We start from the raw sequence: 143,268 nt of genomic DNA, 5'->3' as shown, positions 1-143,268 counted from the left end.
CCTGATTTCAAGTGTTAATACAAAGCTGTGATCACCAATACAGCATGGGACTCGCATAAAAACAGAAACATAGACCAGTGGAACAGAGTAGAGAGCTCAGATATGGGCAATTAACTCTATGGTCAAATAATCTGACAAAGCAGAAAAAAGTATACAGTGGAAAAAAGGCAGTCTCTTCAATAAATGGTGCTGGGAAAATTGGGACAGCTATGTGTAGATGAATGAAACGCAACCATTCTCTTACACCAAACAAAAAGAGAACTCAAAATGGATAAAGCACCTAAACTTGAGGTAGGAATACATGAGAATCATAGAGCGGAACACAGGCAGTAACCTCTTCAACACTGGCCACAGCATCTTCTTTCAAGATATGTCTCCAAAGACAAAGCAAACAAAAGCAAAGTTGAACTTTTGGGACATCATCAATTCAAAAGCTTCTGCACAGTGAAGGAAACAGTCAACAAAACACAGAGGCAAACCACAGAATGGGAGAAGATATTTGCAAATGACAGTACAGACAAAATGTTGATATCCATGATCTATAAAGAACTCCTCAAACTCAACACACATAAAACAGACAATCATATAAAAAATGGGCAGAATATAGGAACAGACATTTCTCCTATGAAGATTACAAATGGCTATCAGACACATGAAAAAATATTCGTCATCACTATTTATCAGGGAGATGCCAATTAAAGCCACCTTGAGATAGCACCTGACACCAGTTAGAACGGCCCAAATCAGCAAGATAGAAATCAGCATGTGTTGGAGAGGATGTGGAGAAAGGGGAACCTATCTCTCTATTCTGCTCCAGGAACGCTCCTCTGCACTGGTGCCCCCAGGTGTGTCGCATCATCTCTCACATTTTCCGGGTGCCCACGACATGCCGCAAGCAAGAAATGGCCCATGGCCATGGGGAGCAGGGCGTTCCGCAGGGCTGCCCAACGCTGGCTAATTCTCAGGAGCATTCTGCCCAAACCGATCCCAGTTTGGGAAGAACGCTCCTGAGAATCAGCCGGACAATGCTCAGCAAACTCGCTTTTGGTGCCGCACGTCTGCATGACCGTCTCCTGGGCATGGCCTGGCATCTTGAGCAATCATGTCCGAACCCCACCAGAATGCACTCTGGGAGTCAGGCCCTGGCGATTCCAAGGCCTCCTGCTCCTCAGCCTCTGGTGGTCCCTTCCCTGGTGCTGTCCCATGGAGCCGGGCTTGCCCTGAGGCCCGGGCATGAACCCTCACCTTCTTCCTCAACTCAGGACCTGGTAATGGGTCCTCAATTCTTTTTCCCCAACTTCCTCCCTCAAGGGTCCTGTCCCTCAGGGCCTCCAACTGGGGAACCCTGAGTCCCACACCACGCCTCCCACCCCGGAGCACACGGTGCCTTTCGGTGCTTCGGACAAGCCTCCGGGCGACAGAAACCTTTGTGCCCCCACCGAAGTCAGCCCCACACTTGGGCGCCCAACACCCGAAAAGTCGGAAGCAGACACACGGCTGCAACCCATCCCTCAACTCTGCTCCGGGAATGCTCCCCTGCGCCGGTGCCCCAGGCTGGGTCGCATCCTCTCTCGCATTTTCTGGGTGGCCACGACATGCCCCGGGTGAGAAAGGGCCCTGGGCCATGGGGAGCAGGGCAGTCCGCAGGGCTGCCCAATGCTGGCCAATTCTCACGAGCGTTCTGCCCAAACTGGTGGGCAGAACGCTCGTGAGAATTGGCTGGAAAACGCCTGGCACAGCAACGCAAGCAGTTTCCTCCGAACCCCACCAGAAAGCCCTCTGGGAGGCAGACTCCAGCGAGGCCTATGCCTCCTGCTTCTTAGCCTCCAAGGGTCCCCTCCCTGGCGCTGTCCGATGGAGCCGGGTCAGCCCCAAGGCCCGGGCATGAACCCTTGCCTGCTTCCCCAGCCTTCCATTTCCAGGGTACTGTCCCACGGGGCCACCAACTGGGGAACATTGAGTGCATGGCACGCCTCCCCGTCCGCCCACCCCCACCCGCCACAAATGGTGCCTTTCAGTACTTTGGCCAATTTCAGAGGGAGAGAAACCTCCTGCCCACACTGAGGTCAGCACCATCCTTGGGCGCCCCTTTCCTGGAGGAAAAATCGGAGGCGGACGCCCTGCCACGATCCGTCCCTCAGCTTTGCTCCTGGAACCCTCCATTGCACAGGGGCTCAGGGTGGGCTGTGTCGTATCGGCGTGTTTCAGGCTGGCCGCGACCTAAAGTAGCCGCCGGAAAAGTAGGAGGCGGACGCTGGGCTGCCACCCATTCCTCAACTCTGCTCCGGGAACACTACCCTGTGCCGGGGCCACTGGGTGGGCCGCGTCATCTAGGCACGTTTTCCGGGTGGCCCCAACCTGCCCCAGGCAAGAAAGGGCCCTGGTGCCACAAGGAGCAGGGTGGTCCGCAGGGCTGCCCAATGCCAGCCAATTCTCACGAGCATTCTGCCCAAATCTATCTGGATTTGGGAAGAACGCTCGCTTCCGGTGATGCATGCTGCAGGGCCGCCCGCTGGGCCTGGCCCAAAATCCCATGTTGTCATGACTCGGACACTGTCAAAAAGCCCTCCGTGGATCAGCTGGAGATGAGGCCAATGCCTCCTGCTCCTTGGCCTCCGTGGGTCCCCTCCCTGGAGCTGGGAGATGGGGTCTGCCTTGCCCGTATTGCTAGGTCCTAACCCTCACCTAGTTTTCAGTGTTCCCTTCACAGGGTCCTGTCTCTCGAACTCTCCACTGTGGGAAATGTGAAACCCAGCCAATTAGTCCTCTTGCCACCTACTTGCAAACCATGGCTTTTGGAGCCTGAGTCAACTCTCGTATGTGAAGACCCCTGCCTGCCCGCCCACAACAAGGCCTTCCCACACCATCAGCAGCATAGTCTCAGCATGTTTTCCTGATGGCTACGCCATGCACTGTGCAAGAAATCGCTCTAGTCCACGGGAGACAGGTGGTCCAAATCGCCCCTTAATGCCAGACTATTCTCATGATATGGATTTGGGCAGAATGCTCATGAGAATTGGCGGGAAATTCCCTGATGACCTCACTTCGTGCAGCTCATGTCTGCCTGAACATGGCCTTATCTAGAGTCCTGTCCTCAGTGGGCTTGGCAAGAACTCAGGGAAAGCCCTCCACAAGCCAGGTGATGCAAGTCCAATGATTCTCCCTACTGAGCCCTGGGTGACTGCATCTGTCGCAGAAGATCTGACATACCATGCCCCTAGGCTCTAAATAAATGTAGCTTCATTTTTCATGCTTCCATTCTAAGGCTCCTGGCCCCAAAGCCCCTTATATAAAGGAGGTCTGAGTGACACCACACGACTCCACCTGCCACGTGGTAGGAATTCATGCTGATTGGAGTTGTGTCAAGCCCTCAAAGGGGGTGAAACTTGCTTGCACCCATGAAATTATCCTGGCCATCACGCCCCCCAGCCCTAAAGCCATATACTTGTGATGCAAGAGGTGTGTCCCTAATTCATCCCTGAGGGTCGGCTCCCTCAGATCCAGCAGATATAGCCTGCAATGTTCCAAAGCCCTAACTCTAACCTTACTTTGCATTTTCAGGCTTCCATTCCAAGGGGTCTGGCCCCCAGGCCCCCTGGATTAAGGACCCCTGAGCAACACCCCAGGAATCCAACCTCCACACGGATGGAACCCATGCCACTTGAAGCTGCACTGAACCTTCAGAGGGGGAGAAAACTGAAGTCCCCCTAAAGCCACCCCTACCATCGGCGGTCCCCCAGGGACAAACCCTGATTCTTCAGGGTGGCCAAACGAATGTCCTTAACGCTGTCCTGATGGGAGCCAATTTCAGCATTGCCAAATCGGGCCAGTCATGTCCCTCTAACCCTAACAATAGAAGGGGTATATAGGCTTCAATACCCGGAGGCCTGGCCCCCACACCCACCAGACTGGGGATGCCTGAGACTCACCCTGGCACGACCCTGGCTCCTAGGGTGCAGTGGTACCATTGGGAGGTGCACAGATTCCTCAGAGCTGTGAAACCTGCATGCCCCCCAAGGCACCACCCAGCACCTTTCACCCCATGGACTCAAACCCGGAATCCAACCCCCCCCCCCGCCTGATGCCCGTTCTCAACTCAGCACACCAGGGACCCCAACTCAGCACCAGCAGATCAAGCCTGACATGCCCCTAGGCCCTTACCATAACCCTAATTTGGGTTTTTAGGCTTCCATCCAAAGAGATCTGGCCCCCCAAATCCCCAAGATTTAGGACTGCAGAGTGACACCATAGGACTCCACTGACCACGTGGGTGGACATATTGAGGTTTGGGCTGCGCCGAACACTCAGACAGGGAGAAACCTGCAAGCCCCCCTAAAGCCACCCCCACCATGAGAGACCTTATGGCCATAAAACCAGATTCTGCTGTGCCTCCGGATGCATGGCCTGGACTCAGCCCTGTGGGGAGCCTGCATCAGTACCAGTACATTGGGCCTGCCATGCCCGTGGGCCCTAACACTAACCCTATGTGTTGGTGTACAGGCTTCCATGTCCAGAGGCCTGTTCCCCAAGCATGATGATGGGCACCTCTGAGACTCACGCTGGCATAAAGAGCGCCTCAGTGACACCCCAGGTCTGCGCCCCACACACATGAGGAAACTGTGCCCTTTGGAGCTCAGCAGAAACCTCAGACTGCGAGAAACCTGCATGCCACTCTGAGGATGCTCCCGGCTTCTATAGCCTCCCTGGACACAAACTCGGAGTCTGACATGCCGCCTGACGCCTAGCCTGACATCAGCCCACTGGGGAGCCTGCCTCAGCACCAGCAGATCAAGACTTCCTTGCCCTGAGTCCCTTATCATAACTCTAGTTTCTGTTTTCAGGCTTCCAACCCAAGAGGCTTGAAAATCAAACTCCCCAGATTAAGGACCCCTCTGTGAAAACCCAAGAATCCGACTGCCATGCAGGGGGAGACTGTGCCATTTAGAGCTCTGCAGTGTCCTCAGAGAGGAAGAAACACGCACACCCTTCTAAAACACTCCCACCATCAGCAGTTATCCTGCCCAGAAACCCCGATTCTGCCACACTGCAGGATGCTCTCCCTCAACGCAATCCTGAGGGGAGTCTGCATCAGCGCCGGCGGATCGGAGCTGCCATTCCCCAAGGCCATTACCCTAACCCTAAGTTGCCTTTTCAGGCTTCCTTCTACAGGGGTCTGTCCAGCAAGCCCTCTGGGTTGGGAACCCTAGTGTCACACCGTAGGAGTCCACCTGCCACCTAGCAGGAAACCAGTCTGTTTGGACCTGCAAGGAACTGTCAGAGCCAGAGAAACCTGCGTGTCCCCATGAGTACTCTCCGACGTTCTTCAGCCCTCCTTAGCCTGATGCGCCACCTGACCCCCTTCCTCAACACAGATCCTCAGAGCTCCCACCTCTGGACCAGCAGTTCGGACCTGTCACGCCCCTAGCTCAGCTCTCCTCAGTGAACCCTGTCAGCTCTAGGCAGACCTGGAACTACCCTGCCTGCTGCAAAGCTGGGCTCCCCTCTCCTTCTTAACTTAAACTGGCCCAAGGCTTTCCTGAGAAAGCGGGAAGGATGGGGATCAGGGGTGGCTCAGTGGGTTAAAGCCTCTGCCTTTAGCTCAGGTCATGATGCCAGGATCCCGGGATCAGCCCCGCATCGGGTTCTCTGCTCAGCGGGGAGCCTGCTTCCCTTCCCCCGCCCCCGCCTATTTGTGGTGTTTGTCAAATAAATAAAAATAAAATCTTAAAAAAAAAAGAAAAAAAAGGGGGGGGGAGGCTATATCCTGAATGTTTAACACCTCCGTTCCTCTTCTGCCCTATTTCTCTCCACTTACCATTGTACCTGCAAACTGGAAGGAACATATCAACGGAACACGGACATGCTCTGAGATCTAAATTTTTCCTGGCAGCTTTCTGAGGGCTCCTTATGCAATCAGAAACTAGTGTGTCCCACCACAGTGTGTTTGAAAGTGATCACTGACAGAACAGGAGAGCGAAAATCACTCCATTTTTACCTCACTCTTCATGAAGCAGAACATGGTCTTCTTCTTTCCTTCCTTGATTTCAGTTCCAACATGTTTCCATGCAGTGTTCGTTCCTTTGCTTCAGGAGTAGGATTTTGTGATTCCTCGCCTGCACAGGACACCCAGAGCTCATGGCAGTGATTACCCTCCCTTATAGCCGTCACCCATTGGACCCTTCCTACCCACACCCCTGCTCTCTAGCCACCCTTGGTTGGTGCTCTAAGATTGAGTCCCTTTCCTCATTGACCCAGTTTTCTCCCCTCACTTTGTTCATGTTTTCTTTCCAAAATTCCACAGAAGTCAAATGATAGGCTGTTGGTAATTCCTTACAGATTTTGCTCAGCTAAACCCACTCTAGACCCATCCACATCCTTGAAAATGGTAAGATTTCCTTCTTTCTGAACCAGGCTCCTATTACTTTAAGAAGATATGGGAGATTATACACACACACACACACACACACACACATCACTCATCATTGAATGGACACTGAGACTCCCTCCATCATTTCGCTGTGGTTGATGATGCTGGTGTCCATATCACCTTGCTTGTACCCCATTGAATGTGCATTTTTGTGCCCTTTAGGGAAATACTAGGAGGGCAACTGCTGGATTCTAGGGTTGTTCAGTTCTTCGCTTTTGGAGGAACCACCAAGCTCTTTTCCAGTGTGGCTGCAACAACCCGCATGCCCACCGACAGTGCAGGGGGGTTCCGCTGGAAGCAGAGAACTCCACACCTTGAGGAACAGCAATTTCCTAAGGAAGAAACAGAAAACCTGGGGGATAACATGACTCAGCCAGCATCCGGCAAGCAGCCCAAGAAATTCACCCCAGGGTTCCTGACGCCATGCCCTGGGACGCATCAGAATGCCTCTATCCAGGGGAATTCCCAAAGACTCCCCTTCTGACTTCACCACCCATGAAACTGCAGAGAAAGGATGCCATGGCCAACTCTCTAGAGGGTCCACTGAGTGAAAGTAGAAAGTCAAGCTTCCCTTTTCAATCGTCCAAGTCTCCTTGGAATCCTTTGGAATGTTCCCTCTGCCCTTATCGGAACTCTTTGGATAAAAAAGACAGATCCATTCGGATCCATCCCCTTGGACAAAGGAGAAGCCATCCTCCAAGCCTCTATCTGACCACAAACAGCCACCTCCCTCTAGATGCCGGCCATTCCACCACAGCCGAGGCCCCACGGAATCAACAGTCTTCGAGGAAGGAACGCATTCTAGGTCCCAAACACACACTGAGTCCATCTCATCTTCTCTTTCGAATCCAAGGGATTGCCTAGGAAAGAGATGTTCCAAACACTTCTGTGAGCCAGAAATAGGCAGAGAAAAGGAGATCCCTGCCAAGTGCTCCCTGCAAGGAAACTCAGGAAGCCTAGGACCCACGCTCCATGGCTGACAGCTGTGTTCGTGCGACTTTTTGGCTCCACTGGAGATGAGAGAAAACCCAGGATGTCTGGGGTGAAAGAGAAGTTTTACCTCCCATGCCGACATGGATGTGCCACTGTGCCCCCACGGGCCTGCTGTTTTCTCTGAACACTGACGTCCTGGGACAAGCTGCAGGACGGACTCAGACGCTGATTTCCAAACTTCAGGTCTCGTGGAGCCAGAGCAAAGAAGGGTTGTCAGGTGGGCATAAGCAGGCGCCTCCCGCCTGAAGCCTCCACACCTGCTCCAATTCCTGGGAGAAGGAGACACATGCTTGTTTCTTAAGTCGTAATTATCTTCATAATTACTAATATTTAATAATTACATAGACCAATGCCATTATCCTTTTAAGAAAAGTGAAATTAGGGACGCCTGAGTGGCTCAGTTGGTTGAGCAGCTGCCTTCGGCTCAGGTCATGATTCCAGCGTCCTGGGATCAAGTCCCACATCGGGCTCCTTGCTTGGCAGGGAGCCTGCTTCTCCCTCTGTCTCTGCCTGCCATTCTGTCTACCTGTGCTCGCTCTCTCTCCCTCTCTCTCTCTGACAAATAAATAAAATCTTAAAAAAAAAAGAAAAAAGAAAAGTGAAATTACTCTCCCAAAAAATGCTCAATTCTTTGGTTACAAATGCAACATGAGTGGTGTCTGGTTTACTCCACCCTCCAGGCACCCACCTGTAGGACCCTCCTGCGCAATCCTGAGAGCCCATTACCACCATCCCCTGGAGACATGGGGCACAATGCTGAAGCTGGGGAACTACTCTGTGGCTTATTAGCGCCACACCTGGGGGAACGGGGACACCCTGCGAAACTCAGGGTGCAGCTCAAGGTCCATTACCTGCATTGTCTGTGCTGGGGAACAAGAGGGCAGCCTACTGAAGTTTGGGGACTGTGTGTGGATGTTAGATGTGCTCTTCCCAGGGAACACCGGAAACCCTGAACCGTCCTCAACCCATCCCACAAAACCTCATGTGAGTGGGTGCCCTGGAGTTCAGGAGTCTGGGGGAGAGGGCCAGTTGATGGACATTGGGCAGAAAAGACTTTCGAGGGAAAAAGAAAACTCATCTGAGTTCCCGGGATTAGATCGTTCCAGGACCCCACATCCCACCTGGCCGGCACCCTATCTCCATGGGACCCCCACCCTGGCCCACAGCGTGTCCTAACTGACCAGGGACCTGTCAAGATCACCTTCGCCTGCCCCACCTGGGCATCCCAGACAGCTCCGGGTCCGCCCACAGAGAGGTAGCTCCACACCTACATGGTGATTGGTCGGGGAGGGTGGTGCCCCCGCCCACTGGATGCTGTGCCTGTACCAGGCAACCCTCCCTCGCACCCTCCCCTCCCCGTGAATGCAGGTGGTCCCGCAGCCTCCGCGCCCCAATGCCTGGCTCAGCTGGGCAGGCATGGGCGGTGGTGGGCAGGGCCCCCCCAGACATCCGGCCCCTTCTGCAGACCCATGTAGCTGCAGACCACGCTCGGAGCCCTGCACCAGCCCCGCCTGCCGAGCTCTTCCTAACTCCTGGCAAGTTCAGCTGCTCTCAGACCTTCCCAGGCTTGGGCTTTAGGAAATGCAGTGGTTTCCCACATTTCCAAGGCAATTTTAAGACCCCACAAGTAATGCTCTAAGTGGGAGAAGCTTCACCTTCTGGTCTCACCTGTGGAGTGGACAGTGCTTCTCCGACCTTCCGAGCATCCTTCTAGGATGAGCCCATTTATGCTGGAAAATATACTTATATGCTTGGTTCTGCAGGGAAGCTCCAGGATGAAGAAGAACCACCCCCTTCTGTGCTGATGGGGGCGTGAGCCAGGAACATTGGTTTCCCACTTAAAATGAAAACATACTATTATTGTCGACACTAAAGGAGCAACCCCTTTTAAACACTTGAGAGAGAAAGGAAGACAGTTTATTCAGACCCAAGTCAGGCCAGCTGCCTGGGAGACACAATCTTCACAAGGAAGGGAGTGCTCCGGGGGAGGAACATCTGGGGCAGGTTTCTATATTCACTCTGTTTCGTTTTACATACAGAGTTACAGATCATCATGAGGAAGAACATTCCAGAAAGTTACAGACTTTTTCTTATGTGTTCATTATGTGCAAGTCAGTGTGATTTTAATCTTACGGGAGCAGGAAAGGTTCGTTTGTTTTTCTTACCTTCATGTCTGCAATGGCATTTTTTGGTTATCTTTTTCTTCTCCAAGCAGAGGTATAACATGTACTTGGGGAAGAAATAGGGCCCACAATCTGAGGTTTTGCCCAGTCATTTTGAGCTCGGTAAAATGTTAAAGGATGGCTTCCCTGGGAGCCCAGGATCCGGCCCATGGATGGTAAAAGACAAAAATTTCCATTACCATTCTAATTACCACTAAAGAGAGAAACTTGAGACAAAAGCTCCTTTAACAATCCTACCAAGAAATCAAAATAATGCCTACAGAAGGTTACCTGTTCCATGGTCAACACAGGTAACAGAGGTGTTCACAGACGCTGGGCTCCTCCCTTTCTTCTGCCCAAATCTCTGAAGCACACAAATAATTTAAAGTCAGAATTTTAGAACCACCCAACATCTTAGTGATGTCTGGCACCATTTTCTCAGACTACAGAATAAAACAGAGTAGCTCATTGTCACAACACTAATTTATTTTTTTTAAGATTTTATTTATTTATTTGACAGAGAGAGATCACAAGTAGGCAGAGAGGCAGGCAGAGAGAGAGGAGGAAGCAGGCTCCCTGCCGAGCAGAGAGCCCGATGCGGGGCTCGATCCCAGGACCCTAGGATCATGACCTGAGCTGAAGGCAGAGGCTTTAACCCACTGAGCCACCCAGGTGCCCCCACAACACTAATTTAAACATGAAGTGCCCCCTTAGACTCACTGTATAAATTCCCTGGAGATTCTGACTAATGTAAGTCATAGTCATGCCACATTAAACATTACGATGGTTGAAAAGTAAGTAGTCGTGGATAAGGGAATAGTTTAGCAGTGTTTATGAGCATTGTCTCACTTTGTAGAAGAGGCTGAGCTGAGGGTTTTTAAATGCTATTTCAGATCTGTCTTACAGCACACTCTGAAAATACCAGAGCCTGAATCAATTTTAAAAAGATAGAGTAGGGGACGCCTGGGTGGCTCAGTTGGTTAAGCAGCTGCCTTCAGCTCAGGTCATCATCCCAGCGTCATGGGATCGAGTCCCACATCGGGCTCCTTGCTCCGCAGGGAGCCTGCTTCTCCCTCTGACTCTGCCTGTGCTCGCTCTCGCTCGCTCTCTCTCTGATAGATTAATAAATAAAATCTTTAAAAAAAAAAAAAGATAGAGTAAAATAAGTCAAGCAGAGAGAGTCAATTATCATATGGTTTCACTCACTTGTGGAGCATAACAAATAGCATGGAGGACATGGGGAGTTAGAGAGGAGAAGGGAGTTGGGGGAAGTTGGAAGGGGAGGTTGCAGGAGGCTGGCTGAGGACAAAGCAAAGGCTGGCGCCTTGCACCCCCCCTTCACCCGCTCCCCTCCATATGTGTGGCGTTCCTCAGGCACCCCTGACTGCCATAAAATGATAAATGGTTAACTAGCTGAGATCACAATCCTGCAAGACAGGAGTCTCCCTTGGTTTGCAAATGTCCTTGAGATTTACAAACAAAGAAGTTACCTTATCAATAGCCCAATTTCCAGGGACACAGAACTCAGTTCCTCAAGCCCTAATGTCACCCTCCCCTCCATAAAAAACCAAAGGAGGCGGAGGTAGAAGGAAAAGTAAATGAAGTTAAATTTCTTCTAAACCTAAATCTCATTAACAAGGATGCTTGATAGCAGGAATGTAACATTCCACCAGGAGACTCCCAATTGTCTTTACTTGATAGTAACCAGGCCTTCAATATCCTGATAGTGCTTTTTTCGAATGCGTGGGCTAACCGGCCAGTTCTGCTTCTGTAAGATTGCTTTGTCTGCTTTTGCGCGGGGTCCCCTGACCCAATTCACTGACGCCAAGTATGCCTGTTCAAACTGTCAATCAATCAGCTCAGCCCCACCCGAAACTTGTTTGTACCTGTCTATAAAAACCCTGCACCAACCCACCTCTGGACCTCTCGGCGTTATCGGCAATGAGCGGCGCAGAGGTCCAGGTTCGAACCTGTAATAAACGACCCTTGCTGCTTGGCTTTGATTCACGTCTCTGGTGGTCTTTTAAGGTGGGGGTAATATTCAGTTGGCATTTCAAGGTGAACCATGAGAGACTATGGACTCTGAAAAACAATCTGAGGGGTTTGAAGGGGCGGGGGGTGGGAGGTTGGGGGAACCAGGTGGTGGGTATTAGAGAGGGCACGGATTGCATGGAGCACTGGGTGTGGTTAAAAAATAATGAATACCGTTTTTCTGAAAATAAATAAATAAATTTAATAAAAAAAATAATAATACTGTTATGCCGAAAATAAATAAAAAATAAATTAAAAAAAAAAGATAGTACTTTCAGTAACTTTAATATCAGAAAAATACTATAGTGTCTCTAAGGGATTTTTGAGTATCTTACTCAGAGGTAAGGTCCTCCACCGACCATGATGGGCAGAGGTAAACAGGCTGGCTGAATTCATTCCAGTTGACCACACAAGAAAATCCTGAGACTTGATATGTTTCCAGATCGAGAAGACCAGAGATAAGAGAGAAATAGCACCATGTAAGAAATACCAAGGGACTTGGAGTCAGTTTGGGGATCCCACTTATGTTTCTGACATTAAAATCTTCTCTGACTCGGATCGTCTCTGATCCCCTGTCTAACCATCTAGAAAATGCGACTGATAATATCTACATCACAGTGTGGACATTTAAGAGGGAGAATCCCACAAAGAGCCAGCGTGATGACTCTCCAGACAGGTGCTCAGGAAGCCATGGTGACTAGGTGGGTCCACTTTTTTTTCCAGAAGAAAGAACACATACTGAATCTATTATTTCTTTTTTTTTTTTAAGATTTTATCATATGATTTCAATTACTTGTGGAGCATAAGGAATAACATGGGAGGACATTAGGAGAAGGAAAGGAAAAGTGAAATGGGGGAAATCAGAGGGGGAGACGAACCATGGGAGACTGTGGACTCTGAGCAACAAACTGAGCATTTTGGAAGGGAAGGGGTGGGGATGGGTGGGCCTGGTGGTGAATATTAAGGAGGGCACGTACTGCATGAAGAACTGGCTGTTATACATAAACAGTGGAACCTGACACGGGGCCTATCCCAAGATGCTTAACCAACTGAGCCACCCAGGCTCCCCACCCATAGATTTTCCTTAAGCGAAAGGATACATTTTCATGATGACTTCACATGATACCAGAGATCCCCACTTTGCCTCTAGGAGTTGGGAGATGAAGGCAATTGCAAACTCTCATGGTGGTTTCCCCAAATACAATGACCTGCCTGGCGACTGTGAGACCGTTACGAGCCTGCAAGAGGGTGCTGTGACAGTCAGCTGTGGCTGGCTGGCAAGAGAACCAAATCCATTTCCCTGGATGATGTCTCTGGGGAACAGAAACCCTACACTGTTAATAAGCCCCTGTCACTAAGCTGTCCAGAGATGGCCATCCTCAGGGAGAATGACAATCAAGGACAATGCCAAAGGAGACCTCGTATGTCTCTTGTCACTTCATATTTTTGACAGAAGACAAGTAATTGCCTAGGACTCCCCAGGTACCTTAGTCTCATCTGTGAATGACCTGGAGGTTTTACAAAACACTTAGGATTTTGTATTCACAATTGCCCAAAGATTCACATATAAAGAGATAAGTAAGAGTGCAATCAGTTCCTTAATGTTAAAAGTAAATATGTGAATAAATTCTTATTTTTAAAAAATATTTATTTCTTTATGTTAGAGAGGAAAGAGAGCACAAGTGGGAAGGGCAGGAAGAGGGAGAGAGAATCTCAAGCCGACTGCACTGGGCTCGATCTCCTGACCCTGAGATCATGGCCTCAGGTGAAACCAGGAGTGGGATGCTTAACGGACTACACCACCCAGCCAACGCAATAAATTCTTAATTTAATTTCATTCAAAACCAACTTCTATGGGATCTCAGAGCTATAAATTAGGCACATTCTAATACTCAGCGTGAATACAAAGGAAGGCAACCAAATTCTACCAAACTTCTAAAGTCGTGAAAGGTAACAAAAATCTCAAATTCCCTAAAAACACTCTTCTGGTTATATCCATAGGTTTTTATGATATACTCAAACAAGTTTAAGAAGTTATCTCTTTTTGGTAAAACATAGATGGCTTACTTAAAGTCAACTAGTTCCAAATGGTTTAAATCATCACTACAGAAAAACCGAAAGAGGCCAGTAATTTCTGGCTTCAGTTCCCATACTTAGCCTACAGAGATTAAGAACTTCCTGCTACAAAACTTCCTACATCTGCATTCTTCTTTTTTTTTTAAGATTTTATTTATTTATTTGACAGAGAGAGATCACAAGCAGGCAGAGAGGCAGGCAGAGAGAGAGAGGAGGAAGCAGGCTCCCCACTGAGCAGAGAGTCTAATGCGGGGCTCGATCCCAGGACCCTGAGATCATGACCTGAGCCGAAGTCAGCGGCTCAACCCACTGAGCCACCCAGGCGCCCCCTACATCTGCATTCTGCCAGTTATTCCCATACCAGTTCAATTCCACCCTGAGAATTAGAGGGAGAACTGGCAGACACTGGACTCTGGGTGTCTTGAAGTGGGAAGGAATGACAGACCTGCTATCGACGCTTTGCACCCCAGGCCACGCACCCTGCTGCCGCCTTCCACGCTCCAATCGCTTTCATAATAGTGTGGCACTACCTAGTGACGCTGACCCATGCTCACAGTCCTAGAAGCGATGTTATCTAGGGAAACGCTCAGTCACCCAGCAAGACATGTGCATACCAGCGCTCCACAGCAGTGTTGTTGGTATTAGCCAAAACCTAGAAAAATCCAAATGCCCATCAACAGTAAAATGAGTAAAGCGTGGCCTACTCTAGAAAAGAGCACTCTACAACAATATGAATAAAACTACAGCTAAACAAATTGAAACAATGTTTCTTACACAAAAGGGCTGAGGACATGACACAAGTTACAAAGGACCAGATCCTTCTACAGGAGTTCAAACGCAGGTCAAACAAATGGCTATTTAGGAACTCACATATGGGTGGTGAGGCTAGAGTTACAGTCACAAATCACAGTCACAGCTAAAAATGATATCAAAACGCTGATTTTAACAAAGCCATCATCAAAGGGAAGAGAAATGTATGGATCTGGATAGAGGCCCTCTGAGGTTCTTTCTGTTGGGCTGGCAGGAAGGGCTACTTAAGATGGCGGAAGTTCGGAGTCAAGATGGCGGAGAAGCAGCAGCTGAGACTACTTCAGCTGGCCGGAGATCAGCTAGATAGCTTATCTAAAGATTGCAAACACCTGAAAATCCATCGGCAGATCGAAGAGAAGAAGAACAGCAATTCTGGAAACAGAAAAACAACCACTTTCTGAAAGGTAGGACCGGCGGAGAAGTGAATCCAAAGCGACGGGAAGATAGACCCCGGGGGGAGGGGCCGGCTCCCGGCAAGCGGCGGAGCAACCGCGCACAAAATCAGGACTTTTAAAAGTCTGTTCCGCTGAGGGACATCGCTCCAGAGGCCAAACCGGGACGAAGCCCACGCGGGGTCAGCGTGGCCTCAGGTCCTGCAGGGTCACAGAAGGATCAGGGGTGTCTGAGTGTCACAGAGCTTGCGCGTGTTGGAACGGGAAAACCGGCTACAGAGACGGAACCGACAGTGAGCTTGCAGCTCGGGGTTACCTTGAACCGGTCGCAGGCTCAGTGAGCTCGGAGCGCGGCCGGAGGTCAGGCAGACGGGAGTAACTGGGCGCTGTTCTCTGAGGGCGCACTGAGGAGTGGGGCCCTGGGCTCTCGGCTCCTCCGGACCAGAGACCAGGAGGCCGCCATTTGTATTCCCGTCCTCCGGAACTCTACGGAAAGCGCTCAGGGAACAAAAGCTCCTGAAAGCAAACCCGAGCGGATTACTCACCCCGGCCCCTGATAAGGGCGGTGCAATTCCGCCTGGGGCAAAGACACTTGAGAATCACTACACCAGGCCCCTCCCCCAGAAGATCAACAAGAAATCCCGCTCGAGACCAAGTTCACCTACCAAGGAGTGCGGTTTCAATACCAAGGAGAGCAGCAGAATTCCAGAGGAGGAGAAAGCAAAGCACGGAACTCATGGCTTTTTCCCTGTGATTTTTTTTAGTCTTGCAGTTAATTTAATTTTTTTCTTTTTCATTTTTTTGTTTTTTTTTTTTTCTCGCCTTCTGGTTAAATTTTTTTTTTAACTTTTACCTTTTTCTTTTTTAATGTTTTTTAACTAGCTTATCTAATATATATATTTTTTCTTTTTTATATTTTTCTTATTTGTTTTCTTTTTTGTAATTCTTTTCTCTTTTTTTCTTTATTCTTTTTTTTTTTCTTTCTTCCTTTTTGAACCTCTTTTTATCCCCTTTCTCCCCCCTCACGATTTGGGATCTCTTCTAATTTGGTTAAAGCATATTTTCCTGGGGTTGTTGCCACCCTTTTAGTATTTTACTTGCTCCTTCATATACTCTTATCTGGACAAAATGACAAGATGGAAAAATTCAACACAAAAAAAAGAACAAGAGGCAGTACCGAAGGCTAGGGACCTAATCAATACAGACATTGGTAATATGGCAGATCTAGAGTTCAGAATGACAATTCTCAAGGTTCTAGCCGGGCTCGAAAAAGGCATGGAAGATATTAGAGAAACCCTCTCGAGAGATATAAAAGCCCTTTCTGGAGAAATAAAAGAACTAAAATCTAACCAAGTTGAAATAAAAAAAGCTACTAATTAGGTGCAATCAAAAATGGAGGCTCTCACTGCTAGGATAAATGAGGCAGAAAAAAGAATTAGTGATATAGAAGACCAAATGACAGAGAATAAAGAAGCTGAGCAAAAGAGGGAAAAACAGCCACTGGACCACGAGGGGAGAATTCGAGAGATAAGTGACACCATAAGACGAAACAACATTAGAATAATTGGGATTCCAGAAGAAGAAGAAAGAGAGAGGGGAGCAGAAGGTATACTGGAGAGAATTATTGGGGAGAATTTCCCCAATATGGCAAAGGGAACGAGCATCAAAATTCAGGAGGTTCAGAGAACGCCCCTCAAAATCAATAAGAATAGGCCCACACCCCGTCACCTAATAGTAAAATCTACAAGTCTCAGTGACAAAGAGAAAATCCTGAAAGCAGCCCGGGAAAAGAAGTCTGTAACATACAATGGTAAAAATATTAGATTGGCAGCTGACTTATCCACAGAGACCTGGCAGGCCAGAAAGAGCTGGCATGATATTTTCAGAGCAAACGAGAAAAACATGCAGCCAAGAATACTATATCCAGCTAGGCTATCATTGAAAATAGAAGGAGAGATTAAAAGCTTCCAGGACAAACAAAAACTGAAAGAATTTGCAAACACCAAACCAGCTCTATAGGAAATATTGAAAGGGGTCCTCTAAGCAAAGAGAGAGCCTACAAGTGGTAGATCAGAAAGGAACAGAGACCATATACAGTAACAGTCACCTTACAGGCAATACAATGGCACTAAATTCATATCTCTCAATAGTTACCCTGAATGTTAATGGGCTAAATGCCCCTGTCAAAAGACACAGGGTATCAGAATGGATAAAAAAACAAAACCCATCTATATGTTGCCTCCAAGAAACTCATTTTAAGCCCGAAGACACCTCCAGATTTAAAGTGAGGGGGTGGAAAAGAATTTACCATGCTAATGGACATCAGAAGAAAGCAGGAGTGGCAATCCTTATATCAGATCAATTAGATTTTAAGCCAAAGACTATAATAAGAGATGAGGAAGGACACTATATCATACTCAAAGGGTCTGTCCAACAAGAAGATCTAACAATTTTAAATATCTATGCCCCCAACGTGGGAGCAGCCAACTATATAAACCAATTAATAACAAAATCAAAGAAACACATAAACAATAATACAATAATAGTAGGGGACTTTAACACTCCCCTCACTGAAATGGACAGATCATCCAAGCAAAAGATAAGCAAGGAAATAAAGGCCTTAAATGACACACTGGACCAGATGGACATCACAGATATATTCAGAACATTTCATCCCAAAGCAACAGAATACACATTGTTCTCTAGTGCACATGGAACATTCTCCAGAAGAGATCACATCCTCGGTCCTAAATCAGGACTCAACCGGTATCAAAAGATTGGCATCATTCCCTGCATATTTTCAGACCACAATGCTCTAAAGCTAGAACTCAACCACAAAAGGAAATTTGGAAAGAGCCCAAATACATGGAGACTAAACAGCATCCTTCTAAAGAATGAATGGGTCAACCGGGAAATTAAAGAAGAATTGAAAAAAATCATGGAAACAAATGATAATGAAAATACAACGGTTCAAAATCTGTGGGACACAACAAAGGCAGTCCTGAGAGGAAAATATATAGCGATACAAGCCTTTCTCAAGAAACAAGAAAGGTCTCAGGTACACAACCTAACCCTACACCTAAAGGAGCTGGAGAAAGAACAAGAAAGAAACCCTAAGCCCAGCAGGAGAAGAGAAATCATAAAGATCAGAGCAGAAATCAATGAAATAGAAACCAAAAAATCAATAGAACAAATCAACGAAACTAGGAGCTGGTTCTTTGAAAGAATTAATAAAATTGATAAACCCCTGGCCCGACTTATCAAAAAGAAAAGAGAAAGGACCCAAATAAATAAAATCATGAATGAAAGAGGAGAGATCACAACTAACACCAAAGAAATACAAACTATTATAAGAACATACTATGAGCAACTCTACGCCAATAAATTTGACAATCTGGAAGAAATGGATGCATTCCTAGAAACATATAAACTACCACAACTGAACCAGGAAGAAATAGAAAGCCTGAACAGACCCATAACCAGTAAGGAGATTGAAACAGTCATTAAAAATCTCCAAACAAACAAAAGCCCAGGGCCAGACGGCTTCCCGGGGGAATTCTACCAAACATTTAAAGAAGAACTAATTCCTATTCTCCTGAAACTGTTCCAAAAAATAGAAATGGAAGGAAAACTTCCAAACTCATTTTATGAGGCCAGCATCACCTTGATCCCAAAACCAGACAAGGATCCCATCAAAAAAGAGAGCTATAGACCAAAATCCTTGATGAACACAGATGCGAAAATACTCAACAAAATACTAGCCAATAGGATTCAACAGTACATTAAAAGGATTATTCACCACGACCAAGTGGGATTTATTCCAGGGCTGCAAGGTTGGTTCAACATCCACAAATCAGTCAATGTGATACAACACATCAATAAAAGAAAGAACAAGAACCATATGATACTCTCAATAGATGCTGAAAAAGCATTTGACAAAGTACAGCATCCCTTCCTATCAAAACTCTTCAAAGTGTAGGGATAGAGGGCACATACCTCAATATCATCAAAGCCATCTATGAAAAACCCACCGCAAATATCATTCTCAATGGAGAAAAACAGAAAGCTTTTCCGCTAAGGTCAGGAACACGGCAGGGATGTCCATTATCACCACTGCTATTCAACATAGTACTAGAGGTCCTAGCCTCAGCAATCAGACAACAAAAGGAAATTAAAGGCATCCAAATCGGCAAAGAAGAAGTCAAATTATCACTCTTCGCACATGATATGATACTATATGTGGAAAACCCAAAAGACTCCACTCCAAAACTGCCAGAACTTATAAAGGAATTCAGTAAAGTGTCAGGATATAAAATCAATGCACAGAAATCAGTTGCATTTCTCTACACCAACAGCAAGACAGAAGAAATAGAAATTAAGGAGTCAATCCCATTTGCAATTGCACCCAAAACCATAAGATACCTAGGAATAAACCTAACTAAAGAGGCACAGAATCTATACTCAGAAAACTATAAAGTACTCATGAAAGAAATTGAGGAAGACACAAAGAAATGAAAAAATGTTCCATGCTCCTGGATTGGAAGAATAAATATTGTGAAAATGTCTATGCTACCTAAAGCAATCTACACATTTAATGCAATTCCTATCAAAGTACCATCCATCTTTTTCAAAGAAATGGAACAAATAATTCTAAAATTTATATGGAACCAGAAAAGACCTCGAATAGCCAAAGGGATATTGAAAAAGAAAGCCAAAGTTGGTGGCATCACAATTCCGGACTTCAAGCTCTATTACAAAGCTGTCATCATCAAGACAGCATGGTACTGGCACAAAAACAGACACATAGATCAATGGAACAGAATAGAGAGCCCAGAAATAGACCCTCAACTCTACAGTCAACTAATCTTCGACAAAGCAGGAAAGAATGTCCAATGGAAAAAAGACAGCCTCTTCAATAAATGGTGCTGGGAAAATTGGACAGCCACATGCAGAAAAATGAAATTGGACCATTTCCTTACACCACACACAAAAATAGACTCAAAATGGATGAAGGACCTCAATGTGCGAAAGGAATCCATCAAAATCCTTGAGGAGAACACAGGCAGCAACCTCTTCGACCTCAGCCGCAGCAACATCTTCCTAGGAACAACGCCAAAGGCAAGGGAAGCAAGGGCAAAAATGAACTATTGGGATTTCATCAAGATCAAAAGCTTTAGCACAGCAAAGGAAACAGTTAACAAAATCAAAAGACAGCTGACAGAATGGGAGAAGATATTTGCAAACGACATATCAGATAAAGGACTAGTGTCCAGAATCTATAAAGAACTTAGCAAACTCAACACCCAAAGAACAAATAATCCAATCAAGAAATGGGCAGAGGACATGAACAGACATTTCTGCAAAGAAGACATCCAGATGGCCAACAGACACATGAAAAAGTGCTCCATATCACTCGGCATCAGGGAAATACAAATCAAAACCACAATGAGATATCACCTCACACCAGTCAGAATGGCTAAAATTAACAAGTCAGGAAATGACAGATGCTGGCGAGGATGCAGAGAAAGGGAAACCCTCCTACACTGTTGATGGGAATGCAAGCTGGTGCAGCCACTCTGGAAAACAGCATGGAGGTTCCTCAAAATGTTGAAAATAGAACTGCCCTACGACCCAGCAATTGCACTACTGGGTATTTACCCTAAAGATACAAACGTAGTGATCCAAAGGGGCACGTGCACCCGAATGTTTATAGCAGCAATGTCCACAATAGCCAAACTATGGAAAGAACCTAGATGTCCATCAACAGATGAATGGATCAAGAAGATGTGGCATATATACACAATGGAATACTATGCAGCCATCAAAAGAAATGAAATCTTGCCATTTGCGATGATGTGGATGGAACTAGAGTGTATCATGCTTAGCGAAATAAGTCAAGCAGAGAAAGACAACTATCATATGATCTCCCTGATATGAGGAAGTGGTGATGCAACATGGGGGCTTAAGTGGGTAGGAGAAGAATAAATGAAACAAGATGGGATTGGGAGGGAGACAAACCATAAGTGACTCTTAATCTCACAAAACAAACTGAGGGTTGCTGGGGGAGGGGGGTTGAGAGAAGGGGGTGGGATTATGGACATTGGGGAGGGTATGTGCTTTGGTGAGTGCTGTGAAGTGTGTAAACCCGGTGATTCACAGACCTGTACCCCGGGGATAAAAATATATGTTTATAGGGACGCCTGGGTGGCTCAGTTGGTTAAGCAGCTGCCTTCGGCTCAGGTCATGATCCCAGTGTCCTGGGATCGAGTCCCACATCGGGCTCCTTGCTCCGCAGGGAGCCTGCTTCTCCCTCTGCCTCTGCCTTCCACTCTGTCTGCCTGTGCGTGCTTGCTCTCTCTCTCTCTCTCTCTCTCTCTGACAAATAAATAAATAAAATCTTAAAAAATATATATATATATGTTTATAAAAAATAAAAAAAATTAAAAAATAAAAAGATGGCGGAAGTTCCCGCCACAAGACCTGAACTCGGACAGGAGAACAAAGGCCCAAGCAGGAATCTGAGACCCCCGCCCCGGGCTCCTGTGGACCAATGGGACCCCAACGAGCAGGCGAAATATCCAAATGAGGGAAACTTGCCAAAAGACCCCTAAGCTCACCTTGAGACCCCTTAAAAGCCCCCTCCTCCCTGCCCCGGGCGCGACTTCCCCCACTCTGCTTTCCAGAGTCTGGGAACCTCGCCCGAGGGTGCCCACCTCCTCCCGGCGCAACTTTCCCGGCTCCCCTTCTCCTGAGCCCTGAAACTTCGCCGGAGAGTGTTTTTAATAAATCTTGCCTTGCACCCACTTTGCCTGGTGTTCTGTTTATTCACTGGAAAAACTTTACACTTTCCACGTTCCCTAACAAAGGTTTCAATATATTGACCCTTCACTTTTTCATTATTTTTTTTCAAGGAAATATATTTATTTAGATTTTCTAATATGAATATTTCTATATATCTAATGAACATTGTATGATACATCATACCACTACCATTGTGTGTCTATGGCTGGGAAAAAAACCAGCACATTGGTTTTACATAGTCTTAGAAGCTAGTCCAGGGACGCCTGGATGGCTCAGCTGGTTGGGCGGCTGCCTTCAGCTCAGGTCGTGATGCCGGAGTCCTGGGATCGATCCCACACTGGGCTCCTTGCTTGGCAGGGAGCCTGCTTCTCCCTCTGCCTCAGCCCGCCACTCTGTCTGCCTGTGCTAGCTCTTGCTCTCTCTCTCTGACAAATAAATAAAATAAAAATAAGAAGAAGCTAGTCCAGCTTCAGTCCTCAGTGAACGCTTGTTGAGTGAAGTAACGGCACTGCTAAAAGACTGTCTAGTCCATGTTGAAGCCTACAACCTCCAATAGATCTACAGATTCCTTCATGGTCTTGAATGTTTACCATCACGGTGTTACAGGACTTGTGTGCCCTCAGTGCCCGGGTTCTGGGTCATGCTGCTTCAAAGAATGAAGAGGTAGACCAACGGAGAGTGGTAGGTGGCAAAGCACAGTTGACAGAGTCAAGAGTACCAAGAAAGCCCAAGAGTACAAAGCTCCAGGGGAGGGAGGGGGACCTGAGCAGGTTGCTGCCTGAGTTTCTAAGTTTAGGGGTTTTTAGGAGCTATTTTGAAGAACTTTCTAAAGCAAGCAGGGTGTGCTGAGTCGTGCCTGTCATGGGTGTGGTCACGTGTCTGTCTACCTATTAGGTTCATGTCCACAAACTAATGGGTTTTTTTTTGTTTTTGTTTTTGTTTTTTAACATCTGGGGGCTTAGGTCTTAACTGCCCCTTCCCATGACATTGACAAATGTTTTTGTGGTTAATTGTCTTCTTTTAGGAGAATTTACAGAAGTCAGATCTCCAAAGGCTGCAAGGCAGAATATCAGTGTGGTCCTGCTTACGCTGAGAAACAGGACGTCAGTGCTACTTTATGTTAGCTCTCCTGACTCCGCATCTTCTTGCTGGAGACTCTGGCCCTGAGTACCTAATTGTCCAACTAACTCCTACTGATGAGGGAGCAGGAGGCTGGCTGAAGACAAAGCAAAATCTGGCACCTTGCAGCCCCTCTCCACCCACTCCCCTCAGTAATGTGTCTGACATTCCTCAGGCACCCCTGACAGCCATAAGCAAGAAACAAATAGTTAACTTGCAGAGATCACAGTCCTACAAGACAGGAGTCTCCCTCGGTTGGTTTAGAGATTACAAAGAAAGAAGTTACCTTATCAATAGCATAACTTGCAGAGGCAAATAACTCAGTTCCTCAAGCCCTAATGTCTCCCTCCCACCATAAACAAAACTGAAGGAGGCTGAGGCAGAACGGAATGTAAATAGTTGAATCTCTTCTGAACCTAAATCTCACTAACAAAGACAATTGATTACGACATCCCACCAAGAACCTCCCAACTATCTTGATGTTAATGGCTTGCCAAAAGACAACATTGATCAAGCCGCAAGGCCTGGGTATCCCAGGCCCTCTTTAGCATATGAAAGTTCCCTTGAAACCTTCCTTCCCCTCACCTTCCCCCAACCGCAAGGTACATAACCTGCCATCTCTCTCAACCCGCGGCAGCAGCTCTTCCTGCCCATGGGTCCTGTCCCCGTGCTTTAATAAACCACCATTTTGCACCAAAGACCTAGGTTCTAGAACTTCATCACTACCAGTGGTTACATTTTAGTTTGTTAAGGGCCCTCTTGAAATGGACTGGATACTGAACTGAATACAGTTAATAATAGTAAGTCCCACCATAGTCTACCCAAAAGTAAAAGGAGATTAAATCCTTCATATTTTCAACTCTCCATTTTGACAGCACCCTAAGGAGCCATTGGATATATTAGCTCTGACATTTCACTGCTAATCCAATTCAGCTTAATCTCAACAATAACTATTTACTATACAATTTATTACACAATTTTGGCTTCCAGAGAAACACTCATAATTGAAAATTTTGTTTCTTTAATTTTTTCCTGGATTTTATTTAAATTCAATTAGCATATTGTGCATTAGTAGTTTCAGAGGTAGACATCAGTGACTGGTCAGCAACACCAAGTGCTCACTGCATCACGTGCCTGCCTTAACGTCCCACACCCCCACACCCGGTTACTCCAGCCCCACCTTCCCCTCCAGCAACACTCAGACTGTTTCCTATGATTAAGACCCTCTTGTGGTTTGTCTCCCTCTGATTTCATCTTGATTTATTTTTCCCTCCCTTCCTCTATGCTCCTCTGTTTTGTTTCTTAAATTATTTTGCTTAGCATAATCCCTTCCAGGAAATCTTTCAAGAGATGAATCCATGGGCACATGGGGACGCCTCCACATGAAGAAAGCCCACACGTCTCTCCGGCCCCTGAACGGACTTAGACTGATTAAGTTTTGGAACTAGCAGGGGCGCCTGGCTGGGGGGGGGGGGGTGTGCACAGCTGGTTAAGCCTCTGACTCTTGGTTTCAGCTCAGGTCATGATCTCAGCTCACCATCTCAGTTCACTGTATCAGGTTGTGGGATCAAGCCCCGCACCAGGCTCTGCACTTAGTGCAGGCTGTTTGAGATTCTCTCTCCCTCTGCTCCTGCCCCCCACCTCTACAATAAATAAATCAATCTTTCTTAAAAATTTTAAGAGGGGAGCCTGGGTGGCTCAGTGGATTAAGCCTCTGCCTTTGGCTCAGGTCATGATCTCAGTGTCCTGGAATCGAGCCCCGCCATCAGGCTCTCTGCTCAGTGGGGGACCTGCTTCCCACTCTCTCTGCCTGCCTACATGTGATCTCTCTCTCTCTCTCTTTGTGTCAAATAAATTTTTTTTAAATCTAAAAAAAAATGTTTTTTAAAGATTCATTTATTTATTTATTTGACAGAGAGATCACAAGTAGGCAGAGAGGCAGACAGAGAGAGAGAGGAAGGGAAGCAGGCTCCCTACTGAGCAGAGAGCCCGACGTGGGGCTCGATCCCAGGACACGGAGATCATGACCTGAGCCGAAGGCAGAGGCTTAACCCATTGAGCCATCCAGGTGCCCCTAAAAAAAAAGTTTTTTTTTTTTTAAAGACACTTAAGAGATTTATTGGAACTCTGTATTTTTTTTTATAACTGGTTTATTGTAGTATCTAAAACCTGGAATATATATATATATGTTTTTTTTTTAAAGAAAGAGCAGACACGGGAAAATCTCCGAAAACCTAGTAGAAGTTGCTGTTTGGTGAGCAAAGTTTACATTTATAAAGAAAAGCTCCACGGGCGCCTGGGTGGCTCAGTGGGTTAAGCCGCTGCCTTCGGCTCAGGTCATGATCTCAGGGTCCTGGGATCGAGTCCCGCATCGGGTTCTCTGCTCCGCGGGGAGCCTGCTTCCTCCTCTCTCTCTCTCTCTGCCTGCCTCTCTGCCTACTTGTGATCTCTCTGTGTCAAATGAATAAATAAAATCTTTAAAAAAAAAAAAAGAAAAGCTCCATTTATAATGACACCCTCTGTGTACTTGGAACAGAGCAGGACTAAAGAGCTCAAGACACTTCAATGGAAGAAGGAGCAGACGAATCTGCATAACAACTACACCCACATACCCTGTGCCTGGCCTGATAAACCCCTATACCTGGCCTCCCCGCCACCCAAAATCTTTCTTTTGCCTTTAGCTGAAGATGGCATTTAGGGGGATGGCTTCGGCCATTTGGGGAGTTATTTCATTTTCCTGAGCATCTCCCATGTATGTAAGATGTATATATGCTACTAAAACTGTTTTTCGGGGGGAGCCTGAGTGGCTCAGTCGGTTAAGCATCTGACTGATCATGACCTTCTGCTCAGGTCATGATCCCAAGGTCCTGGGATGGAGCCCCGCATCAGGCTTCCAGCTCAGTAGGGAGTCTGCTTCTCCCTCTGTCCCTCACTCCTCTCTCACTCTCTCAAATAAATAAAAATCTTTTTAAAATAAAATAAAATAGTTTTTCTCTGTTAATTTTTTATTACAGGAAGGGATCTCAGCCAGGAACCTAGGAGGGTTGAAAAAACACTGTTTTTCCTCCCTTATACATTCTGTATGATACCATTCAGCAATAAAAGGAATGAACCATCACCCTATACAAACATGGATGAATCTTTCATGTATTTTACTAAGTGAAAAAAAATCCAGTCTGAACAGGCTACACACTGTATGCCCCATTTATAAGACATTCTTTTTTTTTTAAATTAATTAATTTATTTATTTGACAGACAGAGATCACAAGTAGGCAGAGAGGCAGGCAGAGAGAGAGGAGGAAGCAGGCCCCCCACAGAGCAGAGAGCCCGATGTGGGGCTCGATCCCAGGACCCTGGGACCATGACCTGAGCTGAAGGCAGAGGCTTAACCCACTGAGCCACCCAGGCGCCCCAAGACATTCTTGAAAAGGCAAAAACTAGAAAGATTGTTAACAGGTCACAGAGTGATGGGTTGGAAATGTTTCATAGGATATTTAATGATGAATATCTGTCATTATGCATTTTTCCAAACCCATGGATTTTTTACAACACATGAGTAAGTCATAATCTATTCAAATTCAATTATTTATTGTGTGGGAGTGTCACGGGATAGAATACAGAAGGGAGCAAACAATCCTTCCACTGGTTATGCAGGCTGCAATGGGTGCCACGTGCATGTCAGCTCCCCCCTTCAGGGCAGCCCAACTACCTGTCAGTGGAGATCAATGGAGCAGAACCAGAAACCACAAATGGACCCACAACGATATCATCAACTAATCTTCCACAAAGGAGGAAAGAATATCCAATGGAAAAATGTCTCTTCAACAAACGGTGCTGGGAAAATTTGGACAGCAACATGCAGAAGAATGAAACTTGACCACTTTCTTACACGACGTGCAAAAATAAATTCAAAAGGCATGAAAAACCTAAATGTGAGACAGGAAACCATCAAAATCCTAGAGAACACAGGCAGTGACCTCTTTGACATTGGCTACAGCAACTTCCTTCTAGACACTTCCCTTCCCTCTGAGGCAAGGGAAACAAAAGCAAAAATAAGCTATTGGGACTTTATCAGAACAAAAAGCTTCTGCACAGCAAAGTGAACAATCATCAAAACTAAAAGGCAACTTAGAGAATGGGAGAAGATATTTGCAAATGACCTATTTGGTAAAGGCTTAGTATCCAAAATATATAAAGAATTTATAAAACTCAACACCCAAAAAACAAATAATCCAATTTAAAAATGGGCAGAAGGTATGCCTGGGTGGCTCAGCCGGTTAAGCATCTGATTCTTTTTTAAATTAATTATTTATTTATTTGACAGAGAAAGATAGAGAGCACAAGTAGGCAGAGTAGCAGCCACCCAGGCGCCCCAAGCATCTGATTCTTGATCGCAGCTCAGGTCTTGATCTCGGGTCATGAGTTCAAGCCTTGCATGGATCCTACTTTAAAAAGGTGTCGGGGGAGGGGAGAGAAGACATGAACAGACATTTCTCCAAAGGAGACATGTGGATGGCCAATGGACACATGAAAAGATGATCAACATTTCTCATCATCAGGAAAATGCAAATCAAAGCTACAATAAGATTATCACCTCACACTTGTCAGAATGGCTAAAATCAACAAGAAAAGAAACAGGGGTTGGCAAGGATGTGGAGAAAGGGGAATCCTCTTGCACTGTTGGGGGGAAGGCAAACGAATGCAGTCACTGTGGAAAACAGTATGGACATTCCCCAAAAAGTATAAATACAACTACCTCATGTTGGGTCCATGGTCAAAGGAGTGAAACTGATACAAAGCGAAGGTCAAGCAAAGCTTTATTTCATGCCAAGCTTCGAGAATCAAACTGACCAGCCAGGGCCAACTCTTGCAAAGAGGCGACCCCTCCCAGCCTCACAGACTAACTTTTATAGAGTAAAGGCCCTGTGGTTGAGCCTGGCCACACACAGGTGGCCAATCGAATTACAATTCACCCTATAGTAGTTATTTGAACTTGCCCATCACTCTGGTCAGAATTGGTGCCCAAAAGGCAGGGCCCCCATTCTTGGGTGGTCAGGGAGGTGCTTTCCTGATTGGCTGTCTCCAGCTGGCTTGGCTCAGCCTTGTATTCTGGGCTCTGTTACCTCCCCCTGACCTGACACGTCCTGGTATATGGGCTCTGTTATCAGGGGCTGCTGGTCAGTCATATTTTTCTGGTTTCCCAGACTTGTTTCTAAGTAAGTTCCTCTGGGCAGGCAGGGTCAATCTAAGTTTACTGCATAAACAACAAAATGGCTTGCTCTGGCTAAGTAGGCCCTTACACCTCACAATCCAGCAACTGCACTACTGGGTATTTACCAAAGAATACAAAAATACTAATTCAGAGGATACATGCACCCCAACGTTTATAGCAGGAGTATCTACAACAGCCAAAGTATGGAAACAGCCCGTGGCCATCGACTGACCAAGGATAAAGATGATGTGATATATATATATATATATATATATATATATATATATATATATATATATATATTTCTCAGCCACAAAAAAGAATGAAATCTTGCCATTTGCAATGACATGGATGGAGCTAGAGAGTACTACGCTAAGTGAAATAAGGCAGAGAAAGACAAATACTGTATGATTTCACTTCTATGTGGAATTTAAGAAACAAAACAAATAAGCAAAGGGAAAAAAGAGAGGCAAACCAGGAAACAGCCTCAACTGTAGAGAACTGATGGTTGCTGGAGGGGAAGTTGGGAGGGGTTGACTGGATGGGAGATAGGAATTGGGAAGTACACGTGAGATGGTCACTGGGTATTGTAGGCAAGTGCTGAACCACGGGATCATACACCTGAAACTAATATTACACTGTACGTTGAGTAGCCGGAACTTAAATAAAAACTTTTAAAAAAACAAATGAGGCTTATTTTCACAAATCTTTATAGTTCTGTATATGCTGGAACACATGCGTGTGTTTCCTTGCATTGTGAGCTGAGCACTTTTAGCTCCCACACTGAAGTTTTGAATACCATTCCCTAATAAAGGGGCCAGGGCTCTCTAAAGAAATAGTCGTTACTACTGGTGAAAATTTGAAGTTTTGGGTTCATGAGTAAACTGCTAAGAAAGAATTCTTGAGACTTTTTTGTGAAAAAAGGTGTTTTTTACTATAGCACAGGAACAGGGCCTGTGGGCCGAAAGACCTGTGCCTGCAAGACCGAGGGACACTGATCACCTATTTTAAGTTTTGTGGAGGGAGGAGAGGTGGAGATAACATAGGTTTCTAAGGAACTTTTGCATTCTGAAAGGAGGATTTTACGGGGCCTTGAAGATTTAGCTATTGTCAAGATAAACTTCCTTTTAGTCTTTAATGAAATATAAACATGAAGGCAGTAAGGCAGCCCGGAACTCCTTGAGGAATGTCACCCTCTGCACATCTCAGGCATGTCAGTGGGTTGCAAGCTCTAAGGAGATTTAATTCAAACTACATTTTTTCTTGCCTGTGCTCGCATCACTATGACTGTAACAGTAAATATAGCAGCCAGGATAATCCTGAAGTATCAGAAGGTAACAAAGTACCAATAAGAAAAAATCTACAAAAATGGAATTATGTCACAGGCAAACAGGCCAATGGAAACAACTCTCAATAATCACAACAGAAATCAGCTGCCCAACCAAAACTTGTAATTCTGAAGTATAGCCAAGAGCCTAAGATAACCAGCCACTTGTCCCTACTGGTAAAAATAAATGATTACATAGAATTTTTAAAAATTTTTTTTAATATTTTATTTATTTATTTGATAGATCACAAGCAAGCAGAGAGGCAGGCGGGGTGGGGGGAAGCAGGATCCCTGCTGAGCAGAGAGCCCAACTCGGGGCTCAATCCCAGGACCCTGGGATCATGACCTGAGCCAAAGGCAGAGGTTTTAACCCACAGAACCATCCAGGTGTCCCTACAAAGAATTTTTTTTAATGACTACAAATCTCTGCTGAAGATTTCCAAATAATTCAGGTAAACTACTCAGTCATCTAGAACAGAGGTGAAACTAGCTCCCCTCTCCTCAACTGTGGGCTCTACAGAGTGACTTCCTCCTGTATTGGACACACAGCAAGGCTGTGGGACAAGAGGAACTTCAGGGAAAACCTAACCAGCCCTTCCTCAGCCAGTGACCGGAGTTAACATTAACTGAGTAAGCTGCCTTGAGAGCATGCTCCAAACTGGTAACCCAGAGGAAATGTGTGATTTCCTAGTAAAAGTACTCATTTAAAAAATAGACCTGAAAATAAAGAAAATGGAAACTGAACAATTATCATAGAAAAGCTTGCAGTGCTGCTTAAACTCCCTTTGGAAAATACCCCAGGGCCATATGGGCATACAGTTCACAGTGGACAGTTAGTTACCTGACCTTTAACAAATTTTGATTTTAATATCAAAGTTTGGTATATGTCTACGTATCTCATCTAATGCAGGATGTCAATATTTACAAAACAAACACGTTATGTACCACTATAAATATACTGCCACATAAACTGAATTTCTCAACGGGAGAAAACCATGACAGATTAGCTTAGTTCCCTTAAAGCCAGAAAACTAAATTTTTAATAAATTTTGGTTTATAAATTTAAACTTATTTAAACTTTGATGTTTTCGTACATGTTTTCCAGTTGTCAATATATTTTTTCAACTGAAAAAAAAAACACTGAAACAACAAAAGGACATGCACAATTCTCATGAGGGCAAGAACATATGGACAACTGGTCTTGGGGTGCCCAAGGAACTGGCCCATTCCTCCAAGCACTGGCAGCCAAGATGGTCTTGGTGTTTCTCCTTTCTCTGCTGGAGCCGTTTCCCAGAAACAATGCTAATCTGTGAGAAGTACTATGGTGTGCCATGACAGTGAGCTGCCAAAGCTCTGATGAAAAGAACTAGTTTGTATGATACATTGTGTTGAACTACTACATGACAAAATACAGATAAACCACTGAGAAAGTCAGAAGCATATTATGTTCACTATGGAAGACAAAATGTCTCAGGGAAGCCATAGAAAATCTCCCTCCTGTGCACTGTTGTTGTTGAGTTTTAAGAGTTCCTTATTCTGCATACTGAACCCATATCACGTGTATGATTTGTGAATATTTTCTCCCATTTCATAGGTCATCTTTTTAGTTTCTTGATAGTGTCCTTTGATACCCATAAGTTTATAATTTTGATCAAGTCCATTTATTTTTTTGTTATTACCTGTGCTTTTGATAATCATATCCAAGAAATGATTGCCAAATCCAATGCTAATAGACATATGGAAATTTGTTAAAAAAAAAAAAAAAAGACATTGACATGAGTTGATGAAGATATGGAGAAATTAGAACTCTAGTACATGTGGGTGGGGTAGAGAGAGGTTTTCTTCTTGTTCTTTGAGTTTTTATTTAATAAAATCCAATCCCGGGGCGCCTGGGTGGCTCAGTGGGTTAAAACCTCTACCTTCGGCTCAGGTCATGATCCCAGGGTCCTGGGATCGAGCCCCGCATGGGGCTCTCTGCTCAGCAGGGAGCCTGCTTCCTCCTCTCTGCCGGCCTCTCTGCCTCCTTGTGATCTCTGCCTGTCAAATAAATAAATAAATAAAGTCTTTTAAAAAAATAAAAATAAAATCCAATCCCAAACCAGAAAACAAAGAACCCTGGTACACTAATGATGATAACATAAAACATTGCAGTCAATGTGGAAAATAGTTTAGCAACATCTCAAAAAGCTAAACACATAATTAGCATATGATTTAGCAATACCACTCCTAGGAATATACACACACACAAACGAACACAGGTATTCAAACCAAAACTTGCACATGGATGTTCATAGAAGCAGTATTCACAATGGTGAAAAAGTAAAAACAAATGTCCAACAGCTAATGGAAAAATCCACATAGCAGAATAAGAGTCAGCCATAGGAATGAGTGAGGTACAATGTGTATGAATCCTAAACATATCTCACTAAAAGAAAAAAGTTGAACAAAAAAGTCACAGATTATGTGATTTCATTTATATAAAATATCCAGAATAGGTAAAGGCACAGACACAGAAACTACTGGTTGCCAGAGGTCAAAGGGAAGAGGGAAGCCAGTGATTTGTGGGTCATGGGATTTCCTTTTGGAGTGATGAACAGGCTTTGGAAAAAAGATGATGGTTGCACAGTATTATGCATGTGCTAACTGTCAAGGAACTGTATGCTTTTAAAAGGCTCAGTTTAGGGCGCCTGGGTGGCTCAGTTGGTTGAGCAACTGCCTTCCGCTTGGGTCACGGTCCTGGAGTCCCGGGATCAAGTCCCGCATCGGGCTCCCAGCTCCATGGGGAGTCTGCTTCTCCCTCTGACCTTCTCACCTCTCATGTTCTCTCTCACTGTCTCTCTCTCAAATAAATAAATAAAATCTTAAAAAAAAAAAGGCTCAGTTTACGTGAATTTCACCTCATTGAAAAACAAAGAAGCATGTGCTGTTACACACAGAGGCTGCTCCACACCACCTGGGGCTCCCCGTGGTGGGACACTCACATGGGGTACTGAGACTTCTCTTTTTTCAGACTTGGTTGCAGCAGGGGGCGCCTCCATCTCACTTCTGTCCACATCGCTCCTGCTCTCGATTCTAAAGATAGCTTCTGGGTTCTGCCTCATCTTGCTGACCAGCATCTGGCTCCCCACAAAACCCTGAGGCTCCACAAGCATGTGGAAGGGAGGAGGATGTCTGAGCCAAAGAGGCTTTTGTATCTGGAAACTTGGAGCTATGAGTGTTTTTGTCTGCCCAGGTCAGAGTGGGCACTATAACCACCCCCCAAGAGGTGTCCCCTCTGGTTTAGCACCCAGAGAGAGGCCTCCATTTCATCCTACCTTCAAAACTTCAGCACCTCCAAGTCAGAACAATTTCATTCCAGCCCTCACTGGGTGGGCGATCCCAGTACCACCCCAGCCCCAGCAGCCAGCAGCTAGGCAGGATGTAGTCTTCTGCCCAAGGCATGCACCGGGGGGTACACTGGGGACACCACAGTGCCTTGGGCTCCTTGAGAGGTGATCACTGGCAAGAGGCATGGAAACCGTTACAGGTTGAACTGTGTTCTACAAAATTTTGTATGTCGAAGTCCTTTTTTTTTTTTAACAGTTGTATGTTAGGTGTTTTTGTTTTTGTTTTATGTTATGTTGGTCGCCATAGAGTACATCTCTAGTTTTTGATGTAGTGTTCCATGATTCACTGTTTGTAACACCCAGTGCTCCATGCAATACATGCCTTCCTTAATATCCATCACCCAGCTACCCCATCCCCCTAACCCTCTCCCCTCTGAAAACCTCAGATGGTTTCCCGTAGTCCATAGTCTCCCATGGTTTGTCTCCCCCTCTGGTTTCCCCCTTTCATCTTTCCATTCCTTCTCCTAATGTCCTCCATGCTATTCCTTATGTTCCATATATAAGTGAAACCATATAACTGTCTTTCTCTGACACCTTCACTCAGCATTCACTCATCCCCTCCAGTTCCATCCGTGCTGATGCAAATGGAGGGTATTCACACCTTATGATGGCTGAGTAATATTCCACTGTATATATGGACCACATCCTTTTAATCCATTCATCTGTTGAAGGTAATCTCAGGTCCTTCCACAGTTTGGATATTGTGGACATTGCAATATTGGGGTGCATGTACCCCTTCTTTTCACTACATCTGTATCTTTGGGGTAAATTTCGAGTAGTGCAATTGCTGGGTCATAGGGTAGCTCTATTTTTAACCTTTTGAGGAACTTCCATGCTGTTTTCCAAAGTGGTAGTACAAACTTGCATCCCTGTCAACAGTATAAGAGGGTTCCCCTTTCTCCACATCCTCATTAACATTTGTTGTTTCCTGCCTTGTCAATTTTTGCCATTCTAACTGGTGTAAGATGGTATCTTAATATGGTTTTTTGGGGCGCCTGGGTGGCTCAGTGGGTTAAGCCACTGCCTTCAGCTCAGGTCATGATCCCGGGGTCCTGGGATCAAGTCCCGCATCGGGCTCTCTGCTCAGCAGGGAGCCTGCTTCCCTCTCTCTCTCTCTCTCTCTGCCTGCCTCTCCATCTACTTGTGATCTCTCTGTCAAATAAATAAATAAAATCTTAAAAAAATAAAAAATAAAAAATAATATGGTTTTTTTTCTTAAGATTTTTTTTATTTATTTATCAGAGGGAGAGAGGGGGAGAGAGCGAGCACAGGCAGACAGAATGGCAGGCAGAGGCAGAAGCAGGCTCCCTGCTGAGCAAGGAGCCCGATGCGGGACTCGATCCCAGGATGCTGGGATCATGACCTGAGCCGAAGGCAGCTGCTCAACCAACTGAGCCACCCAGGCGTCCCTCTTAATATGGTTTTGATTTTCATTTCCCTGATGGCTAATGATGTTGAACATTTTTTCATGTGTCTGTTAGCCATTCATATGTCTTCTTTGGAGAAGTGTCTGTTCATGTCTTCTTCCCATTTTTTGACTTACTGAGGTTTTTTTTTTGGGGGGGGGTGAGTTTGAGAAGTTCTTTATAGATCTTGGATACCAGCCCTGTATCTTTAACATCATTTGCAAGTATCTTCTCCCTTTCTGTGGGTTGCCTCTGTTTTGTTGATGGTTTCCTTTGCTATCCAGAAGCTTTTTATCCTGATGAAGTCCCAAAAGTTCATTTCCACTTTTGTTACCCTTGCCTTTGGAGACAAGTCTTGAAAGAATTGCTGTAGTCAATGTTGAAGAGGTTACTGCCTATGTTCTCCTCTCCTCTAGGATTTTGATAGATTCCTGTCTCACATGGAGGTCTTTCATCCATTTAGAGTTTATCTTTGTGTGTGGTGTAAGAGAATGGTCGAGTTTCATTCTTTTGTGTGACGCTGCCCAATTTTCCTAGCAACACTTATTGAAGAGACTGTCTTTTTTCCATTGGGCATTCTTTCCTGCTTTGTCAAAGATTGACCACAGAGTTGAGGGTCCATATCTGAGCTCTCTATTATGATCCATTGATCTATGTGTCTGTTTTTGTGCCAGTACCATGCTGTCTTGGTGATCACAGCTTTGTACTACAACTTGAAATCAGGCAATGTGATGTCCCTAGTTTTTCATCAATTCCCTGGTGATCTGGGGTCTTTTTTGGTTCCATACAAATTTTAGGATTGTTTTGTTCCAGTGCTTTGAAAAATGCCATTGGTACTTTGATCAAGATGGTGTTGACAATATAGATTAATCTGAACAGCATAGACATTTTAAACAATGTTTACATTTCCAATCCATGAGCATGGAATTGTTTTCCATCTTTTTGTGTCTTCTTCAATTTCTTTCATAAGTGTTCTGCAGTATCTAGAGTATAGATTCTTTACCTCTTTGGTTAGATTTATTCCAAGGTAGCTTGTGGTTTTTGGTGCTATTGTAAATGGAATCAATTCCTTAATTTCTCTTTCTACAGTTACATTGTTAGTGTATAAAAAAGCAAATGATTTCTGTACGTTGATTTTTTTTATCCTGCCACATTACTGAATTGCTGTATGAGTTCTAGTAATTTGTGGGTGGAGTCTTTTAGGTTTTCCACATAAAGTATGTCATCTGTGAAGTGTTTGACTTTTTGCCAATTTGAATCTTTTTTTTTTTTTGGTCTGATTGCTGATGTTAGGACTTCTAGTATTATGTTGAACAACAGTGATGAGAGTAGACATCCTTGTCTTACTCCTGATAAGGAAAAAGCCCTCAGCTTTTTCCCATTGAAAATGATTCTCTGTGGGTTTTTCATAGATGGTTTTTATGAAATTGAGGAATGTTCCCTCTATCCCTACACTCTGAGGAGTTTTAATCCAGAAAGGCTGTATTTTGTCAAATGCTTTTTCTGCATTGAGAGGATCATATGGTTCTTGTCTCTTCTCTTATTAATGTGTTCTATCACATTGATTTATGAATGTTGAACCACCCTGTATCCCAGGAATAAACTCCACCTGGTTGTGATGGGTAATCTTTTTTTTTTAAAGGTTTATTTTATTTGAGAGAGAGAGAGAACACAAGCAGCAGGAGAGACAGAAGGAGAAGCAGACTCCCTGCGGAGAAGGGAGCCTGATATGGTGCTCAATCCCAGGAATCTGAGATCACAACCTGAGCCAAAGGCAGACCCTTAATTACTGAGCCACCCAGGTGCCCAGATAATCCTTCTAATGTACTGTTGGATCCTATTAGCTAGGATCTTGTTGAGAATTTTGGCATCTGTATTCATTCATCAGGGATATTGTACTTCTCCTTTTCGATGGGGTCTTTACCTGGTTTTGAGATCAAGGTAATGCTGGCCTCATAGAATGAGTTTAGAAGTTTTCCTTCTATCTTTTTCTTCAAACAGCTTCAGGAGAATTGGTGTTATTTTTTAAATGTTTGGCAGAATTCCTCTAGGAATCCATTAGGCTCTAGACTCTTGTTTTCTGGGAGGTTTTTTTTTTTTTTTTAATTTTTATTTATTTATTTATTAGAGGCAAAGAGAGCATGAGAGGAGAGAGGTCAGCGGGAGAAGCAGACTCCCTGCCGGGCAGGGAGCCCAATGTGGGATTTAATCTAGGGACTCCAGGACTATGACCTGAGCTGAAGGCAGTCGCCTAACCAACTGAGCCACCCAAGTGCCCCTCTGGGAGGTTTTTGATCACTGCTTCAATTTCATAACTGATTATTGGTCTCTTAAGATTGTCTGTTTCTTCCTGTTTCAGTCTTAGTAGTTTATAGGTTTCTAGAAAGGCATCAAATTCTTCCAGGTTGCTTAATTTATTGGCATATAGTTGTTGATAGTAATTTCTATTCTCTTGGTGTTAGTTGTGATCTTTCCCCTTCCATTTATAATTTTATTAATTTGGGCCCTTGTTTTTTTTCTTTTGGGTAAGTCTGGCTAATGGCTTATCAATCTTATTAATTCTTTCAAAGAACCAGCTTCTAGTTTCCTTGAGCTGCTCTACCATATTTTTTTTAAGATTTTATTATTTGACACAAAGAGAGATCACAAATACACAGACTGGCAGGCAGAGAGACAGGAGGAAGTAGGCTCCCTGCTGAGCAGGGAGCCTAATGCAAGGTTCGATCCCAGCACCCTGGGATCATGACCCAAGCCGAAGGCAGAGGCTCAACTCACTGAGCCACCCAGGTGCCCCATATTTCTAGTTTCTAATTCATTGATCTCTGCTCTAATTATTTCTCTTCCCCTGGTTGCATTAGGCTTTATTTGTTGTTCTTTCTCCATTTCTTTTAGATGTAAAGTTAGTTTATGTTTTTGGGATTTTTCTATTGAGGGGGATAAATTTTGGATGGCTGTATGCCTCCCCACTTAGACCCACCTTTGCAGTATCTCATAGATTTTTTTTTAATTTTACTTGACAGAAAGAGATTACAAGTAGACAGAGAAGCAGGCAGAGAGAGAGGAGAAAGCAGGCTCCCCGCTGAGCAGAAAGCCCAATGCGGGGCTCCATCCCAGGACCCTGGAATCACAACCCAAGCCGAAGGCAGAGGTTTTAACCCACTGAGCCACCCAGGTGCCCCTCTCACAGGTTTTGACTGATGTGTTTTCGTTCTCATTGGTTTCTATGAATTGTTTCAGTTCTTTGATTTCCTGGTTGACCCATTCTTTTTTTTTTTTTTTAGATTTATTTATTTATTTGATAGGCAGAGACCACAAGTAGGCGGAGAGGCAGGCAGAGTGGGGGTGGGGGAAAGCAGGCTCCCCGCTTAGCAGAGAGCCTGATGTGGGGCTTGATCCCAGGACCCTGAGGTCATGACCTGTGCTGAAGGCAGAGGCTTAATCTACTGAGCCACCCAGGTACCCCTGACCCAAACATTCTTAAGCAGGATGGTCTTTAGCTTCCAAGTGTTTGAATGTCTTCCAAAATTTTTGTGATTGAGTTCATTTCAAAGCATTGTGGTCTGAGAATATGCAGGGAATAATCTCAGTCTTTTGGTATCAATTGAGACCTGATTTGTGATCCAGTGTGTAGTCTATTCTGGAGAAAGCTCAATGTGAGTTTGAGAAGAATGAGTAGTCTGCTGTTTTAGGGTGCAATGTTCTGGTCCAGTGTGTCAAAGCTCTTGTTTCTTTGTTGACTTTCTGCTTAGATGACCAACCTATGGCAGAGAGTGGAGTTTGGGGGTCTCCTGCTATTAACATATTATTAGCAATATTTACTTTGGTTAACTGTTGGCTTATGTAGTTGGCTGCTCCCACTTGGGGGGCATAGATATATACAACTGTTAGATGTTCTTGTTGGAAAGGCCTTTTAAGAATGATACAGTGTCCTTCTGTATCTCTTACTACAGTCTTTAGCTTAAAATCTAACTTGTCTGATATGAGAATTGCTACCTCAGCTTTCTTTTAAGGTTCATTGACATTAAAAATGGTTTTCTATCCCCTCACTTTCAGTCTGGATGTATCTTTGGTTCAAAATGAGTCTCTTATAGACAGCATAGGGAAGGGTCATGTCTTTTTAACCAATCTGCAACTCTGTGCCATTTCATAGGAGCATTTAGGCCATTCACATTAAGAGTAACTATTGAAAGATACAATTTTGTCATGTTGCCTGTGAAGTCCTTATTTCTATAGACTGTCCTTGTAAATTCCTATTATCATCTTGGGGTCTTTTTCCCTTTATAGAACCCCTCTTAATATTTCTTGCAGGGTTGGCTTGGTTGTCACATATTGTTTCCCCCATCTTTTTTTTTTTAAGATTTTATTTATTTATTTGACAGAGAGATCACAAGTAGGCAGAGAGGCAGGCAGAGAGAGAGGAGGAAGCAGGCTCCCTGCTGAGCAGAGAGCCCGATGCGGGACTTGATCCCAGGACCCTGAGATCATGACCCTAGCCAAAGGCAGCGGCCCAACCCACTGAGCCACCCAGGCGCCCTGTTTCCCCATCTTGTAAGAGCCTTCTCTCTCCATCCATTCTGAATGACAACCTTGCTGGATAAAGTATCCTTGGCTGCACGTTCTTTATCCTGCATATGTCTCACCAGCCCTTTCTGGCCTGCCAGGTCTCTGTAGACAGGTCTGACCTTAATCTGATGTTTCTCCCTCTTAACATAACAAATATCTTCCCCCTCACCACTTTTAAGATCATTTCCTTGATTCTAAGATTTGCCAATTGTACTATTATATATCATGGCATCAGTCTGTTCTCATTGATCTTGGGAAGGGTCATCTTTACCTCTTGGACATGAATACTTGTTTCCTTCCCCAAATTAGGGAAGTCCTCAGATATGATTTGCTCAAATATATATATCTCCACCCCAAAGATCCCAATAATTCTGATATTGGAATGTTTCATTGAGTCATTAATCTATTTGATCCACTGGACTTTAATCTTTTTCCCATGTCCTCAGTTTCCTTCTTTTCTATCATCTTCTCTTCTAGCTCACCAATTCATTCTTCTGCCTCATTTTCCCCGGCAGTCAGAGTATCCAGTTTAGACTGCATTTCATTCATACCATTTTTAAGTTTGGCCCAATTACACCTCATTTCTGTCCTTAAAGATTCTACACTGTCAATATTTTTCTCAAGCCTAGATATTACCTTCATAATTGTTACTCTGAAGTAAATTTCTGACATCCTGGTTATATCCATATCCATTAGTTCTGTGACAGAGGCCCCAGTCTCTGATTCTTTTCTTTGTTGGGGGCTCCTCCTTTTAGTCATTCTGTTGAGGGGTGGCTGAGGGAATGTACGGAGTCCTAAGTATTGACCACAACCCAAGGAAGATGCACCTGTTTTCTAGGCACCTTGGCATTGTCAGCCTCTTGTTCTTCCAGCCTGTCTTCTGGGGGAGGGGCCTGCCATGCTGTTAGTCCACTGTTAACTCCGGTTTAGGAAGAGTTGCCCTACCCCCCGGGGGGGGTGCTCAGTGAACATCTATTTTCTGGGGCTTTTGTTCTCTGGCGGCTTTCCCTAGAAGCTTTCCACATCTCTGAGAGTCAGACAAGTGACCACATACAAACCTCTGTCTCAAAGCAGAGAGATTGCAGTCTGCTCTTCACTGAGCTCTCCAGGCCACACTCTCTTCGCTTCCGTGCTAAAAACCGCAGCATTCTGGGTTGTGCACCCCACAACAGCTCCCCCAGCTGTCACTCCCAGGGCTGGGCATGTCTCTGTCCTTTGTGCTTCTAAAGCTGCAAACCGCCCCCAGTTCATAAGTGCGCACCCATAGCTCCTGGTTTCTGTTTGGGGGCTGCCCTGAAGTTTTTTCCCTGCCGCTACTGGTCTGCAAGTCTGTGCCCAGTTCCCAGGCAGGAGGCTTTTGTTACCTCAGCTTCCTGGCACAAGTTCACAGAGGATCCCTTCCCCTTCTGTTTATCTTCCATTATTTGCCTGCAGAATCACAGCTCCCCGCTTCATACCTCAGGACCAACTGCCAGAGATATTCTGTTTGTAGAGCTCCAGACATATTTTCTTACATCTCGGGTTGATTTCGTGGGTTCAGAATGGTCTGGCAGATCCAGCTCAATTCAGGGGACCAGTTGAAATAGGGTCCCCTACTCCTCCACCATCTTTTTTCCCCTCCCATATGTAGAAATCCTAATCATATCCCCAACATCCCTGAATGAGACCTGATATGAAAATACAGTCTTCAGAGATGATCAAGTCAAGATGTGGCTCAGTTGATTAGCAACTGCCTTGGACTTGGGTCATAATCTTGGAGTCCTGGGATCAAGTCCCACATTGGGCTCCACGCTCAGCAGGGAATCTGCTTCTCCCTCTTACTTCTCCTCTCTCTCTCTCTCTTTCAAATGAATACATAAAATCTTTTTTTTTAATAAAATCTTTAAAAAAAAAAGAAAGAAAGAGAAAGAATTAGAAGAAGAAGAAGACTGGTGCTCTGCAGTCCCAAATCAAGGAAGTACTGGAACCTGGAGAAAGCTCCCCTTGAGCCTTCACGACAATGACATTGCCCACATCGCACCTCCAAATCTGTTATTCTGAGCCACATAGCTTGGCCTGAGAGATCAATACAGGCACCCTCTGCCCTCTCCATCAGTCTCCACACCATGGACAGTGGAGGTGAAGGCAGGACCCTTCATACACTGGGGCCATAGCTGGGTGATCATTTCTGGGCCTGATTGTGCAGGAGATCTGGCCACAGCTCTCAACCTCCTGGGACCCACACAACTATGTAGACAAGGAGAGGCGGAGAAGTCGGTCTGCCTGGAGCTGGTCACTGGACGTCCCCCTATTACTGGAGCCCGGAAAGCCTCTCTGACTTCTCCTCTGGGCCCCTCTGAGAACTATCAGCCATTTGAAATGGCCACCATACCCTTTTTCATCTCAGGAGGGCAAGTGCCTCAGCAAGACACAAAAGGAGGACCCTCGACCTGGGCACAGCACCTCACCTATATCCACTGGACCCAGGCTAGTCCCTTAAGGGGGTGAGGGCAGAATAGTCTTTAGAGCCAACATTCTTCTTCTCAAAGGAGCCTGGGATCAAGACAGCAGAAAGGGAAGTGGTGGACCTCAGAGTGGCAGTTGGGTGGCAGGACACTGAGAGGAGTGGCCACTCCCACAGGTGCTGGGCATGCGGGAAGGGGCGAGGCCTCCAGCCTCACAGGACATCTGACCTCTGCATAGGAGGCCCTCCAAAGGCGCTCGGGTCTCAGTTAACAGCGAGCTCCAGAGACTTCAGTCCATTTGCCACAAAATGGAGACAATCCAGCTGGCTGAGTCTGTGCTCTGGAACTTTCAGGATCAAGTCAGGTGTCTGTAAAAGGTAGGGGGAGGAAGCTACCCAGGAGGTGCTCGCACAGCCTGTTCAGGAGGCTCTTGCCTCACACATAGGTACCTCCCTGTGGCTCCAGAAAGGCTAAGACTGGGATGGGTCCAGAGCTCTGCACATTCCCATGGAAGGCCAAAGGGCCTTCACAATCCAGGGTTAATCCCTAACCCTCTCTAAAGTTAATCCCTAGAGAGGGTTCATCTCTAACCCCTCTAACTCTGCAGATATTTGATGCAGACTGCGAATGACTGAGGGTAGGATGAATTTGGGCTGTGCTTCCCATGGTGACAGGTAACGTATAATGAGTTAAATACCCCAATGATTAAAACAAATCACCACTTGGCTGACGGGCCCATAAGGCTGAAGAGTGAATCTTCACAGGCATTGACTTTGTGACAGTACATGAGGGAAGCTGGTGCCATTCTGATGCCAGAACTAGCTTAGTAATGTGCTCAAGGATTATGAAAATGGAAGCACACCAGAGAAATCCATAAGTCAATGGAAAGCTTGATAAGAAGAGCATGTTTGCACAGCTGCAAAGCACGACCTCCCAAAATATACAAGCAGAGTAACTACAGTGGAGAGGGTTGGAAGGAAACACCCTAATGAAGGGATCAAATGAGCACCAACAACAATGGGACAACCAAAATCATGTGCCATCTGTAGGACACGGTAAGTGCCTCGTGTCACTTCTGCGACAGTCCATCCAAAAAGGAATTTTCCAAATTACGTGAAAATGCCCGACATGGCCATTCTGGGGGACATTCTACAGAGTAACTGGCTTAAACTCTTCCAAAGTGTCAGGGTCATTCAAGTCCACTGCTGTGGCCTGAATGGCAGTGAAACAGTCAAGGGCACTCAGCATGGGCTACGTGATGTGATTGGTTTGTCACTTAGGGTGTTGCTGGGACAACTGACTTCCATGGGGTCTGGACGAAGGCAGTGGAGGACCAGCACGGACTTCCCGACCGATGACCGCACTAGAGGAATGCAGAATTCCTTATCGAAAGGAAACACACAAACGGAGTACAGGCATCAGCTCAGTAATTTGTGCTCTATTTGAAACTTTTTGTAAGTTTGTGACTATTTCAGAATAAAGAACTATTTGACAACTAAAAGATTCCTGATTCTACGGAACAGGATGAGAGTGAGTGTCCCTGAAAGGAAGTACGTGTTACTGCTGGTGCCTGGGCAGCACCAATGTGGCGATGAGGGAGGATGTGGAGGGTCCGGGGTCTGCAGAGTAAAGGTGAGGGGAGACAAGTAGAGCTGAGAGCCGGGGGCTGTGGCTGGGGGGCACAGGCCTCTCGACTCAGCTGCACCCCCTTCAGGAAGCTCTCAGTCTCTCGTCATCCAGGCCCCACACGTCCTGGGCTCTCAGCCAGCCCTCGCTTCACACCACCCTCTCAGCAACCACCCATGACTGCCGGCTTATTCCTGTCCGTGCTGGGAGCCACCTGTGAGCACAAAATGGCCTTTGCTCCCTGATGTATCAGAGGAACTGCTCAGCACACAACTTCCAACTGATACAATGGGTGAGGCAAGGACAAGGGCTTATTCCTGCCAGTGACAGTCCTGAGTGTCAAAGTCACCCCTGTACAAAGTCATCTGCATCAGGAGTCACATCACACTCGGCCCCTGGGGCCCTGCGTGCTTGGACATGGTGGCATCTAGCACCAGGGCAATTCCTTTTCCCACAACAAAACAGTCAGGTGAAGGCCAGAGGGCAGAGATGCCCACTGTGGTGTTGCTTATAAACCAGACATATTAGAAACAATCAAATCGGGACTCCTGGGTGGCTCAGCTGGTTAAGCAGCTGCCTTCAGCTCAGGTCATCATCCCAGCGTCATGGGATCGAGTCCCACATCGGGCTCCTTGCTCCGCAGAGCCTGCTTCTCCCTCTGACTCTGCCTGCCACTCTGTCTGCCTGTGCTCGCTCTCGCTCGCTCTCTGACAAATAAATAAAATCTTTAAATAAAAAAAAAAAGAAAAACAAATCAATAGGGTACTGGTCCATCACTCAATGCACACGCAGGCCACAGAATGCCAGCCAGGGACAAAAAGGCAAAGGACTGACAGGGACAAGTGTCCAAGATGTAGTCAGGTCAGTAAAAGGGGAGAGCTCAGAACATTGAACTGCAATTTAATTGAATAGAACATCTGTTTTACAAACACAGTGAACTCCAACTTGCAGGGAAAAGGCACCCTGGCCCACCCTGCCTGTGCCGTCCCAACCACATCACCCCCAAGACACAGAAGTGTCACAGCACTGCCCACGCCCCACTCACCAACCTAACTGGGTGAAGCTCGGCCTTGTCATAGGGCAGGGAGGGCAGACAGCAGTGCAACATTTTCCTTTGTCTCCAGAAAGGCCTTCCCTGCCCGTAACCTACAAGCCCAGGAGCTCGAATCCACAATCGCCCACTGCCTGAGTGAAACAGACCCCTTGGACTTCTGGGCTCAAGAGCGTTTCTCAAATGCCTCCTCTGATACAGCAAGCAGCCAACCAAACTATGCAAACACGGCAGGGGGCTACGCAGCCTCAGTGCTTCTCACTGGAACCCCCCAAAGGAACCCTGGGGCCTCTCTTCAGTCGGAATAAAGCTCTATGTAACATGTGTTGAAAGGCTCGATGTCCACGCCTGCTCCCCTGGGGGCACTGGCTGGATACCCCAAAGGGACATCTCAACCCAGGCTGCCCCCTGAAAGCTCAAGAAGCATTCTGGCTCCCCAGAAGGCATCACTGGAGGCCTGGCCATCGGGCCACTGCACCTGGAAAGCCAACACAGCATTACACACGGAAGCACCTTCTGCCTGGCTCCACATTCCCACCTGCCACCCCTTACTCCGGGACACCCCATCTCTGGACTCAGTAAGAAACACGAGCCCGCAGCACCCACCTCCCGGGCCCCATTCAACTGTCGTCCAGCCTTGAAGAACCCCTTCCCTTGTGACATGTGCCTGGTTTACTCACTCCAAAGGTATGACCTGAGGATCCAAAAGTTAAGAGGGACACGCAGAGTCCCTGGTGGTAGGGTCTCACCTGGCTAGAGGGCACGGGCTGGCTCAGGTCCACAGCAGAAACAGGGCTGGAGAAGGAAGGGCCCGGTGCCAACTCCAGCGGACTGGAAAAGAGACATCAGGATAAGCTCCATATGGAGGCGCACCAGGTCATGGTCCACCCTGCGAGCAACATGACCTGACAGCGCTCTGCATATAAGCAGCCCTTCCGGGGGTAAGACACACTTTAAGAAGTGTCCTCCCACAGGGCCCTCAGGTGCTAGAGGGACCTGTGTGACACCCCAGGCAGGTGGCTTGGGTGAGGCAGAGAGCACTTGAGGAGGCTCACAGAGATGGACCAACAAACAGAAACCTGAAGGAAGAGGTCAAGGGGCAGCCCTGAGGAGCCATCAGAATCCAATCGGGGGAGCAGCAGGGACAGCAGGGGAGCTAACAGGTGTAGCCACTCAGGACAACAGCAGCCTGGCAGTTCCCTAAAAAGACAAACACGCACCGACAGCCATTCCACTCCTAGGCGTGTACACAACCCAGAGACCTGAAGGCACACAGGCAGACCCACGCGCATCCAGGAGTGCTCACAGCAACCCCAAACTGGGAACCCAGAGATGGCTACCAAGAGGCGATGGATCCAAACACCACGGTCCATCCGCATCAAGGGACAGAGCTCACAAAGATGAATGGACCAATACACAGAGCCACAGGGTAAAATCCCCAAACACTCAAGCAGAGTCAGAGAAGCTAGACCCTCTCTCCCCTCCTCAAAGTTTAACGCTCCTGCATTCCATTCACATGGGACTTTTAAAAATGCAGCTAGAGAAAGCAGATCCATGGTCCTGCAGGCGGCAGCAGGAGGGGCTGATCCTCACGGCTCAGCACGCGGTCGATACAGAAGTCACACTCAGAAAACCAGCATCTGTATCGCCTAACGCGGTGCTTTACTGGAGGCTAACAACACCCAACGAATCTACTGTTAAAGAATGACTCAAGGTCATCACATTGGAGCAAGGATGGGCTGGGCCATCAGAGGGCAAGGGTGAGCGGCCGTGAGGGGACCGGACAGTGGTTTTCTCCATCCAGGTGCCTGGACATGAACAGAAAAGTGAGTCCATCTGCAAAGTCTGTACTGTCTCACGCTCTGGCTGCTTCAGCAAGCAGAACCTGTGACCTGACCGACCACTCTCTTCTCTCTCACACGCTGCCCTGTGGTTCTGCTCGTGCTGGGCACCTGGCCTTCAGCTCCCAGACTGGGGAGCCTAGTCCTGGCAACCCCTACTGCAGCTTCCCGTCCGACAGACGACCCTGACTTCTCACGCTCCTCTAATCCCTCTCCTCCGCCCCCCGATTCTCCCGGCCTGTCGCCCCGGCCCCCGCAGCCAGCGCCTGAAGCACCGAGGCTACTCCCAACTCGCGCACACCTTTCACACTACAGTTTGGAATATAAAATCAGGATCTTGATGCTGCTTAAAAACTCAACCTCCACCTGGTGAAAACAAAATGCCAAAAAGCAGCTTCTGGGATCCAGGGTGATCTTGGGGAAGAGGTAAAGTGGAAGCATGGACCCCAACACCAACACCTGTGTCTGTTCTGCAATTTCTGGGTGTTCTCCTGTCTCAGGGAAAAGCCACCCTCTTCAGGTAGACGCAGGGTGGGGATGATGTTGTATTTTCCAGAAACCCGTAAGGAAAGGACTCAATCTGCACATCTGCCAAGTCTATAAACCTGGAACACCCCACCCGTGGCTCTGTGTGGCTCACCTCTGGGCTAGGAGGAATTCAGGAGGCTGTGTCACCAGGAAGCCACCCGCCTGCTGTTCTGCCTGGCCGCCGCTGGTGCCTGCACCTTCCTCCAGGTACATGCTCGGGGGGTTGCCAGCAGGTGGGTCAGCGAATCCTACACAGAAGCAAATTCCACACCCAGTGCTGGGAGGACAGAACACAGCCCCCGAGCACCAAGACCGAGACTTCCACAGAGAGAAGCAGCGTCCAGCCTGGCCGGCCCCAAGCCTCAACCTCCCTTACTGAGGAAGAGTCACAGCTATTCATCTCAGCGGCCTTTTTAGGCTTCCAGAAACAAAAGCAAAGTCCAGTTTTGCGGACTTCAAATTTTGCTTCATCTACCCAGACTTCAGGCCTCCAGTGCCATTGCTGCCGCGTGAGAACTTCTCGGTCTGCCTCGTGCTGGCTCTTCAGAGGCTGAGCCACAACCACTGCCACCTTCCATCTCGTGCTGCACCACGAGTTCACGGAAACGCAACGTGGCACTACCTCACCCTGCTCCTCCTTCTACAGAAAACGCTGCAGAGGATGTCCCCGTATGTCTCTCGCTCTTATACAGAAGCCGTGGCAGATCAGATCAGTTCTGGGCCAGCAGACACTTCAGAGCGAGGGAAGGTAAGAAATCTACCGGGTGGTCAGCCCAGCGTCAGACTCTCTGACCTCAGACAAAACAACAGGCCAGCTGGGCTGGGCATGCACTGTCCCCCCTCCGCCCCCCACTGTCTGCCAGAGTGACCACCTAACTTGCCAGCCTGCAGCCCAACCTCAGACCAAAGGAACCTTCCTGACCATTCATTGTGTGATTCCACCCCCACTTTCTGCTGCTTCTTCTTTTCTACAGAACTCTAGAAATACCCGGAGGTATGTTAAATACAATTGAAGGACTAATTTGAGCATTGCTGGTTCAGATTAAAAGATCACTAAATTACATCTTCTTCCTCCAAAAGGAAGACAAGAAGCCAAAGTCCAGAACAAAAGGATCATAAGGAGACCCAGGACACAAGTACCATCCTTTGCTGGTAGGGCACCTGAACGCAAGGTGGGACTGAGATCAGGTCCTGAGAACCTTCAAGTGGGAGGGAGGGTAAGGAAAGTTAGGGAAAGGGAAAGCAGGGTAACACCCCGGTGCTCAGGCGGTCAGTTGGCAGGGAGGCTCACCAATTCATACAGAACGTCACCTCTCACCTGTGCTGGACGTGGTGTCAACACCAGCTCCCCTCGCCCCCATGTGAATACAGCCAGTGACCACCCCACTCCGGCCTTGGCGGTAAATATGGGATGGGCAAGCGTAGGTCTCCCGCAGTGGAAGACGTGGACAAATGAAGGGCCGATATGATCAGACTGAAAAGCTGCCTCCAGAGCAGTAAGTCTCCAGGGCTCTTCCTCTTTCCTGCCCCTCACCTTTCTCTGCTCAAGGAAGGGCCAGAATCCACAGCCCCAATATTCCCGCCTTCAGACAACAAAGCATAATTTTGAAAGTTTTTATTTTGAATACTCAAGGGAAAAAAAAGATACTGCACCTATAAAAAGTAACACAACCTCTGACTAAAGGAAAATTCAAATAAAAAAAGAGCCTGGGGGCACCTGGGTGGCTCAGTGGGTTAAGCCGCTGCCTTCAGCTCAGGTCATGATCTCAGGGTCCTGGGATCGAGCCCCGCATCGGGCTCTCTGCTCAGCAGGGAGCCTGCTTCCCTCTCTCTCTCTCTCTCTCTCTCTCTCTCTCTGTCTGTCTCTCTGCCTGCCTCTCTGCCTACTTGTGATCTCTCTATGTCAAATAAATAAATAAAATCTTAAAAAAAAAAAAGAGCCTGGAATTCTCCTAAAGTATAACTATCAAATTAGGACTTTTGAAAGACAGACTCTAACACCCCCAAAGCATATACAATGAAAAAGAAAAGAAACGTAAGAAAAAGGTAAGCACCTAGGGAGACTGGCCCAGGATTTCCAAAATCCCCGTAAGATTTGTGCTCTAAAGAGAATGAAGAACATGGAGGAGGAAAACCATCAAGGAATATTATCCAAGAAACACCCAAACCTTAGAGGATACATTGTCACCTGTTCTTTAAATCGAAAGGCTTAACAGGAAAGTGAATTAAAGAGACTCACACCGCACACGATCACTATGAAATTTTAGAACACCCAGACTTAAAGCAAGCAAACAAACAAAAATTCCAAGAAAGGAACAATATGTGATCTGCAAAGACGCCAGAAGATGACACGAACATCAGATGCTATAATGACATGACTGTGTCTGCAGATACCTACGGGAGGGTATTTAAACTCAAAATTCTGTCCCTGCCAGTTTATTCATCAAATGTGAGGGCAGGTTAAGGATAATTTCACAGCACGTAAGAAATCAGAAAATTCATCTCACAAGCCCCCTTTCTTGCACAGTGAAGATGTTCCCAAACATAACAAGGAAGTCAGTGAAGACAGGACAAGACCTGCAACTCAGGAAACACTAACCCAAACCCGGGAGGCAATGAAAGGAGCATTCTTGGGCCGGTGACTCCGCCCAGGTCTAGGAAACATCACTTGGGCGGAAAGGGAAAGGAGGCCTCCCAGCCACGGTCTTCGGAGGAGACACTCGGAAAAATGGGAGAAGTTACAGGTGTGACAAAAACAGGGAATCTAAAAAAAAGGAAGACAATTAGAAACCCCAAGAAAGTAAAGATATAAACACAGAAGACTAAGAAATTTAGGTGATGGGTAAACTGACGGTGCCAACGGCCTCCACATAAGGTGAAGTGTCACAAGATGCTTCTGAACATGGTAGACAAACACGTCTCTAAATCCACACTCTACAGGCTGCAGTTATAGCTAAACAGTAAGTTTCAAGTTGATAAGTTTCATGTTAGAAAGGAGGGAAATGATACTTAGATCATGAGATGGGGTGACCTGTCCTCTGTTGCAGCACGTGGTGACAGGCAAGTCGGGTGGACTGCAATGGGAGTGCAGGGTGGCAGCTGTCTCATTTCGTTTTAACCCTTTCCTCACCAGCCTACTTTTAGTCGTATGCACATTTTACTTTGCAACTAGAAAAGCAGGAGAGTGCTGCCCCTTCCCACACCCCCTCAAATGAGACCTGACTAGCTGTGGCATCTTGTGCAGAAGAGCACGGTCTGTCTGGAATGGACCCACCTGTGGAACTGGGCTCACCGAGGGCAGTGATGGACACAGCCACAGTGGCATCAGCGGGGCGCATCGTGAGGTCCAGCCCATGCCCATGGACCAGCTGCCCAGTCTGGAAGGAAACTTCCTTGGAGGACGCCAGTGCAAGGGACATCAGCCATGACTCAGGGGCAGCCAGGGAAGAGTCCAGTATGTCACTGCCAGAAGTCAGAGGGCAGAGGCCAGGGCCTGGGCAGATGTGGGGGAGAGTGGCAGGGCTTCGGCCAGGACCCTCCTGGTACATCTCACTGCCCTGCAGAGACCTGGGGAAGACAGCAAACACCGTCCCTTGGAGGGCAGAGACTCCCTCAGGCCAGGGAAGAGAGGCCTGGGAGGAAACTCCAGCCCCATTTGGGAATCCAGGTTCCCAACTCAACTCCGCCACTGATGGTTTTCTGGCCCACCGTGACCCTCATCACACAGCTTTCACTGTTCTACCTGTGGCTGCAAAGGTCCAGAACAGTTAAAAAAAAATACTTTAACTCATTAGCTCTTGACTTAAAAGGGCCTTCAATGAAGCACTGTTCCATAATCCCAAACACAGGAAATGATGAGCAAGACCCTAGCAGCGAGATGAATGACAATGGCTGATCTTCCAGGAACATCAAGCAGCAGCTGGTAATAATTTAAAGACTCCATCTTGCACACTCGGTGTGTCTCAGATGGTGCTCCTGGGCTTCTGTGATCCCCTCCCCTAGCCCTGTCACTTCTGCAACCACCTGCATCCTACCCCGCCCCATGTCACAGACGAGAAACGAACGGCACGGAGAGCTCACAGGAACCTGCCCACGTTCGCACACCTGGGCAGCGCCAGCCTTCACGGGAAGGGCAGACAGGGAGTGTCATGAGAGAATTCAAGAACTATTACCTGTCACGGACTCAACGACACACAAACGCTACAAAATAGAGTAAGAAAGAAACAACAGCTAGGGCCTGGCTTTGGGAAGCCAGCCAGCATGTTTCGTCCCATCTCTGTCTTCCCCCTTCCCCAACACATTCATGGAGTCAGGCTACGAGCCAGGCTCCAAGGAGCAAGTGGGGGTCCCTGACATGGGCTCCTTACCAGCGGCTTCCCCACCCCGGACTCACAGGGGTCTCTGCTCTCGGCAATCACTGACGTGGTCCCACTGTCAGCCCCGACATCCGCATGTGTGCTCCAGGCCCGGTCACCCACTCGGGACGGGGGAAGTCAAGACGGAGGTGGTCCCACGGGCCGTGGGGACCGCAGTACCTGGGAGGCAATGGCTTCGGCAGCGTCTCATCTCCAGGGAAGTCTGGGGCCAGAGCCAGCGACTCCCATGGGCCTTGAGTGGTCTCCGTGGACTGTGCGGGCCCATCTTCCTCCGGTCCTGCTGAGGGTCAGTCGGGCGGTGGGACGGCCTGCGGGAGCCGGCGTCCCAGCCTCCTTCCCAGCGGTTAGGAGCAGCGCTGCCGGCGGACGCCCGGCCCCGGACGCGGGGACCGCTACGCGCTGCAGCCTCGCGCAGCCCCTGCGCGCCCTCCCGACCCGGCTCCGGGGTCTCCTCCCACAAGAGGACGTCCGACCCCCGGCTCCGGGGTCTAGGGGCCGACCGGGCGCGGAGGGCCCGTCCCCGGAACGGAGCGGCGCTCACGAGGCCTCGCTAGGAAAGCGTGCCGGGCAGAGCGAGCGGCGCGGGAGCCTCTCACCTGGCCACCGAGGCCGGGCCGCGCCGCCGGGGCCAGGGCGGGGCTGGCCCGGGGGCTGCGGGCGCTCCGGAGCCGCCTCCCTCACACGGAGGTCCACCGCCGCGTCCTCCGGGGCCGGCGCACGACGCTGGAGAAGGGCCCGTCTGCGCCGCCGGTAGTTGGCGAACCAGTTGTACACCTGCTCCGCGCTCAGGCTCATCTCCGCCGCCAGGTCCTCCTGCCGCGGACCGCACGGCCTCGAGCGCCGCCCCGGGCCAGGGCGACCCGAAGCGCCCGCCCCCGCCCCCCGCCCGGCGCGGCCTCCGACGCGGGACGCCCTGCACCCCGGCCTCGCTCGTTCGCGGAGCCGCAGCCGGACGAACCCGGACACGGGAGGGCCCGAGCGGCGCCACGGCCCGTGCAGGCAGCGGGGGCTGGGACCACGCGGGGAGCCGGCGGCGCCGCAGGCCGTCGGCCGAGGTTGCGCAGGTCCGCGCGCGCCGGAAGCCCGCCCGCAGAGCCCGCGCGGGGATCGCTGGGAGAGCCCTGCCGATTGGACAGGGAGCGCGGTGGGTGGAGCCGGCACGAGGAACCCCGCTGACTGGGCAAGCCCCCACTCGGGAACGCCCCGTCGATTGGATGAGGGCGACAGGTAGGCGGAGCTAACACGGGGAGCCCCGCCGATTGGACAGAGCAGAGAAGCCGGGGAAGAGAACCAGCCCCGACTTCGAAGCAGCCGGAAACGAGCGCGCACGCGCGGCGGCTCGCCGGTGCCTTTAGCTGCGGGGACGCCCGCCGGCCTCAACCGGCACGGAGCTCCGCGAACCCGGCCTCCCCTCCGGGAGCTCCGCGACCGCCGTCGCCTGACCCCCGCACCCCGCGTCGGGCCGGGGGCGGGACGGCACTGACCCTCCACGTGCGCAGGCTGGACGGTCCGGAGCTGCCGGCCAGGGAGCGCCTGTCCGCCGGGGAGCGCCTGTGCCCCGGGGAGGCTCAGCGGGCCCGAAGCCACCGGCGCCCGGCAGAGGGCCCCGCGGAAGGGGCGGGGGGCGGGGGCGCCACAGGGTGGGGGTCGCGAGGTCGGGGGCAGCGAAGGGGAGGGCGGCCGCCGCCTCGGCTCTCACCCTCTCGGCCTTGCTGGGGTTGGTGCTCACGGCGGAGGCGAAGTCGTGCAGCTTCTGGCGAACGTCTCGGGGGAAGTTCCGGCTCTTCGGGCCGTCGGGGCAGAGGGCGGGCGGGGGCGGGTTCCTGATGCGGACGGGGAGGCCGCGGTTACGGGCGCCCCTCCAGCGTGCCCCTCGCGGGCTCGCACCGGGCACCCCCGCGGCCTCTCCTCCGCCGGCTGGGCTCTCTCCGGGCTCGTGCTGCCGAGCCCCCCTCGGAAGGACCGCGGGGCCCCTCACCGGGCGCTCCGGGACCGCTCACTGACCCGCGCGCGGCCCGGAGCTTAGAGAGCGGATGACGGGGAGACGGGTCGGTCGCGCTGCTCTCTCCTGCGTAGACACACGGGTTGTTCCGACAGGACACGAACGGTACCAGCGCGGAACACCCAAGATACCCCCAGGCCAACTAAACAAACCACTGTGGATGTCAGGAAGGCGCCCCACACATGCCACATCCCGAATGGAGCCTGATCCCTCCCTCTCCCCAACTGCCCCCGGGCCCCAGCTCTGTGCATCTCAGTGAGAAACCACCATGTTCCAGCCAGTCGGGCCGAGAGCCCGACTCTCCTTACCGCCTCCAACACATCCAGCTCCTCAGCAGATCCTCCAGAATCTGTCCTGACACGCCAGAGACTCCCGAGAGCCTCCTGCCTCTGCTCCTATGCCAGCCCACCCTGGGGTGACCCCCTCTAGGAGAAACCACCACCCTCAGCCGGCGGACCGACCATCGCTCCAACTCCACGACCGCCCCGTCCTTGGACCTCGGAGGGCTGCCATCCCCACATTCAGGCCCCCTCTGCCAAGGCTTAGAGGAGCCTGTCCGGCACCCTCCACCCCAAAACAAAGCACGAAGGTGGCACAGTCCTCTAGTAGGCACATTCTGTGTCTAGTACTCCCACTCGGAACAATGGAATCTACTTTGTGTCCTCTCTACTGTCCCTTGTCTGCGCCAAGTGTCAGCTCCAGGAGAGCAGGGCTCAGGCTATATCCCCAGCAACTCCGACAGCTCCCAGCAATCAGGGGCCTCTTTACAAACAGTGCACACTGATCCCCAAGTCGTTTACTGAACTGCACTCTGGCAGGCCATCGGCAACTATATGGAGGGAAAGGATCCCATTCCCGAAGACCATAAGACTGATGAACTACTGGGCTTAGGGAACATATCTCACTCTTTGACAGACACCATGGATCCAGAAATAATCCATTGCTTCTTCTGGTTACCAGGCCCCGTGGTGCAAAAATCCCATTACTTGGGCTGCCAGGAACTCAGAGAACATCAGCCCTTCCTGGTCAGGGGGCAACACCCAGGATGAAGAAAGGCTCTATGGTCTCAGTGTCTAGCCTGGAGTCCCAGCTTTGCATCTCTCTCCTGTGACAGCTCGGGCAAGTTCTGACCTTTCTGGGCCTCAGTTTCCTCATCCATAAGTGGTGATGAAGGAATAATAGTAATTAGCAGTTGTAATGTTTCCTTAGTGCTGATAACGGCCATGGTGGTAATTACTATTAATGCGGACCCAGCATCCCTCACGTGCCAGGCAATCTCCTAAGCACCCCATGCATCTTGTCTGACGTGTCCGTCACTCTCATCTTTACCTCTCTTTGAAAGGCCCCGCAGCCCCGAGGGGTGGTGCTGAAGACCCCAGCCCGTGGCACCTGCAGAGCCTGTCTGTGAGAATCAGATGACCAAAGGCCACGGGAGGAGAAGACAAGAGGAAGAGAGTGAGGTCGGGATGTCCACCGGCTGCCTCCTTCCCTGCAGAGCCTTCAGAGCCCTCACAGGAAGGCAGTGGCCCTTCTCACCCTGCTGGCGTAAGTAGGGGTGCACCCCCATGGCCGGCTGAGCAGATGGAGAGGGTAGCTCAGTGCTGGGCACACTGGCTGTCGCAGAGCCTGTTACCTTTTGACGATTACTGCTTCTTGTGACTTTTTCCTGCATTTACCTCCCTGTCTCGGCTTCACCTCAGCCCCTCCGTGGTTTTAGATGAAACACCCCCAGGAGTCCTGGGGAGCACGCACAAACAAAGGCCGGCGGTGTACCTCTTTCTGCAGCGGAACTTCTGCACTGGGGTGAGCGTGGCCACGCCCAGCCGCTTCATGACCAGACGGTAGTGAAGGTCGTTCCAGAGCTGGACCAGCTCCTGGCTGCCTCCGGGCACCTGGCATCCCTGTTGAGAAAAGCCTGCTGAGGCCCGGCTGCCCCCCGGAGCACTGCCCTCCGACCCGACCCAACCTGAGGGAGGAGCTGCTGGCTGAGGGCCCGGGCGAGGTCCCGTCAGCTCCCCCCGCACACACAAAGCAGCTGTCCGCCGCTCCTTACACACGGGGAGCACGAGGCGAGGGGAAGGCAAACGAAGGGCCCGGGGCCACACAACGCGTGAGAGGCAGGGCCACAGTTAGAGGCACCTGGTCAGACGTGAGGGTCCAAGGGCTGACCCCCATCTTGCATGAAAGACCTTCCCCTCCCACCCAGCAGGGCTGCCCCTCGCGTGCTCAGGGAGTGCCTTCTGAGCCGAGAGGAATGAAGTGGCTCTGGTCTGTGCCCCACCAAGCTCACCAATCCAGCATGACCTGTTCACACGACCAGACTCCGGAGCTGGCCAAGGGTGCCCAGTGCTGGCCTCCCCTCGACACAGCCCTGTGGTCGGCGTGTGCTTCCCGCATTTAACCCCAATGTTCTCAGCATCATCTTGGCAAGGGAGGTGCCGACAGTCATTCCACCTTCTCTCCACAGAGCGGTAAAAGCCCATTTTGCGAGGCTGTGACTTCCACTCGGCTGCCAGGAGGCAGCCATCAGCCTAGGGCACAGCGGTCAGGGAAACGTGCCCCTGCAGGACGCGGCCCTGGGCAGGATGCAGCCCTCCTTGGTGTGCCGTCCCCGCCGTCTCTCTCAGGTCTCCCCTACATGTCAGCTCCTCAGAGACGCTGAGGGCCGTCCAGACCGAGTTTACATCCCCGCTCCGGGGGTTTTCCATCACCGACATCATTCACACATTTGACCACCGAGTGCCCCGACAGGGCACCAAAACCCGTGTCTTCCTCGTTTGTTCGCTTTGACCGACGTGAAACACCGAGCCCCGCTGACTCACAGCTGCTACGTAAGCACAACCGAGGGGCGCCTCCCTCATGGGCCGCAGTGCCGGGGAGGCCGACGGAACAAAGACCCGAGGAAGCAGCCGCAGGGGGAACCTGACTCTACGCTGCACGATAAAGGGGGCACGGCCGAGCCAGGGAGGCATTTACAGCAGAAACCAACGAGGAGGAAAGGCAGCAGCCACGGAGGCAGCCGGGCTCCAGCCGCCGGCAGAGGGAGCAGCACGTGCTGAGGTCCTGAGGCCTCGGGATTGTCTGATGAGCACGGAAGCAGCGTGACGACTGCGGAGGAAGCTCAGGGAGAGGCTGACGGGGAGAGGGGGGCGCAGGCAAGCGCAGTCCACGGGCTCGGGGCTCACTGGGGCTCATCGGCACCTGCAAGCTCTCCGGCGGCTACGTGAAGAACAAACCAAGGGGACACGAGGGCACTATGCAGCCTGTGGCGAAGGGCGTGGAAATGGAAAGAACTGGAAAGAACAGAGTATCTCGGGGTGCCAGGATGGCTCCATCGGTGAAGCGGCTCCCTGCTCAGCGGGGAGTCTGCTTCTCCCTCTCCTTCTGCTCCTCCCCCTGCTCATGGGGGGGCCCGCAGCTAAAGGACTGAGGTCCTGGGTCTGTGTGACTGTCTTACCCACTGGGATCCAAGCCAGGACCACCACTCAAAATGGGGCTCACAAACAGACCGTTTGGCCTCCAATTACTATGGTAGTAGAACTCTGCACAGAGTGGACCATCCTGGCTTGGTTTCTAGAATGTCTCTCCCCAGGTTCTTGCCGACCTGTAGGCGCTTCCATTGGGTTGGGGACGGTTGTGGCTACTGTGGCTCTCTGTCCCCGCCCCGAGACGGGTCTTACCTCCAGGACGCGGCAGGCAGCCTGGTGCTGGTCCTGCTGGGCCAGCACTCGGGCACACACGAGGGCCACATCCACGTTGTCCAGGAGGTGCAGGCGGAGGGGACTGTCCAACACGGCGGTGACCAAGGGCTGCACCTGGGCTGGGTCATCCTGGAGGTCCCGGCACAGTCTGCCTGCAAGAGTCACCAGCCCCTCCAAGGGGGGCCCGGTGCCCCCACTCTCCTTCAGCAGCCTCAGGAAGCTCTGCATCCTGTGTCGGGTTCCGGGCCTCTGCAAACAAGACGTCAGCCATGACGATGGCCGGCACTGCCTGTGGGCTGACTACACGCCCATCCACACCTCGGCAAGGCCCCTCTTGCCACAGGCATTTGTAACACGGTGGCAGGAGCGCTCTGAGAAAAGGCATAGGGGCATCGGTGCCTGCTACAGTTTCCTGTTTCGGTCCTCATTTGTGTGCCCGGTGCTGTCACTGCGATGGTTCATCTCATTCCTGTGACCCTTTCGCCTGTGCCGCACCCACAGGGCCCAGCCTGGTCCTCCCATGTCTCCTCTCTGTTTGCCCCAGTCTGTCACAGACAAGGTCATCGAGTCGTGTTTCACTCCTCTGGGCTCCATCAGGCCAGCGACCCTGTGTACTGGGGTCATTAGATTTCCCCCCCATCCAGCCCACAGATGCCTAGGCCTCTCAGAGCAGTGGGGGGGGGGGGGCTGAGCTAAGGGCTTGGCAGACGTGGCTGACATTCCTACAAAGAAGAGCCCCAGGGCCTGCCGGAGCAGGACTAGCACCATCTGCTTTTGACTACTATGATCTTGAAAATAAACAAACATATTTGAAAAACACAAAATTTTAAAGACTGCCTTAATCCCACACTTTCAAAAATACATACAAAAGAATGAACCATTTTGTGGGCCACCCTATGCCTGGTCCATCCACTCTGCACTGCCGCCCACACACATAGGGGTCAGCTATGGCAAGTTGGACCAGAGGGCTTTATGAATTTTTTTTATAAAAATCTGACTATGCATACAGCAGTTTTTACCAAAAGAGAGACTACTTATGCCGTGACTCGTCTGGCCACCACCCCAGGCATATTCCCTAACTCACAGGAATGCGCCCGCAGGGCACGCACGACAGAAGGGGCCAGACCCGCTTCAACACCTGTCCAACCCCGGGCACTCGTCAGCATAGTAACCCGGATACCTTTGGTCACGATTCCTCTTACTTCCACAGACGACTCGCCTAAGCGAGGTTAAAGGCTGGTGCTCCACGGCATTGTGGCTTTAGCAGACGCCGCCCAACTGCTTCCCCCCAGGGGATAAGGATCTGCGCGCGCGGAACCGCAGAGGGCAGGCCTGTGCGCGCTCCCTGGCGGAGGATCTGGCCCAGTTTCTAGTTCTTTCCGCCCTGCACCGCCCCCTGGGTCCTCCTCAGCACCCGGGGCCGCCCAGCAGGGGGAAACGCTCCCATCTATTCCACGGCTTCTGAGCCTTAGCGCCCTTCGCCAGATCCTAACTCCGGGCCCAGCGTTTCTCCCCATCGCGTTGGGCGGGAGGCCCCAGATCCCACGTCCCTCAAGGGAGCCGAGGTTCCAGGGCTTTGGTGGGGAGGAAGGGGAGGGCTCCTGGCAGGACCCCGGCTTCTTCCAGCGCAGCCCGCCCCAACCCCGCAACCTCGGCCCGAGCACTCTAGGGAAGGAGGCCAGGCAGGAGGTTAAGAGCCAGGCTTCCGCGGACGGGACCTTGGAGTTCAAGAACGAAGTGGCCTCTTGGGGGGATACCCAGGACACGGAAGGGCCCCAGCCCCCAGGCAGGGATGGAGGAGACCCGGGGGAGGGTGGCTCTACCGGGCGCCCTGCCCCGGGCACCCCCCGGCCTGGCTTGGCCCAGCCCCGCTCCGGTACCTTTCGGGGTGCGCTGCTCCGCAGCAAAGGCCGAGATTCCTGCCCAGAGGCACCCGCCCTGCTGCTCGCCGTGCCCCACTTCCGCGCTCGCCGCACGTGCTCTGCCCGCAGCTCCCGGGAGGAGGCGGGTCGCAACAAAGTATCGAGGCCGCGGCCAATCGGGCGAGGGCTCCGCCCGGCAACCCGGGCCTCCGGGCCTGCGCCCCGCTGTACCCCTGCGCGGGGGAGGTCTGCCTGATTTTACGCGGGTTCTGGGGAAACGGAGAAGTTCCGGGGGGGTTCGGGGGGATCTGGAGTAACCAGGAGTTTCTGGGGGTTCGGAGGCGCAGTCGAGCCTGGCTCTGCGCATCCTCAGGTGCAAGAAAAAGTGGGGCCAGGGCCTGGGGGGTCGTGGGCTGCAAGAGAGTCTGGCTGGCAGTGGAGGAGACAGCTCCACGACCCTCGTGCCCGCGGGGGGCAGGAGGAAGCTGTGACCTTTGAGTGACCCCACACCACCTGCCCGGGTGCACCACGGAGCCAAGGCCCAGCGGAGCTCAGTTTCTGGGCAGATGACCCCTCCCGTGCTGAGATCCGCACCCCTCCCTGCCCCCGCGGGAGGAGGGCACCTTTCAAATCCAAAAGCCACCCCAAGGAGACAGGATCTGAACAGTGGCCGCCCGCAGGGGGCGCGGGGGCCTGCGGTGCAGATTCCCCTACCCGCCCCCCAGAGCGATCACCTAGGACCGACAGCTCGGGCTGACATCACCCATCCTGACCGCGTTCAACCCAGAGATCTGAGCTAGGACGGCCCCGGGCGGGTCCCAGGTTCTCCCAGACCCGCTAAAAGATGGATGGAAATCACTAGACGGCCCACCTCCGGGCTTGGGCACCGTCTAGCCTCTGCCCAGGTGGTCGTTCTGTCACACAAGTCAGCTTGTGTGAGGGACCAGGACGACTTCGAGTTGGTTCTAACAGACGGTCAAGCTCTTCTGGAAAGGTTCTCTGACGCCACAGCTCATGTGCATGACCTGATGCAGAAGACATGGGCGGAAAGATCAACACTTCAGCGTCGGTGCCAGTGCAAATCTGGAACAAGCCAAGCATCTGGTGAAAGACGCTTCCCGAAGAGGACGGGCTCCCGGGAGGTTGCTGGTCATCATGCTTCGGAAGGACGCTGACCTGCCCGTGACCGGGATACATTGTACAAAGAAAATGGCGTGTAACAAGAGTTTGAGTGATTTGAACCTATTTGAAAAGTACAGATGTAAAATGATATGCGCCACATTGTTAAACCCTGGTTGAACATAGGGGATAGAATTACTTTACTTCATTGATTTTCTTGGGCATTTTAATTTTGTTTTTTGCCTACCCATGTCTTTACTACTTTTTATAAAAATAGGATTCCGGTTTTTTGTTTGTTTGTTTTAAAGATTTTATTTATTTATTTGACAGAGATCACAAGTAGAGAGAGAGGTGGGGAAGCAGGCTCCCCACTGAGCAGAGCCCGACGCGGGGCTCGATCCCAGGACCCTGAGATCATGACCTGAGCTGAAGGCAGAGGCATAACCCACGGAGCCACCCAGGTGCCCCAAAAAAGGATTCTGTTTTTAAGTTTCTTTTCAAGGAGTGGAAAGAGAAAGAATGGGGTTGTAGGGAGCAGCCCTTGAATGACCAAGTACAGATGACACTTGACCAACACACGTTAGAACTGCATGGGGTCCTAGCACTGGGTGGCTCGGTCCCTTCAGCGTCTGCCGTCGCTCAGGTCATGAGCAGGCAGCTGAGGCGACAGCCGCTTCTCTGTTTCCCTCCACCTGATGCTTCTCCTGCTTCTGATCCCTCTCATTCTGTCAAATGAATAAATAAAAATCTTTAAAAAAAAAAAAACTGCAGGCGTTCCTTTATACCTGGACTTTTAAAAATAACATTTTCTTTTCTCTAGCTTAATTTATTGTAAGAATACAATATAAAGGGGCACCTGGATGGCTCTGTGGGTTAAGCTTCTGCTTTCAGCTCAGGTCATGATCTCAGGGTCCTGGGATCGAGCCCCGCATCGGGCTCTCTGCTCAGCGGGGAGCCTGCTTCCTCCTCTCTCTCTGCCTGCCTCTCTGCCTACTTGTGCTCTCTCTCTCTCTCTGTGAAATAAATAAATAAAATCTTTTTAAAAATAAAATAAAAATAAGAATAGAATATAAAATACATGGAACATATATGTTATCAGTGAGCCTTCTAGTCAACAGTAGCCTATTAGTTAAGACTTGGGGGAGTCAAAAGTTCTGTGTGGATTCTGAACTCACGGGGTTGGCATCCCTGACTCCTGCGTGTCCGAGAGTCAGCTGCACAGTGAAGCTGCCGCAGCCCTAATTTGGGTGAACGGGGGAAACGAGGCTTACTGCAGCACACCCTCCCCTTTACGGTGAAATCTTCCTGTCAGTGCAGTCTTGGCTCTTGCTCTAGGACACACTCGATGCTCCATCAAAACATTCCTGATTGCTCTCCAGTGAACTGAAAAGCTCGAAGGAATCAGAAGAACCCACGGTGATGAGTGTAATTCCCTGGAAGGAAGAGGGGTTCAGGATGAAACTGGGGTTCTTAGGAGGCTGACCTCGTTTGCCTCCCAGGCTTCTGTGGATCAGGGATTTTAAAAATGTATGCAACTAGCGGGGGAAATATAAGAACCATCAGAAACTTTTCCCCCTCAAAGTTTATTTATTTTTAGTAATCTCTATATCCAATGTGGGAATCAAAACCATGACCCCAAAATCAAAAGTCACATGTTCCTCCAACTGAACTGGTGAGGCGCCACCACCAGGTTTTTCTAAAAAGTAAATGTAATATGAATGAATCTACCTTACCAGATTTTGAATGTGTTACAAATAGTGTACAAATTAGACTTCGATGTGGTGTTCAATGACTCATTAGTTGCATTCTACGCTTCAGTGTCCTCGTCTGTAAAATGTGGATGTCAACCTCACAGGACTGCTCTGAAGAGTAAATGTGACAATAAATTCGAGAACGTTTTGTCAGTGCTCTTAAAAAAAAAAATAGTGTACTTAAGTAACGATTAAAATGAAGCACTTTTGGAGTATCAGTGAAGTGTGTCAGTCACAGGACTAGCAGGAGCCAGTCTCCCGCGGAACACCCCGGGAAAGAGACCACTGACAGAGAGTCGGGGCGGGGGCACCTGATCGTCTGGGTGAAGTTCTGTGAAGGACTAAGGGAACATAAACAAGAGGTTGAGCGTGGTTCAGCCACCACTGCCCTCCCGAAAGCAGGCAGGGAACAGGAAAACAGGACCTTCAATTTAAAGCACCTTCCCAGGGGACATTGGAAATGGCTCCTGGTTTTGCTGTGACAGAAACAGTTCAGACTAAGCCCTGCTAAAGGGGTGAAGCCTTTTCTTTCAAAAACTCAGTATGTCCGATGAGTTGCATCTCCAGCTGGGCATCTTCCAATGGGTCAAAGTGCTGCAGTGTCCTCTTCTGGGTCATGGTCCAGCAGCCCCCCAGTGCAACCGTGGCATGCCTCCGTGCTTGTGTTCTCTAGCTTCCTGCCTCCCCACGTCAGGGCAATAACTCAGCAGACGGGGAGCCCACACTCTGTGCAGTCTAGATCCTTCTAGTCTAGTTCTAGTCTAGAACCTACTATTAAGGTTCAGGCTGTGTTACAGAGCACTTTATCTTCCAAATAAGGCCAGGACCAGGGTGAGGCAAGTGAAGCAAAAACAAATTCCATAATCAAGATAAACAATAATTTAATACAATGTTTTAAAAATATATTAACACTGGAGAATACACAATGAATAACAAAATTGTTGAGAAAGACGAAATGGGTATTACTGAGTTTTCCTGTGCCTCAGGCTGAGGTGGCTGGGCAGTCATGCTGTGCTCAATGAGGCCCCTTCACCTGCTACAAAACTTCCTGGCCTCTAGGGATAGATCAGGGGGAGCAGGGGTCAGGGACTGGGAGTGCCAGTACTAGTTACATTCCTAATGAGTCTGTCAGGTGGGCATTTTATTGTGGTGTAGACTTCTGTGGTTTCATTGTATCACAGATTGTCTATCCATTCAACTGTTGGAAATTTTAACTGTTTGCTCGTCATATATTATCAGTAAAAATGTCATGACTATTTTTTAACATATATTATTTGTTTTGGGGTAAGGTCTGTGATTCATCAGTCTTACACAATTCATGGGACTCACCATAGCACATACCTTTGCCAGTGTCCATCACCCAGCCACCACATCCCTCTCACCCCCCTCCACTCCAGCAACCCTCAGTTTGTTTCCTGAGATTAAGAGTCTCTTACAATTTATCTTCCTCTCTGGTTTCATCTTGTTTCATTTTTCCCTCCCTTCCCCTATGATACTCTGTGTTGTTTCTCTAATTCCTCATATCAATGAGATCATATAATTGTCTTTCTCTGATTGAATTATTTTGCTTAACATGATACCTGACGGTTCAATGCACATCATTGCAAATGGCAAGATTTTTTTGATGGCTGCATAATATTCCATTGTGTGTTTATCTACAACATCTTCTTTATCCATTCATCTGTTGGCGGACATCTGTGCTCTTTCCATAGTTTGGCTATTGTGGACATTGCTGCTATAAATATTGGGGTGCACATGTCCCTTTGGATCATTACATTTTTATATTTGGGATATATACTCAGTAGTGCAATCACTAGGTCATAGGGTAGCTCTATTTTCAACTTTCTGAGGAACCGCCATACTGTTTCCCAGAGTGACTACATCAGCTTGCATTCCCACCAACAGTGTAGGAGGTTCCCCTTTCTCCGCAACCTGGCCAGCATCTGTCATTTCCTGACTTGTTAATTTTAGTTATTCTGACTGGTGTGAGGTGGTATATCGCTGTAGTTTTGATTTGTATTTCCCTGATGCCAAGTGATGTTGAGCACTTTTTCATGTTTCTGTTGGCCATGTAGATGTCTTCTTTACAGAAACGTGTGTTCATGTCTTCTGCCCATTTCTTGATGGGACTATTTGTTCTTTGGGTGTTGAGCTTGATAAATTCTTTCTAGATTTTGGATACTAGCCCTTTATCCGATACATCATTTGCAAATATCTTCTCCCATTCTGTCGGTTGTCTTTTGGTTTTGTTGACTGTTTCCTTTGTTGTGCAAAAGCTATTGATCTTGATGATATCCCAATAGTTCATTTTTTGCCCTTGCTTCCCATGTCTTTGGCAATGTTTCTAGGAAGAAGTTTCTGCGGCTCAGATTGAAGAGGTTGCTGCCTATGTTCTCCTCAAGGATTTGGATGGATTCCTGTTTCACATTTAGGTCTTCCATCCATTTTGAGTCTACTTTTGTATACATGGTGTAAGGAAATGGTTCAGGAAATGGTCCGGGAAATGTTTCATTCTTCTGCATGTGGCTGTCCAATTTTCCCAACACCATTTGTTGAAGAGACTGTCTTTTTCCCATTGGATGTTCTTTCCTGCTTTGTCGAAGAGTAGTTGACCATAGATTTGAGGGTCCATTTCTGGGCTCTCTATTCTGTTCTATTTATTTATGTGTTCTTTTTTGCCAGTACCATGCTGTCTTGATGATGTCAGCTTTGTAATAGAGCTTGAAGTCCAGAATTGTGATGCCACCAGCTTTGGGTTAGGGTTAGGTTTAGGGTTAGGTTGTAATTTGCTCCAATATACCTTTTGCTCCCCTCTCTCTTTCTTCTTGTGGGATCCCAATTGTTCTCATATTATTTCATCTGAAGGTATCACTTACCTCTCAAACTTTCCCCTCGTGGTCCAGTAGTTGTCTCTCTTTTTCTCAGCTTCTTTACAGTCCATCATTTGGTCTTCTGTATCACTAATTCTCTCTCCTGCCTGACTTATCCCAGCAATGAGAGCCTCCATTTTTTATTGCACCTCATTATTAGCCTTTTTTATTTCAACATGGTTGGATTTTAGTTCTCTTATTTCTCCAGAAAGGGATTCTCTAGTATTTTCTATGCTTTTTTCCAAGCCCAGCTAGTATCTTTAGAATTGTCATTCTGAACTCTAGTTCCAACATCTTACTAATGTCCATATTGATGAGGCCCCCGGCAGTTGGTACTGCTTCTTCTCTTTTTTTTTTTTTTAAGATTTTTTCTTTATTTATCTGACAGAGATCACAAGTAGGCAGAAAGGCAGGCAGAGAGAGAGGAGGAAGCAGGCTCCCCACTGAGTGGAGAGCCCGATGTGGGGCTCGATCCCAGGACCCTGGGATCATGACCTGAGCCGAAGGCAGAGGCTTAACCCACTGAGCCACCCAGGTGCCCCTTCTTCTTTCTCTTGACGTGGGCTTTTCCATTATGTCATTTTGTCCAGAGGAGAACAGATGAATAAAAGAAAAAAATCCTAAAAGCATAGCAATGACCCCAGAAAAATATACACTAAACAAATCAGAAGAGACCCAAAACCAGGGGGAAAAGAAAGGGGGAAAAGAGAGTATGATCATGTGGTGAATAGAACAGAGCCACACATTAGATTTTGGGTGTATTTTGGTCTGTTAGAAGAAACTCCCTCCCAAAATTTAAAAAAAAAAAAGAAAACTTTTATATATACATAAATAAGAGCAAATATGATGGAAGGATGGAATATGACTGTAAAGAGTAAAATTTTAAAACTTTTTAAAAGAATTGCTAAGTTGGTTGAAAAAATCAAAAAAATAGAGAATGTGATCAAGCAAGAGACTAGAACAAAGCTGTACAGTAGATTTAGGGTATATTTTGGTCTGTTGGAAGAAATTGTATCCCAAAATTTCAAAGAAAGACATATATATACAAAAAACGGTTAAATATAATTGATAGAATATGACTGTTAAAATTAAAATTAGGAAAGATGTTTTTAAAGGAATCGATAAGATGTTGGTTGAAAAAGAAAAGAAAGAATACCAAAAAAGTAGAAAAAAATAAAGAAAATTTAAAAAATTTAACTTTGAAAAACCAAATCACGGGTAATCATGGGAAAGAAGCCATAAATGCTGTGCTGCTTTCCCCTAGCTCTGGAGTTCCGCAGTTCTCGTTGATGGGTGAACTGGTCTTGGCTGGATGTTCCTGCTGGTCTTCTGGGCGAGGGGCCTGTGGCCGGGATCTCCAGTGTCTCTGCCTGAGGCGGAAGTGCTCCGCCCTTGCCAGGGGCCGGGCTGAGTCATCCGCTCGCGTTTGCGCTGGAGCTTTTGTTCCCTGCGCGCTTTCCGTAGCGCTTTGGAGGACGGGAACGAAGATGGCGGCGCCCAGTCTCCCGCCCGAGCTGAGGGCTCAGGGCCCCGCTCCTCAGTCCCTCCCGGCTCCCTGGTCTCCAGCCGCGCTCCGAGCTCACCCGGGCTGTGACCCAGCGTTTCTGTCTCTGGCGCCCGCCCGCGTGGGGTCTCCAGCCCAGCGGATTCCTGCAGCTGCTCCTGCACTGCTCCCCCTGGAAGCCCGGAGCTGTGACGTTGAAGTCTCCCACGATCTGCCGTTTGTGGGGTCCCTGCCCGAGGAGCCGTGGCCCGACTGTGCCTCGGATCACGGTTTAAGGTAAGCCCAAGCTGAGGACCGACTCCTCGGCTCCATCCCTGGAGCCGGCTCCCCGCTGGTACCCGGCAGGTCAGACCCCCAGTCTCTGGGTGACCCCGTGAGACCGGAGACCACACTGTCCCCGCGAGGGCTCCACACCCTGCTGAGCCACTGGCGCAGCGTCCCTCAGCGCAGCAGACTTCTCGAAGTCCTCATTCTGTGCGGCGCGGCCGTCGCTTGCTGGAGCGCGCGGAGGGGCCCCGGCCCCCGCCCCGGCCCCCGCGGTCTGTCTGTCCGCAGGTTGCCTCCGACTCACTGCTCCGCACGTCCTACCTTCCAGAGTGGCCGCACTTCTGTTCACGGAATTGCTGCTCTTCCTCTCTTCAATCCCCCATGGAGTCTCGGGGTGTTCAGAAAGGTCCGAGAACTACCTGGCCGAATTCCCGGGACCAGGTGGAATTGAGACCTGCTCCTCGGACGTCTTGCCCCCCCCGCCATGAATATTCCTGTGACACTTTAGAGTGAACACATGCCCTCACCTCTCCTGGGTATACAGCTAGGGGAGGAAAAGCGGACGTAGAGTCATATGTTTGGTTTCAAGGCTGCCAACTACCTCCTTGACTCCCTTGGAGCTGGACAGCTTTGTGGGTCGGTGAGGTCTCTCTGCATTCCAAAGCCGATCATTTCCGGACTCCCAGAGATGTTTCAGTGCTACTTCTAGTCTCTGGCTCATCGAGGACAGGACCCCAGCCCTCTGAGAAGGCCTGCAGTGCTGTGGAGTCTCTCAGGTCTCCTGACCCTTCTCCCATCTTTTCTAATAGAAGGATCCGAGTGTTTGTGATGGTTCTCTTGGCGGGGGGGGCAGGGAAGGGATAGTGTGGTCTCAGTTCTCTATCCTTCCCTCAGCCGGAGGTCCAGAGAGCTTCTAAGGGATTTCCCTCAACTGCTGCCCTGTCCACCTTCCTGCCTTCCGTGTCCACCTTAAAGGAGGACCTTGACATGATTTTTTTAAAGCTTTCTCTACCAAAGGTTCCATGAAGACCCATGGCAAAGAGTTGGCTGCACACTCCTTCAGACTGGGGGCTTTGGGATTCTTTTTTTTAAGGATTTTATTTGACAGCAAGGGGACTGGAGAGAGCACAAGCATGGGGACCAGCAGACAGAGAGAAAAGAACCCCCAATTACCAAGGATCCCGATGCAGGGCTCAATCCCAGGACCCGGGGATCACAATCCCAAGCCAAAGGCAGATGCCTAGCCGTCTGAGCCACCCAGGTGTTCCCAAGGGGCTTCAGGATTCTAATGTGTCACCCAGGTCCACAGACAACCATCTGCTCGCCTCACGCCCGGATGCCATGCTGGCCCTCTTCTCTTCCTGCATTTCACTGAGAATGAGAGCCGCAACTCTCCTTTTCTTACATAAAGCGTTCCCTACTCTCTACTGCTATGTTCATTTGGGCTTGGGTTCTCTTTTCTAGGAGGTTGTAGATTATCCAGGTTAACCAGAAGCTGAACAACACAACGGATTCCTGAAAACTGGGTACATGTCTAGTACAAGTCCTACTCTATTTGCAATTCTAAATATTTGCCTGAAACTTACTTTAGCTTTCCTATAGGCAACATCTCCAAACAATGGAACTTTTTTTTTCTGCCTCATCTCCAATTCCTTACTTTCTTTTCACACATTGGCTAGAATGTTCATACACTGTTCAAAAAGTCATGAGTACTGTGTAATTTTCTTAATATATAATATAAAGTGTGTACACACACACACACACCATTAAGTGCAACATTTGTCAGGTTTGGGAACATACTCCTTGCAAAGGTAAAGGACTTCATCTCCATTCCTAATTTAGTATTTAAAAATAACCTATGGGGGGCGCCTGGGTGGCTCAGTGGGTTAAGCCGCTGCCTTCGGCTCAGGTCATGATCTCAGGGTCCTGGGATCGAGTCCCGCATCGGGCTCTCTGCTCAGCAGGGAGCCTGCTTCCTCCTCTCTCTCTCTGCCTGCCTCTCTGCCTACTTGTAATCTCTCTCTGTCAAATAAATAAATAAATCTTTAAAAAAAAAATAACCTATAGGTACTAAATTCCATCAAATGTGTTATGTACACACACTGAGATAATCATATGGCCATCTTTTTTTATGGAAACATTTTCTATTATTAAATCCCCAAACATCATCATGTATTTTTATAGGGTCACATTCTACTGCATATAACAGAACCAACTCTCTTCCCACCCAACAAAAGGAAAGGAGGATTAAACAAGACAGCTCATTTCCCTGACACAGCAGATACTTCAGTGCTGGTGCTGTGCGGCTGGTATACCAGAGAGCCCTGCAGCAGACGCCTTCTGTCTTCCTGAGGCACCAGGCTCTACAGTGGCTGCTCAAGTTCCAAGCACCACGTGTGCTGTGTATTGAAGTGAGGAATGATTACAGGACACTGAGAGGCTTTCCTCAGCTCTCTTCTTGACAGCCTTCCCATTAGACACTGTCAGGAATCTCTAACTCAGTACTCAGAATTTAGCAGTAAGATCATACTTTGCTACAAAGACAGTGGAGAAATGTGGCTTTTAGGCTGGGTGCACTGGCATTATGAAAAGTACAGTGATGGGGCAGCTGGGTGGCTCAGTGGGTTAAGCCTCTGCCTTCAGCTCAGGTCATGATCTCAGGGTCCTGGGATCGAGCCCCGTGTCGGGCTCTCTGCTCAGCAGGGAGCCTGCTTCTCCCTCACCCTCTGCCTCCTTCTTTGCCTCCTTGTGATCTCTGTCAGATAAATAAAATCTTGAGGAAAAAAAGGTCTGCTACACTTACTATTGTCATTACTTAAAAAAAAAGAAAACCACCACGTTATTCACTTGTTTTGCTCTAATAACATTTAGTTTATTTTCTGTGATGTCCATAAATATGAACTGCAACATTTATCCCCCACATGTCAATTTTTGGGAAAACCTGTAAAACGCTAGTTATTGTTCCATGACTTTTCCTGAGAATTATCAACTATTGCTAGAAGTCTCTGGAATTTCTTTCTGTTCTGCAACTGGGACAGGGTTAGAAAGACTAAGGAGATTTTCAAGCCAGGGATTCAAATCTTTACTTTTCCTTTTTGTTCACTAGTTACGGGTCTATTCATTTTGTTAAATTTCAAACCTATTCTTTACTTTATCCAAGGCAGGGCTCAAACCCACAACCCTGAGATCAAGAGTTGCACACTCAAAAGACTGAGGCAGCCAGGTGCCCTAAATTTTCTTTTTCACTTCAGATTAAGACCTTAATGTTAGCATTAGCCTTTCCCACAATATTTCATTTCTGTCTTCAACATTATGTCACCATTTCTGGCATCTACTGGATAACATGTTGCATGTGGATTTGCCTCACACAATCAGAAACCTTTAAAATCTAACTGACACGGGTAGTAGTGCACTGAATGAAGACTTCCTCTTAGGTATTTACTCTTTATTATGTGTGAATCTTCCTCAGAACATGTATGACAAAACACATATTCGTGTTTTCCGGATTTGGGGGATACACTTTACAAATACTGGCACTCCTTCTTTATACAACTTTCTCTTCCCTTCTGTGAACCATCCTTCTACACCCCACATATCTTTAGACCGGATCTTGTATAATGAACTGAATATAATAAGGACCAGACATTCAGAAATCACTAAATATCTCCTCCGAAGCAACAGTTTCTTTGGGTAAACGATGGGTTTCCCTCCTGAAGCACAGAGTAGAAAGTGGAGGGTGTTTTCAGATATACTTGCGGTTTGGAACCGTCCTACTCCTCCAAAACAGTCCTAAATGCTATGGCCTCAACTGTTTTCAGGTAAATGCTCTTTCATGTACACAAACTGGTGAGGAAAACAGACTTTGTAAGAAGGCAAGTGGCAGAATGACTTTTTACTACCCTGACTCTCCAGCTATACAAACAGGCATTAATTACCTTGGAGATACCATGCAGGGCCATTCCAGACCACCACAATGAAGCAAATGAAGCAATAAACCGAGTCAAATGATTTTTTTGTTACTCAATGCATATGTTATGTTTACACTACACTGTAGTACTGTAATGTATTGGGACTGCAAAAGCATTATGTCTTTTTAAAAAAAAAAAAAAAGCAACATACACACCTTATTTAGGAATATTGCTAAAACGTGGTGAGCTTTCAGCAAATCGCAAGCGGTAATGAGAGATCAACATAAGAAGTAATGAAAAGTGAGCAATATTGCCAGAATTACTACCATGTGACACAGAGGCATGAAGTAACAAATGCTGTTGGAAAACTAACCCACTGGCCCAATGCAGGGTTGCCACAAGCCTTCACTTTGGGGGTTAAAAGCACTCCCTGCGAAGCACAGCCAATGGGGCGTGGCTGCACACATCTCCATAGCATCACGTACATGTCTGCCTGAGACACAAACCGGGGACTCAAATAAAAAGACTGGTGCGCTAGAGTTGTAAAGTGACAATAACTAAAGCTACCATGGGTAGTCTGTAAGAAGGAACTGATTAATAGTTGCAGGAAAATGTTATCAGAAAACAAAAGTTCAGTTTTCTTCCTGGTACTTAAGGAGTCCATCAGAAATCTGGAATGAATATCTTAGCCTACCTTAACGATCATGCCGACGCCTTCGCAGGGCACCACGAGTGATGAGCCCCCCATGACCTCCTACGCTCAGAGATTATCTTAAAGAAAATCATGATGTTCTAACTGCTGGGGGCAGAACACATTCCAGCTACACAAGCACCTGATTTGGCACTATACGCACATATGTAACTAAAGAAGTCATTGCCAGGCCCACTTACAAAGGCTACAAAGTAGTAGGAAAGGTTTGCAGTATTGAAATGGATTTTTAATAAATCACATCATTCTAGTAGCAAGTTGTATTTGTTAAAAACAATGTTGCTATGCAAAGTACAAGTCCCCGGACAATGGCATGTATCTACCTAACTTACCTCTCACCTGTGACATTCATAGGTAAAATGCCAAACTACACAAAACTCACACAGTACCAAGGAAGATAACATCTAAATATCCCTGTAGGTCTTTCAATGTATTTCTGGTTCTTGTGACTGCATTTATTTACTTGGAAAAATATATATATTCCATTTTGGACATGTCTATCATTTATACTTGAGGTTTTCTCCAACCTTTTCCTAACAATTTGGAACATTTAGAACACAATTTCCCTCACAATAATTTGTAAGGAAATTGTTTCTAACTTAATCAAAATAACAGTAAGGGGAACCTTTCTATTGAGACTTTTGTTACCACTACATATTATTAATTTTTTAATGGAAGTTTGTCTTTCCTATATCAAGAACTTCCCTAATTGATAGTATAGTTTCTCCAAAGTATGAGCTTCTGATACATAAAGTATGTGTGATTTTGGTAATTCTGCCATTTGCTGGTTTCCATTTTTCTCATTAAAATACTGTTTTAAAAAATCCTCCTGTTTAATAAAAATTTCAAAGCAGTGTGTTCCATATTTACTTGTTTTACAGAACTTCCTCTTTGCAAATTTATCACAGTAAAAAATTTATCACAGTAAAAAAATAACTTTCCAGTATTCACTTCATTGTTATGGTTCCTCACCTATACTTAGAAAGCGTATGACTTGGGGCACCTGGGTGGCTCAATGGGTTAAAGCCTCTGCCTTTGGCTCAGGTCATGATCTTGGGGTCCTGGGATCGAGCCCTACATCAGGTTCTCTGCTCGGCCGGGAGCCTGCTCCCCCCTCTCTCTCTGCCTGCTTGTGATCTGTGTCAAATAAATAAATAAAATCTTTAAAAAAAAGAAAAGGTATGACTTGCTGCTGAAAACTTCCACGGGGTTCACCTTCTTAACATTCCTGTGTGCATTTACTGGGGGTCGGGGTGGGGAGGGTATGTGTAAAAAGCAGCTTTCTGTAGGCATCCCTGTCCATGCTATGCATTCACAGGTTTCTACTCAGTATTAGTTTCCTGGTGTACAATGAGATGATCTCACAGAGTTTCTCTTCTATATGAATTTGCTGCTATTTCCTATGAGTTGACTTGTGGAAGAAAATTTCTTACATTTAACTCATCAACACGTTTTTCATCTGCATGAGTTCTCTGATGCATAATGAGCTGTGACTTCCAACAAAAGGCTTTTCCACATTCAGTGCATTTACAGGGTTTCTCTCCCGTGTGAGTCCTCTGATGCGCACTGAGGATAGACTTCTGAGAGAAGGTTTTCCCACATTCGTCGCATCCATAGGGCTTCTCCCCCGAATGAGTTCTCTGATGTACAATGAGCTGAGATTTCCTAATGAAAGCCTTCTCACATTCACTGCACTCATAGGGCTTCTCTCTTGTGTGCATTCTCTGATGTACAATGAGCCGTAACTTTCCACTGAAGGATTTCTCACACTGGCTACATTTATAAGGGCTTTCCCCTGCGTGCGTTCGCTCATGGACAATGAGCAGCGACTTCCAAATGAAGGCCTTCCCACATCTGTTACATTCATACGGTTTCTCTCCTGAATGAGTTCGCATGTGTATGATGAGATAGGATTTGCTACTAAAGGCTTTCCCACAGTCACTGCATCCGTAAGGTTTTTCCCCTGCATGAGTTCGCTGATGAGAAATGAGCTGATCTTTCCTGTTGAAGGCTTTTCCACACTCGCTGCATTCATAGGGATTTTCCCCTGTGTGGATTCTCTGATGCACAATGAGCTGTGAATTGAAACTGAAGGATTTCCCGCATTCACTGCACTCATGTGGTTTCTCGCCCGTGTGAGTTCTCATATGGATAATGAGGTACGACTTGCTCCTGAAGGCTTTGCCACACTCACTGCATCCATAGGGCTTCACTCCAGTGTGACTTCTCTGATGCACAATGAGCTGCGACTTCAAGCTGAAGGCTTTCCCACACTGATTACATCCATATGGTTTTACCCCAGTGTGCGCTCCCTGATGTACAACGAGCTGCGACTTGAAAGTGAAGGCTTTTCCACATTCACTACAACCATAGGGCTTCTCCCCTGTATGGGTTCTCTGGTGTACAATAAGGTTTGACTTTGTATTAAAAGCTTTGCTACAGTCGCTGCATTCAAAGGGTTTCTCCCCTGTGTGGGTTCTCTGATGTATAATGAGCTGCGACTTCAAACCAAAAGTCTTCCCACAGTCACTGCATTCATAGGGCTTCTCCCCAGCATGGGTTCTCTGGTGTGAAATGAGCTGGTATTTCCGACTGAAGGCTTTCCCACATTCATGGCACTCATAGGGACTCTCTCCTGTGTGGATTCTCTGATGTATAACGAGTTGTGAATTGAAACTAAAGGCTTTCCCGCAGTCACTGCACTCATGGAGTTTCTCGCCTGTGTGAGTTCTCATATGGATAATGAGGTACGACTTGCTCCTGAAGGCTTTGCCACATTCACTGCATACATAAGGTTTCATTCCTGTGTGACTTCTCTGATGCACAATGAGCTGCGACTTCAAGCTGAAGGCTTTCCCACACTGGACGCACCCATAGGGCTTTACTCCTGTGTGAAGCCCCTGATGTACAATGAGCTGCGACTTGAAAGTGAAAGCTTTTCCACATTCACTACAACCATAGGGCTTCTCCCCTGTATGGGTCCTCTGATGTACCATAAGGTTTGACTTTGTATTAAAAGCTTTCTGACATTCGCCACATTCAAAGGGTTTCTCTCCTGTATGAATTCTCTGATGTATAATGAGCTGTGACTTCAAACCAAAAGTTTTCCCACATTCACTACAACCATAGGGTTTCTGTCCTGAATGAGTTCTCTGGTGTGAAACGAGCTGGTCTTTCCTACTGAATACTTTCCCACACTCGCAGCACTCATAGGGACTCTCTCCTGTGTGGATTCTCTGATGTATAACGAGTTGTGAATTGAAACTGAAGGCTTTCCCACAGTCACTGCACTCATGGAGTTTCTCGCCTGTGTGAGTTCTCTGGTGGACAGTGAGGTAGGACTTGCTGCTGAAGGTCTTCCCACATCCCTCACATTTGTAGGGTTTCTCTTCTACATGAGTTCGTTGATGCACTGCAAGGTAGGACTTACTGCTGAAGGTCTTCCCACAAAAACTGCATTCGAAAGGTTTTCCTCCTACGTGCGTTGGTTGGCACATGAGCTGTGACTTCTTGTTGACAATTTTTCCAGATTCATTACTTTCACTGTATTTTATTCCAATAACAGTTTGCTCATGTTTAGAAGGGTGGAATGATTCCCTATATGCATGAAACTCATTAGGATCATTCCTTCCAGCATGATTACTACTGAAGTCTGTATTATATTTAAAACTCATTCCACGTGTGACGTATTTATGAAGGTTTTGTCCTGAAGAAACATAATTTGTACTAAGAAGGCACAGTCTTCCAAATGTAGTACATTCGTAGCCTTTTGCCATACTTTCCAGCTTGCCTTGATTTTCCTGATGCCATTCCATACGATCAATTTCCCCGACTTTTTCTAGCAATGAAAACAGTTGTCTGTTAAAAATAACATGAACCTGGCAGAGCATAAAATTACCTTAAAAATGCCATGTCAAGAGAGTATACTTTTAGTTTCATATATCGGCTCTGAATATAAGTAAAATCTCAAGTGTAAATGTGCCAAAACTCCTGGCCAGGGAGAACAAATAAAACGAAATATGAAGATAGGCACAGAAAACTGACAATGACTCGGGATGGTTTTAAGTTTTAAAATGTCGGTAAAGAAGGTAACGTAGGAAAAAAAAAAAAAAAAAGAAGGTAACGTAGGCACAGGTGAAAATAAGAAAGATATAAACCAGTTGGAAGGCATCTCAGCATTATACTCTTTCAACAAATAATTGTTGAATCCCTATTATGTGCCAAACACTGTGCTGAACTCAGAAGAAACTCAGAAAACACTGCAAACCAGTTTACAGTCCTCGTGGGAATGAAGTTCTACTGCATACCCAAATACATGAAAATAAATGCACAAGAAAAAAACCAGTGTGATGTTTCAGAACACTGAGGACAAGCAGCAGAGAATAAAGTTTCCAAAGAAACCAAAAAAATTGTTTTGTGTAAAGGATCAAAGTGAGAACAGCATCTGTCTTTAATCTAATGACATCAGCATCATTAGGGGACAAAACACAGAGCATTCAGGAGTAAAGCATAACCTCTCCAGAGACACAGGTCTCCAATTTTATGTTACATGCACTCTTTCACAGGAAGCTACTCAAAGAGGTGCGCCAACAAACCAAACCAAGAAAAAAGATGACACAGAATAAATATGGAAAATAAAATCTAAAAGGAGACTCTGGGATAAAACACTGTAGTACAGCCTGGGTATGAGGTCAACTTGGGTCGCTGAAGCACATCAAGGGACAGCGAAGCAACCTCATCAGGAAGAGACAGAATCATTAATGCGGCTGAACATAGCACAGGGGTTCAGGACAAATACACGAGTGGTAAGAAGAGAGAAAACTCAGCAGGAAAATAGAACAACTCAAAAGAAAAAAATGATGTGTGAACAAAAATTAGCCATTGCATGTCTGCGTGATTCACCTGTGAATGGGAATGACATAGTCATAAAGATGTAAAAACTGAAGACTGATCTAACAGGAGTCCCCATTCTGGAAGAGCAGCCACAGCGAATGCCACATAGCAGGCACCGGCTCACAATGCACGGACACCCTGGTTGGGCAAGCTGCGCAAGGACTCCCTGCTGTGGCAGTGGCCTGGTAAGCCCTTGGTTCTGCTCTCTGAGCACAGTTCCGTTTTCCGTTGTGTTCTGCGGCTACACTCAAGATGGTTGTTTGGGGCGGGGAGGCACCTGGTTGGCTCAGTGGGTTAAAGCCTCTGCCTCCGGCTCGGGTCATAATCTCAGGGTCCTGGGATCGAGGCCCGCATCGGGCTCTCTGCTCGGCGGGGAGCCTGCTTCCTCCTCTCTCTGCCTGCCTCTCTGCCTACTTGTGATCTCTTTCTGTCAAATGAATAAATAAATAAAATCTTTAAAAAACAAAAAAAAAAAGATGGTTGTTTGGGAGAATACTATTCTATAGCTTCACAATCTGAATTCTGTCGGTACAAGTGGAGTTTCCAGGGATTACTTTTGAACCACAGCCAGTAATCATCTTCATCTTCAATCATGGTTAATATTTAAGCATAGAAAATTCTGTCTTCCATTCATTGGCTTTGGTATCATTTCCTGATTTCTGGAATTCTCTGAAATTTCCCTTAAGATACCAACCATAATATCATTATCTGCCATTATTGTTGCAAAGAGAATGCTCAACAAAAAACGTGTTAAGGTTTCCTAGGAAATCAAGATGTCAGAGCTGTGGCTAACCAGGGGAAGTAGGAGGGTTATGGTTCCAGCCACAAAAGGGTTACAGGGTAGAGAGTTAGGATAGATTTAGTGTCCATGCGCTCTCAAAGTCTACAGGGATTAGACTATTAGCCAAACACATGAGCAAATCTGATTCCCAGGCAAATATTTATTGCTCTCTGGCTATTTTCTTCTTCTTCTTTTTTTTTTAAGGATTTTTTTATTTATTTGTCAGAGACAGAGGGAGAGAGAGCGAGCGAGTATAGGCAGACAGAGAGGCAGGCAGAAGCAGAGGGAGAAGCAGGCTCCCTGCCGAGCAAGGAGCCCGATGTGGGACTCAATCCCAGGACCCTGGGATCATGACCTGAGCCGAAGGCAGCTGCTTAACCAACTGAGCCACCCAGGCGTCCCTGGCTATTTTCTTCTTGATGGAACATTTCTGAGTTTAGAACCACAGAACAGCCAGTAACACTCCCTCTCAAATTATCGTGATAGTCCAAAGTTCCCATTAAAGTCCAAAGTCTAATGTTCATTTCTCAGGGCATCTAGGAGAAGGTAACTCCCCCACTTGGCAACTGGTGCTTGACAATTTGGAGACTGTTTACAAAACGAAGAGGGATCAGACTTGAGAGGCAGGAAAACCTGGAATGAGATATTAAGGTCCTCTGATCTGCCATCTCCAAGCCCGACTTGCTGCTATGTTCTGTTCATGCTCTTTCCTATTTGTTGCTTTGGTCAGCATATTACTTGAGGACGTCTAGATCGGGTCTACCCATTCTCTCCTGGTCAGCCTCCACATACTTGACATTGTGCCTGAGGACCGAGTCCTGGGTCTTGCTGCTGCTCTACTGTCTCATTCTGGCTTCAGGGTTTTGTCATCAGCAGAATTCTGCTCGCCCCCCCCCACCCCCCGGTGTTCTAGTCCCCCAGGAAAAAGCCCCTTTATCCCCTTTGGCTCTTTTTTATGGTATCCGCTTCAATATTTCAAAATAACCAGCTTATTCTACTGCACACTGATTCCCCAGTGAGGATTATTCAGAGTAACACTGAGGCGAGCTCATTCTCCTTCACCCCCTCTTCTTCCACACTCCCCAGGACACACGCACTGTCTCTTCTTACACCCCAGTCACTCTACTGAAAGTTATTTCATTGGGGTTAGCTCAGTCTTCAGTTTTTTCCAGTGTTTTCTATGCTACACGTCTCTCCCACTCTGGACCTGTCTGGCTGGTTGCACATAAATAACTTATCTTTAACTGCACGTTACCAGATGTTACCTGTGAACGAGGATCCAAGACATCCACTAATATAGCACAAAAGGGACACAGGAATGGTGGAATCTGCTGGAAGACGTACGGACTAGAAGAAGAGTCTGACTGGAAGCCGCCTGGCCAAAGAGGCGGATGAAGGCCGCCAGCGCCGCCTGCAACGATCCTTCCTCCCTTGTCCTGACTGGCAGAAACCGGACTTTTCCTCCAAACCTATCCTTAAGGCCATGTGCTTCACTTGGGGAAACAGAGACCCTTCTCCAATGCTACCTCTACCCCTACCCCAGAAGACGAAGCACCACTTATCTGAGCCGACAGTGCCGGGCCCATTTCCCTTGCCAGAGTCTTCTGCAGACAGGGACCTAGGATAAAAACCTAGCCCACCAAGCACAAGTTTGCTGAGACTTCCTGGAATAGGCTTTACCACCTGATTAGAAAGAAAGAGCCACGTGGGAAAAGCAGTTCTTCTTGTTCTCCTGGCCACTGGTGTACCTGCAGGTGTTGGCTGGAATGGTAACAGCCATCAGTGACCATGAGGGAGTGAACCTAAGAAAATGCTGGGGAACTCAGAATGGCAGGGCACAGAAGGGTCTTTGGCGATTTACCGAATCACTTAGTCAACCCTACAGCTGCCCCACTTCAGGACTTTTTGTGATGTGTTGTAATAAATAACTTCTGTTTCATAGACTGATTTAGGATTAATCAGAAATGCAGCTGAAGCAATCCTAACGATACAAAGACTAACTGGATCCATTACGCCTGTGACAGAGCAACCACGTCAGGGAAACCTATCCTACAGCAATATCAAGATGAACAAAAGGAGGAAGATGTGTACATTTGGTTAATAAATAGAATGATCAAGAAATGGGATATTGGCCTTGTTCTGGGTGGGAACTGGGACCATGGGGGCCTTAAAAGACTTCTTCTTAGGAAACCAAAATATTAAGAGATTTCAACAACCCTAGTGAAGAAAATTATGTATAAAGGAGATCTACGCTGATTCTCCAGTGCCAAGAGAAAGAGCTAGAAGCAGAGTAGAAAGAATAAAGAATAAGAAAGGGGAGAAGAAAGTTCGATGTAGCTACTGAGCAACGCGACAAACAATTCCAGCTTCTGAAAATGAGACAAAGGGGCGGCACATGCAGGGAAGATGCCGGGTACCAAAGGCCAGATGAAACAGCGACAGGCTGCCAATTACCAAAAGAGAAAAAGAGCTCAAATCTTCAGAATGGATGTCTTCCGAGGTTACAATATATGGAAAAGTAGTGACTATGAAAAGTGCCTTTGGACTCAAAGGGGAGAACAAGAGAAGCCAGGAAAGCGTGGGAAGAACACGCACTTGGTCATGCAGTGTGAGTGGGCTCCATGGGTGTCCCATGAGGGAGGCGGAGGGCTCGAGAGTGGGTAACTAATATCCAGGGGGCAGGGGTGCACTTGGAAGGGACAGTGATGGCTTCTAGTAGATCTGAAGGACAGGGAAGGACACTGGGACTATGGTTGTTGATTGTAAGTGTAAAAGATTTTAAAAATATAATTTAAAAGAAAGAAGGTAGAAGGAAGAGAGAAAGTCACAACAAGAGAGACACAGAGAAAAAGCCTGTTCAACTGCATAACAAAATGAGTCAACTCTCCTGGGAAAGTACACAGGAAACGGAGAATGCCACAGAGAAAGAGATGAACTATGAAAGAATGGTTATGAACAAGACAAAAAGTACAAACATAAGGTGAATGTCACGTCAGAATTCACATCAATTCTGGAAAGGAAGAAAAGATCTAAATATCCTCATCGCTCACCTGCATGGCCTTGACTTGGGATTTGGGCCGGCATCATCCACGGTTCTTCTCGTTCCAACTTGAAGATGATGTCGGGTTTGCTGTCTTGATACCCTATGAAAGGAAAATCACAAACAACCTGGACCAAAACTACCTCAAACCCTGTTCACCAAGGGAGAAGAGTCACTCAGTTCACGAAGGGGGTAGAGTTTTGAGGCAGCCTGATAAAGCCACCCTTCTGTCCCATGGCAAAGCGAAGACCATTTTCAACTAGCATATTCTGATGCCAAAAGGAGACTAAGAAAATCTGGCCTTTAAATATAAATCCAAAATCACTAAGAACATTGCAAAAGCCACCCAGCTTTCAGCAACCAAGAAGGGGAAGCCTGGAGATTAGACACAGTCCTTTGGGGAGGGAGTTCCTACCCAGGGACACCAGGTTGCTGTAGTTCTCCAGCATCACACTCCGGTACAGGTGCTTCTGGGAGGGGTCCAGCAGCCGCCACTCTTCCCAGGTAAAGTCCACAAACACATCCACGAATGACAATGGTCCCTGAAAGAGCATATTCCTATTCAATATCCGATTCTTTCCTGAGTTTCTGGGAAACAACAAGCTGCCTAGGATGTCCACTGTTTATATTCTACTTTGTGAAGAAAGTAAAAATCTATTGTAAACATTCCATCAATGTATATTCAACCAGTCAGCCTTTCACTGAACATGTGAGAAGAGCAGGAGCCAGATAGTCAGTGAGGTCCAGGTGACAGAACTTGAATGAAGGGACATCTAGGTGGCTCAGTCATTTAAGTGTCCATCTCTTGATTTCACTCAGGTCATTATCTCGGGGTTCTGGCATCAAGCCTCGTGTCGGGCTTCACGCTCAGCGGGGAGTCTGATTGAGGATTCTCTCTCCCCATCTCCTCTGCCCCTACCCCTGCTTGTGCGCTCTGTCTCTCTCGTAAATAAAATAAATCCTTAAAAAAAAACTTGAATGAAACACAATCCTGTCCACAAGAAGTGTTCACCACTGCATAGAAAAGCGAACTTAAACATCTGTGAATGCAACTGGGACTCAAAAAGCTAACACAAAAGAACGCACAGAGTATAACAAGGGCACAGAGATGGAAGCAGCGATGCTACTCATTATAGAGACATCTTCGAATGTTTATCCTAGGAACCATCTACACACAATAACCAACTGTCCCAGGTTACCCAGGACTAAGGGATTTCCCTAGACATGGACCTTCGGTGCTAAAGGCAGGCCAGCTAGAGGCCAACAGGGATGGTTGGTCACCCTCCTTCTGCAACACGGCCTGAGCTGCAGCTGCCCAGTATTCAAAAAGTGCAGGTGACATAAAAAAGGATGAAAGACACTCCTGCCCGAGAGAAGCGTTTAGCACTGCAGAAGAAAGAAAAGTTTAAAACATACAAACACAACAGGAGATTAGAGAAGCTAAGATGAACAACAGAGAGAGTAAGACAGGGGCACAAAGGAGGCAGCCAGCAAGGCCACGGGACGTGTCAGGCTGAATCTGTGAAAGGGTACTGCGGGAGCAGCCACTGTGACAGAAGACGTGCCAAACCCTCAGTGGCAAGAAAGCGCAAAAGCTCTAAGTAGCAGCCAATCTGTGGGGCAAATGATCTGAATAAGAAGATAAACAGATGGCAAATGAGCATATGAAAGACACTCAACATCATACATCATTAGAGAATTGCACATGAATCACACACCATTACACACTTATGAGAATGGCCGACATTGTAAAAACAGTAATACCACCACCAAATTTCAAGAAAGACATGAACATAAACATCCAAGAAGCTCAAAAGAATCCAACAAAGATGAACTCAAAGGAATCCATGCCAAGACCTATCTAATTTTTTTTTAAAGATTTTATTTATTCACCTGATAGAGATCACAAGCAGATGGAGAGGCAGGCAGAGAGAGAGAGAGGGAAGCAGGCTCCCTGCTGAGCAGAGAGCCCGATGCGGGACTCGATCCCAGGACCCTGAGATCATGACCCGAGCCGAAGGCAGCGGCCCAATCCACTGAGCCACCCAGGCGCCCCGACCTATCAAATTTTCTACGAAGACATAGAGAAGATCTTGAAAGCATCAAAGAAACAATTTGTCACACGCAAGGGATCCTCAGTAAGTTTATAATCAGATTTCTCATCAGAATCTTTGGATGCCTGAAGGCAATGGACCCATATATTCAAAGAGCTAAAAGAAACAAAATTGTCAACCAAAAATCCTGTGCCTGTCAAAACTGTCCTTCAGAAGTGGCGGGGGGGGGGGGGGGGGGGTTTAAGACATTCCCCAAAAAACAAATGGGAGTTTATTACCTCTAGACTTGCCTGAAAGAAATGTTCAAGGGAGTCTCATAGGTGAAACAGAAGGACACTATAAAATAATTCAAAGCTGTATGAGGAAATAAAGATCTTAATAAAGGTAGATACATGGACAATGATAAGACAGTATTAATTTAACTTTAGTTTCTAACCCCACATTTTGTCTTCTTACATAATTATATGAGACTAACACATTTAAAATAACTTATTAGCTTGTGTTTAGGGGCATGCGATGTACAAAGATGTAATTTTGTGACATCAGTCACGAAAATGGGTGGGGAGAGAACTGTAGAGGAGCAGAATCTCTGTAGAGTAACAAAGTTAAGCTGGTATAATTTCAAATAAGAATGCTACAACTTCAGGAAGCTGAACATAATCCCTGATAACCACAGAGAAAATATCTATATAATTTACACAAAAGGAAATAAGAAAGCAATTTAGATATTTAACTACAAAAAGGAAATTAAACACAAAAGAAGACAGTAATATAGGGACTGAGAGACCAAAAAAAAGCTATAAGGTATACAGGATTCAGACAGAATGAAAGAAATAAGTCCCTCCTTATCAGTAATTACTTTAAGTGTAAATTGATGAAACTCTCATATCAAATACAGAGATTGGCAGAATGCCTTACAAACCATGACCCAACTGTAAGTTGTCTAAAAGAGACTCACACTCATTTCAGATCCAAAGATTTAAAAAACAGATTGAAAGTGAAAGAATGGATAAAGAAAGATCTTTCACACGAACAGTAACCAAAAGAGATCAGGGAGGGTAATACCACCATCAGACACCAGAGACTTCAAATCAGAAAAGGTTATAAGAGGGGGTGTCTGGGGTGGGGCGCCTGTGTGGCTCAGTGGGTTAAGCCTCTGCCTTCGGCTCAGGTCATGATCCCAGGGTGCTGGGATCGAGCCCCGCATCGGGCTCTCTGCTCAGCGGGGAGCCTGCTTCCTCCTCTCTCTCTGCCTGCCTCTCTGCCTACTTGTGATCTCTCTCTCTGTCCAATAAATAAATAAAATATTTAAAAAAAAAAAAAAAGAGGGGGTGTCTGGGTGGCTCAGTTGGTGAAGCATCCGCCCTGTGCTCAGGTCACAATCCCAGAGTCCCAGGATCAAGCCCCACATTGGAATCCCTGGTCAGCAGGGAGTCTGCCTCTCCCTCTTCCCTTCACCCCATCGTATCTTCTCTCTTACACTCTCTCTCTCAAATAAATAAAATCTTGAAAATTAAAAAAACATTATGAGGGCGCCTGGGTGGCTCAGTTGGTTGGACGACTGCCTTCGGCTCAGGTCATGATCCTGGAGTCCCAGGATCGAATCCCACATTGGGCTCCCAGCTCCATGGGGAGTCTGCTTCTCCCTCTGACCTTCTGCTCGCTCATGTTCTCTCTCACTGTCTCTCAAATAAATAAATAAATAAATAAATAAATAAATAAAAATTATGAGACCAAGAGACATTATATATTATTAAAGATTTAACACCACAAGAAGCTATAACAATTATAAAGTTATATATGTAATAACAGATTATTGAATTATATAAAGCAAAAACTGACATAATTAAAGGGAGAAAGTTTTATAATGATAATTGGAAATGTCAATATCCCACTCTCAATAATGGATAGAACAATTAGAAGACAAGAAAAAAAACACTTAAACACAGCAACTAGATCTAAGAGACATATGCAAAATATTCTACCCAACAAGAGCATATACATATTCTTCAAGTGCACATGGGACATTGTACAGGATACACTATGTGTCAGCCCATAAATTAAGTCCCAACAGATTCTAAAGGCTAAAGATCAGGGCACGTAAGTGTCTCAGTCAGTTAAGCATCTGACTCTTGACTTTGGCTTAGGTCATGATCTCAGGATTGTGCAGCTGAGTCCTGTGTCGGGTCCATGCTGGGCACGGAGCCTGCTTAACATTCTCTCTTCTACTCCCTCTGCCCTTCCCTTACCACTCATGTGCACTCACTCTCTCATAAAAAAAGAAAAAAAAAAAAAGATAAAGATCATACAAAGTATTTTCTCTGACCAAGTAGGATAAAGTTAGAAATCAGTAACAGAAGGGAAAACATTGAAAAATCACAAAATCAGAGAAATTAAACTACATATCTTAACCAACAGATCAAAGAAGAAATCAAAAGGTAAATTAGTAAATACTTATTAGATCTGAATGAAAACAAAACCCAACATACCAAAATTCATAGGATGCAACAAAAAGCAGTGTTAAGGAGAAATTTTACTAGATGAATAAAGAGTACACTAGAGGAAGCAAAAAACAGATCAGTGATCTGGAGGACAGAGTAATGGAAATCAAGCTGAACAGCAAAGAGAAAAAAGAATAATGCAAAATGAAAAAAGACAGGGAACTCAGCAACACCATCAAGAGTAGTTAACATTTGCATTATATGAATCCCAGAAGGAAAACAGAGAGAAAAGGGAGCAGAAAATTTATTTTAAGAAATAATAGCTGAAAACTTTCTGAATCTGGAGAAAGGAACAGAAATCCAGACCCAGGAGGCACAGAGAACCCCCAAGAAAACCAACCCAAGAAGTGTAGTAACTAAAATGGCAAAAAAGCAGTAGTAAAGAGAGAATTTTAAAGCAGCAAGAGGAAACAAAGCAGTTAAATACAGGGAAACCCATTAGACTATCAGCTGATTTTTCAGAGAAACTTTGCAGACCAGAAGAGAGTTCCAATGATGGGCCCTGGGTGGCTCAGTGGGTTGAGCCTCTGCCTTCAGCTCAGGTCATGATCTCAGGATCTCAGGATTGAGCCCTGCATTGGGCTCTCCACTCTGCAGGGAGCCTGCTTCCTCCCTCTCTGCCTACTAGCGATCTGTCACATAAATAAATAAATTCTTAAAAAAAAAAAAGAGAGAGAGAGAGTGCCATGGTATATTCAAAGTGCTGAAAGAAAAAACCTGCAGCCAAGAATACTCTATCCAACAAGCCTATCATTCAAAAAAAGATAGTGAGTTTTCCAAACAAAAGTTAAAGGAATTCATGACCACTAAACCGGCCCTACAAGAAATACTAAAGAGGACCCTTGAGTGGAAAGGAAAGACCTAAGAAGGAGTAAGAAAAGCAGGAAGCAAAAAAGCAGTATAAATAACTATCTCCAAAAAAAATCTGTGAAGGACCTCACAAAATAAAAGGATGTGAAGTATGACACCATATACCTAAAATGTGTGGACAGGGGTAGGCAAGAATGGGTTTGAACTTAAGCAACCATCAACTTAATACACATTGCCATATGCGTAAGATGCTATATTCAAACCTAATGGTAACCACAAATCAAAGACCACTAATACGAAAAAAATAAAGAGAAAGGAATCCAAGCAATATCACTAAAGAAAGCCAATAAGCCATGAGAGAAAAGAACTATAAAACAAGCATAAAACAAGTAAGAAATGATGGTAAGTACAAGTCTATCAATAATTACTTCCAATGTAAACAGACTAAATGCTTGAATCCAAAGACAGAGAGTGACGGAATGGATAAAAAAGCAATACCCATCTATATGCTGCCATACGTAAGAGGCTCATTTTTAACCTGAAGACACAGATTGAAAGGGAGGGGTTGGAAAAGCATTTCTCATGCAAACGGACATCAAAGGCCAGGGTACCAATACTTATATCCAGACAAAATAGATTTTAAAACAAAGACAGTAATAAAAAAAAAAAAAAAAGAATGCCCACATACAAGCACAAAGGGAACAAGCCAACAGGAAGCTGTAGCTATTGTAAATATGCGCACTGCAGAGCAGCACCCAAATGGCACACAGCCGCGAGCAACAAACAAGAGGAAGTCATCCACAATAACACCGTAACAGAAGGAGGTAACTTGCATCAAGAGACAGAATATCCAACAAAAAATCAACAAGGAAACAGTGGCTTTGAATGACATGTTGGATCACACGGATCTAACATATATATTCAGAACATTCCATCATAAAACAGCAGAAAACACATTCTTTTCAAATATACATGGAACATTCCTCAGATAGAGAACATATAAGGCCAAAAAACAAATCTCAACAAATAAAAAAAAGATCAAAGTCATACCAAGCATCTTTTCTTTTCCTTTCTTTTCTTTTTTCTTTTTTTCTTGAGAAAGAGAGCACAAGAAAGTACATGAGCAAGGAGGGGCAGAGGGAGACAGAGACTCTTTTTTTTTTTTTTAAGATTATTTATTTATTTATTTATTTGACAGACAGAGATCACAAGCAGGCAGAGAAACAGGCAGAGAGAGAGGGAAGCAGGCTTCCTGCTGAGCAGAGAGCCTGATGCGGGACTCGATCCCAGGACCCTGAGATCATGACCTGAGCCAAAGGCAGTAGCTTGAGCCACCCAAGCGCCGCAAGACAGAGACTCTTAAACAGGCTCTATACCCAGCACACAAGCCCAATGTGGGACTCAATGTCATGACCCTGAGATCAAGACCTGAGCCAAAATCAGGAGGTGAACACTCCACCAACTGAGCCACTCAGGCACCCTATCAAGCATCTTCTCCAACTACAATGCTATGAGACTAAAAATCAACCACAAGAAAATATCTGGGGGAAAAAAATAATACATGGATGTTAAATAACATACTAGTATGCAATGAATGTGTCATCCAAGAAGTCAAAGAGAAAATTTAAAAATACATGGAGAAAAATCAAAGTGAAAACACAATGGTCCAAAATCTTTGGGATGTACCAGTGCTGTTCTAAGAGGGAAGTTTGTATCAATACAGGTCCCACAAGAAACAAGAAAAATCTCAAATAAGCAATCAAACCTTACACAGAACAGAACTAGAAAAAGAAAAAACAAAATCCAAAACCAGTAGAAGATGTAAAGTAATACAGATTAGAGCAGAAATAAATGAAACAGAAATTAAAAGAGAAAGAGAGAGGACTCAAATAAAGTAAGAAAAGAAAAAGGAAAACTAACAACCAACACCACAGAAATACAAAGGATTGTAAGAGAATATGATGAAAGACTATATGTCAACAAACTGGACAACCTAGAAGAAATGGATAAATTCCTAGAGACATATAACCTTCCAAAACTGAATCAGGAAGGAATAGAAAATTTGAACAAAAAACTCCCAAGAAACAAAAGTCAAATGTCATTCTCAATGGCCAGAGACTGAAAGCTTTTCCTCTAAGAGAAGGAACATGGCAGGAATGCTGGCTTTCACCACTTCTATTCAACATAGAACTGAAAGTTCTAGCCAGAGCCATCTGGCAAGGAAAAAAAATAAGTCTTACAAACTGAAAAGGAAGAAGCAAAATTATCTCTGTTCACAGATGATATGATCCTGTATGTAGAAAACTTTAAAGATTAAACACACACAAAAGAATTCAGCAATGTAGCAGCATACAATGTCAAAAATCAGTTGCCTTTCTACACTTGAACAATGATCATTCTGAAAAGCAAAATTATGAAAACAATTCCATTTATAAAAGCATCAAACAGAATAAATGTGTATCCAAGGAAGTAAATGACACAGAATGAAAACTAGAGGGCACCTGGATGGCTCAGTGGGTTAATAAGCCTTCAGGTCATGGTCTCAGGGTCCTGGGATCAAGCCCCGCATTAGGCTCTCTAGTCCCACATGGAGGCTGCTTCTCCCTCTCTCTTTCTCTGCCTGCCTCTCTGCCTACTTGTGATCTCTCTCTCTCTCTCTCTCTGTCAAATAAATAAATAAATAATCTTTTTTTAAAAAAAAAGGAAGAAGAAAACTAGAAAACTTTGCTCAAAGAAATTTTAAATGAGGGGCGCCTGGGTGGCTCAGTGGTTTGGGCTGCTGCCTTCGGCTCGGGTCATGATCTCGGGGTCCTGGGAACGAGCCCCGCATCGGGCTCCCTGCTCCGCAGGAAGCCTGCTTCCCTCTCTCTCTCTCTCTCTCTGCCTACCTCTCTGCCTACTTGTGATCTCTGTCTGTCAAATAAATAAATAAAATCTTTAAAAAAAAAAAAAAGAAATTTTAAATGATATAAATAAGTGGAAACATTGTATGTTCATGGACTGGAAGGCTTATCATTAAGATGTCAATACTACTCACAGTGATCTACATATTAGTATAATCCCTGTCAAAATCCCACCGACAATTTTTTTTGCAGAAACAGAAAAGCCCATCCTAAAACTCATATGGAATCTCAAGGAACCCTGAACAGCCAAAACAATATAGAAAAAGAACAAAGCTGAAGGACTCACGTTTCCCTATTTCAACACTTACGACAAAGCTCCAGTAATGACAGCAAAGTAACACTGGCACAAAGACTGACACACAGATCGATGGAACAGAATAGAGAACCCAGAAATAAACCCATGCATATAGATCAAATGACTTTTTAAAATAAAGCCCCTCGTCAGAATGGTGATTGTAGTTTTCACAACCATAATTATTCAATGGTCCAGTGATTTCAAAATGGTGTCAGCACGACACGATGGGGAAGGAAAACGCAGTACCCACAACAAGAATGAAATGCAGTTGGATCCTTACCTAGTATCATATGTAAAAACAAACTCTAAAATCTTAGCAAGGCTTTCTGCAGCTATCCACAAGCTCTTTTATAGTTAACAAGGAAAGGCAGAGGGAAAAAAATTAGCCAAAACAATTCTGGAGAATAAAGATGAAGTATCCCTGTAGCCCATTTTAAGATTTCCTGTAAACTCAAGACAGTGTGATGCTGGTGAAAGATCAGACACAAGATGAATGAAACAGCAAGCGGAGCTTAGAAATAGACCCATACAGGGGCGCCTGGGTGGCTCAGTGGGTTAAAGCCTCTGCCTTCGGCTCAGATCATGACCCCAGGGTCCTGGGATTGAGCCCCGCATCGGGCTCTCTGCTCAGCAAGGAGCCTGCTTCCTCCTCTCTCTGTGCCTGCCTCTCTGCCTACTTGTGATCTCTGTCAAATAAATAAAATCTTTAAAAAAAAAAAAGAAAAGAAATAGACCCATACAAAGCTTGTCTCCTGATTTTTGTTTTTGTTTTTAAACAAAGACATAAAAGCAATTCAATGTATAGAGGAAAATCTCTGTCAAATAAAATAAATAAATAAATCTTAAAAAAAAAAAGAAAAAAAAAGTCTGCCTTTGGCTCAGATCATGATCCCTGGGGTCCTGGGATCGAGCCCTGCATGGGGCTCCTTGCTCAGCGGGGAGCCTGCTTCTGCCTCACCCTCTGCCCGCGACTCCCCCTACTTGTGCTCACTCCCTGTCAAATAAACGAATGAAATCATTTTTTAAATTTTTAAAAAGTAAACCTCAACACATAACCCAACCCTATACAAAATTTAACTAAAAATGGGTCAGGGGTTTTGAAGGGGTTGGGGGGGTGAGAGGTTGGGGGAACCAGGTGGTGGGTATTGGAGACAGCACGGATTGCATGGAGCACTGGGTGTGGTGCAAAAACAATGAATACTGTTACACTGAAAATAAATTGAAAAAAAAATTTTTTCAAATGGGTCATAGACTTAAATGTAAAAGCTAAAACTATAAAAGTCTAGAGAAATACAAGAGAAAATTTGTGTACTTTGGTTTGGGTAATAAGATTTTATTTTTATTTATTCATTTTGTTCAGCAGGCTTCACTCCCAGTGTGGGGCTTAAATTCATGACCCAGAGATCAAGAGTTGCATGTTCCACCAACTGAGTCAAACAGGTGCCCGGCAATGAGATTTCAGATATAAACTCAATCCATTCTAAAAAATAAAATCGAGAAAACAGAATTTATCAAAATCAAAATACTTGGTCTGTGAAAGTCGGTGTTACAAAAATGAAAAGACAAACCAGAGACTGGGAGAAAACATTTACACATACTTTTTTGATGAAAGACTTGAATCTCAAATAGGTAAAGAACTCTTCAAAATCAATGGCAAGAAAACAACCCAAGTAAAAATTGGGGAAAAGATCAGGCACAGAACAGATACTTCACCGAAGATATTCAGAGAGCAAAATATTAAAGATACTCAATAATACTAGGTATAGGGAAATGCAATTTAAACCCACAATGTAATACCACCTCACATGTACGAGTATGACAAGTTTTACGGATCTGACAACACCAAGCACTGGCCAGGACGAGGAGCAACAGGAACCCTCATTCACTGCTGCTAAGAGCGCGGAATCGCACAGCCACTTTGACAGACAGTTTTTTACAAAGATAAATACACTGTTACCATACAACCCAGCAATCAAGCTCTTAGGTATTTACCCAGCTGGTGGGAAAACTCATGTTTACATAAAAACCCATATGACTGGACATTGGGGAGGGTATGTGCTACGGTGAGTGCTGTGAAGTGTGTAAGCCTGACGACTCACAGACCTGTACCCCGGGCAAATAATACATTCTATGTTAATAAAAATAATTTTTAAAATAATAAAATATTAAAAACCCATAGATGAATGCGGACAGCATTTGTAATCACCAAAAACTGGAATCACGTGGATATCAAGACTTACTATAAATAAAGACCGTGAGGCCGGCACAAGGCCAGAAAAGCAGACCAAGTGCGGAGAGCATGGTGGGGTCACTCGTGTCCAATGGCAACACAAGCAGCTAAGGGCACTGCCGGGAAGACCAGTTATCACAGAAACCAGTGTCCAGAACCAAAAACCAGAACAAGAAGAGGCCTGCAGAGGTCTAAGACTGATTAAACTCCCTTAACGATTCATAATACATATTCGAGAGTGGGAAAGAGCACAGAGCAGAGGGAGGGGCAGGGGAGGGAGAGACAATCTCAAGCAGCTTCCGAGCTGAGTGTGGAGCCTGACGCAGGGCTCAATCCCACCACCCTGAGATTGTGACCTGAGCCAAACCTGAGTCACTTAAACTGCTGAGCCACCCGGGCGCCCCTGATTAAACTGCTTTGACAAGGGGAGATTTTGCCACACACCATCAGACTCCTCAGATACTGACTCATTCAATCCGAAGGTATCAGAAAGGCGACTGCCGCCGCAGGCTCTGCCCAAGCGACCTCTGAGTGGAAGAGCCTCCCCACAGCCTGAACAGTCAGAAGCACGTGGCAAGAGCGACCAGACCAGACCGTGTCCTCAGCCCAACTCATGGACACTCACAGACACACTTCGCATTTGGTTTGTTCAGCTCTTACCCCTTGGTCCCTCTTGTTTGTTGCGGGACTTTGTACGAAGCTTTGCTCTGTGTGATGTGTCCGAAGCCACAATAAATGAAATGGCATTGAGTTTGAAATCCTGAATTGCTTCACAGTTTTGTTAACCTTGTTTTGTAACTGAAGACACCAGACGCAGCTCATGCACCCTCACAGCACGCCCGTGACACCAACGGAACGGAAGAAAGAGTTAGGAAACCACACCACACGCATGGACGCCTGACACGTGACAAAGCCGGCACTGCCGGGCCAGAGGCAGAAACCAATCTCTCCACTGGAATCAGGACAGGTGGACAGCTCTGTGAAAAAAATACATCTTGACTTCTACCCACACCAACATAAAAATTCATTCTAGATATATTATAAATCTCAATGTGAAAGGTAAAATAATAACAAAGAAAACATCCTCCTGAGCTTCAGATAAGAAAAAAGCACTTAAACTGGACACAAAAAGCACAAACAATAAAAAACGTATAAATCAGAATAAGTTAAAATGAGAAATATCTGTTCATCAAAAGAGCACTAACAGAATGAAAAGGGAAGCAAAACAAAAAAATACTGAACAAGAGTTAATGCTATTCATACTGAAATATTTGGATGAAGCATGAAGATATCTGAAATATATTAAGAAATGCACCAAAAATAAGATGGCTTCAAGGAAGCAAAGAGAGACAGAGACAAAGGCAGATACTGTGACAGCGCAAGTACAGGACAATGTCAATGGCAGATTCCGGGGGACGGGTACACAGAGGTCCGCCGACATCCTTTCAACCTTGCCCTCTGTTTGAAGATTTTTGTAACACAGTGTTAGACGTAAAAGAAGCACCCTGAGTAAAATTTGAAAATGGATTTGGTATCAAGTAAGTTTTGAACTTTCATGTGCATGAATCACTGAATCCTGTGAAAATGAAAAGTCGGGGCGCCTGGGTGGCTCAGTGGGTTAAGCCTCTGATCCCAGGGTCCTGGGATCGAGTCCCGCATCGGGCTCTCTGCTCAGCAGGGAGCCTGCTTCTCCTCATCTCTCTCTCTCAGTCTGTCTCCCTGCCTATTTGTGATCTCTCTCTGTCAAATAAATAAATAAAATCTTTAAAAAAAAAAAATAAAAAGTCAATTATAACAGGATTGAAGTGGGACATGGTATTCTGCATTTCTTTCTCTTTTTTTTAAAGATTTTATTTATTTATTTGACAGACAGAGACACAGCGAGAGGGAACACAAGCAGGGGAACTGGGAAAGGGAGGAGCAGGCTTCCCATGGAGCAGGGAGCCTGATGCGGGGCTGGATCCCACGACTCGGGGATCGTGACCTGAGCCATACCCAGCTGCTTACTGACTGAGCCACCCAGGCGCTCTGATATTCTGCATTTCTAACAAGCTTCCAGAACACAAAAAATCCACGTAAACCAGTAAGAAAAAGGCATAAAAACCAAAGGCAACTAGATGTCAAATAAACACGACAAAAGGTATTCATTCTCTTCAGCTAGCAGGAAATGCAAATTAAACCCATAAAGAGACACCACCACCAGGACACCACCACAACAATGGCTCAAATGCAAAAGACTAACAATAGAAATTGTTGGCCAAGAACTTAAAGCAAGCGGAACATGCAAACACTGCTCTCCTAGCATGAGTTGTAGATAGAAGCGGACCGGTATTTAATGAAACAAAGTGCTTACTGAGGAAAAGAAACAGTAAACCGAGACAAACCTGCCACACCCGGGTGGCTCAGCAGGTTAAGTGTTTGCCTTTGGCTCAGCTCATGACCCCAGGGTCCTGGGACAGAGCCAGGGAGCCTGCTTCTCCCTCTGCCGCTACCCCTGCTTGTGTTCTCTTTCTCTCTCTCTGACAAATAAATAAATAAAATCTTAAAATTTAAAAAAAAAGATACAGGTGTCACACCATTAACATAAACTAAAAATGCATCTATAGCAATAACAGTACATATTTTGTGAACACGTGCAAACAAAAGAAATTCATGGAAAACAAAGTAATGGGGGGGGATCGAAACAGACTACAGGAAATCAGAAAATATGTAAATAAAACAGATAGGGACCTTACACAGACCGAGAGAACTAAAGAAAAGCAGGAATAAACAAGCAAACAACTCACCCGAGACTGGGTGGTTTTTGGCTGCTCCTGGGAAATAAACAGCCACTCTAGAACCTGCTCTGTCCTGTGATTCTTGTGTCTTTGCCAGGGTCCTCCAGGGAGAGGCCGGTGGTCAGGGGTCCCTTGACCCAGGACGGCGTCCTGACCTTGCAGCTCTCCCGCTCTGAGGCATGAACTCTCTTGTTCCTGCAGAGGTGGGACCTGCGGGCACAAGAGCAAACTCACGTTAACGACCAGAACTCCCCTGGGCCCCAACCTCAGTCTCCTGTGCCGGAGAACACACTCGCAGGAGGCCGGGCTGGATGTTCTGCCCGCTGTGCTCAGCGTCACTGTGGGGCGGACCCCAGTGCAGTGACGACAGCCCCCGCCCCGCTTCTGCACACAGGTGCCCAGGAGCCCCGAAGCTGCAACAGCCACCCTAGGAGCTGGACAACCGCAGGCGGTCACTCAAATACAGCGCAACAAGGGCGCTTAGGCCGGGTGTATGCAAGCCACAGATTTCGAATGAGCCACACTGCGTTAGAGTCTCTTCCGTCGTTATTTCAATGCCCATCAACAAGTCACTTCCTCTCTCGCGCGGAGTCTCACTGTTTGCTGCGGTGAGAACACCGGCACAGGGTGGCACGAGGTAGAGCAGCGCAGTTTTTTATTCTTCCGAAAATGCCCAATGAATGCAGACGAGCCCAATCACAGTGGTACAGGGAAAAGCCCGCAGACGTCCACACCAAACCAACACAGTCTAGGTGACAACGTCTCCGCACAAACATCAGGATAGAGGCAGAGGTGACCTCAGAGCACAGGACAGATCCCAGGAGAGAAGAGTGAACGATGAGGGAAGATTCTGATGGGCCACACAGTGCAGATCCCCAAGTCACCAATCGGAAGACAATCCCGAAGTCACTAAGTGACCTGATGCACTGCCGCCACCCAAGCACATGGGAATTTGAAAAATGACTGGCAAACAGTCCTCTCCAGACACAAAGATCTTCGCTCTGAGGGAAAAGTGCTAAAAATCGTGCCCAAATTGCTCAACACAGAAGATTAAGGTAGTGAGAGGAATGACAGAGCGACGGAGACAGAAGAGGGGAGAGGAAGGAGGGGTGAAGAGAGGAGAGGTCCGGGTGACTAGGGAACGGACAGAGAAAGGAGAAAGGCTACCAGACAGTACGAGGGAAGCACTGAGATCCTATTCCAGAAATTAACCACAAAATACGTGAAGGGAAAGAAATGCATTAGAAGACCAGGCGTGCTGAAGGAAGCAGAGGCTAGAGGCCAAATAAGGGGCTTCCTGATACCGCGCGCTGAAGTACGAGTTTGTTTCTGTCTGCAAAAGCAGCACTGAGAAGATGAAGTGGAGCAGTAAAAATGGAGACTTCTGCAGGAGGGACGGAACGGGGCAGACGGGGTAACAGCAAGTCAGTCTCCACTTGTGAATCATGTATGAGTATCTCACATAATCAGAAAGAGGGAGGCCATCCTTACAGCTGCAAGTGTCAACAGATATGTATTTATCAAACTGAAAACAAAACTACAAAAGGATAATTTTTCTAACTGATCTTTAGATAAAATGAGCTACCAAGACAAACTGAACTTCATTCAGCATCCTTGTTAGTAAAAACAAATTATAATTTTAAAACCATGCTATGGGGCGCCTGGGTGGCTCAGTGGGTTGAGCCTCTGCCTTCAGCTCGGGTCATGATCTCAGGGTCCTGGGATCGAGTCCTGCATCGGGCTCTCTGCTTCCTCATCTCTCTCTCTGCCTACTTATGATCTCGCTCTGTCAAATAAATAAATAAAATCTTAAAAAAAATAAAAAAATAAAATGGCCACACGACCCAAAGCGATCTACAGATTTCATGCAATCCCAATCAACGTATTCCAACAGCATTTCTCCCAGACCGAGAACAAATAACCCTACAAATTGTATGGAACCACAAAAGGCTCCAAATAGCTGAACAGTCTTGAAAAAGAAAAACCAAGCTGGAAGTATCACAATTCCAGACTCACGTTCTACTACAAACTGCAGTAATCCAAATGGTGTAGTACTGGCCCCAAAACAGAACAGATCAACAGAAAAGGACTGTAAGCCAAAAACAAACCCAAGATTACATGGTCAATTAATCTCTGATAAAAGAGGCAAGAATATGCAATGGAGGGGCACCTGGGTGGGTCAGTAGGTTAAAGTCTCTGTCTTTGGCTCAGGTCATGATCCCAGGGTGCTGGGATCGAGCCCCACATCGGGCTCTCTGCTCAGCAAGGAGCCTGCTTCCTCCTCTCTCTGTGCCTGCCTCTCTGCCTACTTGTGATCTCTGTCAAATAAATAAAATCTTTAAAAAAAAAAAAGAATATGCAATAGAAAAAGAAACTCTTTGATAAATGGTATTGGGAAGACTGGAGAGCAACATGCAGAAGGAGGAAACTGAACCACTTTCTTATGCCACACACAAAAATAAACGCAAAATGGATGAGTGACCTAAATGTGCACCTGAAACCTCAAAAATCCTAGAAGAGAACACAGGCAGTAATTTCTCTAACATCAGCCAGAGCAACATTTTTCTAATATGTCTATCGAAGGAAGAAAAACAAAAGCAAAAACATACTGCTGGGACGTCAGAATAAAAAGCTTCTGCACAGTGAAGGAAACAGTCACAAAATAAAAGACAACCTGCGGAATGGGACTAGATATTTGCAAATGACATATCCAGTAAAGGGTTAGTACCCAAACATATAAGGAACTGATCTAACTCAACACCCAAAAACAAATAATCCAATTTAAAAATGGGCAGAAGACACAAAGAGACGTTTTTCCAAAGAAGACATGTGGATGGCCAACAGAGACAGGAAAACATGTTCAACAGCACTCGTCAGTAGGGAAATGAAAGTCAAAACCACTAGGAGAGATCACCTCACACCTGTCCGAATGGCTAAAATCAACACAAGAAGTAACAGGTGCCGGCAAGGATGCGTGCGGTACTTACACTAGTAGGTATCTACCCGAAGAAGACAAAAGCACGAAGTTGAAAGGATACATGCACCCCGAACTGACAGCAGCAGTGTCTGTAATAGTCAAAGTATGGAAACAGCCCACGTGGCCATCAACCGATGAACGGATAAAGATACGGTGTACACACACGCACGCACGCACGCACGCACGCGGGACTATTAATCAGCCATCAAAAAGAATGAAATCGGGCGCCTGGGTGGCTCAGTGGGCTAAGCCTCTGCCTTCAGCTCGGGTCATGCCTGATCTCAAGGTCCTGGGATCGAGCCCCACATCGGGCTCTCTGCTCAGCGGGGAGCCTGCTTCCCTCCCCCTCTCTCTGCCTGCCTCTCTGCTGCTTGTGATCTCTGTCAGATAAACAAGTAAAATCTTAAAAAAAAAAAAAAAGGCAAGAAGAATGAGATCGTGCCCTGTGCAATGATACGGACGGAGCTGGAGAGGATGATGCTCAGTGACATAAGGCAGAGAAAGACGAACACCGTATGATCTCTGTCATATGTGGAACTGAAGAAACCAAACAAAAGGAAAGAAAAGAGAGACAAGCCAAGAAAGAGTGTCTTAGCTACAGAGAGCACAGGGTCAGCAGAGGGGGCGGTGAACCAGGTCAGGGGACGAGGAGCGCGCGGTGATGTGTGGCAGCGCTGCATCAGCACCCGGCTCGCCCGAAACCAACACAACACTGCAGGGTCACCACACTGGAATTAAAACGGTCACTTCATAAAATAAAAACAAGATACCTAGCACGTGACAAAAAAGATGCAACAGTAAGTTGTACACATGTATACCGATGTTTGTAGCAGCAGCTCAGTACTGGGAACCACCCAGATGTCCACCAATGGATGATCGGATACACGAGATGTGGCCTCGCCAGCAGAGGCCACTGAGCCACACTGAGGAATTAAGTGCTGATAAACGGTACCACACTGATGAACCCTTGGAGAGGAAGCGCCCAGCAATTAGCTTTTTTTGACCGTAATTTAAGTGTCTGAGGCGAGCTTTTCATTGTCAGGCCATCCAGTCTGAAGACACTCATCTTGGACAAACACATCGCCGGCTACACCAAAAGGCGAAGAACAGGGCCGCCCCTCCCAATGACATCCCCCTTTTGGAAAGCGCTGGGTGACCTAGATAACTGCTCGGCTGAGGGACCCTGGTTTTCCCTGTCTGTGCCCTAATTCCCACCCTTATATTTTAAATTCACCAATAAAAAGGGAACCTGCAAAACACAAGGCACCCCACCCTCAACCCCAATAAAGGCACAAGCCTGAGTGCACCCTTCCCCGCCCCCGACCTCGCTGTCTGGCATACCACGTGGCCTCCAGGGCTTACGAACCTCCAGGACTTATAAACCTTGTTTTTCCGACATTCCCTGGCGGTTGCTGATGAAGCGTCTTGCCATCATAGGACGAACCTCAAACGCCAGTCCAGCCGCAACTCTGCCTCCAGTCGGAAATGTCTGGACGCTCACCTGGGCCCAGGGAGGGCCGCAGGCCAACCTACTCGCTAGCGTCACGCCTGACAGGTGGAAACCAACGCAAAGCAACCCTTGAAAACATCACGCCCAAAGAGGCCAGACAGAAAAGGCCACATACGGTGTAACTCTATGAAATTGGTAAATTCAGAAAAACACGAAGTAGATTAACGGTTGCCAAGGAAAAGGGGAAGAGGGAGGGACTGCAGATGGGACGGTTTCTCACTGGAGCGACGGTAATGATTAGAATTAGCGGTGACCCGTGTACAACTCTAAATACTAAAGGTGACCAAGTTGTACATTTTAAGAGTGAATTTTCCAGGGGCACCTGGGTGGCTCAGTGGGTTAAGCCGCTGCCTTCGGCTCAGGTCATGATCCCAGGGTCCTGGGATCGAGCCCCGCATCGGGCTCTCTGCTCAGCCGGGAGCCTGCTTCCTCCTCTCTCTCTCTCTCTCTCTCTCTCTGCCTGCTTCTCTGCCTACTTGTGATTTCTGTCTGTCAAATAAATAAATAAAATCTTAAAAAAAAAAAGAGTGAATTTTCCAGTACATAAATTATGCTGCAATGAAACTTTTATAAAGAGAGAGTATGCAACTTCAGTGACTTTCATTAAATGGAAGACCTTGCGGGAACCCTCTCTGTCCAGGCTGGCGCCGCCGCCACCCTGGATACTCTGCGCGCTCCTCTGAAGCCGTCTGCAGCTCCCACGCGGCTCTCACCCTGCTTCTGTGTCTAAGGAACTGCCTCTCCTGGCGGATCCTATAAATGGGGCCATACCCTGTACTGTGTCTGGCTTGTTTCACTCAGTAGAATGCCTTTGAGGGTTATTCTCCTCATAACACGGTCCCACAGTGTCCCCTTTCCTGCCTACAGTAGCCCATTTGGCTATGCATTCCCCAGTGACTCAACACTGACAGTTCTGAGCCACTAAGAATAACCCTGCTATGTACCTTCACCCACAAGTCGTCACGTCAGCGTCTCTTCCTTTATCTTGGAGAAATTCCTAGAGGTCAAATGGCTGCACCGTATGACAGATTTGTGGATCACGTTTTCAAGAAACTGCCAGAATCTTTTCAAAGTGACTCAACCACTTTATATTCCCACCAAGTCTATGAAGACCCCGAGTTCTCTACTTTCGCTGTCGGCCTTTCAGCTTAAACCCATCCCAGTGGGCACAGATGGCACCTCGCTGTGATGAAATCTGAATTTCCCTGATGACTGCGGATGGTAAGCATCTTTTCGTGTCTTACTTGCCATCTACAGATCTTTGGTGAAGTGTCTTTTCTGATCCTTTGGCCATTTTTATTGAGTTGTGAGTGTTTTTTATATATTCTGAATCAAGTCCTGTACTAGATAGACGATTTGCAAATATTATCTCCGAGTCTGTGAACTGCCTTTTCATTGTCTGAATGAAATGACTTTGAAGCACAAAAGTTTTTATTTTGATATAATAGTCCAATTCACAACTTCAAAAGCAGAATCTCCATATGAGCTTTCTCTCTCTCTTTTTTGGAGACTGATGGTACTGGAGGTACATCTAAGAACTCTGGCCTAAACCCAAGTCACAAATATTTTCCTGTATGTTTTCTTCCAGAAGTGTTACAGCTTTAGCTCTTAAATTTTAAGTCTATGTTCCATTCTGAGTTCATTTTTTTGTACTGTGTGAGGTAAGAGTCAAAGTTCATCTTTTTGAAAAATTTTTAATTTTGGTAAAATATACATAAAACTTATCTTAAGCATTTTTTTTAAAGATTTTATTTATTTATTTGACAGAGAACACAAGTACGCGGAGAGGCAGGCAGAGAGAGAGGAGGAAGCAGGCTCCCTGCTGAGCAGAGAGCCCGATGCGGGACTCGATCCCAGGACCCTGAGATCATGACCCGAGCCGAAGGCAGTGGCTTAACCCACTGAGCCACCCAGGCGCCCTATCTTAAGCATTTTTAAATGTACAGCTCAGTGGAATTGAATACATTCACAGTGTTACAGCATCATAACCACCTCCTACCTCCAGAGGCCTTCTCATGTGTAAAACCGCATCCTCGGGGCAATAAACCCTCATTGTGCCCTGCCCCCACCCCATCTCGGACAACATCACTCTACTTTCTATGAATCTGACAACACTGAAAACCTCATGTGAGTAGAGTATCTGTCCTTTTGTCACTAGCTCACTGCACTAAAGATAATGTCCTCAAGGTTCATCCATGCGGCGGCACATACCAGAATTTCTTTTTAAGGCTGAATCGTATGCCGTGCACGTCCGTATCAGCACATAGAGACACACACATTTTGTTAATCCATTCATCTTTCAGTGAACAATGGGTTACTTCCACCAAAAAAAAGTAATTTTAGAACAGTGAAAACTTGTAATTTGAATTGGAAATGCCAGTATGAGCCATACTTTTTTTCCTTTCAAAGATTCCTGCGTCTGCCTGGTGAAACCGCCTAGAAGCGACATTCTGGTCTTCACTGTGGTCTTTGAGCATGTTAACCTACTATAAGGGATCACATTCCCAGGAGGAAAAGCTGATTCCAGATTTGGGACAGGAAATACTCAGATGAACCTAGAATATCTTGTTTGGCCCAAAAGCCAGGAAGCCAGGAAGCCAGCTAAGACTGACAGAGTCACTTCAAAAGAGCTCAGGACCGTGAGAAAGAGGCTCCGCCGGCCACAGCTGGGACACAAGAAGCCTCTGGAAGAATCAGGGCTGCAAATGGCTGAAACGAACGGACACCTCAAGATTTAGGAATTTCTTAATCAAACTCAAGTTAAAAAAAGAAAAAATCCAACAAAAAACTCACTGCTATCGCCAGCAGAGGTAACTAAGGTACCAGCTCCCTGGTGGCCCCTGGCGCTTGATGGGGAGGAGCTGAGCACGCACCTGCCGTCCCGACACGGGTTCACGTGTAAGCCAGCCTCTGGCCGTCCTGCAGCCGGGGCTCACATCCAACCCCTACAGTGGGAATACACCTGTCCTCAGCCGTACTCAAAAGTGGATAGGAAAAAAGCAAAACTATGTGCACATCTAGAGTAAAATACCTTCGCTCTAGGCCTTAACTTTTTCCTTCAAAAAACTTGTTTCTTCTTTTTTTTACTTTTTTTACTTTTCAAGAGCATGTGTACATGTGTGAGCAGACAAGGGGCAGAGGGAGAGAGAGAATCTCAAGCAGACTTCAGACCCCAGACTCTGCCCAGCGCAGAGTCCCACGCGGGGCTCAATCTCGAGACCCTGACATCATGGCCTGACCCGAAATCCAGAGTCAGTCGCTTAAACTGAGCCACCCAGGTGCCCCGTTTGAGAATTTCCAAGATAATGAAACTTTGAAAAAACAAGAGGACCTAAACAAACTAATGAAAGTCAACACACGACAGAGAGAATCCCTCAAAGACAACAGCCAATGAACGCGCTCCATGGCCACTGATCATAAAGCACGCACCTTATTATATTCACGATGAAGGCAAACTTTATCATTTGGCCAAGAATTAGACAAATGACATAGCAAGCATATTTGAAAAAGAAAAAGAATTAATAGAAATGGATGGGGCGCCTAGCTGGCTCAGTCGGTTAAGCGTCCCTTGATTTCTGCTCAGGTCGTATCTCAGGATCCTGACGTGGAAGCTGTGCGCAGGGCTCCACGCCCAGCGGGCAGTCTGCTGGAGCGTCTCTCCCTCTCCCTCTGTCCCTCCCTCGCCGTGTGGATGCACTCACTCTCTCTCTAACAGATAAATCTCTAAATAAATAAATAAATAAATGGAAAAAACTTTTAACCAAAATATTTTTAATAGCATGTCAGAAATAAGTAATTAAAGAACAAATTATAGGAAATTATCCAGAAAGCACCCATTAAGTTAAAAAAAAAATGTTAAAGCAATAAACAATGTGTATAATGGCCAAACCTCTGTGAGAGAAAAAAATACAAAGGCAAGAGAGGAGAAGAAACAAACACAAAACCCCAGATCAAGTACCGCAGACGGAGAGCACACAGCGAGACGGCAGATTTAAACCCAGACATACCGGTAACTGCATCAATCATAAACAAAGTGCTTCGATTAAAATAAAAGGAATGACTGATGAAAAACAAACTTATGCTGTTTAAAAAAGGCACATCCAAAATACAAAGACTGAAAAAAGATATAAAAGCGAAAGTAAATAGGATAAGTTCTTTCATGGAACTTCCTAAGCAGATTAACCATTTGTAAGTAGGAAACCCACTGATGTCTAGGCTGATTTTGTACCGGGGTGCCTTACTGGATTCTCCTCAAACTCTTCCCCGGCGCCGGCCGCCGCAGTCCTCCCGCCTCCTCCCATTTCCGCAGCCACCGCCGCAGCCACCGCTCGGCCCTGCGTCCTCCGTCCCTCCCTAACACCCTCACACACCCACACTCTGCTCTGGAAATGGTACCAGGAACACCCACCACCACCGTCATCACTAAATCCAATTTCAACTTCTATGACTAATGTTACTTGACCTCTGCGGGACGTCTCGCATGGCAACCGGTTCTGAGGCTTCCTTTTCTTAAACTCTGGAACCCAAGTCTCCCCTGTACTCTCCTCTCTCCTGGGCTCTCGGGATGCAGCCCCTCCTCTGCGGCCTCCCCTTGCCGGTGCTCTGAGAACCATCCCCAGGCCTCTTCTCATTCTACACACTCTCCTTGAGCTAACCTGGCCACACCGGATCAGTGCGGCCTGTCCAGATCTCGCTCTTGAGACACAGGCTCTTCTGCCCAGCAACAAGTACCGGGTCCGATCCGCCTAAAGCACAAATCGCCACCCACCTCCCCCCACCAAAAATAACCTTGACACACTCCCCTGACTCCGGACGCTACCACTCCCAACCAGGCCCACAGAGCAGAATTCCAACAGTCACACCCGCTCTTCCGTCTCCCTCACAACCGGCACCCAAAGCTACCAAATCCAGTTGTTTCTGCCCCTCACCCTTTTTAAAATTAGTGTTTTCTATATTTGACTACCTTATTCACTTATCTTATTAAGGTATAGTTGATACCCAATGTTCCATTAATCTCAGGAGTACAACACAGGGGTCTATTACGCCATGCTCACCAGAAGCCCAGCTACCATCTGCCACCTTACAACATTACTCCAATACCACCGAGAACATTCCCTATGCTGTACCTTCCATGCCGGCGACTTGCTTCTGCCTCTTTACCATCTCTCTTTTCTCAAAACTACTAGTTTATTTTTTTTTTAAGATTTTATTTATTTATTTGACAGAGGTCACAAGTAGGCAGAGAGGCAGGCAGAGAGAGAGGAGGAAGCAGGCTCCCCGCTGAGCAGAGAGCCCGATGCGGGACTCGATCCCAGGACCCTGAGATCATGACCTGAGCCGACGGCAGCGGCTTAACCCACTGAGCCACCCAGGCGCCCCTAAAATCCAAGTTCTTAAGGTAATCCCCAAACCCCGCGATGATCTGGTCAGCCTGTGGCTCTGGCCTCCTTTCTCAACATGCACTCCACCGTCACCTACACACCTCCAACCTCCACATTTCAGCAACCCTACAATGATCGAAGTTCACCAACAGACCAGGGCACTTCAAGCCTCTCAGATTGGCACGTCGCTTCCTCTTCCCAGGCTGACCTTCCGACCCTCATTCACACTCACCTTCCAAACCTCAGTTAAGAGTCTTATTCCTCGCCAAGCCTTTCTTGGAGGACCCTCGTCTCCCGAACGGACCCTGTGCCGTGCGCCCCCATGTCCTTCGGCGGCCTGCTCTGGGTTCCTACCGTCATTGTCCCTACGGGCTTCCTGGTCCACCGGCCCCACCAGACCTCCGCTCTCACAAAGCAAGGGCAGGAACAACTGATCTCTGCGCTCTGAGCACCTGCCCCCGGACGCTGCAAGCACAAGACACTACACGCTGCTGAACAGGAGGTACACGAGGACCTGATTCCCCAATGAGGTCCGACGCGCTGAGAAAGAGACGGCGAGAGACGAGTAGGGGACAGAGAGGCCGGAGAGAGACGGAAAGCTGAGGGCAGGATCCTTCCGGCCTCGAACAAAACGCTCTCCCGAGAGTCTCCAGGCGCCGTGGGCAGCGGGGGCGCGCCGTGGGCAGCGGGGGCGCGCCGTGGGCAGCGGGGGCGCGCGAGAAGCTCCCCCGCACGGCCAACGGACCGGGGCCGCCGCGGGGCTGAGGGAGAGCTCCTCAGAACGGAGAGAAGCGCTACTCACCCAGATGGCCGCTGTCCGGACCCGGGTGGCCATGCCCACGGCCGGTCGATGCGTCCCGCGGGCGCCGGCAGGACCCCGGGGCTGCCGGAGGGGCAAGACGCGTGAAGGAGGCGGCGTCCGCGCCGCTCGCGCCCCGCGCCGGGGACAGCCTCCCGCCCCCACGGAGGGCGCCCCGCGGAGACGCCGCCCCGGTCGCGGCCCCGGGGCCCGCCGTCCCAACGCCGCCCCTTCCCGGCACCTGCGCGATCGGCCCGGACACCGCTCGCAGTCTGCGCAGGGGGACCCGAGGTCGGAGGCGCTGCTACCGTCCGGCCGCCCTGACGCTGAAGCGACCGGGCGCGGCGGGCTCGACGAACCCCTCAGCCGCCGGCCGGGGCACGCGGGGCACCGGCCGCCTCGACCTCGCGGCTCGGCAGCCCCATCGGCTCTGGCCTCCCTTCGAGTGGGCGGCGCCGGCCGCGGGTGCTTCGGCCACGGCTGTCGAGGCAGACGAGCTCAGCCACCTTCCGCTCGGGCCACCGCGAAACCGGGCTCTCCCGGCCGGGCCCAGCCCGCGGCGGCCGTTAGGGACGCGCCGGAAACGCGTCGGTCGGTGCGACCGCAGGGCGGAGAACTACAACTCCCAGAAGTCCCTGCGGGAGCGCGCCCGGCCTCGGGGTGGGTCGGGCGCCGTCGGAGGGCCGCCGGCGCCTGGAGGGCTGCGGAGAGAAGCTCGGGTTGTCGTCGGTGTCCGGCCGTGGACGCCGGTGCGGGGTCTCGCAGGGCGGCGGAGAACTGCAGTCGTGGGCAGCAGTAGGCGGGAGTGCTATCCACGGAGGTACGGACGCTGGGGGGTATGTGCTGGGGGAGTGCTGTGAACGGTGTAAACCCGGCCATTCACAGACCCGTACCCCTGGGGCTAATAATACATTATATGTTAATAAAGGATAAAAAACTTTTTTAGAAAATGTTTTTCATTCTCCACTTTCCCGAAATGGGGAATGTCCAGATTTACATGATTAAAAACTCAGAAATTCATGATGACATGTTAACATAAATGACACTTTAATGAATATTAGTTAAAAAAAATAAATAGGGGCGCCTGGGTGGCTCAGTGGGTTAAAGCCTCTGGCTTCGGCTCAGGTCATGATCTCAGGGTCATGGGATCGAGCCCTGCATCGGACTCTCTGCTTGGGAGGGAGCCTGCTTCCCCCGCGCACCCCCCCGCCTGCCTCTCATAGCAACTAAGCAAGGGATACTTTAGTTGCAGTGTAAGTCTGAAACCAGATAGGTGAACTTCCACTCTGTTACATTAAAATCTGTTTGTCTGGATACAGATGCAGTGAAAAGAAGGGCCATCTGTACCCCAATGTTTATAGCAGCAATGGCCACGGTGGCCAAACTTGGTAGATGCCCTTCAACGGACGAATGGATAAGGAAGATGTGGTCCATATACACTACGGAGTATTATGCCTCCATCCTAAAGGACGAATACCCAACTTTTGTAGCAACATGGACGGGACTGGAAGAGATTATGCTGAGTGAAATAAGTCAAGCAGAGAGAGTCAGTTATCATATGGTTTCACTTATTTGTGGAGCATGAGGAATAACATGGAGGACATGGGGAGAATGAGAGGAGAAGGGAGTTGGGGGAATTGGAAGGGGATGTGAATCATGAGAGACTATGGACTCTGAAAAACAATCTGAGGGCTTTGAAGGGGCAGGGGGTGTGGTGCAAGGGGCAGGGAGGTTGGGGGAACCAAGTGGTGGGTATTAGAGACAGCACGGATTGCATGGAGCACGGGGTGTGGTGCAAAAACAATGAATCCTGTTACACTGAAAAATTTTTTAAAACTGTCTTGCACTTCAGATAGTTTTATTATCATGCTTTTCTACTATCATGAATTAGTCGTGTGTAAATATCAGTTCACTGACTTACGCAGATATTCCAAATGACACATTTCGCTTTACAATATGAAAAATCCTATTTAATATTGTCATTGATCTTAAGTATTGGAAAACTGTGAGAATCAGTGGCAGACACAAGTTTCCCAAAATCGTACTCTTAATGTGAAAAGGCTGTTTTTGGCAGGCACCTGGGCAGCAGTCCAATGGGCTTTTGATCTCAATTCAGGTTTTGATCTCAAGGTCCTGATTTCAAGCCCTGCCTTAGGCTCCACACCTAGAAAACTTGAATTTTAGGTTGTCAATAAATAAATACGGTCATTTGTTTCCCTTGAAGTGACAAGCTCACTCAATTTTTGAGACCATGTCTGCCACATCCATGAGTGCCTTGTCTTCAGTCCCTTTTTAGCAAGGTGAAGCCCCCAAATCAAACAACCACACAAGTGCTTTTTCTGGAGATAACTATGGAACTTCAGTATGGAGTCAGAGTATCTGTTGCACAGATAGTAAAAAGATAAGTACTTGGGTTGATGTGATACTTTTACTGCTCTATCAAGGACTTGATAAAGTGAAATAAATCCTAAACACTAAATGTGGAAAGGAAGAGTCTAAAAGTTTTACACTGAAATGGAGAGTTGTCATCTTTTGCCCACTACTGACTGGTTAAAATAATTTCAATCATATACTAGTTACTCATATGCTATTAATTTTCTATGCTTCTGTAACAGGCTACCACAAACTTGGTGGCTTAAAACGATACAAATGTATCTTACTGTTCTGTAGGCCAAAAGTTCCACACAAGTCTTACTGGGCTAATTCAAAAGTGTTGGCAGGGATCCTTCATTCCTGGCGGCTCTTGGGAAAGGATTCTTTCCCTTGCCTTTTCCAGATTTTAGAGGCCACATGCATTTCTTGGATCATGGCCCATTTCCTCTGCATCCAAAACCAGCTACAGAGTTGAGTACTGTCCACCTCTCTCTGGCCTCCTTGGTCTCCCTCTTCCGCTTTAGAGCATGTGTGGATTACATGGGCAATATTTGGATAATTCTGGATTGGCATACTTCATTCTCCTTTGCCATGTAATATATTCAGAGATTCTAGGATTAGGATGGGGACATCTTTCAGGAGCCGTTATTTTGCCTACCATGTGTATGTGGGTCTGTCTCTAGTCTTTATTTCATTCCACTACAATGGAACTACATTGAGGTGCCTACAATGGGGGTCTGCAAACTTTTTCTGTGAAAGTCCAGTGTATTAGTATGATGATGATACAGTACCACAGACTGGGTAGCTTGAATAACAGATTTATTTCCTCACAGTTCTAGAGGCTGGAAGTCAGAGATCAAGGTGTCGAGAGAGTTGGTTTCTTCTAATTCCTCTTCTCATATCCCCATGTCCCCACATGGTTGTCCCTCTGTGTGTGTGTGCCTGTCCCCAGCTCCTAAAAGGACAATAGTCAGACTGGATTAGCACCCACCCAGTATCATTATTTTAACTTGGAATGTTTAAACTTGAAAGACCCCAGTCAACATTCTGAGTTACTGGGGATTAGGACTTCCAGAATAGGAATGTGGGGAGGGAGATAACTCATCTAATAACAGTGAATAAATATTTTAGATTTTGTGCACCAATTACTGAACTTTGCCATTGTAACACAAAAGCAGCCACAGATAACACATGCATGAATGAGCCTGGCCATGTTCCAGTAAAACTTTTAATTACAAAAGTAGACAGAAGGCCATTTGTCCTATGTCCATTGTTCACTGATTCCTGGTCACCACCATGCCGGTGCACCAGTCTTCTTATTCTATTAGAGTAAGCCTTGATAAGTAGTAGATCAAAACCTTTTGTGTTGTTCTTAAAATTGTTACTTTTATTCCTTTGGTCTTGCATGCATATTTTAAGCTTCAATTACTGAGTTTCATGTAAAACCCTTTGTAACAAATTATGATCTATTAGGGTGTCATCTCCATGTGGCAAACATGGTTGCTTCACTGTCTGGTAACTATCCTCTCTCCTGCTTGGCTAGAACTGTGTATGTTTACATATTGGTTGGCCATAAGTTTATGGCATTCCCTCTTTCTAGATTCAATGAATGAATGTTGAGTTCTTCAATTCATTCAACAAGTATTTATTGAATGCGTACTCCGAGCTAGCCACTGTATTAGGCACAGAGGATACACCAGTAATTAAAACTAGAATCCTTGGGGAGGGGCAGCTGGGTGGCAGTCAGTTGAGCATCCGGCTTATGATTTCAGCTCAGGTCATCATCTCAGGGTCATGAGATTGAGCCCTGACTCAGGCTCTGTGCCCAGCATGGAGTCTGCTTAAGATTCTCTCTCCTTCTCCTGCTAATGTACTCTCAAATTAATTAATTAATTAGTTAATCTTTAAAACAGACAAACTAGGATCCTTGAGGCATCTGGGTGGCTCTATCGGCTCAGTGTCCAACCCTTGACTTCAGCACAGGTCATCTTAGGGGAGTGAGATCTAGCCCTGCGCTGGGCTCCATACACTGCAGGGAGACTAAAACCTCTCTCTCTCTCTCCCTCTGCCCCTCACCCCTGCTGTCTCCAAAATAAGTAAATCTTTCAAAAAAGAAAACCTACTAGGATCCTTTGTGAAGCATTTATTTTGGTAAGGGAAGACAGATGATTGATTGGTTGATAAACAGGAAAGGAGTACTACTGAAAACATGAAAAAAATAGGATTAAGGAATTAGCAGTACCAGCAGTGTGGCTGCAATTTTAAATAAAGCAATGTTGCAGTCCTAGGTCACCGGTAACAAACTACCACAGAGTGTGGCCTTCAACAACAGACATTTGTCTTAAAGTTCTGGAGGCTAGAGGTCCAAAATCAAGTTGTTGGTAGGGACTGGTTCCTTCTGAGGGCTGTCAAGGAAGGATCTGTTACAGCCTCTGTCCTTTAACCTGTAGACCCACCTTCTACCTGTGCTCCCCACATCATCTTCCCTTTATATGCATCTCTGTCTCCAAATGTTCCCCCCCTTTTTTAAATAGAAGTGCACCATTGATACTGGATTATAGCTTCACTAATGACTTAACTTGATGACCTCCATGAAGACCCTTTCTTCATGTAAAACCACATTCTGGTAACAGGAATGGCTTCAACACAGAAAATTTGGGAGCATAAATTTCTATCCAGAACAGATACAGTAGAGCTTGTTTGTAAGGTAATGCACCCTAAATCTTTTTTCACAGGGCTGTGTGATAAGAGAACTTTGTCAATAAAATATCTAGAGCTAACGGCTGAATTTCTAATGTGTAGAGCAGAAAGCAGTTGGGCCTTTCCAACTCCCTGAAGCCACAAATCTAGGGACCCTTGCCATCTCCTAAATTGATGTCATTACTGGGATATCTTGCCAACCTCAACCAACACCCATTTACACACACCCTCTCTTTCAACCAATTCCTATACAGCTGCCAAGACACTGAGCATGTGGTAACCTTGCAATTTATTTAACAGCAAAGTTAACGAAATAAAAAATTTTAACCTTTTTGCCATCTAACAGGAAAGGCAATGCCACAGACTGATCAGTGTATGCTTAATTCACGGATGAATGTTAAGAAAATACTTTCTGGGGCACCTGAGTGGCTCAATCAGGTAAGCTGAGCTGATCTTGGTTTCCGCTCAGGTCACAGTCTCGGAGTCGTGGGATCAAACACTGTCAGGGAGTCTGTTTGAGATGCCCTTTCTCTCTTCCTCCTCCTTCTGTGCCCCCCACAATATGCTCGCTCTCAATAAATGAAATCTGTTTACAAAAAGGAAAAAGGGAAGAAAGAAAATGCTTTTTGAATCCCTGTGAGCCTATAACAGTGGTGATTAAGGATACTGGGCCTTTAAAATTCCTGTGTCTTCCCATTACCCTCAGGATAGCACCAGGACCCTTAGCCAGATGTACAGGCAGCAAGTAGTGGAAACACCGCATGAGCTGGAGCCTAAGGGATCTGGGTTTCAACCTTGGCTCTTCCACTTCTTACTGTGCAACTTGGGGCAGTCACTGTGAACTCAAAGCGGCATTAATGTGAAAACTAAGTAAGACAGTACATACAACTCAGAGGCCACTACTCGTTTCCACAGTAATCTACTTTCTTACCTTCAGATCCTAATCCTAATTTCCACTCAATGTCCTGTCTCCGTGTATAATGTCACGTACCTGTCTTAAAATGATGCAGGTATTAATTCAGCAAATTTGTCTATGGAGAAAATAAATCACAATGGTAGTGCCTATTTTTCATATTGGACTGGCTAATTTTGTAAGATCCTCTACAAAGCCCCAGACACTACCTTGCTTGAGATCCGCACCACACTTGCTAATTACTTTTAATATGAAGCTTCACTAGCTATGTAATTGGGGCAAATTACCTAAAATTTCCAAACTCTAGTTTCCTTAAACATAGGGGTGAGAAAATGTTACTCATAGGGCTATAGGTGGAAATAATCTATTGTATTAAAGAGCTTAGCAGATTGGTTACTTGTATTAAGCTGTCTATAAATGAAGATGAATTATAAAATCAGCAACTACTACTACTGTTATTAGCTTTCACTTGAAGCTGCGGATTTTCTCGGATTTCCCAGAAATTCCTGTTCTGAATATTTTCAAAAAAATCAATTTTACTGAAGTAAAGCTTACATACAACTGGATCCACTTCAAATGTATAGTGTGATGAGTTTAACAGACAAGGGCAGTCATGGAACCAGCACCAGTCAAGACACAGATCCTGCTCGCTGGTTTCCTGGCGGTCCCGTCTGCTGTCTGTTCTCTCCCACGCCAGACCACCAGCAACCTCGGAGTCATCTGCTGTCGAATTCCCTTATTAAGGTTCTAGTAGTTTATCTGTATGTGAAAACTTTGGAAGAGAAAATATTTCCTTACTGAAGAGACTGTTTTCCTGATCCTAGAAGTGATATGTATTTGTTGAAGAGACTTTGGAAGAAGTAGAAAAGTACAAAAAAGAAAGAAAGGAAGAAAGAAGGAGAAAGAGAAAAGAAAATAGGTTAACTGTTACTAATCTTTTGACAAATTTCCTTAAGAGTTTTGAACAAGATTCATTTATTTACAATTCATTTATTTTTACATCTGAGTTTACTCCATATTAACACTTATTTATCATGCTTTCTTCAAAACACATGATAGCATCAACATTTCTGTTAACTTTGTCTGTATAATTTTGATGTCTGCATAATATTCCATGACAATGGATATGCTATAAATAACCATTTTGCTACTATACATTTTATACTGCAAATTTCTGGACTATTTTAAGTAATATTTCAGTGATCATCCACAGACATTTCTCTCTTCCTACACTCCTTAGTGTGTTAGTGTTAGTAATAGTAGCAGTAGCTAACACATACAGTACTTGTGTGCCAGGCACTGTTTAAGTACTTTATACACATTATCTCACTTAATCCACACAACAACCCTCTGAGGTAGGTACTAGAAGTACCTCCATTACACAGTTGAGGAAAATTGAGCCACAGGTTAACAGAAACCAAGCTAAGGGGCTACTCTTCCACTCCCATGAAGAACCACTGCTTCTCATGAAAACTCCTGACAGGAGCGTATTATGCGTGCCACTGGTATAAATGCACCATGGACAGCAGTAGTAACTGAGGGACCAGAGGTCTAGTTCTGGGCCTGACTACTCAAAATGTAAGACCTGCGCCAACTCACCATTTCTCAACTGTATGATGAAGAGTACGAGTTAGATGGTCTTACGTTCCCTGTGGATCCCAAGTCTCATGACATTAGCAATCATTTCTAAAGCTTTCCTGTGAGGCAGGCATCAAGATCTTTGTCCTCTTGCTCTCAAAAATATTTAGCTTTCAACCCTCAATCATTAAGCACCTAACATATATCCTGTTATGTGCAAATGGAAGATAATGGCTAGTCCCTACACACAGGAGATCATTTACAGAAAGAATTTAAACAAGTTCTCTTGCTAAATCTTTTTAGCAGGGACTTTTAGCATGAACTTACCACAGAATCTGAAGATTAGGCTCCTCTCCCTAGAAAAGAAAACCTCTCTACAAACAAGATGACTTTGCATACAATACTACAAGTTGTTTACTGCTCCTCAGAAATGAGTCTACACACCCACTACAGGCAGGGCTTTCCTCAGGCTAAGGGCTGACGGAGATAAGAGGGAAACGTGGCTGGGAGGGAAGCCAGCACTATGAGCTCTTACACTCAGGCAGGTTAAAGTTCAATGGCACACACCACGGTTGGGCCACGACAGCAACACCAAGCACCATGGCTAGCAATCATAAAGCACTTATGTATGAATCATAAAGCTGCTTATGTGTTTACCCACTTAATACCCACCACATCCTACCAGGTAAGTAATATCCCTAATTTACAGAAGCAGATTCTGTGAGTTAGGCACAGAGACATTAGGCAGCATGCCCAAGCTCACTCAGCAAGATAAGGACAGAGGTGAAATTTCAACTTGGGTAGTCTACCTCAAGCTTATGCTATTTAACCACTATGTTCCCTTTATAAAGATGAAGGACCACCTTGGAAGGAGGGGGCTTTAGGCAGAGCTGTTTATTTCATGATCATAGCTGCTCTAAGTATGGCCCAAGTACCTGCTCCCACTCAAACGGGGACCTTTCCTGGTGTGCTCAAATACCTAATCTTCCTCTAGATCCCAATGTCCACAGAATCATTGTTTCTAAATTCCCAGAAGCATTTAGCACCCTGTCTCAAAGAAACAAATAGTTAGAGACAAACTCTAACTATGTCCCAAAATAACACAGAATGGCAAAGGCTGCTAACAGATGATTCTTGAGCATCCCTGATGATAGAATAGAGAAGCTGGATATCCTTTTCTTACTATTCAAAAATATCTTCAAATAATTATCAGAGGGACATGGAATAAACTATAAAACTCACTCAATCCCATTACCTAACAAATCATTTCTGGTCATTTATCCATGAATACTTTTCCAATTCTTGCCCACATGCAAATATATTTAAAGTAAGTGCCATTACTAATAAATGTTTTCTTTTTCTGCTTTACATTATAAACATTCTCCCTGCTGCTAACCAAAATGTGGTTTAAATCAGACACATAAAACAGAGTAAACACTACTAAATGTCCCAAAAGAGGACAATTAAGTAAAAAAGGGGGGGCTGGAATACTATTTTTCCACTTTTGTGTATCAATTTTTTTATTCATTGCAGTAGCAACACTCATTGATTTACCTTTTTGAAGAAGGTAACAAAGTTGGTTAATCTCTCAACAACTCACCTAATTAATGGTTCCCTCTCAGATTTTAGCATTTTAAGGCTTGGTCAAGAATGCTCCAAGGACAACTGCTTTTGTAGGAATTTGTGGAAAGAAAGGCTGATGTATTTGTGTACTAAAATGAAATCTGTGGGTTATTTCCCCTTCTAGGACCAGGTCTCGAGTGCACAAAAGGATAACAAGACTGACAGCATTTCTGCACAGATTACGTCTACACAGCTTCTTTCCAGAGTTTCCAATGCAAAATAAAGTTATTGCTCTTTGTAAAGAACTCTCCACATTCACTATACTAATAAGCATTTCCTCTAATGTGACTGGTCTGGTATCGAACAAGGTTAGGGCTACTGACGAGCGCTGTCCCACACTGGTTACATGTTGAGAACTGCTCTCCAGTGTGGGCTATCTGATGTACGATCAGTGGAGAGTTCTGGCTGAAGATAATCCCACACTGATCACACTTATAGGTCTCTTCCCCAACATGAATCCTCTGATGCTTAATAAGGTCGTTCTTCCGGATGAAGGCTTTTCCACACTGGCAACATTCATATGGCTTTTCTCCAGTATGAATTCTCTGATGCACAATGAGGGCAGAACTCTGGCTGAAAGATTTCCCGCAATCGTGGCATTCATATGGTTTCTCTCCAGTGTGGGTTCTCTGATGGGAGAACAGGTGAGAGCTTCTACTGAAGCATTTTCCGCAGTCTTTACACTCGAAGGGCTTCAGTCCCGTGTGAGTCCTGTGGTGTACCACAAGGTGAGACCTCTGGCTGTAAGACTTCCCACACTCACTACATTCATAGGGCCTCACTCTCACGTGAGTTCTCTGATGCAGAATGAGATGCGTGCTCTGTCTGAAAGACTTCCCACACTCAGGACATTCATAAGGTTTCTCTCCAGTATGAGTTCTCTGGTGCCTAATAAGCCTGGAACTGTGAACAAAAGATTTCCCACACTGGCTACATGTGTACAGTTTGTCTCCTGTGTGAGTTCTCTGATGCGTGACAAGGTGAGAAAACCAGCTGAAGGACTTCCCACACTCCTTACATTCATAGGGCTCTTCACCAGTGTGCGTCTTCTGATGCCCAATGAGGTGAGAACTCCGGCTGAAAGATTTTCCACATTCTTTACACTCATAGGGTTTTTCTCCAGTATGGATAAGCCGGTGCCTGGTAAGGTTAGAGCGCCAGCTGAAGAACTTCCCACACTCCTTACATTCATAGGGTTTCTCCCTATGTACACCCTTTGATATACCAAGGGATGTACCACTGGTAAGAGAGTTCACAGGATCAGGGCATTTGTAGGACTTATCTCCTGGCTGGGTTCTTGCAAACTGAATAAGGTGAATGTTTTGACAGAAGGTTGGACCACATTCACTGCTACCTGCATAGCTTTCCTGATGACTGCTAAAAACTAAATTCTGTTTTAAACTTTTAGTATGTGAGTCATGTTTGTGGAAATATTCTCTCAGTACCAGCTGAGTAGGAAGAAGACAGTTTCCCCCATATTTACCATTTTCACAGACCCTCTCCTGAGTAAGTACTTTCTTTTGGGTGAACGCCACTTGCCTCAAATGTCTCTCCTGGTTTTCCTGATACTTGTCCAACTGGTCTTCACATCTCCAGACTTCTTCTAATGACAAGTACCAAAGATCATTCTTTGCAATTCCTTCCATTTTAATGCCACAGGACTGTTTATTTTTAGAAATGCTCTTACTGGAAATTGATTTAATTTCAATTGCAGTCTCCAAATCTGGAAAAAGAAAAAAGGAGAGAGAGAGAGAAACCTCTGAGTCAGTAAAACAACACTGAGGTCTGCATGGTGGGATGTGGAAACAAGTCTCGAGCTGCCTTCACGGACAGTGGGAAAGGGCAGAGAAGAGCAGCAAACAGGGAAGGCACTGGGCTGTGGAAGAGCAGCAATGAGGCACAAAGACCCAGTACTGGGTAGGACACATGGGATCAGACATTCAGTGCTGCGGGGCAACAGGGAAATCCCACAGAAAGGCCTACACTCCCATGATCTGATCTACTCATGACCTACCTGTTGTCAGGTCCTTCTCCTGGCAGCCGTTCTTCCCAGCTACAGCCCATCCCACATTCCTAAGCCATGAGTCCAACACTCCCTGTTCTGGACACTGCTGAATGACTACAGAATAATGCCCAGATAACCGGCACAGGAGCCCCTCAGAAAGGCTGTGCAACAGGTTGGAAAAGCAAATGGATATACAGGTTCTAAAGCTTTTTTTTTTTTTTTAAGATTTTATTTATTTATTTGACAGACAGAGATCACAAGTAGGCAGAGAGGCAGAGAGAGAGAGAGAGGGAAGCAGGCTTCCTGCGGAGCAGGGAGCCCAATGCGGGGCTCGATCCCAGGACCCTGAGATCATGACCCAAGCCGAAGGCAGCAGCCCAAACCACTGAGCCACCCAGGCGCCCCCAAGTTCTAAAGCTTTAATTTAAAGTTTAAAGCTTTAAAGTTTAAAGCTTTAATGCTACTAGTGGTGAATTTAAACAAGTTGTTAAACTTTTCAAATATCACTTTGCTTATCTGTAATCCAAGAGACACAGTATGTGTGATGTAAGATTATTATGAAGTATTATAAGATATAAGTTCGTCGCAGACTCACACATGCATGGTCAAAGCAATACCACAGTAATCATTATTAATATTCTCCTGGTCTTGTATTTCGATTCCTTTGTTGTGAGACATCAAGACTTAACAACTGGGACCCCTGGGTGGCTTAGTCAGTTAAGCGTCTGCCTTCAGCTTTGGTCATGATCTCAGGGTCCTAGGCCCGAGCCCCGTACTGAGTCGCCTGTTTCTCCCTCTGCCCTCTCGCCTACTCACATTCTCTCTTTCTCTAACCCAAATAAATAAATAAAATCTTTAAAAAAGAAAAAGGACTTAACAACTGATAGGGACTCATACCACAGGATACTGTATCACAACCTAACCCCTAACTCATATTCTCCTGGACTTTTCTACCCTTTTGCTTATATCTGTGTGTATTATTGCACATTATTTCTCCTAGTTAAAAGCTTGTTTGGGGCGCCTGGGTGGCTCAGTGGGTTAGGCTGCTGCCTTCGGCTCAGGTCATGATCTCAGGGTCCTGGGATCGAGTCCCGCATCGGGCTCTCTGCTCAGCAGGGAGCCTGCTTCCTCCTCTCTCTCTCTCTGCCTGCCTATATGTCTACTTGTGATCTCTATCTGTCAAATAAATAAATAAATAATTTAAAAAAAAAAAAAAAAAAAAAAAAAAAAAAAAAAAAAAGCTTGTTTGTCTCTCAATGCCTTTTAGGTAAAATGTTAGGTTCTTAATATTTTTATTAAAGAGCACGCATGCACAAAAGTGGGCAGGGGCAACAGGCAGAGGGAGAGGGAGAAGCAGGCTCCCCACAGAGTAAGGGAGCCTGATGCAGGACTCATTCCAGGACCCTGGGATCACAACCTGAGCTGAAGGCAGATGCTTAACTAACTGAGCCACCAAGGAACCAAAAATGTTAGGTTCTTAACCTGGGATGGGGGGGGAAGCCATGTTTTTTAAATGATCAATATGCCTGACATGGGACTTGAATTCACAACCTCAACATCAAGAGCTGCATGCTCTATCAACTGAGCCAGCCAGGCACTTCTGAAAAACACTATGTACAAAGTACCACCACTCCCTACACAAGTAAGGTGATATTCTATTCTTACCTGGAGTATGGGTTGAATTTTGTGCCCCAAATAAGACACATTGAAGTCCTAACCTTCAAGATCTCAGAAAGCAACCTTATTTGGAAACAGGATCATTGCAGATGTAATTAGTTAAATGAAGCAGTACTGGTGCAGACTGGGCCCCCCTATCCAATATGAATGGTGTCCTTACAAGAGGAGAGGAAACACAAAGACGCACCAGGAAGACAGCCATGTGCAGAGGGGCGCTGACTGGAATGATGTGCTCATAAGCCACAGAACACCTAGGACTCCCAGAGTCACAAGAGACCAAGAAGGATCCTCTCCTAGGCGCTGCAGAGGGCGTGTGGCCCTACTGACACCTTGATCTCACACTTGTGACCTCTGGAGCTTTAAGAGGGCACACTTATATCACCCAGTTTGTGGAACTTAATCTCAGCAGCACCAGGAGAGTAACTCACCTGACAATGATCCCCGTGCCAGTCTCCTGACTCCTGCCTTCTTTGTGGGAACCCCATCATTCCCAATCTTCTTTTATTACTGAGTCACTAGCTTCTTCCCCAGCCTGATCTCTTTTTCTGTTCTAATCTTAAATGTTTTTGAAAGATATTTGCGGGGGGCAGACGGAGAGGCAGAGAGAGAATCCTAAGAAGACTCCCTGCTGAGCACAGAGCCGGGCACGGGGGTCAATCCCACAATCCTGAGATCATAACTTGAGCCAAAATCAAGAGTTGGACATTCAACCAACTAAGTCACCCAGGTGCCCCTTTTTTCTGTTTTAAATTGTGATAGAACAGGCATAACATAAAATTTCCCATCCTAACCATTTTTCAGGGCATACTTCGGGTACTGCACACATTCACATGGTAGTGCAGCTGTCCCCGCATCTCTTCTCATCTGTAGAACTGAAACTTGGTACCTCTTAAAAAGTAAGGCCCTGTTCTCCACTCCCACCAGTACCTGCTAAGCACCATTACACTCTGTCTTCACGATTCTGACAACTTTAGGGGCACCCATGTGGCTCAGTGGGTTAAGCCTCTGCCTTTGGCTCAGGTCATGATCTCAGGGTCCTGGAGTCAAGCCCCACATAGGGGGGGTCTCTGCTCAGTGGGGAGCCTGCTTCCTCCTCCCTCTGCCTGCCTCTCTGCCTACTTGTGATCTCTGTCAAATAAATAAATAAATAAACAAGCAAACAAACAAAAAAATGATTTTGAAGACTTTAAGTAACCTCGTGTACTTGTCCTCTTGCGTCTGGCTGATTTCACTAACAAGATCCTCAACGCTCATCCGTGCTGTAGCAGATGCAGAATCTCCTTCCTTCTTAAGGCTGAACACCAGCCTGGTGCGTGTCTGTGTGTGTGTGTGCGTGTCTGTGTGTGTGTGCGTGTCTGTGTGTGTGTGCGTGTCTGTGTGTGTGTGTGTGCTGCCATTATGATTTCTGACAGGAAACACACCATCCTTTCCCTCTCTTCCCCTCCACTCAAGGCATCAAAATCCCATGGAAAGTTCTGCAAACCACAAATGCAAACTGGAAAATTTTAAAATGAACACGTGTGAGGAAGAGTGAGGGCCGGGTACCAAAGGAAAACAACCCTGAGTGGCATGTTTAAACATCTGAACACGCTGCTTTCCTTCATCAAAATCCTAATCCACATATTATGTAGTGCAACACTCAAGTGAGTAATACTTAAAACATACAATATCCATTCATCAACTCATCATCTGCAATTTTTTTTAGAGATTTTATTTTATTTAGGTAACCTCTACACCCAATGTGGGGCTTGAACCTACACCCCCAAGATTAGAGTCACACACTCCTCCAACTGAGCCAGCCAGCTGGCCCCGCATTTGCATTCTTAGAGCCGCCACTCATTATCCTTCCCGCTTTGATCCTGAGGCTCCTATAGCCATGTGTTTAACCACATGGAGCTTCAGTATTTCTTTTGACAACAAAATCTCAATAGAAATCTAAACTGCTGATCTAGTTAGTTTTAGATAGTTGTCAAGAGAGTCTAGGAAAGCTTCCTAGATGAATGAACACAGGAATGGAAAAAAGGAAAGAAATAATGGAGAAATGGAAGAAAACAGAACAATCTTTCCTCCCAAGGTCCCAAAGCAGCTGGCTGATCACATTCTTAACGGTGTATTGAAGGACTTGCCTTTGAGGCAGTCACCTATAAGACCAAATGTAAAACAGTAAAAAATAGTTTATGATATTTAAAAATACACTTCAAGTGGAAGCTCGGAAAAGGAAGGGATCTGCACCTGACGAGGAGCCATAAGAGGTTTCACAGAGGACAACTAGGACTGACAGACTTTATTCACATCATAGTCCAAGCTCAAGATGCAGGGAAGCACCAGACACGTGTGCGTGCGGACACGGGGAATCAGACAGAGGCAACACAGGTCCTCCCAGCGTGACTAGGCCACACTAGAGTCACATGGAGTCACATGCCTCCCCACACACCAAGAAGGCTACCTGCAGTATGACCCAGCAGCACCCGAGATGGCTGGGGAGGAAGATGCCAGATGACCTGAGCCAAAGGCAGACACTTAAACACGGGCACCCCAACCAGCTGCTCTTCTGAGTTTGCAGAAGGCTTGCGAGTTCCTGCTGCTGAATTCCTCTCTCCAGAACTGCTGCTCCCAAGACACCTTTTTCTTACTGTATTCTAGCTCTTTATTTCATGTTTTCTTAAGTTATTCCTACTTTGTTTTCATCTTAGTATCTCTAAAATGCAAATTATGTGGATTCAGAACATCCTTTCTGCAGCTTCCCTATGCATTGAAAATCTGCTTCCTAGAGGTTAAGAAACAGAAGGTTGAAGCAGCACCTGGGGGCTCAGTCCATAGAGCATCTGACTGCAGCTCACATCATGATCCCAGGGTCCTGGGAATGAGCCCTGCATCAGGCTCCCTGCTCAGTGGGAAGCCTGCTTCTCCCTCTCTCACTCCCCCTGCTTATGTTCTCTCTCTCACTGTCTTTCTGTCAAGTAAATAAATAAAATCTTTAAAAAAAGAAGTCTTGAATGTGTAATGCTCTGCAAAAAAAAAAAAAAAGTAAAGAAGAAGAAGCAGCAGGAGTGGCCGGTGACCGAGCCCGGCTGCATGGCTCACAGGGGGAAGCAACAGAAAGCCACGGGGAAGGGGCCACAGGAAAGGGAAAAGGCCGGCAAGGAGGAAAGAAAAGACTGTATGACGAATGAGATGGGGGTGTGAGAATCAGGAAAGCAAGACCAACAGAGCGGAAACCAAGCTCATCAACAGGTAATTTTCATGAGGAACACATCTTTGTCTCCAAATGCAAATGGCCTGTGACATGACTGCAGAAAGACTGGTCGGGGGAAACGGAAGGTAAATAAACTCAGTGTTCTCTACAAAAATGCACACAGCTAGTGACCACTATGGCCAGGGATTCCCGCCCCTAACAGCTCATCTGGGACACTGCCTGGAATGTCTCTTGACTGGTGCTCACCTGCCTGGGTCTCCTGGTGAATCCCTCTCTCCACCAGCCACGGCTCTTCCCCTTTCTCCAACTGGAGGATCACGTGTGGTTTAGGAAGCTGATGCCCTGCGCACAGCAAAAGATAAAGAATTGGACAGGGGTTGGGGAACTCTGGGCTGGACACAAAGAGCAGCCCAGATTCAGCCCCAACCCCTAACCCCTTCTTAGTCCTGAGGGGACTCTGAAGAGTGGACAAGGGGAGGCTAAAGAGGCAACAAAATGTACATTTTTTAAAATTCAACAAATCAAAACAAAAACACCTTTTTTCCACAAAAGCAGAATTGAGTACAAAACCCCCTTCTATGCTCAAAAGAAATTAGGTCCCCTAACACCAAGTTCACACTCTGATATATGTCTCCATACCTTTTGATCAATGAAGAACCAAAATCGTTGCAGGGGGTATCTCTGAGAACAGAAGTTAGTCTTACCCAAGGAAACCAGGTTCTTATAGTTCTCCAGCATCACATCTTTATACATGATCTGCTGAGCAGAGTCCAGCAGCTTCCACTCCTCCCTGGTGAAGTTCACAAGTATATCCCTGAAGGTCACCAGTGTCTACAATGTGGAACAAATCTATAATAAGCCAGAAGTAGAGCTCGGCCCTCCCCTTCTTGAGTACTGACAGAAAGAGAGATTAGGCAGGCAGCATTGGTATAGGAGAAGAGGATGGACCAGAATTTATTTCAAAAGTGAGTAGTACTTATTTGGATTCTGGTCAAGTCCTAAAAGGAATGGCTACTAGACACCTACTGTCCAAAAACCAGTTCCATGTTATGCTCTAGGTTTAGAAACTGTCAGAAGAACATTTTTTTTTGTCTATTTATTTATTTTAGTGGGGAGGGGCAGAGGGAGAGAGAGAAAGAGAATCCATAAGAAGACTCCCTACTAAGCACAGAGCCCAATGTGGGGCTCGATCCCAGGACCCCGAGATCACAACCTGAGCCAAAACCAAGAGTTGGACACCCAAATGATTGAGTGGCGCCACCCAGGCACTCCAAAAGAAGTTTTATTTAAATCAAGTTTGTTATGAGCAGTTATAGCAAGGAGTATCAGACACCAAAGTTACTCTACATTTATATTCTGCAAAATAAAGAACCTAATTTAAGGCAGTAAAAAAGTCTTCAGTCCAAGTACAACTTAATGCTTAAAAGACTAATGTCAGGGCACCCAGGTGGCTCAGTAGATTAATCTTCCGACTCTTGGTTTTGGCTCAGGCATGATCTCGGGGTCATGAGACTGAGCCCCGTGTCAGGCTCCACACTCAGCGGGGCATCTGCTTCCCTCCTTCTCCCTCTCCCCCTGCCCCCCCCCACACACGCTCTAAAATAAATAAATCTTAAAAAAAAAAAAGAGAGATCAACTTCACCATGTTTTCTGATCTAAAATAATTATCCAAGACATTTTTCCTAAATGATGAATGGCATTTTTTTACATGTAGATTATATTTTAATAGTAACAAAGTAATTTGACAAAGAAACAATAGATAAAAGAAGCAAAGCCTTCTTGGTTACATCAAACAGAAATGCTGATTACACACAGAAACACCTACTTGAATGAGGATTTTTCTTCAAAGACTAGGAAGGTCAGACAACAGCGGAATAATAATTTTTTTAATACTGAAAAAAAAGAACTGTCAAGCCATTTCTATATCCAGTGAAAACATATTTCAGGAATGGATGCAAAATTCACTCTCAAATGAAGTAAAAGAATTTGTTACCAGCATACCTGTTCTAAAAGAAATACTAAAAGCAGTTATTCAAGCAAAAAGGAAATGTTACCAAAGAGAATTTAAAGAGTCCTTTAAATCTCAGGACTGAAGGATAAGCAACAAAAACAGTAAATTATCTGGGTAAATATAATGGGCTAGTTTTTTAAGTCCTTAAAAACAGGTAGCACTGCTAAAAGCAAAAACCAAACACTTTCTGGTGGGATTTTTCAATATAGCAGAGGTAATACATGCAGGCTGCTCCAGCAGAAGCTGGGCCCACATGGGACCCTGTCTCCCGGCCTGGACATCCCAGAGGTTCCATCCTCCTCCAAGCTCCTCATGGCTGGGCGGCAACTACCCCTGAATAAGTCTCTAACTTGTGCCTGAGCTCCCCATGGAGGCCTCACATAGCCAGCTCTACAGCTAGGACAACCAGGGACCAGAGAGACCCTCAAAGCAGAACATTCCCAGTTTCCGCATCATTTCTGTGGGAGGAAGTATGCTCTGGACTTCATTCCCTAGTGTGGATCAAAGCATTTTCTCAGAGTGCTCAATATTACCCTGCTTGACTCCTGCCCACATCACTATTAAACCTGCACTTCTTTTTATATAAAAGGTATATGAATAGTATGTATTTTATGAATAAAACTAAATCTACAAATAAAGCAAACGAAACAGTGCTAGTCTCCCAGAGGAGAGTGCCCAAGATATAATTTCTGAAGTTCCTAGGCAAAGGAACTCCAGAACTGAAGTAAAAAGGAATTCTTAGTTGGAAAACAAAGAAGACAGCGCAACTCACGTAGGACCCGGCAGGTACTGACTCGGCCTCCATCCCCTTCTTGTTCTTGATGATGCTTATTTGACTAACAGGAGATCCTGAGAAGAGGAAGCTGGAGAAAAGAAAGAATCATGAGGGAAGGCGGCTGTGACAGGAGGTTTTATAAACCACCAACCTAGACTCCCTCCCAGCTGGCTGGGTATAATGCAATACCCACCACACACCAAGGAACATCAGAGATAGTCCAAAAATGCATCTACAAGGTCTGTAATTCCCAGGAGTATGAAGAACTATACAGATGGCCATTTTCCCCTCAGTCTCTAGAGTTCCATGCAAAATCTCATTTGCAATTCAATGGTTCTGCTGCTACAAATCCTCTCTTTTGAGAAAAACAAACCAAGACACAAAACCTGCCTCAATCTAATACCCTTACTTTACAGATAAGAAAACAAGTGTTTTCTCCAGCTGACCAGAGAATGGAAGTCAGAGATTGGAAGCACAAGAAACATGGCCTGCAGGTGGATGGTGTCACAGGGCAAGGAATGGGGGCGGTCTCTGGGAGCGAAGAGCAACACCCAGCTGACAGCCGGTCCTGTCATGGCCCCACAGCCACAAGCAACAATCAGAGCCTCCAAATGAGAACCTAGGGGCAGCCAACACCTTGAAAGCAGATGTTGCATATATGAGCAGAAAACCCAGCCAGAGAGGCTCAGACTTCCACCTACAGAACTGTGAGCTAGTGAGTGAGTGCTGTTTGAAGCTACCAAGTTTGAGATAGTTTGTTACCCAGCAATAGGTATTATTATTAAACAATAAAGAAAAATATCATATATTTACCTACGTAGTTACCATTGCCACTGCTTTTCATTCTTTCCTGTAGATCCAGAATTCCACTTGGTTTCATTTCCTTTCTCCCTGAAGGCCATCTCTTAACATTTCCTGCAATGTGGGTCTGCTGATAATGAATTCTTTCAGCTTTTTAAGTCTGACAATGTCTTCATTTTGTCTTTTTTTTTCCAAAAGGCTTTACTAAGATATAATTCACATACCATACAATTCATCCACTCAAGAGTATACAATCCAATGGTTTTTGGCAATTATATTAACTTTAAAATTGTAGTAAAAATTAACTTTGCTATCTTATTGTTAAGCGTACAATTCAGTGGTATTAATTACATTCACAATAGTGTACAACCATCACTAATAATTCCAGAACTTTCTCATCACCCCAATGGAAACTCTGAAACATTAACCAAACTCCCCACTCCTGGATCCTCTCAGACGCCTATAAACTATGATCTACTTTGTCTCTCTGAATTTGCCAATTCTATAAAATGCATATAAATGGTATCATACAATGTTTGTCCTTTTGTGTCTAGCTTATGTGACTCCACATCATGTCTTCAAGGTACATCCATGCTGTAGCATGAATCAGAACTTCATTCCTTCTAATGGCCAAATAATATTCCATTGTATGGAGAGACCACATCCTGTCTGTCCCTCCATCTGCTGATGGACCCCTGGGTTGTTTTCATCTACTGGCTCTTGTGCACATGCTGCTGTGAACACTGGCATACAAGTACCAGCTTGAGTCCCTGCTTTCAATTCCTTCCAGGCTATACCTAGAAGGAATAGAGGTGGGAAGTGCTGGGTCATATGGTAATTGTGTGTTTAACTTCTTGAGGACCCACAACTGTTTTCCACAGTGGCAGTGTCAGTGTGAGTTGTGATGCTGAGATCCAATTTCCCCACATGCTTGCCAAAACTTGTTATTCCATTTTTCAAATCATTATAGCCATCCTAGTTGGGGTGAAGTGGTATTTCATGGTAGTTTTGATTTACATTATTTTCATGTACTTAGTGGCATTTGCATATCCTCCTTGGAGAAATGTCTGTTCCAGTCCTTTGCCCATTTTTAAATTGGATAGTTTGTGCTTTTGTTATTGAGTTGTAGTTCTTTACATATTCTACATGTGAGCACATACGTGTATTTATGTATCTTATATACATCAAACCCTTATCAGATATATAACTTCTAAATATTTTCACCCATTCTGTCTTGACTTTGTTTTGAAATATATTTTTGCTGAATTTAGAATTCTAAGTAGAGTCAATTTTCCTTTCAATGCTTTACATAAATAGTTCCACTCCCAACGTTCCAGGAATTACAAGAGTTTTCCAGTCTGGCTAGTGGTAATAGGCGGTATTCCCCATGCAAATATCAGGACTATTCCCTCCAGCACGGTGGAGGATTCTTTCCCTGGCCTTGTGGAGTTTCCTCACACACATGGGCTGCTCTGTGCTCTTGAGTACTCGTGGGAGACCCTCTGCAGACCTCTCCTCTCTGGTGGTCTGTCCTACGAACTCCAGCTGCTTTGCTCTCCCCAGATCAGATTCTCAGATCCATCCTTGACTCAGAAGTCTGCCGGGCTCCACCTCAGTTTCACCTTCCTCTGCTGTAAGCGGGAAACCCTCTCAAGGCAGTAAACCGGAGCAACCAGAAGGCTTACCTCGTTGATGTTCCATCTCCCAGGGATGACTGTCCTTTGTCATCTGATGTCCAGGGTCTTAGAACAATTGTTTCATGCATTTTGTCTGTCTGTCTGTCTGTATGTTGTTGTTGCCGTTGTCCCTATTATTCCATGTTGGCCAGAAACAGAAGTCCACAAACATTGCATTTTTAAGTTGTTTTAAATTTAGATTGTATTTTTAATTTCCACCTTTTGAGTACCAAGCTTGAGTATTTCTCATGCTTGTATTTACAGTTCTTTTGAATCTGTTTTCTTTTCTATTGTTTTCCCCTTTGTCTTCTGGAGATCTTATGGATTTCCACCTCAGTTCTATGCAAATTTACATGAATAAAAGCAGTATGGCTTCTGCCCTGCCACACCACTAAAACGGTTCTCACCAATGACCTCTAATACAGAGGACACTGTCGGCCCTTTGGTCATTCTTGAAGCTCTTTATTTACTTGGTTTCCATCCTCACCTAGCTTCCCTCTGTATGTCTTGGTTCTCAGTCTTCTCTACGATTTACACAATGATGATAAACTTTAATGTAGGTTTCCCCTTGCTGCATCTCTCGGTCTCGACTTTCCAAGTCCCCCCCACCCCGGGCACTTTCAGGACACACAGTATACCTACTTGTTTTATTCCCACTGTCTATCCCACTGCCAGGCACACAACAGAACTATGTTTCAGCTACAGTGAGGAGAACACTGTCTTCTATCCCAAGCTTGCCCCACACCGTCAAGTGCGTATTTCCAACCGTGGCTAACAGCATGGATTCTGTAGCCAGCCTCCCCAGATTCCAGTTCCTGCTCCAATACTTACTAGGAGGTTTCTTAACCTTTCCCGGAACTTACTTTTCAGTGTCACATGAATAAAGGCTGAAATAACGAGGGATGTTAAACTACATAAGAAATTACTTTATGGAACCAAGAGAATGGTTTTCATGTGTCTACAGGTCCTGTGGAACAAGGATATTTATTTTGCATTGCTCCAGAGGGCAGGATTAGAGGAGTAATGAGTGTAGTCACAAAAAAATCTATTACAAGTCAATATTATAATAATATGATACCTGGAAATAGATCAGGTTGTCTAACAAAGCAGGAAATTCTGGCCACCAGTAAATTTTCAATCGGATCTTATTTAAAAAAACAACTACAGTACAGCTTCTACTTTATGTAAGTATCTAAGGTCCATTCCATTAATTCCCATTCAGGACTACATAAACTACAACAAGCCTGCAATTAGTATCATGTCATCTTAATTTCCCTTAACCTCCACTTTTGAAAACTTACTCAAACCTTTACCTAAACAAGTGGTTTTCAGCCCTAACTGAACACTGGAAATGCCAGGTATATTAATAAATTATGAGACCTGGGTCCCATGCCATCTTCCCCTGAGAGATGCTGACTTAAGTGTATGGGGAGTAGCCAGGCTTTGTTTCTTTTCAACAGTTCCCTGGGTGACTCAACTGTGCAGCCATGTTTGAGAATCACTGATCTAAGCCATTATTTAATCTATGCAACTATTCAAATCTATTTGAACTAATCAATTAAATTATATCACTTCTTAGTGATAATCAGTTGTTTTTATTTAAGATTTTATTTATTTATTTGACAGAGAAAGATGGCAAGAGAGGGAATACAAGCACGAGGAGTGGGAGAGGGAGAAGCAAGCTTTCTGCTGAGCAGGGAGCCTGACCTGGGACTCAATCCCAGGCCCCTGGGACCACAACCCGAGCTGTACGCAGACGCCTAGCAATTGAACCACCAGGCACCCCGATGCTTTTTTTTAAGATTTTATTTATTTTGGAGAGAAAGCATGCACACGTGCACGAGCAGGAGATGAGCCAAGGGAGAGGAAGAGGGAGATAATGTCCAGCAGACTCCATGCAGAGCCCGACATGGAGCTCAATCCCAAGACCCTGAGATCATGACCTAAACTGAAATGCTTAACTGGATGCTTAACTGACTGAACCACCCAGGCACCCTGGAATAATCATATTTTTTATGAGTCACCAGAACCACAAAAAATCTTTCTGTGCAACTGGCCAAAACTGATTTCTCTTAAGTAACAACTGTCACTACCATGTGGGAACACTGGGATGAGTTTTACTTGTGTTTAGGGAAACAGCTGGTAAGTTGACTACTATCTTAATGTTATAGATTTGGATCTTCTTCTATAATTTTAATAAATAATTAGTGGTCACTTACTATGCGCCTGGCTCTGTACAAGGCCCAGGAGATAAAAACATGAATAATAAAGTATTTATTCTTGACATCAAGCAGCTGGGTCTAGCTGAAGACACTGAAAATGGACACCCTAGTCCACTATGATTACTGCTCTGAGCAACAGCATGCCCAAGGGGTCATGGAGCACAGAAAATGCACCCAGCACCACCTGGCGGTTTCAAGGCTGGGTCCTAGACCTAATCAGATGGACAAAGAAGGGTGGGGACCTGTGTAAACAAAGGAAGAGATGAAGATAATGATTTTTATATAAGGCAGGGAGCTCAGGGCAGCTGGCGTATACTGTCCCAGGCGGCGAACGGCCTGAAAGGAGCCCATAGACGCACATGATCAGACCTAAGTCACAAAAGGACAAAAAAGCCATTTTCAGAGACTTTCTCCTACATGTTACAAACCCAGAAATGATACTAGATTTGCATCTTAAAAATGGTTCCTCTGCATTTGGGGCGGTTGTGTGATGGAAGATACAACAGCAGCAAAGGAACAAGGAAGGAAGCTAATACCATAATCCAGAGGATGGGAACACAAATTAGGGCTGTTAGGGGTAGAAAGGCAGAGCAGGTAGACTTTGAAAAGATTGGTATATCCTGGAAATCAAATGGATTATGTATGTGAAGATGGGTTAGGGGTTAAAGATGACTCCCAGTTTCCTGGGTGACTTAATCACCCAGTGATTAAGTGATTAATCACCAATGTATCAGGAGGAGTGGGCACTAGAGGAATGATGGAACTGGGCTGGTTTTTTTTGTTTTGTTTTAAAGAAAGGCAAACTGCCATATGCAGTGCCTCATCTGTATGTGTCTGGGGTCTTGGAAACCTGACTACCCTATGTTCTCCTACAAATGGACCTTGAGAGCTTACCTGGAAGTTCTGGCATGGAGTGCAGCTTCCTGTATACCCTTCACCAAAGAATGGGCCTCCTCTATTGGGGAAGGTTGTCCTCTTTGTGAACCTGCAGCTTTGGGAGGGATGGACACAGAGCAGTGGAGGAGGAAAGGGACACCCACCTAGCTAGCCATATCAGTTAAACCAACCCTGGTGATCAAGGGCATGAAAGATGTCCTCACACCCTGATGGGGTTGGGTTTTAAACTCAGAAACTGGGCCAGAGAAATGGTATTTAGGAGACATATGTACATGTGAGGGTTATCCAGCTCTATCATCTGCCTTTCACATTTCTGTTCTATCTTTATCTATCCAAACTACTCAGCTAGTCTCCAACAAGATTTATTGGGGGGGGGGAGGGGGGTCTTAAGTCATAGATTTGAGAGTGACTATGTTCTTCCACTACGAGATAAAGGTGAAGTAGGCAGATGGACAAGAGTCTAAGTGAGATCATACATTCCTCTCAACAACCCTATGACACAATTCCTATAAAGCCCAGTAAGAAACAGTAAGATTTGATAATGCTAGCTAACGGTATTATCAGATGACACCTGGCAGTATATAAAGTCAACCAAAGATAATGGGAAGAGTACAACGAGCTGTAAGAACAGGATCAGATTATGGGGAAAATCAAGGTTTGGGAAGCAAAAAGAAGAGAAAGAAAAGACCACGAATGAGGCAAAGACCCACTAGAGAATGAGAAGATCCCGAAGAGAGGAGTATTGAAAGCCAGAAGGAGAGAGAATTTCAAGGAGGGGAGACTTAGAAGAGTTTGGTAAGTTAAAGAACATAATGTGCAGGACTGCTCAGATAACGGTTCACTAGTGATTAGGGGAGACTGGTCTCCATACAGCAGTGGCAACAGCGGACAAATTCCACAAGAGGAACGAAAAGTTTGGAGGTGAAAAAAGAGAAAGGGCGCAGCGGGAAGAGGTGCTGGGGACTGGAGAGTAGGCTGAGAGGAAGGAAGTAAAAGACAAGTGGGCTGGAGCCAGAGGAGAGAGGGGGGCAAGGGATGGAGTCAGAAGCTCAGATGGAGGCATCACTTGGAGGTTTGTAAGGCAGGAAGCTAGCAAAACCTCCTCTCTCTGTGCATCACGTCATCTGGGAGTCACGTCTCCCCCTGATGTTCACCTTCGGCCTCCTTGTTCCAACTCTGATGGACCCCTGTCATTATACTGGGTCCACCTGAACAATCCAGGGTAATCTCCCCCATCTTAAGGTCCTTAGTTGAATCACATCTGCAAGGTCCCTTTTGCCATATAATATTGTAATATATCCACAGGTTCTGGTTCTTTGGAGAGTGATTATTCTGCCTATCATCAGGACAGAGATGGGCTGCAAGAAGCTTCTAGTATGAACCAGAAGGCTATGAAAGAGACTATCCAGGGCATAAGAGGTTGTGCAGCATAGCTCTGACCAAGTCACTGAGTATACAGGCTTCACTACTTTCACGGCCTTGACAACATCTCAACCTTAATTTTTGCTGCACTCGCCCCATGCTCTCTGGGCCTCATTTAAACGCCACCTTTTCTGACAAGCCTTCCTGTCGTCCCAGAAAGAATGACTGTTCCCTGGCCAGTAATCATGAACACTTTGGACATGCTTTCAGCACTTCAACACCCTACTTATTGTCCACCTCCCTTATAAGGAACCACTTGAGAATTGGGATAATCTTGTGCTAAATCCCAAAAAGAGACCAGCATAGTGCTTCCAACTTCGTATCTGTTCCACTGGCATTTGTCCAGTACATTACAAGCACCCACAAAGGTAACATGTCTGTTTCCCAAGGTGTCTACCCTCCAGTCTCCATTTGAAGACCCAGTACTTGAGTTCCAGTGCCCAGTGACAGGCAAGACCTTGTCAGAGACAGCATTTCATTCAAGTGTATGAAATATATGTGGTTTTTTAAAGACTGATTTATTTTAGAGAGAATGAGGGAGCAGGAAGAGGGGAAGAAGGAGAGGGAGAGAACCTGTCAAGCAGACTCCTCTCTGAGTGTGGAGCCTGACTTAGGACCCTAAGAGCATGACTTGGGATCAGGAGACAAGAGCTGAAATCAAGAGCTGGATGCTCAACTGACTAGCCACCCTAGCTCCCCTGGAGTATATGCTTCTTAATAAAAGAGATCAGAATCTCTTTAGATTTTGAGTAAGTTCATTAGTCTTTAGTGTGTGCAAAGGGCAAGGAATGATTAGCAAAAGAACCCAGCAGCCACAGAGTTAGAACTCTGGGGCCAGGAGAGATGGCAAAGACATACCTGAAGACACAAAAGGCATGAAGACTTGAAGATAAAAAAGGACCATGCAACTGCAAAAACGCAGCAGATGTATACTTTCATTTTGTGCATTATTTTATGTTAATTTTACATCAAAAGAAAAAGCTAAATAAATACTGAATTCTAGCTAATAACACATACATTTTTAAGTATTTAGGGGAATATAATGATGTATGCAATTTACTTGGTACACAAGAAAATGGACTGATAAAAGATATATGTTAAAATAAGTAAAGTAAAATGTTAATGGTAGAGTCTAGGAGGGAGGTTTACAAGCAGTCTTTTAATTCCGTTGTACACTCAGAAGTTTTCATATTAAAATAAGAGAAAAGGTAAGAATGAGAGAGCCGAGAGGTATTGCGTAAGAGGGGCAAAGTGGCGCTGTGGGTGTTGGTACCGTGTCAGGGATACATATACAGGCCATGCCACAGCCCGTTTTGTGGCCGAAGACGGAAGACATGCCGACGTGACAGGAGACAGCATCTCTGACAGGAGGCAAGCAAAAAGGAGTACTAAAGGTCAAAGTGTATTGTCAGGAAAAGAGACATAATTATGAAATTTCCCTTTCCTTAAAACATAATTTCTTAAAGCCAAAAAGGTTTATTAAACCATGTTACTAAGCCTTCAGTGTCTGTCATGTATTATATGTATTCAGTACTACGTCACGTCAACTAAGGAAACCCGCTATTTCTAGAAGCACTTCTCTTTAACAGAAGCATTTTCTCACCAAATTATGAAAGCAAGAAGGCACTTCCGTAACATTTTTAAGAACGAACATTGAAGAACCCAGTGCACGCGGGGGGGGGGGGTCGTCTTGAAAAAAAAAAAAACCATTTCTAGTTCCTTGACAACCGCATTTCATCAAAAGCAGGACTCTTCTCCTTCCTACTCCTTCAGTCTTCCGTCTCCCGGTCAGGTCTGAGCGTTCTCCACACAGCTCGGGCCCATTCCTAGATCGGGTTAGCACCGGCTCCTCCGTGACTGCCGGGAGCTTCCTTCCAGCTCGTCGTTGGGGACACGGAAGCCCTCGGCTCCCTTCCTCGTCTCCTTTCCAGTCACCTCTGTCCAGAGTTGTTCATTCGACAGAGACACAGGCAGAGACGGGGGGGCAGGCTCCCCGCTGAGCAGAGCGCCCGACCTGAGCCAAGGCAGAGGCTTAACCCGCTGAGCCCCCGGGCGCCCCTTTCCCAGGCACTGCAGCGAGAGCTCATCGCTGTGCACCGAATCCCTTCCGCGGGGCTGCGCAGCGGCTAACGAATCAATGTCCCGCCTCCAGGCGGCTCCGGACCTACGGGAACGCCGTGCGCGCGAAGCGGACCCGAGGCCGCACCGCCATAGAACGCGGCTCAACGGCCTGCCTTCTTCACCCGAATCCAAACCCTGCCTGCGTCTGGCGCAAGCCGAGCGCTCAGGAGCCGCGCGCGGAGGGAAGAAATGACGCCGGGGCCACTCTCGAGAGCAGGCGGGAACGCGCGCAGCCAGTCCGTGCGCAGCCGCGCGGTCCGGAAAGGCGGAGGAGCAGCGCGCCGGGCACGCTCGCCAGCGGGCGTTCGCGCCACGCGTCGTCGCCCCCCCGCGCCGGGGACGGCCGCCGCACTCTGTCAGCGGGGGGGGCTGGAGGGTCTCCTCCCCCGGGGACTCGGCGCCGTGTTCGCCCGCCGCGCCTCGTGAGGGACGACGACGCGCCGGCCTGGAGCCGCCTCCGAGAAGACCGGGCGCACCGAGCCACGTCCGGCCGATCCGACTTCACACGCGCGCTCCACCGACCACCGAGGCGGGAGCAGAGATGCGGGGCGGGGGTGTTTTCGTCGAAGCCGCACAGCAGCCGGCCTCCTCCCAAACACGGGAGCCACCGCCGAGAACCCTGAGAGCAACTCCTAGAACCTCCGCACGAAGCAGAACGGCTCCGACCGCGCATTCTCGGAGCCGACCAGGAACAGCACCCGCAGCCCTTCGCCGGCGACGCGCGCGGGCGGACGCCTCGCAGGAGCCGGCGGCGCGGGCAGGAGCCGGCGGTGCGCGCGTTCCAACGTCTCGCCCCCGACGAGGCGAGCACGCCCGTCTCCCGCCCGCGCTCGGCAGCCGCGAGCCCCGTCCGACCGCGGGCCCCGGCTGCGGGAAGACCGGCGGGAGGAGAGGACACCGCATTCTGAGTCCCTGAGAGCCTCCGGCTCGCACCGACCCGCACCGCCAACCCCGCAGAGCGCACGCAGACCCTCGGGGCCGCCACGGTTCCCGCCGAGGCGTACCCCGCAGCCGGGAACCGTCCGTCACGCAGCGGCGAGAACCCCGCCCGGACCAGCCAGCACGCCCCGGGCTGCGGGAAGGACGAGCCGGCGCGCGTGTGTACCTGCAGCGAGCACGCAGCGGGCGCGCCGGGGGAGGCGATCCGTCACAATGGCAGCAGCAACGGCAAATCGATGACGAGCCGGGCCTCCGCGAGCAGGGGGGCCCCGCGGCCCCCGGGCCGCGCAGGGTCCGTCCGGGCGGCTGCCGGCTCTCCGCGCGGGGCCTCCTCACCGGCGGCCCGCCCGCCCCGCGTCTCCTCACGCCCGCGGCCCCTCACGCTCGCGCCGCGGCCCCTGCCCGGCCCCCACACGCCCGCCCCGCGTCCCCTCACGCTCGCGCCGCGGCCCCGGCCCGGCCCCCACACACCGCCCCGCGTCCCCTCACGCTCGCGCCGCGGCCCCGGCCCGGCCCACACACGCTTCTCCCGCCCCGCCCCTGCCCCGCCCCTTCCACGCACGCATGCTCCTTCGGCACCGAGGAGCGCCGCCGCCACAGGAGCCCAGAATCCCTCTGCGGGGCGGGTCTGGGTGGCGCAGGGTCTCCTGGGAAATGTAGTCCCCGCCCCTGGACGTTTTGGGGCCGCTGAGTGCGGGAATTTCGGCTGCTGCTTTCCTGCCCCGGCTTGGGGGCCTCCGTACTCCCCGCCCACCCTCCCCGCCCGTCCAGCGCGAACTCCCCTCTCCTTTCCCCGGCGACCGGGGGGTCCCGACGCGGGAGGCAGGCACCCCGGGGACAAGTGGGCGCGCAGGAGCGCGCAGAGTTGAGACGGGCCCCGTGAGAGGGGCGTGGGGAGCGGTCGCTCCGGTGCTCGGCGCCCGCCCGAGGTCGGCGGGCAGCCAGGCCTGGCCCTGCGGCCGGCAGACGGGGCGGCAGGACGCGGAGCCGCTCCTGCAGCGGGGGACTGGGGGGTAGGGCGGACCCGGGGGGGTCACCTGGCTGAGCGCGGCGGGGGGCCGCGGGGGGCGTCCTGCGGCGACCGGTCCTCCGTGCGGGGGCTCCTCTGGCCTGTGCGGATCCCTTCGTCGGTCCCCGGGCGGCCGCACCGCGCCGGCGTCTCTGCTCTGGGAGGCAGGCCCGAAATTCAGAGGGACTTGAAATTCATGAACCTTATTTGGACCAGAGTCAAAGGAATTGCCGGAAAATCTCTGATATAAGAAAAGTTGGAACACTGCCTATGTATTTAGTAAGCAGTTCCTCCTAATTTTGTGGGCATGACTCTATCCTGTTTATGATTTTTTTTTTTTTAACTCAGAAATTTTGGGGCGCCTGGCTGGCCCAGTCTACAGCATGCAGCTCTGTGGAGGTGGAGTTCAAGCCCCACGTGGGGCACAGAGCTTACGGGAGGGGAGGGGAGTGGAGGGGAAGAAAGAAAGAGGGAAGGAAGGAAGGAAGAGAAGGAAAAAAGAGAGAAAGGAACCAAAAAAATACTTCTACAAAGATAAATGATGAAATGTTTGCAAATAATAGAGCACCCCAGATCTGCTTCAGAATACAGTGGGTGCAAGAGTGCTCGTTAGCTGTTACATTACAGTGGCCGTAGTTTTCCTGCTGTGGCTGACGGTAGCATTTTACTTGGGCCTTTTTCAGGGCGGAGAATTAGAATTCTGATCTTCTTTCCCTGTCCTGTCTAGGGGGCCGCATCTGTGGAGCCGCGATGGGGTGGGAGCCGGTGGCCCTGCCGTGAAAGGAGTTTCCCAGGAGGAACAAAGGACATAGACGTTCCTGGAGGCCACCGCGGGGGTGGCAGGGGTGGCGGGACAGCGGAGGAGAGACCAAAGCAAGGCAGTGGGTGGGGCTGGTTTTTTTAAGGGGTAAGGTGAGAAAGTAGGCAGAGGTGTGGCATTTTGCTTTTTTTAGTTACTTCCCTGTAGTAAGTAGCCCACTGGTCAGCTGTTTTAAAGTGGGTCGCCTGATGGGCGCGTCGCTGTGGGCCCTTTGCACAGCCCACCGCTCCAGCCTCTTTGCCCGAAAGTGGCCTCTGTGCTATGTTTGCAGGACTGTCTTCTGTACCATAGAAAAATTTTGCAAGTCTCGTGAATAATTGGGGAAGCATAGACCCCCCCCCCCACGTTGTAAAGTAGTTTTTCCATTATAAGTTTCGGACCCAAACTCTCTAGGGGTAGATATTTGATTTCTGATTTTTTTTTAATGATTGTTGATGGATTTAATTTTATAGTTCTTACTGAGTCAATTTGGATACTTAAGGTTTTCTAGAAAATTGTTCTCTGAATTTTCAAGTTTGGAGGCATAAAGTTGTTCATACTCATCTATTATAGTAATTTTTTGAAGATTTTAAAAATCATGGCTTTTTGGTGATATTTTAAAATCATTGCTGTATTTGTAACCATTTTTTTCTTTATTGAACTTAAGTCCAAGACAAGGTCATTGATCTGCTTGCTGATGGTGTGGGACCCTCCAGCAGAGTTACTGGCACATCTTCCTTCCCTGTGATGAGCTGCTCAGGGTGGAGAAGTTGCCAGTGTGAACTTCCATCAATGACTGTGGATTCCAGGTCTACAAACACCACCCTGGGCTCACATGTGCCAGCACCTGTCTCACTGAAAAAGTGTTGAAGGAGTCATCTCCTCCCCCAGTGGTCTTGTCAGTTGGCATCTGATCACTGGGCTGGATGCCCTATTCCAGGCAGTAGAGCTCCCCGCAGGTATTGCCAGTCTGAACACCAGCCTGGATGGAAATGAACTTGCACATGGTTGCTGCTTTGTGGCTGCGGGGCAGATGGCAGAGAGGAAGAGGAAGGGTTGTTGCTTCTTACAGCGCCACTCTTAGGGGGTGGATGGAAGAACTTGCCTTTCCTCCAGGGCATTTTAGGAAAGTGGGCAAAGCTGGGTAGAGAGGAAGCAGTGTTACCATGGAGAAGTCCTGCTCTACACCTGTGACTGTTCTTGTGTATGTGACCTATTTGTCATCTGTTGCAACTTTCAGATTCATCCGTTTATTTTTGGTATTCAAAACTTTCATGTTGATATGTTTAGTTCCACTCTTTCAAGAAATTGCCCATTTTGGGGCACCTGGGTGGCTCAGTCGGTTAAGCATCTGCCTTTGTCTCAGGTCATGATCTCAGGATCCTGGGATGGAGCCCCGCATTGGGCTGCCTGCTTCTCCCTCTCACGATGCCCCTTTCCACCCCACACTCGTGCTCTCTCTCATGCTCTCTCCAATAAATAAATAAAATCTTTAAAAAATACATTGCCGATTTTGATGGGTCAGTCCTTACATATTTCACTACTTTGAAGAACTTTTTCTGTATTTGTTTGATTCTTTCTTCTGTTTTTTTCTTTCTGGAACTCTGAATTATCTGAGTTCAATTATTGAATCTTTGAAATTCATCATAAAATTTTCTTACCTATTCTTTCTTGTTGCTTATCTGTTTTGGGAGTTCAGCTTCCTGGAAGAATTCCTAAGCTTTATCTTTAAATCTTTTTACCCTTTATTAATTTTTTTGTTACTAGAATTTTAAATTTCCTAAGACCACTTATTTTGCAATTTTGTATGTAAAAAAAAGCAAAGCAGCCATAAATCCTATTAATGTTTTATGAATGAAATACCTCTCGATGATTTTTATTTTTTTAAGATTTTATTTTATTTATTTATTTTGCCAGAGAGAGAGAGAAAGTGAGCACAGGCAGGCAGAGTGGCAGCAGAGGCAGAGGGAGAAGCATGCTCCTGGCGGAGCAAGGAACCTGTCAATCCCAGGACACCGGGATCATGACCTGAGCCGAAGGCAGCCGCTTAACCAACTGAGCCACCAAAGCGTCCCTTGATGATTTTTATTTTATTTATTTATTTATTTATTTTTAAGAGATTTTATTTATTTATTTGACAGAGAGAAATCACAAGTAGATGGAGAGGCAGGCAGAGAGAGAGAGAGGGAAGCAGGCTCCCTACTGAGCAGAGAACCCGATGCGGGACTCGATCCCAGGACCCTGAGATCATGACCTGAGCCGAAGACAGCGGCTTAACACCACTGAGCCACCCAGGCACCCTTATTTTATTTTTTTAAAGATTTTATTTATTTGACTAAAAATTTTATTTATTTAACAGAGAGACACAACAAGAGGTAACACAAGCCAGGGGAGTGAGAGAGGGAGAATCAGGCTTCCCGCCGAGCAGGGATCCCAATGTGGGGCTCAATCCCAGGATCCTGGGATCATGACCTAAGCCGAAGGGAGACGCTTAAGACCTGAGCCACACAGGCACCCTCTCTGATGGTTTTTAGATTTATATTATGAAAATTTCAATACACAAAAAAGTGGATCAGACACCCATCACTCTTTTGAAGCAGGTCTTTTACATGATATATTGTAAATATTTCAAAATCTGTCTCCAATAATAACTCCTTTAAAAATCATAAAAATATATTATTATCACATCTACAGAATTAGCAGTACTTGTCTAGTATCAAATGTACAGGCAGTGTTCAAAATCCTCTGTTATTTTGTGTGTGGGTGGGTGGCTGTTACTTTATTTGACTCTTGGTCTAAAGTGTCATGCAATTTTAGCTTTAATTTAAGGTGTGCCTTAAAGAAATTATATCCCAATCTTGTTTCAACTTGCATTTCTCTTATGAGCATCTTTGAGGATGCTGTTGTCGCTTTGAAATATGCCAGTGTTTTTCTCACTTTTTAGGAACTGGTCTTCTAGGCTGAAACTATTCCTCTAACACTTTGAAGATAGTATTCTGTGGTCTTCTGGCTTCTATCTTTGCAGCTGAAAAGCCTGTAGTCGGTATAATTGGTATTTTTATAGGTGATTTGCCTTTTCTCTCCAGGAACTTCAAAATTTCACTCCTCATTCCTGACACTCTACAGCTTACATTCAGTGTATCCACGTGGGTTTCAGAAATTTCCTCAGGGTAACGTGTGGTACATACACTTGTGGGTGAAGGACTCATATCTTTCTTTCAGCTTGGGAGAAGAAGAATCATCATCACTAATCCTGCTTCCTTTGTATTCCCTCTGTCCTCCTACGCTGGACTTCCTATTACATGCCCTTTTATGCCCTTGATCCAGGTGGGAATGGGAATATGTGAAGCAGAATCTGCTTCCTGGTCAACTGTCTTGACTCCATTTAATAACTACCCGCCCTGTCCCCCGCGATTCATGGTGCTGCCTTTATCGGGTACCAGCTGTCCAGCTACACGTCAGTCTGTTTCTGAAGTTCTTTTACTTTTTATTATTGTCCCATCATTGTTTAAGTTCCTAGAAATTTATTTTTTTTAAGATTTTTATTCATTTGACAGAGAGCAAAAGCAGGGGGAGTGACAGGCAAAGGGAGATGGAGAGGGAGAAGCAGACTCTCCACTGAGCAGAGAGCCCAATGTAGGGCTCGATCCCAGGACCCTGGGATACTGAGCTGAGCTGAAGGCAGACGCTTAATCAGCTGAGCCCCAAGTTACTAGAAATTTATAATGCATTTTTAAATATAGTAGGGCAGGGACACCTGGGTGGCTCAGTGGGTTAAGCCGCTGCATTTGGCTTGGGTCATGATCCTGGGGTCCTGGGATTGAGTCCCGCATCAGGCTCCTTGCTTAGCAGGGAGCCTGCCTCTCTCTCTGCCTCTGCCTGCCTCTCTGCCTGCTTGTGTGCTTTCTCTCTCTCTCTCTCTCTCTCTCTGATAAATAAATAAATAAAATCTTTAAAAATATATATATAGTAGGGCAGGGAGGAGCAAGATGGCAGTGGCGGAGGAGACCTAAGTTTCGTCTGGTCCCAGGAATTCAGCTGGTTATCAAGCCATTGAAAACACCTACAAACTCAACAGGAGATCGAATAAAATAGCAATTCTATGAACAGAAAGGGGCCAGTTTGTGGAAGGTAGGACTTAGGGAGAACTGAATCCTTGGTGATATTTGGGAAGATCTACTGCGAGGGGAGGGCGCCTCCTTCAGCCTGCTACTGCAAGTGATAGAGCAGCACAGCACAAAATCAGAACTCTTCTAAGTCTGCTCCATGGAGGGACATCGCTCCAGTGGCTAAGTGGGTGGTGGGACCTCACTGGGAGAGAGTGGTGTCAGGAACCTCAGGGCCACAGAAAGACTGGGGGTGCCTAAGTGTGCCAGACCCCCCAAGTATCAGAGCGGGGAAACGGAGCTGAGGAGTGGGCTCTTCTCTCAGGATTGCCATAAACTGATCCGCAGCGCAGTCAGGCCACTGCTCTTTGAGCAGGGACCCCACAAGTGGCAGATCCAGGGAGACCCCCCGCTTCCTCCAATGGGAGGGGAGCACACTACAGGAATCTGCTGGGTTTGGAGACTCCACACGGGGTCATGTACCAGAGAAGAGACACTTGGTCACAGGCCAGGTTAGCACAGAGAGCGGCGGGAGACAAGGGAGATCGTTGTGACTGACTAGTTTTCTCTGGGGGCGCACTAAAGAGTGGGGCCCCGGAGCTCATGGCCCCCCCAGGCCGAAGATTGGGAGGCCACCATCTTCATCCCCATCCTCCAGAGCTCTACAGAAAGCTTTCAGGGAACAAACGCTCCCAAGAGCAAACCCAAGTGTTTGACTTATCCCAGCCGCTGGCAAGGGCTGTGCGATTCCGCCTCAGGCAAAGACACTTGAGATCCCGGCCACAGGCCCTTCCCTGAGATCAGCAAGATCACCCGCTAAGACCAAGTTTACCGATCAATGCCAACTGTGGAACTCCAGCAGTAGGGGATACAGCTCATAGAATTCATGGCTTCTTTCCCATGGTTCTTTAGTATTTCAAGTTAAATTTGTTTAATTTTCTTTATTTTTTCTTTTTTTGTTTGAATTTTTCCTCTTTCCTATTTTAACTAACATCAATAGCTTTTAAAAAAAATTTTTTTAATTTTCATTTTTTTTAAAGATTTTATTTATTTATTTGACAGACAGAGATCACAAGTAGGCAGAGAGGCAGGCAGAGAGGGCGGGGGAAGCAGGTTCCCTGCTGAGCAGAGAGCCCGATGCGGGGCTCGATCCCAGGACCCTGAGATCATGACCCGAGCTGAAGGCAGAGGCTTAACCCACTGAGCCACCCAGGTGCCCCTTAATTTTCATTTTTAACAGTCATATTCTATCCCTTCATTGTATTTAACCTTATTCTGTCTGTATATATATATATATTTTTTCTCTCTCTCTCTTTAAAATTGGGGGGGGGGGGTGGCTGGGTGTCTCAGTTGGTTAAAGCAGCTTCCTTCAGCGCAAGTCATGATCCCAGTATCCTGGAATCGAGCCCCACATCGGGTTCCCTACTCAGCAGAGAGCCTGTTTCTCCCTCTCCCTCTGCCTGCCTCTCTGCCTACTTGTGTTCTATCTGTCAAATAAATAAATAATCCTTTAATAAATAAATAAATAAATAAAATTGTGGGATTGGGGCACCTGAGTGGCTCAGTGGGTTAAAGCCTCTGCCTTCGGCCAGGGAGCCTGCTTCCTCCTCTCTCTCTGCCTGCCTTTCTGCCTACTTGTGATCTCTCTCTCTCTCTCTCTAATAAATAAATAAAATCTTAAAAAAATAAATGAAATAAAATTGTGGGATACATTTTCTTTTAACAGACTAAAATAGACCCTAAATCTAGTGTATGACTTTGTTCTTGTCTTCTGCCTGAACACACTCTCTCCCCTTGTTTTAATTTTTTTTCAACCAACTTCTTATGAATTCCTTCTTTAAAATCTTTTTAAATTTTCATCTTTATAATCATTCCATCCTTCCATTGTACTTACACTTATTTTTTGTGTGTATATATATTTGTTTCTGCCTTTAAAATTTTGGGAGGCAGTTTCTTCTAACAGATCAAAATACACCCAAAATTTAGTGTGTGGCTCTGTTCTATTCACCAGCCTGATCATATTCTCTATTATTTTTTTCTTTGTTTTCCCACTGGTTGCAGGACTCTCCTGATTCACTTAGTGTATATTTTTCTGGGTCATTGTTATCCTATTAGTATTTTGTTCTCTCATCCACCTATTCCTCTCTGGACAAATGACAAAATGGAAAAACTCACCTTAAAAAAAAAAAAAAGAGGGCACCTGGGTGGCTCAGTGGGTTAAGCCTCTGCCTTCGGCTCGGGTCATGATCTCAGGGTCCTGGGATCAAGCCCCACATCGGGCTCTCTGCTCAGCGGGGAGCCTGATTCCTCCTCTCTCTCTCTCTGCCTGCCTCTCTGCCTACTTGTGATCTCTGTCTGTCAAATAAATAAATAAATAATCTTAAAAAAAAAAAAAAAGAGCAAGAAGCAGTACCGCCTGCCAGGGATCTCACCAATATGGACATTAGTAAGATGTCGTAACTAGAGTTCAGAGCAACAATTCTAAAGATACTAGCTGGGCTGGAAAAAAGCATAGAAGATACCATATAATCCCTTTCTGGAGAAATAAGAGAACTAAAATCCAACCAGGCTAATAATAAGGTGCAAGAAAAAATGGAGGCTCTCGCTGCTAGGAGAAGTCAGGCAGGAGAGAGAATTAGCAGCAGACAAATGATGGAGAGTAAGGACGCTGAGAAAAAGAGAGACAAACCACTACTGGATCATGAGGGGAAAGTTGGAGAGGTAAGTGATACCATAAGATGAAATAATACGAAAATAATTAGGATCCCAGAAGAAGAAAGCAGGGAGCAGAAGGTATATTGGAGCAAATTAATAGTAAAATTTACAAGTCTCAGAGACAGAGAAAATCCTGAAAGCATCTCAGGACAAGAGGACTGTAACCTACAACAGCAGAAATATTAGATTGGCAGCAGACCTCTCCAAAGAGACCAATCCAATCAAGAAATGAGTAGAAATGAGTAGAAGACATCCAGATGGCCAAGAGACACATGGAAAAGTGCTCAGCATCTCTCAGCATCAGGGAAACACAAATCAAAACCACGGTGAGATCCCACCTCACACCGCTCAGAAGAGCTGAAGTTAACAAGCAGGAAATGACAGGTGCTGGCGAGGATGCGGAGAAAGGGGAGCCTCCTACTCTGTTGGTGGGAATTCAAGCTGGTGCAGCCACTCTGGAAAACAGCATGGAGGTTCCTCAAAAGGTTGAAAATAGGGACGCCTGGGTGGCTCAGTCAGTAAGTGTCTGCTTTCAGCTCAGGTCATGATCTCAGGGTCCTGGGGTCGAGTTCTGCATGGGGCTCCCTGCTCAGCAGGGAGTCTGCTTCTTCCTCCCCCTCTACCCATCTCCACTGCTCATGCTCCCTTACTCTTGCTCTCAAATAAAGAAAAAGAAAATTTTTTTAAAGTTGAAAATAGAGCTTCCCTATGACCCAGCAATTGCACTACTAGGTATTTACCCTAAAGATACAAACATAGTGATCCAAAGGGGCACATGCACCCGAATGTTTATAGCAGCAATGTCCACAACAGCCAAACTGTGGAAAGAACCTAGACGTCCATCAACAGATGAATGGATCAAGAAGATGTGGTATATATACACAATGGAATACTATGCAGCCATCAAAAGAAATGAAATCTTGCCATTTGCGACAATGTGGATGGAACTAGAGGGCATCATGCTTAGCGAAATAAGTCAGTCAGAGAAAGACAACTATCGTATGATCTCCCTGATATGAGGAAGTGGAGATGCAATGTGGGGGGGCTTGGGGGGTAGGAAAATAAATTTATCAAGATGGGATCGGGAGGGAGACAAACCATAAGAGACAATCTCACAAAACAAACTGAGGGTTGCTGGGGGGAGGGGGGTAGGGAGAGGGAGGTGGGGTTATGGACATTGGGGAGGATGTGTGCTATGGTGAGTGCTGTGAAATGTGTAAACCTGGCGATTCACAGACCTGTACCCCTGGGCCTAAAAATACATTATATGTTTATTTTAAAAAACTTTAAAAATTAATTTTAAAACCCCGACTGAATATATAGAATAATAAAAATCCAATGCAATTCTAGTGAAAAATTGAAATCTTTATAATATTTAATCTTTCTATCCATAATCATAATGAATTCCTCCATTCAGATACTTTTTCTGTTTGTCCCTACAGTGTTTAGTTTTGCTAATTAGTTCTATAACTAGAAAAGAAATAAAACATAGGGAACTAAAAAACAAGTCTAGAATACAATTCATAGCCTAAAAAGCTTTAAGCAGGGATGCCTGGGTGGCTCACTCAGTTAAGAGTCTGCCTTCAGGGGCGCCTGGGTGGCTCAGTGGGTTAAAGCCTCTGCCTTCGGTTCAGGTCATGATCCCAGGGTCCTGGGATCGAGCCCCGCATCGGGCTCTCTGCTCCACGGAAAGCCTGCTTCCTCCTCTCTCTGCCTGCCTCCCTGCCTACTTGTGATCTCTCTCTGTCAAATAAATAAATAAAATCTTAAAAAAAAAAAAAAAGAGTCTGCCTTCAGCTCAAGTCATGATCCCAGGGTCCTGGGATGGAGTTCCTCACTGGGCTCCTTGCCCAGTGGAGAGCCAGCTTCTCTCTCTGTCTTCAGCTCTCCCTACATGTAGTGTCTCTCTCTCTCTCTCTCTGTCTGACAAAAATAAATTAAATAAATAAATAATTTTTTTAAAGCTTTAACTAAATTTTTAAAAGCTTTAAGTTCCTTTTTGAAGAGGAAGCATAACTTTCTAATTTTTTCTCCGAACGAAAGAAGGGAATGGATGGTGGGGTGGGGTGGAGGTTCCTTCACAAAGCCTTAATTGCCATGGACTCATTCAGCTTATTCGATAAATATTTGTTGAGTCTGCCATGTGCTACAATGTTCTAGGTACTTGGAATGTAGTAATGAACAGATCAGATGGAAGCCTATTTCTGTATGGTTTACACTAAAGACCTATACACTTCTGGTTTAAGGACATAGAATCTACCTGTCAAAGATATTTGTCTAGGGGTGCTTAGGTGCCTTGGTGGGTTAAAGCCTCTGCCTTCAGCTCAGGTCATGATCCCAGGGTCCTGGGATCAAATCCCAAGTAGGGCTCCCTGCTCAGTGGGAAGCCTGCTTCTTCCTCTCCCACTCCCCCTGCTTGTGTTCCCTCTCTTGCTGTGTCCCTCTCTGTCAAATAAATGAATAAAATCTCTAAAGAAAATAAATAATGTATGTTC

At 46.7% G+C, this 143,268-nt stretch overlaps 3 protein-coding genes across 12 annotated transcripts; all 3 read right to left on the bottom strand.

Annotated features, from left to right (window-relative positions):
• Positions 1-43,531: 43,531 nt before the first annotated feature.
• Positions 43,532-58,989, bottom strand: ANHX (anomalous homeobox). 4 transcript variants are annotated; one of them, XM_032309265.1, is made up of 10 exons: positions 57,455-58,989; positions 56,254-56,523; positions 54,347-54,474; positions 52,271-52,394; positions 51,168-51,384; positions 50,731-50,851; positions 49,470-49,762; positions 46,308-46,443; positions 44,576-44,657; positions 43,532-44,304 (listed from the first exon to the last, which is right to left on the bottom strand). In XM_032309265.1, the coding sequence occupies exons 2-10, from the start codon at positions 56,500-56,502 to the stop codon at positions 44,218-44,220; spliced, it is 1,437 nt and encodes a 478-aa protein (XP_032165156.1). In that variant the 5' UTR covers positions 56,503-56,523; positions 57,455-58,989; the 3' UTR covers positions 43,532-44,217. The 4 variants fall into 4 exon arrangements, with proteins under 4 accessions (XP_032165156.1, XP_032165157.1, XP_032165155.1 ...); XM_032309266.1 differs by having other exon boundaries at positions 58,155-58,989; XM_032309264.1 differs by having other exon boundaries at positions 56,254-58,989.
• Positions 58,990-71,370: 12,381 nt separating this feature from the next.
• Positions 71,371-103,579, bottom strand: LOC116571384 (zinc finger protein 268-like). 4 transcript variants are annotated; one of them, XM_032309254.1, is made up of 5 exons: positions 103,219-103,579; positions 92,558-92,758; positions 79,394-79,520; positions 78,989-79,081; positions 71,371-74,102 (listed from the first exon to the last, which is right to left on the bottom strand). In XM_032309254.1, the coding sequence occupies exons 1-5, from the start codon at positions 103,249-103,251 to the stop codon at positions 71,665-71,667; spliced, it is 2,892 nt and encodes a 963-aa protein (XP_032165145.1). In that variant the 5' UTR covers positions 103,252-103,579; the 3' UTR covers positions 71,371-71,664. The 4 variants fall into 4 exon arrangements, with proteins under 4 accessions (XP_032165145.1, XP_032165146.1, XP_032165147.1 ...); XM_032309255.1 differs by lacking the exon at positions 103,219-103,579 and adding an exon at positions 102,771-102,961; XM_032309256.1 differs by lacking the exons at positions 79,394-79,520; positions 92,558-92,758; positions 103,219-103,579 and having other exon boundaries at positions 71,371-74,122; positions 78,989-79,070.
• A 4,058-nt stretch (positions 103,580-107,637) lies between these two features.
• On the bottom strand, positions 107,638-132,535 carry ZNF10 (zinc finger protein 10). Of its 4 annotated transcripts, none has more exons than XM_032309258.1 (5): positions 132,311-132,535; positions 122,064-122,154; positions 119,985-120,111; positions 119,527-119,622; positions 107,639-114,125 (listed from the first exon to the last, which is right to left on the bottom strand). In XM_032309258.1, exons 2-5 carry the CDS (start codon positions 122,094-122,096, stop codon positions 112,666-112,668), a joined length of 1,716 nt encoding a protein of 571 aa, XP_032165149.1. In that variant the 5' UTR covers positions 122,097-122,154; positions 132,311-132,535; the 3' UTR covers positions 107,639-112,665. The 4 variants fall into 4 exon arrangements, with proteins under 4 accessions (XP_032165151.1, XP_032165153.1, XP_032165149.1 ...); XM_032309259.1 differs by lacking the exon at positions 132,311-132,535 and adding an exon at positions 122,880-123,889; XM_032309260.1 differs by lacking the exons at positions 122,064-122,154; positions 132,311-132,535 and having other exon boundaries at positions 107,638-114,125; positions 119,920-120,425.
• Between the last annotated feature and the right edge of the window lie 10,733 nt (positions 132,536-143,268).

This window comes from Mustela erminea, chromosome 13 (genome assembly GCF_009829155.1).
Source record: "Mustela erminea isolate mMusErm1 chromosome 13, mMusErm1.Pri, whole genome shotgun sequence".
Lineage (NCBI taxonomy): Eukaryota > Metazoa > Chordata > Mammalia > Carnivora > Mustelidae > Mustela > Mustela erminea.
Note: the sequence above shows the minus strand (reverse complement) of the source record. Positions and strands in the feature narration are given on the sequence as shown.

What these genes read in the sequence shown, in the direction of transcription:
- LOC116571384 (XM_032309254.1), bottom strand. Translation starts at nt 103,251, where the DNA reads ATGGCCACCCGGGTCCGGACAGCGGCCATCTGG. An exon ending in TCCGGACAGCGGCCATCTGG is followed by an intron (nt 92,759 to 103,218) that starts GTGAGTAGCGCT and finishes TTGTGCCCGCAG; the next exon opens with GTCCCACCTCTGCAGGAACA. An exon ending in CAAAAACCACCCAGTCTCGG is followed by an intron (nt 79,521 to 92,557) that starts GTGAGTTGTTTG and finishes ATGCTCTTTCAG; the next exon opens with GGACCATTGTCATTCGTGGA.
- ZNF10 (XM_032309258.1), bottom strand. Translation starts at nt 122,096, where the DNA reads ATGGAGGCCGAGTCAGTACCTGCCGGGTCCTAC. An exon ending in CAGTACCTGCCGGGTCCTAC is followed by an intron (nt 120,112 to 122,063) that starts GTGAGTTGCGCT and finishes TCCACATTGTAG; the next exon opens with ACACTGGTGACCTTCAGGGA. An exon ending in TAAGAACCTGGTTTCCTTGG is followed by an intron (nt 119,623 to 119,984) that starts GTAAGACTAACT and finishes TGCTGTGCGCAG; the next exon opens with GGCATCAGCTTCCTAAACCA.
- ANHX (XM_032309263.1), bottom strand. Translation starts at nt 54,472, where the DNA reads ATGCCAGGTGCCCGGAGGCAGCCAGGAGCTGGTCCAGCTCTGGAACGA. An exon ending in CCGAAGCCATTGCCTCCCAG is followed by an intron (nt 49,763 to 50,730) that starts GTACTGCGGTCC and finishes TGTCTTCCCCAG; the next exon opens with GTCTCTGCAGGGCAGTGAGA. An exon ending in AGCCCGTGCCCTCTAGCCAG is followed by an intron (nt 44,305 to 44,575) that starts GTGAGACCCTAC and finishes TTGGCTTTCCAG; the next exon opens with GTGCAGTGGCCCGATGGCCA.